We start from the raw sequence: 144,179 nt of genomic DNA, 5'->3' as shown, positions 1-144,179 counted from the left end.
TAGTTTGTATTAAGTTACCGGGCATAAGCAAAAATTTTCTGAATTAAATGCTATAGTAGTTTCTTTATTTTTTTACGCTTACAACTTTTGTTGTAAAAAATAGATATTACGTCCAGGGAGTATTCTGCAGTGTTTCTACAAGAAAAAATGTTTCTCTGCCACTTTGGTTGTAAACCCTTAATTACGGAGAGAGCTAATTAAAAAGTAATTACTGGAATCAGTCATCCTCCTTGCCCTTTTATTATCCCTATCTCCGTAATTAAGCGTTTTCGATCAAAGTTGCTGATTTTTTCTAGCATTGAAGTTCTTAACACACATGCGAAGTTAGAGCTCCTTCGTGGCTAAGCGGTTAGCGTATGCACCTTTGGCGTGGGAGACCCGGATTCCATTCCCGTTGGGAGCTCACGTGGTTCGGATTCCACGTTACTCAGTAGGTCCATGTCTCATATAGCCTCGCTGCTTAACAGGACGTTAAACTCAAAATCAACTCATTGAGCTCCTCCGTGGCTAAGCGGTTAGCGTACGCGCCTTTGACGTGGGAGACCCGGGTTTGATTCCCGGTGGGAGCTCATGTGGTTCGGATTCCACGTTAATCAGTAGGTCCACGTCTCATATAGCCTCGCTGCTGAAAGGGACGCTAAACTAAAATCAACTCAACTCAACTCAAAATCAACTCACTCAACATAAGCGAAGTTTTGAGGTTTTTCCTGGAACATCCTGTATATGAATACGTTATTGCATATATGAATACGTTTACACATACATTTGTAAATTATGTGTTTGAATGTTTAGTATCACACACATTTATTTCTTTAATTAAAACTTAGAATTTATCTTATTAACAACTTTTTACTTTAAATCTCAAATTACATTTACTCCTGTCAGCCAAGGGCGCACATTAGGGGGGCAACGTGGGGCGCTCGCCCGCTAGAAGAAATCGTACTTCAGAATATCGAAAACTTAATTGAATTTTTAAAATAGTTACAACAAAATTTGAAACTATATCTGAAATGTCCATATACGTGCCCCCCCCTTGGAAACTACAACATGGGCGCCCTTGCTGTCAGCAGTTAATCATCATAATTATCATAGCAGAAAATCTAAGGGTGATATCGGTGCGAAAAAACGGATTGCATTTTCGTTTTCAGGATATGTGAGTTAGTAACGATTGTGTTGTTTTATCTCTGCATATTTTTGAAACTTGAAATTTGTAGATACTGTAGTCTATGTGTTGTCAATGCTTTAAAGCTTATTACTGAAACTATATGTAAAAATATATAAGTAAATAAATATATAAATATATAAATAAATAAATTGAATCCGGGGCTGCTATTACTTACGTTATAGAGAGTTTTAAATTTAGGTTTCGCCCTACATTTCTTGCTTCCTCGCTAACCTTACTAATCAACAAAAATAATTGAAAGAGGGAGCTAATGTAAGTTATGTGCAGAACGATACTGAAGTACACCCGTCGCGTCGACAGATTTACATTTGTTTGTGTCACAAAATTAAAAAAAAAAAAAAAAAAGTGTCACTCGTGTGCGTTTTCGTGTTGTAAACACATTTGATTGTACTCATGCCCAGTGAAAGGAATAACTCAAATCCTAGGACAACAGTTTAACTGACGTGAAACCTAATGCATAAATTGTCATTGAACCCAGCAGCGTTGCGAGGTTTCGGAGGGGGTTCGGGAGTCCTCCAGGAAATTTTTTTTGGCAGTGTGTGGATTCGAAATGCAATTTTCGGCTTTATTGTAATGACTTAAATCTTTCGGAGGTCCGGGGGTTCTCCCCTAGAAACTTTTAGCAATATTTAGACTGGAAACGGAATTTAAGGCTTTATTTTAACAGCTTTTTACAATTTCCGGGAGGTGGTAAACAGACTCCATGACCCTCCCGCTGGCTTCGCCATTGCATTGAACTCAGTGTCTACTAAATATTAAATTGAACTATTACTCATTTGAGTAATTTGTGCGTGTAGTAAAGTTGTGAATTTATTTGTTTTGAAGTGATGTGAACAACATGGCAGGTTTTCCAAAGAATCTGATTTTACTTGAGACAGTGTTGTAAATAGATAGTAATAGGACATTGACCATAAGAGCTCCGAAAAACCCACTCGGACTTCCAGTAATTTCTGTTTTGAGAACTGAACAAAGGATAATACCACAATTTCATTCCACTATTTTATTCATTCTCTCATCATTACCGTTTCTTTTAGCCTACCCGGCATAACCATAGAATTTAAAACTCAAATATTTCATTTCATTCTGTTACCTTTATTTCATCTTTTGGCAAACGCTCACAAGTTATTTCGCCCAAAACCTTGCTTTCCTTGTAGCTTTTGAACTAATAGTTATATCTGTTTTCAGCTAGTGTATTTTATATTTGCAACTTGTAAAACATTTCTTCCTAACACAATTTGAAAGGAAATGAGATGAAAAATAGTTACATTAAAGTGTTCTCAGTCTCGGGGTGAAGTTAAAAGAACATGACACAAATCACAGCTCAGAAATAAGTGTTAGCGTATTACTCGAAACCACTTGACTTTTCCTCATTGCAAGTGACACTTTTGGGTCACTTGCTGGTTTTTATGTTTAAATAATGCTTTTAATTTATATATTGTTTTATATCAGTATATTGGTATTGATTTATATATTTTAAGTTATTATTATTATTAGGTTAAGAAATCCAGATCTGGTCATTGGTGATTAATTATTGTTATTATTAATTGTATGTAAATGTAATTGTTGTATTTACTATGTATATTTATATTATTTCTATTTTCTGCTATTACAAAAAATACCTCTAGTAAAAAGAATAGTTAGATAGCAACTCTGTTTCAGAGAATAACATATTTAAAGTGTTCAGAGAAAGCTTCTTTTTGGTAGAACACCCTCCTCCCTACCACTCGTTTTTTCTACATAGCTTATGATATGATAGCATTCCTATATAAACGGAAGATTTTTACAGGGAAGGGTGTCAGTTGACCGTCAGTCTTGGGGGAGACTTCGAACAGTTTTCAAAAATGTAGTCTATAGGAAGGACTCGGTTCGGTGAGCCGAGTGGGAGCTTTTTTCTACCCGTAAGAGAATATCATACTTCAAGTAAATGAAGGGGGAGTATTACGGAGGTCTTGCTTAGACTCGTTAGGTTCTCCGAGTCTTAAATAGGGCAGAAGGCATGAGTTATATTAGGTTCTAACTTCTAGTAGGTTTTCATTTTTAAGGGACTTCTTTCTTGGACTAAAATGAGGTTCTGTGAGAAGAAGGGATATAGAAAAATAATTCTTATACTAATTCAAGAAACAGAATGTTGCTAGGGATTTAGGCCCCGTAAAATAGGAACAGGATTTGATCCTTGAAATGCTACATTCCATATTTAGGTGGATATGGCATTTAGATTAACAATTCCAAGATACTAGAATTTTTGAGTACGTGTTCAAAACTGAAGCTGTATAGGTTTTGGTCGGTTATAAGGTAATTTGTTCCTCTTGCAGGACACAATAGTTTTTTTAATGAATACTCTGAACACAGATTCCTGGGTTCGATCCCTCGAAGTGGACTCGTAAGAGGCTACTGATAGAGCTTTTAGATTTTTTAAAATCACATCTCCTAATTCAGGGAGTATGGTTCTTACCTAACCTTTACATCCCAGATCTATTTAAGGATCTTTCGTTACTATAAGGCGAAGTCATTCTCCTTACCTACCTATCCCTATAATAAATTTTTAGATAGATATCCTTCTAGTGCATCTCCTAGTTAAGGGAGTACACGAAATAGGGTTGTAGGCCAGGGCTTTTGATGTAGTGAGTCAATGCCCTTTATAAGTTAAGGTTGACAGAGGACGCTTTTAGTGAGGGCTAACCCTTCTGTCTGCCACATGCACATAATTAGAGAAACCTTAGCTTTATAAAGTGTACTAAAACTAGAGGAATTAGAGAAGAGGATACCCAACAGGTATTTCTCATGCGCTTTCAAAGATAGATATTTCATAGAATTATCAACTTTTTCTAAATAAACTTTTAATAGAGGTAACTCATGTGTTATGATTTCATATGTAGATAAGATCCTGAGTTATAAACCTGTTTATTAAGTTAATTACCCTAGAAATTGCTTATTTTGTTTTAAGATACGAGTCTGAATATAATTTATTATATTCTATTTTATTTTTTAAAGTTTGTCGAAAATTTTGTGATAGAGACACGAATAGCTATAGCTCACAGTCTGACGGATTTCAGCGTTACATATAATAAGTAACTTGAATCATTTATTATAATTTTTTTCCCCACAAACATCATGCTCACTCTTTTTTTCACTTTTGTGTTAATTCTTTGCTTCACAAACGAGATTCAACTCAGGTCACGGCGAATGATTGGAAGCTAAATCTCTTGCAATGTTTGAATATATTTTTCGAAGAAATCAAATGCCCCGTTTTAGTCATAATATCTTACAAGGTTGAATTCACGTTTAATATACACCGTGATCAAAAGTACCCGGACACCTGTCTGAAAATGACTTAAAGTTCGTGGCGCTCTGCATCGGTACTGCTGGAATTCAATATGGTGTTGACCCACCCTTACCCTTGATTACGGCTTCCACTCTCGCAGGCATACTTTCAATCAGGTGCTGGAAGGTTTCTTGGGGAATGGCAGCCCATTCTTTACGGAGTGCTGAACTGAGGAGAGGTATCGATGTAGGTCGGTGAGGCCTGGCACGAAGTCGGCTTCCAAAACATTCCAAAGGTGTTCTATAGGATTTAAGACAGGACTCTGTGCAGGCCAGTCCATTACAGGAATGTTACGGCCGTGTAACCACTCCACCACAGGCCGTGCAGTATGAACAGGTGCTCGATAGTGTTGAAAGATGCAATCGCCATCCCAGAATTTCTCTTCAACAGTGGGAAGCAAGAAGGTGCTTAAAACATCAATGTAGGCTTGCACTGTGAAAGTGCCACGCAAAACAACGAGGAGTGCAAGCCTCCTCCAAGAAAAACACGACCACACCATAACACCACCACCTCAGAATTTTACTGTTGGCACTACACACGCTGACAGATGACGTTCACCGGGCATTCACCATACCCACATACTGCCATCAGATCGCCACATTGTGTACCGTGATTCGTCACTCCACACAACGTTTTTCCACTGTTCAATTGTCCAATGTTTACGCCCCTTACACCAAACGAGGCGTCGTTTGACATTTACCTGCGTGATGTGTGTGGCTTATGAGCAGCCCTCGACCATGAAATACAAGTTTTTTCACCTCACGCCTAACTGTCATAGTACTTGGAGTGGATCCTGATGCAGTTTGGAATTCCTGTGTGATGGTCTGGATAGATGTCTGCCTATTACACTTTACGACCCTCTTCAACTGTCGGCGGTCTGTGTCAGTCAACAGACGAGGTCCGCCTGTACGCTTTTGTGCTGTACGTGTCCCTTCACGTTTCCGCTTCACTATCACATCAGACACAGTGGACCTAGGGATGTTTAGGAGTGTGGAAATCTCGCATGCAGACTTCTGACACAAGTGACACCCAATCACCTGACCACGTTCGAAGTCCGTGAGTTCCGCGGAGCGCCCATTCTGCTTTCTCACGATGTCTAATGACTACTGAGGTCGCTGATAATGACTACATGGCAGTAGGTAGCAGCACAATGCACCTAATATAAAAACGTATGTTTTTCGGGGTGTCCGGATACTTTTGATCACATAGTGTAGCTTCTGATACGAAATGGACGCAAGACACTAGTCCAACCAACCAATCTCACATCCAGTAAGTGTTTAGATAATACATTAAAGACGCAAAGAGTTCCAATGCCATTAATATATGATATTAAACAACACGCTCAAAATAATAGAGATTCATCTTACCGTTAGAATGGAGAAATGTTTCTTTCTTAGGTCCAGGGTCTTAAGGAAGTGGCTGTACCAGTGATCACAACATAATGTACCTTGGATCACTCACTTCATGTAGGCGGAATTATAAGAAAAGAAACAATAAATTCGGCTTTTTGTAAACATTTTACATTACACACCTTATTGCAAATTTTGCATTACTTTTTGCATGACTATCTTTTAGATATGTATGTTTTGTATCAGGTGATATGAAACTGTTTGAATAGCATTCTTCATGACTTTAAGGTCTACAGTATTTCGTTTTCCCTTGTTTTACTTCGTGATATTGTTCTGCAATAAAATTTATCAATAAATATAGCATTATATACAGGGCCGCAATTCCCATTATGCCAAATAAGTTCGTGCCTAGAGCGCAAACTCTTTTAAGGGCGTGAAATTTAGTAGTTATAACCTTTTCCAAAACACTTTGAGTTACAAACTTAAAAAGAGCAAATTAAGGATCTTTTACGTTAGATAGAAGCCAGTGCCCTTCAAATCTATGTTGTAATAAATACAAAAACAGTCATCTACATTAACAAAGAAGCACCCCGCATCTCCTCAGTAACGATACAACACGCTTCTTTTCCTATACCAGGAATGGTCTCCACGCCCCTTCAATTAATTTGGAATCAAAGGAAGGGGGTGGGTGCCAGCATATTTGTTGGAAGAAGGGGTCGCCGAGGTTCTAAATGCGGAACTGACCGTGTACCTGTAGCCCCGATGAACACGGGCAATAAGTGTCGCACGATCAATCCGCGACTATGTCCTGTGTTGTTGATGCGAGGTCGTGTAGGCATTGCAGTGACAGTTGGCATTATTGGCAGCAGAAACAAATCTATGGATAGCTAGTGATGGCCAGGCGAATCCGGATCTCGAATATCCGGATTCTATAAGATCCGGATCTCGGATACGGATCCGAAATTTCGGATCTTGGATCCGGATCCGGAATTTCGGATCTTGGATCCGGATCAGGATATCCGGATCTTGGATAAGGATCCAGAATTTCGGATCTTGGATCCGGATCAGGATATCCGGATCTTGGATCCGGATTAGGAATTTCGGATCTTGGATCCCGATCCGAAGTTTTGGATCTTGGATCCGGATCCGAAGTTTTGGATCTTGGATCCGGATATCCGGTTCCTGGATCCACACCCGAAATTTCGAAGTTCAGATTTCGACTCCTGTTTTGAATATTTTAGGCCTTAGATTGAGAACCAGAACTAAAATATTCATATGTATAAAATTTACTAGGTGAATTTTATCTAACTCTGTGGGAAGACAATTCAATTTAAATGACAAAAGATTACATCAAAATCTCATTTTCACATTTTTCGGGATTAGACCACTGTTGCGCACACCCCATCATTTAGCCTTTAGTAGGCCTATATCTTTAAACGTACTACAAGTATGCCACTTTCATCTCAAGTCAGTAGTTGTATAGATCTGCCTTATATTAATCGAGTTAGGATTAAAATTCGATTGTTTGTGAGACCTATGATAATATTTTCAGACTGAGTTATAACGTTGAAAAACTGCATAGTAATGTTGCATATTTTCTTTGGAATTTAATGTAGTCTATCTTATACAGTCGGCTCTTATGATTAATTCAATGATCTGAACTCCTGCAGCATTACGCTAAAATCATGGATATCTGAATATTCGCCATCATTTCTATTTTTTTTTTTTTTTTTTTATTACGAGCAAAATAAATATCATAAGCGGTATTTTACATAATACATATAGACGCGGATCAGTCAGTTGATTGCTTAAAGTTTATAGCAAAGCTATTACATTTCTAAGACACTGGCGGCCTTAGGACAAAATCCATGGCTTTCCCATAAAATCTTAAATCTCTCTCTATATAAAGGGCAAAGTCCTGAGTGACTGAGTGAGTGAGTGATAGATCACCGTACAGGCCAAATCGCTTAAGCTACAAACTTGAAATTTGGACAGTTTATAGGCTTTGTGACGTAGGATACCACTAAGGAAAGACTTTGGGAAATTCGACGAGGAAGGGGGGAAATGGGGTGGAAAATATTGATGATTCTTGACGTTAGATACTTCAAATTTGGTATTTGGGTTTCTCTGTGAAAATAATTTGATACTTGTTTAAGTGTTTTTTGATATTTAAATTAGAAGGGGCAGGGAAGATGTAGAAAGTAAAAGAAGGGGTGGTGATTGCAATTATTGCAATTAGTATAATAATATGCCTATATCTCGGAAACTTAAAGGATTAGAAACATGGAATTTGGTATTTGGACTTCTCACTTAAAATAATTAGATACGTGTTTCAACGTTTTTTTATATATGTGGCCCAGAAGGGAAGAAAAAGGGCAAGAAGAAAATTAAGTATGGATTACAATTATTGTATTAATATGTTCAATCTTTTAAGGTTAGAGACTTGAAATTTGGTATTTGCATTTCTCATTGAAAATAATTTGACATATGCTTCAGTGTTTTTTGACGTTTTAGTAAAAAGGAAAAGAAAAGAGATGGAAAGGAAAGAGGGTGGGGATTGTAATTTTTATAATAACATGTCGATATCTGGGAACCTCTGAAGGTTAGGAGCATAGAATTTGGTATTTGGACTTTACATTTGAAATAATTAGGTATGTACTTAAGCGTTTTTTTATGTATGTCTTAGAGGGGAAGAAAAGGGGCGGGGAGAAAAGACTTTTATATCTCGGAATCCTGGAATGTTAGAGAAATGAAACTTCTTATTTCAACAAAAATTCGTTATGAAATGAAATCCTTGAGTTCTATGTCCTACGCTTATGCCGGTTAGGCTAAAGGAGACGGTGATTATGAGGAATAAATGAAATGAAGAAAGTGGGAGGAAACGGAAAACCCCGAGAAAACCCACGAACACGGTGTTTGTCCACCACAAAGTCCACACGGCGCGAGCTGGGATCGAACCAGGGACCCCAAGCACCGGAGGTGAACGCTCTACCACTGAGCCACCACCCTCCGACTTTTCGCCCTCCCCCTGCATCCGCCTGTGTGTTTACATGAATGACATAGCTCCTTATACAACCTATGCAGAGTTAATAGTAGTGGATTACTAATTACAAAGATACATGTTACTGCTCGAGGCTCCATATGGTATTTTGTATACACATACAGTACATTAATACATTGATTTTGATACATTAATTGCCATTTAGAACTTCATCTCTACTACAATTCTTAATTCTAACTGGAGTGGTACGGTCACAGAGAAACGTATTTTTAAAGAAAGAAAAAAAAAGCTCATCAAGAGCAAGAAAAGGTAGTTGCTCCTTAATTTGATTTGATCTATATTTTATGGGCTGTTCTATTAGCAATGGCCTAGCCCATCACGACTAGGAAATGGCCTCATTCAGTGACCACAATAACTCAGAAAGAATTAGAAAAGTAAGCAGCCTGAGTCTAATGAAGAAGCTTGGGCTTGAGACTAAGGTTTCATCCCAGCATTTGACTAGTGTTACAGAAAACAAAGGACAAATTTCCATGAGGACGACCGCTTTAAAAAAGATTTACTACCTTTTCGGTCAAGCATTTCAACTAGAATCGAATCTGACAGTGAGATTGCTCTCACCTAACTCGACAGTTTTACTCAATCAAATTTGGAGTAATTGTGACATATTAAGGCACGAAAACCAAATATCAACAGAATGAAGAGAACGCAAGGCTGTCACACGATCAGATACCAAAAGTGTCTTAAAATCTTATTTTAAGCATAGGAATGAAAATCACTTTGTCAATAATTTCGAAAATTTTGCTGATTCGGAACACCCGAATTTTCTGACACGGAGTTTCGAATCCGAATCCAAGATCCGGTTTTTCAGGTCCGGATCCAAGATCCAAAATTTCGGATCCGGATTTTCGGATCCGGAACCAAGATTCGGTTTCCCGAATCCGGATCCAAGATCCGAAATTTCGGATCCGGATCCAAGATCCTGATTTTCGAATCCGGATCTAAGATCCGTTTTTTCGGATCCGGATCCAAGATCCGAAATTTCGGATCCGGATCCAAGATCCTGATTTTCCGATCCGGATCCAAGATTCGGATTTTCGGATCCGGATCCAAGATCCGAAATCTCGGATCCGGATCTGGCCATCCCTAATGGATACGCATTCAAGATCGAATTTCACAGGAAACTAGTTGCTTTCGTATAGTTAGTTTATAACTTTGTAAAGAAGAAATGGAATTAATTCCCATTTCTTTATGTTCGAAAAGCAATGGGAATACAACACTCGGGTACATCAGCTTATTGATTTTAGATAGGCCTACGACTTGGGAAATATTGTACAATATTCTTACCGAACTCGGCATATACCAAAATAGCTAGTTAGATTATTAAAGATATGTTTAAATAAAACTCAAAGAAAAGTCCGGGTAGGAAAATATTTTGCCATGATCTTTCACATACAGAAGGGACTAAAACAATGAGATGCACTGAGAGAGGGAGGAAATAATGAGAGAGGGACTAAAACAATTATTATTCAAATTTGTTCTGGAATATGCTATAAGGAAAATTAAATATAGCAACAAGGCCTTAGAGCTTAATGGCATTCAGCAGGTTATGGCTTATGCTGATCATGTCAAACTGATAGGAGATGATGTGAGGACAATTGAAAGACATGCAGAGGTTTTATTAAATGCCTGCAGGGATATGGACTTAGACGTAAATACAGAATAAAACTAAATACATGAAAATGCACCGTGATCACAATACTCAAGTAATGGATACGTTAAAATATCAAACAATACTTTCGACATAGTAGACCTTTTCAAATATCTAGGATCCACATTATCAGACCAGAATCATATCCGTGAAGAAGTTAAATGTCGATTGAAAGCATTGAATTCAGTCCAAACTCTTTTGTCTTCGTGAATTCTCTAAAAAGAAAAACAAGTTGAAGCTTAAAATATATAAAACAGTTATTATGCCTCTTGGACTGTATGGTTGCAAAACTTGCTCAATTACTGTGAGGAAAGAACGCAGACTGAAAGTATTCGAAAATAAAATCCTGTGGCGAATATTCGGACCAAGAGGGATGAAAATGGTGAATGGCGGAAACTTCATAACGATTAACATAATTTATACCATTTACCTAACATTGTTAGAGTCATTAAGGCTAGGAAGTTCAGGTGGACAGGTCATGTAGCGAGAATGGAAGAAAGTAGAACCACTTTAAAGATATTAATTGGAAAGCAAATCAGGAAAAGACCATTAGGAAGACCTAGGCGTATGTGGAAGGACAAAATTAAGATGGATCTCACAGAAATAGGAGTACAAAGGACAATTGGCTAAAGACAGAACTCAACGAAGAGCTTTTTTGAATACGGCTTCGAATCTCCGGGTTCCATAGGCCACAGAATTCGTCAAGTCAGTTAGTTATGAAGAAGAAAATGAGGCGTTACTGGAGTAATCCTTACGTAAACTTCACCTGCCTGAAAGACCTTCACATCTATATTTATAGAATTGAAATAGCAGTGAACCAAAATGTTTCATATTTTTTCACATAAACGTAAATTCATTGGATGAACTGTTGTTGGTAAACTACACTGGAAGATAACTTTACTTGAAAGGTTTCATAGTGCTGTTGCAATTGATGGATCTGAAGTCCGAGTGCTTTGTTTTTTTCTATTATTTTTTATGCTATTGTTTAAAAATAAACGCCCTCCATCGTAAGCAGGCACAAATTTTAAAGTACTACACTTCATATTTTCGTGGCTATATGATTACTGTACAAACCTTTGGTGTGGGAGAGCAGGATTTGATTCCTGGCAGAAAATCAAGTCCTCATAATTCTACGTAAACTATAGAACCACGTCTCACATAGCTTCAGTGGTTAATACGGGTAAACTCCAGACCAATCAATTAACCAATCATAAACAATGGAAAATATGACATTGAAGAGTGATTAAAACAAGCTTACATGTCTGGAGTTTAATGTAATTTTTACTGTCAAAACTTTGTGTGATGTGTCCTACGTAGGATCCAAATCACATGAGCTCATGGCGGAAATCAACCCCAGGCGTCCCGCACAAAAGACAAGTGCCCAGAAGAAGTAAAACGCTGTTTATAATTTAATCGTTTGGATTCAAAATTGAAATAGTTCACTTTCCTGTAACATTTACGAGTTAGGATAATAATTCATCAAAATTTCTTCAATTTCCGTGCTTAACATTTTCTGAAGCGTCTATGGATGGAATTCCAATACTCTGTCCCTTTGGGAGAACGTATTCGTAAATTTAACGAATATTGGATATTGGTTAAGTTTTAATATACTTTTCTTTAATTACATAAAGGATATTAGTCGTGCATGAAAAAGGAATGAGGCCGCGGTAGTTCAGTCGTAGAGCGTTCACCAATGCAACGTGGGGTTTCCGGTTCGATGCCAGCTTGCGCCAAGTGGCTTTATGGAGGACAAACACAATGTGTGTGGTTTTTCTTAGGGTTATCACGTCTCTTCCCACTTTCTTCAATCACTTTATTTATTCTTACCATCGTCATGCACTTTATCCTATCCGGCATAAGTATGGGACGTAAAATTCAAATATTTTATTTTCATTTTCTTTTTAGCATGTCTTCTTCTTTACGACTTACCACACTAATATTCAATAACATTAATACAACTGTACGCAACTGATTCTTAATCGTAGTAACGAAATGCTGTTTTTTTTTTTTTTTTTTTTGTCAATAACATTATTTTTTTATACAAATGGAAATGGTAATAACGTATATTTTAATGAAATTATATTACGTTTAAAAGTTCTGTCTTTTAAATTATAATCCAATCTATTAAGTTAGCATTCAATAAGTTATTGCAACTGTACGATACATGTGCGCCGACTACGTGGGTGCTCCGAGGCTCTAGCACCCACACAAATAATCGCCCGTGTGGGCGAGCCGCAGCCACGAGATTTTTAATTTGATAGAAATAAAATAAAATAAACATTTCTCACTTGATTGCCATTACCAAAAAATAATAAGCAATTAAAACATTGAGATGGAAGTTAAAATTTCTAACCTCTAAAACATAATTGTTTGTTTCAAATGTGTTTGTGCAAAGGCAACCAAACAGCACACTTAAGGGCAGGACATGCCGAAGAAACCTTGCGATCGACGTCGAGGTTTAAGTCGCGGTCGCACCCTCGATACTAGCACATAAACATGGATTCAAATGGGTAAGCGCATGCCGATGACGTACGCTACATGACGACCTAGAGGTCGACCGCGAGGGTGAATTAGTGGTCGCGATGATGAACAACTGAGTTTGTTTTGACATCGATGTTCAGCGGAAGCATTACTGTGGCTGGTATTTTCATTGGTTCTCCCTGAAGCGCTGCACGGAATAAAGTCTTCATTTGTTTAGAAGTTCGTCTGTAGCGGATTGAGTGTGTCTATGCTCAAGGTTTTGCTGCACTATTATATTTGATTAGGGCCAGTCCTACAATATCCTGATATTCTTTCTGATTACTATCAGTCAGAATTAGATATCAGGAAGTTGTCAGTTACTTTAATCCGTGGTTCGTTCTACAATATACTGTGCCTGATATATACTCTGTCAGATAGTTAACCCGAATCAAGGTTTTAACGGACCATTTGATTGGTTGGTTTTCTGTTGCTCATACAGAAAACAATTGAAACGTCAAGTGCGTTTTCAGTATGCTTGTTTAAATTATCCTATTGAAAACATGGGAAACAGAAATGAGTACCGGTATTTTTTCTTATGCACGTTATTGTCCAGGGGTACACTATCGTAAAGGCAAACACAAACTTAAGTAATAAACACTTTTTAGGCTACAATTACATATGCATTGGTACTATATACAGTGGCTCAATAAAGAAGTCGGACATATACATATTCACACATTCCAAGAGAGAATAGACATTCCAAGAGTATGCTTCAGAGAACAAAATATATATTTCAATTACTGTATATTATTTACTTATGGAAAATAGAAACATCATTAACAAAACTCAATTTCATGACTATAAAAAATGCAAAAAAGTGAAAATACAGCTAAAATCCATGTCAAAAAAGAACTCGGACAGGTAGCACCACTCACTCTCTTTTTGGGCTTAATAGGGGAATTTCCAAAAGTTTGTCTACTTGACAGTTTCAGGTGTCCAAGTGAAACGAGTTGAAGCCACACTGTTCGTGCGTAGGTAAAACTGTGTGTTTAAAATTTAAAATGGGAAGTCAACTTGGGCAAACTTCTTTAGCAAGAAGAGAACTTATTTTAAAATATTATAAAGAGGGAAAATCAGTTCGTGATACTGTGGAAATAGTAAATAGGTCACACTCCACACTTCATGACATTATTAGACGTTTTTAATCAACAAAATGACCGGAAAATAAACCAAAAAGTGGTAGACCTAGAGTGTTTTCAAAGTCAGATGAGCGATGGATTGTACTATAGGTTAATTAAAACTCCAAGATAAGTGTCCTAAACTGGCCAAAAATCTATCAGAACATCTTAATAAAAGTGTGCATCCCGAAACGATGAGATTGGTTTTAAGAAGAAGCAATTTACATTGAAGAGTAGCCCGTAGAAAACCATTCGTGAGCAAGTGCAATAGACAAAAGAGACTTAGTTTTGCAAAAAACGTATAAAAATAAAGATTTTTCGTTTAGGAGTACTGTGTTATTCGCGGACTAAAGCAAATTTAATTTGTTCTGCTTAGATGATCAATGTTATATCTGGCGAAAACCTAATGAAGCATTCCGACAGCGTAATCTACGATCCACTGTGAAAAATGGAGATGGCTGAGTAATGGTTTGAAGCTGTATGTCCGGTGCTCGTCCAGGTAAACTGTGTGTAATCGATGGAATTATGAACCAAACGAAGTATTTAAACATTCTGAAGCAAAATTTGGTACAAAGTGCTGAAACATTGGGAATAACAGAGAACTTCCATACTACCAGGATAACGATCCCAACCACATCGCACTCAATGTGCGCTTGTAACTTCTGTATAATTATCCGCATGTGCTGGAAACACCTCGGCAATCTCCTGACATTAACTTTATTGAGCACTTATGGGCTCATTTGGAAAATCAGTTAAAATATCATACTATTAGAACAAGGGAAGACTTGGAATCAGCACTTCAGACTGAATGGGCAAAAAATTATCCTTCCTTCTGCACAAAACTTGTAAAATTGATGCCCGGAAGATTGAAAGCGATCGCGAAAAATAAAGGATTGACAACAAAATATTAGAAATATCTAATAACATTCTAAAATTTTGTTAGTAATAAAGTGTCCGAGTTCTTTTTTGACATGGATTTACGCCATGTTTTCACTTTTGGTGTTTTTTATAGTCATCAAATTGAGTTTTGTCATTGATGTTTCTGTTTTTCAGAAGGAAATATTATAGAGTATTTAAAATATATTTTTTGTTCTCTGAAGAATACTCTTGGAATGTTTATTCTCTCTTGCAATGTGTAAGTATGTATATGTCCGACTTCTTTATTGAGCCACTGTACATAGAAATATTGCTGTTCGTCCTTACAACCTAAGAAGCATTACTAAAATATATAACGTTATATATTACACTCGTTATATATTACACTCCATTTTCGTTATATATTACACTCCATTTTATAATACTACACGCATGGGCGGCGATTAGGGGGGCAAAGGGGGGCAGTTGCCCCCCCACTTTTTTGAAGTGACCCATTAATGTATATATCTAGTTTCATTTGGAAATGTAAAGTTATTGTATGTATTACTGGTTCATAGGAAAAAATGATGCCATATAATATCTGCTGTTGTGTGAGTACGTATTGATTGTCTCCCCGTGGAATTAAGGAAGCTACAAGAACTGCATTGTGATTGCCACGGATAATGGCACAAAAATTAATGTATTGGAGCGCAATTCCAGTGTACTTTAGTTTCTTCTTACAAGGGCTCGATATGTTAGTCAGCCGCTTTGAAACTAATTGAGATAACATTTCACACACACACGCGCACACACAGAAAAACATCTCTTATAAATTTATTCTTTAAATGAACAAAAATTGACAATACCTAAAATGTCTTTTCTTCTTTCTAATAGTAAGGATTAAAAACAGAGTCATAAGAAGCAACTTCTACCTTTTCCATTGTTTTGCAGTGTAAATACGAGTGAAGTGGTGTGTTTAGGGGTGTACGAGTGCATATACAATTAAATTCAGTGAATTTAACATAATTCTAGGTTTTAGGATTATTTTGTATAACTGCAGTATGGAGTGATTTTAAGTATTGTTGAGTTTTGATGTATCCCAAGAAAGTGAAAACTGCACCTAATAGCAACGAATATGTTTCGGAAGGGCCGCGGTGGCTCAGTAATAGAGCGTTCATCTTCGGTGTGTGGGATCCTTATTTCGATCTCCGTTCAAGCCAAGTGAACTTTGTGATGGACAAACACCGCCTGCGTGAGTTTTCTCTTCCGTTTCCTCCCACTTTCTTCAATCGACCATTTCATTCATTTCTTTTCATCACCGTCTCCTTTAGCCTGGCCGGTATAACTGTGGGACGTAAAACTGAAAGATTTCATTTTCATTTTAACATGTTTCGGGAAGCTGCAAAAGTACTTCTTTAAATGTCGTGTCATATGCTTGTAATATTTACTGTCTTTCAAAGAGTAATAACATACATTTAATAGCATGTGTTTAATTAAAATTATAAACTGTTCATTAATCCCAAGTTCAATATAACTTTTGCAAAACAAACCTCGTTATTCATTACTATGATTAATATTATCCTTTCTATTTATTTGTTTTGCAAATTTGTTACTAAATAATCCGATCACACAATTTTCCAGACAGAATTTTAAGGTGTTCATAAGCAAGAAATCAAATCTCTTCTTACACCTTCGTTGTTTAAGAGTACACACGGAAAAGAAAATATTTGACAGTTAACAAATTTTCTTTTGCCAATAACTCGGGAACAAATGAATTAATTTGGATCTTTTTGTTGTTATCCTTAGAATAGTTATAACTTGACAGCTTGCCAAAGTCAGTACTCTAATAGGTTAATTTATTGTGAGTTATTAGGAAAAGAAATTTAGTCACCTGAAGAATACTGTCTTTCGTGACTGTACAAAGACTAGTATCTACTTGCGTTGCTTTTGTCAATTTCCTTAATAAAATGTGAAGTACGATATACGGTATTTTAACTGAAAAAGATAGTATCCTATTAGTTATGCAACCTTTCGTCAAAAAAGGTTAGCATCAACCAGGGAAACTAATATTGATATATAAATATTCAGATCATGTCTTGCCCCCCACTTTTAACATCCAATCGCCGCCACTGACTACACGTAATAACATAATCTGAGCTTTTAATTAATTCATTTATTTGATAATCCACCTCTAAAAATATGTAAATTAGATTAATAATTTATATATTATTTTATAGATCATTCAATTTCAATAATTAAATTCTATATTTTATATAGAATATATTTCTTCATCTTCTAACTATACAAATTACATGGCGCTTATGTGCGGGCACTTGTAGCCAACGGCTACTACTTATCGTTATAAATTGGCATATATTCGAGCTAAAATGGTCTTCTAGGCCTCCCTATATATCGAACAATCTCCTCATCGTCCTCGGACAACATCAACAATTCTTCGATTTCGTCCATGATTCACTACACGACAACTAACAAGTAGCTGATAGCTGTTAACAGGCAATTGAACTTCCTGTCAAAGTACCAACCAGCCGAAAGGGTTTATCAACCACCTGATTGTTATCAGGACATTGTAGAACACTTATCGGAAAAATGTCAGGAGGATATTTATATCAGACAGATATCAGAAGATGGTAGGATTGGCCCTATGAAAGATATATTAATAGAACTAATAATGTTCCAGCAATATGGAATAAGAAATACAAACAACTTCATAATAGGCACGTTTTAAATACAGAATGGAAGAAAATAGCAACTGAAATGGGAATGTCAGATAAGTTATTTATTTGAGAATTATATTGTAGCTTATTATTATATAAGGCAGTGGCGGTCACAGGAAGGGGGTTTTCGGACTGAAGTCCATAAATTGTAGAATTTTTAAAGAAAAAAAGAAGCTACTGTTAATCATATCTATGCTTAAAAACTCCACGCCCCCCCCCCCCCATTTCGAGTATTAACCCTTTCCGGATCCTGGCTTTTTGGGCTATTTTTTAGACTTTCAGTCAAGCAGCTACTGTATCCTCACTATTTATCCTAGGATCATGGTTCATACCTCATTCTCTTCAGAATAGAGCTGGCTTTCAGGCGGTACCATTCATATGTCTCCATCATGTATCTAAGGCGGGAAATTCCTGAAAAAAGGGATTTTTGGGGGCAAATTTTCCCTTTTTTCAACTTTTGCCCCTCTGGACCCCCCTGTTTTTACGCAGAAATCGGAAAAAAACTTCTGGTAAATACTACTCGGTGGACTGAATGTTTGTGCAAAATTTCAATCTTCTATGTGAAAAAATAGGCCCGCCAGAAAAAAAATCCCTACCATGCCCCACTTTTACCCTATACAGAAGTACGAGGGTCGTTCAGAAAGTAAAGAACGTTTTAGCATTATTAAATAAAAACAAAAGATATCAACACAAAACTTCATTTACAAAGCCACAGGACTCTACTTTGCTTTTCTATATAATCGCCATAGTTGTAGAGATACTTGTTATAATGTGGGACCAGTTTTTTAATGCCGATATTATACTCATCTGCCGCCAAAGATTTCAACCAGGCTGTCAGTGCTTGCTTGAGTTCTTCATCGTTTGCGAACTGTTTTCTATCCAAAATTGTCGGGAATAAGTGAGAATCACTTGGTACCAAGTCAGGACTATAAGAAGGATGACAAAAGATTTTCCCTTCAGTTCTTCCGTAACAAGTGATGGCCTCCCACTCCAATTTTCATCATGCACGCTGATTCTTTCTTGATTAAACATAATGCACCATTTCCTCAGTGATGACTCGTTCATTGCACTATCGCCATAAACATTCTTTATTTGCCTATAAATTTCAACAGGCTTAACTTTTTTGCGCCTTCAGAAAACGAATGACACTCGGTACTTCACATTTGGCGGGATTTTCGATTGGCGCCGCCATTTTGAATCGCTGTAAAAACAAGTAGCGTGACCGCAGAGCATTGAGACTCGGCTCACACTAAGATAAAGGAAGGAGCTACTGCCACGCACGCAATCGCAGTGGTAGGGGGTCGGAGCCGCGCCCAATACGCAATCGTTCCTTACTTTCTGAACGACCCTCGTATATTTGGATAAAAATTCACTGAGACGGCCCTAATTACCCTAGAATAATAATTCGACCGTCGTTCTCTTCAGAATGGAACTGCCTTTCAGACGGTATGACTCACGTGGTCCTATCATGTATGTAAGGCGGGAAAATGACGAAAAACGGGATTTTTTGGGCAAAAATCCCTATTTTTACCTTTTTGCCCCTCTGGTTTCCCCCTGGTTTAGCACTGACATCGGAACAAAAAATCTGGTAAATACTACTCCGTGGACTGAATGCTTGTGCAAAATTTCAGTCTTCTACGTTCAAAAATAAGTCCGCCAAAAAATATATACACCGACAATGCCCCATATTACCCTATATAGAAGTATATTTTTTAAAAATTCCCTGAGACATCCCTAATTACCCTAGGATAATAATTCAACCGTCGTTCTTTTCAGAATGGAACTGCCTTTCAGACGGCATGACTCACGTGGTCCTATCATGTGTGTAAGGCGGGAAAATGACGAAAAACGGGATTTTTGGGGTAAAAATCCCTATTTTTACCCCTTCGCCCCTCTGGTTCCCCCCCCCCCCTGTTTTAGCACTGACATCGGAACAAAAAATCTGGTACATACTACTCCGTGGACTGAATGTTTGTGCAAAATTTCAATCTTCTACGTAGAAAAATAAGCCCGCCAAAAAATATTGAACATACGCTTAGAAAATGAGAAAATAAATTTTTGACTTATGACGTCATCACCTCCTATGTCTGGACGCAGGACGGTCTGAAACCATACGTAATGTCTTCTGCAAGACCTCTGAACTTGGAAAAAAAAGAACCCGGACGAAAAAGCTCAAATAGAAGAGAAATAACGCAATGTACCATGAAAAGTGCATATGGTACAAATTGTACCATAGGATCCCGAAGGGATTAAACGTATATAGTGCCTTATATAATAATAACCTACAGTATAATTCTCAAATAAATAACTTATCTGACATTCCCATTTCAGTTGCTAAGAAGCTATTGTAAATAATATCTATGCTTAAAAACTCTACACCCTCCCCCAATTCCGAGATGAATAAAAAGGGTTTCTTCTAAATTCGTTATTGACATAAGGCAAAGAAATACCTGTAAAGACGGGCACGTATCCATTGGGAGGAAATGTCGAATAATGGAATTGCAGTGCTGAAATTTCATTTGCTGCAGTTAATACCACCTCCACCCCAAAATCTGAAGACATACCTGATTTATTTATTTATTAAATTTTACTGGGAAACGACTTCTCGCCTGAGTGCTGAAAGAGGACATTTTCTTCACAGAAAATTGAATAAAATGTAAAAGTCTTTGATTTAGAATATTGATAGAGATGAACAAGAGGTGAGACTCAAATATTTTTGCGAAACAAGAGACGAGACTTTGGTATTTCTCATATCCCGTCTCGCGTCCATCCCTATTTATAAACTGTTTGGTGTTTTCAATTTCAAACTCTGGTTTTGCAGTGATTTTTGTGCACTGACGGAATAATTTCTCATGCGTCACAGCAATATTTCCCATTAAACTGAGAACTTAACAGCGAGGGTGCGACCTCCTCGCTATGTGCGCCCTTCATCATCGCGACCTAAACATCGAGGTAGCGACCGCGACTTAAATCTCGATTTCGATAGAAGGTATCTTCGGCATGCATTTACTGTAAGTCAGTTATTTTGTAGTTTATGTTCACAACAAAACCCTTATACAGTTCTTTCTGCAATACCATTAAAATTATTTGTTTTTATGAAGATTTTTTCACTTTAATATGTATGAATGTGGTGTTTTCTTTTAGTAACGTGGTGATAATATCATTGCCTCTTGCGATCATTGTGCATCATATAAGTTATTTTAAAGTATACACTTAATGGTACGATTACATATGTTGAGGATATTCATTACAGTAACTTATCCTTAACCTTGGACCCGGGTTTGAACCCGTTTCTCTTGCGTTTAAATCAGACGTGTTAAGGCAGCCCCAACTTGTCCTTATAGTACCGATATGTTTTATTTTATCACACCACAGCCCTTTATGACAGTGTTCAGAAAATCTTTTAACTAAAAGGAAATCAATGAAAAAATATCGAGACTCCCCTGAAAACGCATAACAAGTCCTGCCATTGATATGCACCCACAAAAGTTTTGGAAAGTCGGCACCGTTGGTACGATAACCTCAACAACGAAATGCTTTCTTCGCCTCCTAATAACGTTATTTTTAATAAGTACCGTAAATGTGAGAGTAACGTTTGAAATTATACCTATGACAATAACGTTACTAAATTGGTTTCGTTTTTCGTTACGATACAGGAAGTGTAACAAATAACGAATATATTTGATGCAATTAAATACAATGATATTAAGTTAAACAGTTATGTCTTTAACATTATAATTTTGTTGCAACTTATTACGTTATCATACTTTAACGTTACTGCAGCATAACTCAACGTTAGTAACGAAATGCTCTCTTCGCCTGCCAATAACGTTAGTTGTAATAAGTACCGTGATTGTGAGAGTAACATTTGAAATGATACCCATAGCAATAACGTTACTGAATTGGTTTCGTTATTTGTTACGATATACGAACGGTAACAAATAACGAATATATTTACTGCAATTAAATGCAATGATATTAAGTTAAACAGTTATGTCTTTAACGTTATCATTTTAATGAAACCTATTACGTTACCATACATTAATTTGATTGCAGCAGTAACCCAACCTTAATAACGAAATGCTCTCTCCTCCTGCCAATAACGTTATTTTTAATAAGTACCGTAATTGTGAGAGTAACATTTGAAATAATACTCGTGGCAATAACGTTACTGAATTGGTTTCGTTATTTGTTAGGATATAGGAACGGTAACAAATAACGAATACATTTACTGCAATTAAATGCAATGATATTAAGTTAAACAGTTATGTCTTTAACGTTATCATTTTTATGAGACCTATTACGGTACCATATATTAACTTTATTATAGTACTAACCCAATCTTAATAACGAAATGCTCTCTTCGCCTGGCAATAACGTTATTTTTAATAAGTACCGTAATTGTGTCGGTAACAGCTAAAACGGTATTTAACGCAGTAACGTTATTCATTTAGTCTTAGTTTTTGTTATCATATAGTTATGGTAACAAATAACGAATTAAAAATAACGCACATTATGTTAAGTTAGCAAGCCCTGGTTTCGGCTTCCAGTTTCTACAACGTCTGGTCTTGGTAGAGTATTATGGCTGGATGTAATATCATTCTTTTTTTTTTTTTTTTTTTTTGAGAAACTAACTCAATTGCAATAAACTGCTTGTCGCTATCTGTTTCGTTTTTGTTCTATGGCGATCAACGTGACACACAATCATAGTTAACGTCTTGCGAATAAAATCACAAAAATAAACACACTGCTGAACAAGACTGCATTTATTTAATATTAAAAACACATTTACACGTGATGTTTAGATCTTCTAACCAAAATCCTCATCAGACGTACACTCTGATGAGGATCTTGGCTAGAAGATCGAAACGTCACGTGTAAATGTGTTTTTTTTTATATTAAATAAGTGCAGTCATGTTCAGCAGTGTGTTTATTTTTGGCGATCAACGCTGAAACCAAAAATGGTTGATGTCTACCACTTTCGGTTTGAATGCAGAGGTAAATGAATGAGATGGAGAAATTATTGGGATCTGAGTCAATTCCAAAATCCCGTTTCTCGATATTCGTAACGCTTTTTCTCCGATACCTGTCGACAGACTGAAGGACGACCATAGCCGTTTTATAAGGCTTCCAATATGTTTACGCCATTTCAGTATACTATCTGCAACGATCCATTGTAGAACTACGAACTGTGTTTCACTAATGATAATGCAGAGAAAAATGTCAGTTGAAATGAAATGCAATCTTTGAGTTTTACGTCCCATGCTTACGCTGGTTAGGCTAAAGGAGACGGTGAAGATGAGAAATGAATGAAATGGTGGAATGAAGAAAGTGGGAGGAAATGGGAAACCCCCGAGAAAACCCACGCACACGGTGTTTGTCCACCACAAAGTTCACTTGGCGGGGGCTGGGATCGAACCCTGGACCCCAAGCACCAGAGGTGAACGCTCTACCAATGAGCCACCGCGGCCCCAAAAATGTCAGTTCTTCAATATAGTGTCAAATATAAAATGTGTGTATGTTTCTATAGATAATTCCTGACACCATTTTGTGAATTTAAAGATACGGAAATTTCATTAATTAGGAAAAAAATATTCTCCGTTCGACATTTTCTCAATTTGTGGATGCTCTTAACTTTAGAGAAACAGTAACTAAATCTTCAACTATAAATTAAGATAATTTGGTAGTGATATCTGTTAACTTAACGATGAAAATACATGCATTTTCTAGTTCAAAAACCCTATTTATGCTACAGACCACGGGCTCACCCACGGAGTCTACCGGGTCTGGACGCTTTCAAATAAAAACTCCATAACTCAACATGCACATGCGCACTTTCTTAACAAAACTATACTTTTTTCAGCAGAGAAATAATTTATACATACTAAAGGTTTAAAGTCACTGATCATCTGTACTATATCTTTTGTGACAAAAACAATCTACTTTTATCATTTTTCGTGACAATATAGGTGTCAGCAGGGGCGCCCGAAGAAGATTTTCTAGAGGGGGGTCCATCTCCATTGTTGCTATATTAGTCTGGTACTTCTGGTATTTAATATACATAGTTTGCTATATTACGTATACATTTTCGTGTGCTAGAGGGGGGCACCCTGCCCCCACCTTCGGGCGCCCATGGGTGTCAGTGCTTAAAAAAATTACTTATAGTTTCTTTTTCGGATGTAGAATAAGATCTGGTTTGATACCGCCAGTGGCGGATCCAATAGCCCCCCCTCTCCTTGTCGCTCAGACATACACTGGATAAAATAGGCTTCAATCCTGCTTTATACTGGATAAAACGGCAAAATATGGTTTAGCCCCTCCCTTGGTCATATCCTGGATCCGCCCCTGGATGCCGCAAACATAGTGTCTTGTATTATTGGATCTCTCCCAACAAAAAAGTTTCAGGGTGTGAGCCTGCTGCAGATGTACACTCATGTCCAAAATGATTGTCGCATATCTATAACTGTCTTTTTGTAAGAATATAATTTGATAATGATTTTGCAGGGTACTTTTAATACTGATACTATGTGTATAATCGGGAAATGTATAGACCTATTTGGGGTAAATTTCAGAGGAAAAGAATTATAAATACGAAAATTAGAATGAGTAAAACAAAATGTTGCTAAATGGACAGGAAAGTTTTATTTTCGTTTTATTGTTCTTATTTACTGCTCTTTTGACTTGAAATTTTCCACATACATGTCTTTGCCGATTATACACATACTAACGTTATAAGAAATACAGGGTGAGTTCGTTATCAAATTATATTCCTACAACACATTTATAGACATGCGACAATAATTTTGGACATGAGTGTACCTGTTCCTAACACTGCTTGTTTGTAATTCGTTGTGTGTAGCGTTTCGTTTGTGTCTTCAAATGTAAAACAAGGAGAAGAAGAAGAAAAAAAAGCAAATTTACAACATCACTAAGAGAGTACTGAAAAGGCAGTGCTGGCAATAGCGATTACTGTTTTTCACTAGATGTATTTAGAAACCAGATACTTTCATAATTTCTCCCAGTGTACATTACCAAATACAAACGAGAGTGGTAGTCCGGATTACAATATGAACAATAAGCATTTTCCTTTCATTTAACAGTTTTAAAAAGAAAGATTCTTCTTCAATCAATAAATAGTTCTCCCTGCTGGTCGGGTTGCCAATTCGCGCGCCTTGATGTGTGTGGTGCCGGCTTCGATTTTCAACAAGACAACCTTGGAATTTGAACACAGTTCGGACTCGACCTTAAAATGTAGTTTCAGCAAATTCTTTCAGTTTTACGTCCCACGATTATGACAGCTAGGCTAAAGGAGACGGTAATGATGAGAAATGAATGCAATGGTGGAATGAATAAAGTGAAAGCTAACGGCAGAAACTTGGCAAAATCCAAGCACACAGTGTTTGTCCACTCACAAAGCCTACTTGGCGCGAATTGGGATCGAACCAGAGACCCCACAAACCAGTGGTGAACCCTATAGCACTGAGCTATCGTGCCCCCATATAGGTTCACGTCTCAAACAGCCTCAGTGCCGTAAATGGAGACTTAACTAAATCAATTAGAAATTTGTTAATAACATTTTTGCTTCTGTAACTCTGTCTACATGCGTTATCACTTAAATCCGTTAGAAATGATTCATAAGTTGAGGATTTACTCATTGTAGTAAATACAAAGAGATAACTGGGAAACGTTATCACACAATAGATTAGTGAATCGCGTTTAGGAGTCTTGATAGACTAAAAATACTTCACAGGAGGTCTTTACCCTCCAATGACCTGGCTGATACCGCGTACGGCTCGTGTCTGCAGAGCTCGTGTGACTGAATACTCAAAGTGCGTTGAAAGGGAAAAAAGGTTACTGATCGAATTTACTTTGTACTCTCACTTCTCCTTTAAAAAAAACTCCCCCTCCCTTAAAAAAAAAAGTTTGTGTAAACATGATAGCTAAGACATTAAACTATACGGAAACACGTGTATAGTGAGTGGACATTGGATTCTGAAACTACCACGCAATCTGCTGGATATTGGAACCATCGGAAGACCAAAAAGATGTAGTAATAGCCAAACCAAACACAAAGCTCTTGATACAGTCAAAACACCTCTAGGGCACAACTATCAGCAAAGGTCAACTGAGTCGGTACGAAATTCAAGCATTTTAAAAATTAATTTTGCTCTACAAGAAACGAAAAAGTTAAGAGGTTATTTAGAACGAAAGGGCAGTTTGTTTAACAAGTAAGAGCAAACTATTCAACAGGAAACAGCGGAAGAAGTGTGTTCTACCGAAAATGAACGGAAGGGAACAGTGTAGTATCCGTTCTGCGGTTTGTGGTGCTGCGTCAATGTTAGTGAATAGTAATGCTGGAAGCAATGTAGGTCTTCTGTACCTTGAACCACAGGACAAGAAGAAAACAAAAGACGGCGTAAAATCAGGTAAGTAATAAAGAATAATATTCCTGAATAGTTTAGAGAAGCCTCTTGCATAAACAATTTAATACAGGCGCGCACCCAGGATTTTTTGTTGGGTGCTGTCCAAGCTCCAGCGGGTGGAGGGGGAAGGGCAATACTACGAGACACTACGTTTATGTAGTATTGAACGGGTATTATTCTATACTCGAAAAGATGATAAGTAATTGTAAAATATTTCCAAGTATATTTTCAGGAGAAAAATTATAGGACTGTTGTAGATTGTTATCCTAAGGGAAAGATTTGATCTACATTTTTTAACATCCCGTTCATTCACGAGGCTATATGAGACGCAGATCTACAGTTTAAAGTGCCATTGGAACCACATGAACTCCCGCCGGGAGTCGAACCCCCGGCCTCCCATGCCAAAGGCGCATGCGCTAACCACTTAGCCACGAGGGTGCTCTATGAGAGAGAGAGAGCACAGATGAAATATAAGATCAAATTTTCATGCTATATCAATCATTTCTTTGTTAAACAAGTATAGTTTTCTTGAGAAAATGTACAAATATATGTTGTCAGGTAGGAGGTTAATTTTTGAGTCAGGTAGGAGGTTAATTTTGAAACGAAATGGGATATATCGCATTTCAAGGGTACAAATTTTATCATCTCTTTCAATCTTCAATAAGAAAGCAAAAGTCTTCCTTGTGCTCATCCAACCGAGGAATGTCGTTGGAAGCAATCAGATAAGAAATTTTGCAGATGTCCACTCAGCCGTGGACCCAACACTTCTTGTTATCTTTCGATCAGCGTTTTTCTTCTAAGATCACTATAAACGTTCTCCAAGGAAGTGATTCCTTGTCACGCATTAAAAATAACAGGAAATCACTAACTAGTTCATTTTTAAAATACTGATTCTATTTCACAGGTAGTGAGGTATATATAAAGGTACCATTATATATGAATCTCCAAACTTCACTGCTATTCCAGTTAAAGTTGTCTAGTATATGTTTCAAATAAATATTCTTGTTTTGAATTTCTTATTGCTGATCATTGGGAATAGTTTATAAAAGTGTAGAAATATATGGACGTTCAAGTTAGGGCTTTACGTTGATTGACATAGAACAAAAAACGATAATACATAGCTAAAAACTGTATTTTTAGAATTGAATCAACTTCTCAATAAAATATATCATCTCTACTCTTAACATTCTTCTAAAACCGAATATTTTTGAAATTTACTAGTACCTCTGGTTTCATTATTGATTTCCATTAAGCAAAAACGGCGAGAGATACCGAGAAATGTTTTAATGGAATCGATTAAACGTCCCAACAATACATGATATCTACTCCGTTAACCTTCTATTGAAACCGGGAGTGTTAAAATCAACAATTTCAAATTTTAACGTTGATAGCCGTACCATAAAAACGGTAATAGATAGGGACGAACGGTTTTTGGAAATCGGTTCAGCGTTTCAAGGAATCATATCATTTGCGCTCGTAGCACTCTACAAAACCGAAAGAGTTTAATTTTTCTTACTTCTTTTAAAATTTGATTACCGTAGATCAGAAACTGTAATATATAGCGAGTAATGACTTTCTAATACAGGGCCGTCATTTGGGAGGGCAGGGAAGCAATTGTTCCTACTTAAGTTTGAGAAATACATTTTTTAAAATGTAGCCTATACTAATATATAACAAAAAACGTCAAACTCTTGTCGGAGCATAGTCTTGCCTCTCTGACAGAATCTGAAATGCCACCACTGTTCTCATATGGATTCAATGTCCCAAGAAAGGAACGTATTTATTTCTCTATCCTCAAAGTTTTACATTAGTTATACTTATTTATATGACAAGCTGTTGTGGGCCCTGTAATAAGACAAAAATATTTACTTTCACAATTTAATGCACGTTAATCACATCTCAGGTGCGTTTTAATCTAAATATATAATATGTATTGCACTTTCTAGAAATCAGTTTTCCTTAGTTTATTTCCAATTAGACTAGTGCATAAATTTTGAGTTCCTTTTTCAAATTGAAGTATTGCTTTTTTTTTAATGCCAACTTCCGTCTGCTCTTGTATTGTAGCTCCGAAAACTTGGGTCCTCTTTGATACTTCGTATTGCAATTCACATGCTTATGTCCAATCAAGTGCGAAAAGTCTTTGTTTTACGCTTCGCAGAATTTATTCGTACGTGATAGACAACATTCATTCTATGCTGGCAGATATGATGCCATTACCGTTCGGTTCCTCAATTAGTTACTGAGTTCGACAAAACTTCCTCACATAAGTCAAAATAATCTATCAAGTCTGTATGCTGTGCCTCATTCTTCAGTATGCTCTGCAATACGTTCTACATTACATATATATCTCAGGCCACTTTCAACTTGGTTCACTGCTAGAAATGCTAAGCACAAATCATTCCACTACGTGTACGCACTGATTTATCTTCCTTGTATACAGCTCGTGAATCTAATGCTTGAATCTTCCTTCACACAGACTGCGACAAAAGGTAGAAACAGCCTTTCACATTTACACTCGGTCCGAAACTTTTTTTTTAAGCATTTATTATCGCCATTTCGAAGCCCATCCAATAGTCAAAGAGTCAAGTATTATACTTAGAGAAACATATTTTTGATACTATATATCTCTTATCTCTCTGAATAGTATAAATTTTAGCAATATTGGGTAGGGATGGCCAAAAATTTTCGGATCCGGATATCCCGGACCCAATGAGATCCGGATCCGAATCTTGTCAGATCCGGACCTAGAACCGGACCTCGGATCCAAATCTCAGATCCGGATCTCGGATCTGGATCCGAAATTCGAATCTCAGATCTTGATTCGTATCCAAACCTACATCTGAAATTGTGATGATAATATTGAATATCTAAAATTCGTTAAAACTTTTTTTTCGGATTCACTAATATAGTAGGTTGCTGTGCTTTTAAATGTTTCCATAACACGTCTGTGCTACCTTTATTCTTTATTTTATTTTAACCTTGCAATGTTCTTTACATGTTGCACTTTCTGACGAAGTGTAGTAAAATGTTTCCAAGTTTGATTTCTTCCCATTTCAGAGTATAGTGAACTGTCTGAAAACTGATGTAAACGGTAACAAATTCTTCTGTTTAGCTCCTCTTCAAAACTTAATGTTAGCTTCACATTGAAAATGTTTATTTTATTCTTAGAAAATAAACTTTACTATTTTCTCATATACGAATGAAATATCTTTTAGATAAGGCCCTTCTAATCGCAGGAATACTAGACAAAACGAACTCTTTATTAATTGTAGTTTCTGACTCACTAGAGTCCAACAAATGTAATAATGAATATCTTTCACTTCGAAGGTACAACAACAAATAAGACTGGTTGGCGTGGAACAACAGTAGATTTTTAAATATACACACGAGAATTTCAGGAAAGCGATATGGTTATGTAGTATTATTAGTATTAATAAAAGTGTTCGTTGTGTGACTTTATCACGTACTTTATGGCTTGCCCTTCTGAGGTTGGGAGTTTGTTGAAGGAGTAAATATAAAAGAGATTTCTGTTATTTTTCTTCACCCTCAGGTTTCTTTTATCATACATGGCAGGACGTAACCAAAACATATTCATGCATCGTATCATTGAAGTGTTTTGTGTTTTGTATATTAAAGTGTTCAAAAATATTTAACATATTTGCATTTGTTCATGTGATCTCAGGTTCAATTCTCGGTGAGAACACACATGAGACAATTGGAAGCTAAAACAATATAAAAATAGTATTTAAAAGTCAGTAAATTGATATTAAAACTTGAGCTATATGTTGGGACTGTAAGGCCGTAGTTAAATTAACCCACACGTTTCGTAAAGATATATTATGTCGTTATTGTTTATTTACTATAAGCTACCAGATACATCCTCAGAGGCCACTTTACACTGTAGTAATCAACAGATGAAAACAACATTGGAAAAGGAATGAAAGGAAGGTCTCCAGAGCCTTAGATCAAGGTACTAACCTAGCATTTGCCCAGTATTTTGAAACGGAAAATTTTCCGATTCATAAAAACATACTCCACTTATTCCTACATCGTTGTTTAGCCGTGATGTGAGGTGGAAAATTTTCTTCTAGATATATTTTTCCGGAAAATTTTCCGTTCTTAACAAATATCAGTGATCAAGTAACAATTCCTCAGTATTCATAAAATTGATTGAATTTATGTATAGAAATGTCAAAAATGGAAAGATCGTTTAAAGAATTTGAAAATTTTCATGGCTCACACTCTTTTCAGTACTATGTAGGAACAAGTGAAACAATGTTTCATAAATCGAAATATTTTGTGTCTTGTATGAAAAAATTGAAGAAATTTTTAAGAGTCGGAAAATTTTAATCATTTTGAAGCAAAAAGTAAAACAACTTTTTGTGAATCGGAAAGTTTTATTGCTCTGTAGAAGCAAATTTAAGGAATTTTCATGAATCGGAAAATTTTCATCACGATGTAGAAACAAGTGAAAACACTTTTCATAATCCGAACAGTTTTGGATATTAGCCTATATATAGTGATGTTAGGTGGAAAATTTTCCACTATATTTAACTGCACATTGAGATATACAATCCCTGTAGAGGAAACTTAGACAGCAACAAATTATAATTTTCTAACTAGATTTCGGGAACCAGAAAATTTTCTAATATTTCAAGTTGGGAAGTAAAAATTTACATAGTGTTTCTCTCTCTCTCTCTCTATTATATCTACTTATTTCTAAATGTTGCAGAGTGTAAATCTATAAAAGTAGTAAAGCTATGAGAAAACCGTCTCATGCGTATTAAACTGACGAAATCTAATATTGTAAGATCAAAGGTGGATTCTGAGGGAAGAACGCATTGAAGTTTTTGAAACATTCTTGAAATGAAGAATCCTTAGATTTTCATTTCATGAAACTTTTTAAGACAATATTTATTATCAATAAATTCTACGGCTAAACAACGATGTAGGAATAAGTGGAGGATGTTTTTATGAATCGGAAAATATTCATGACTTTTAATAAATTGAAATTTTAATTAATAGAATGGGATGTACTCTACAAACTCATGTTCTCTGTTCTTTGCATACACACACACACACACACACACACACACACACACACACACACACACACACACACACACACACACACACACACACAGAGAGAGAGAGAGAGAGAGAGAGAGAGAGAGAGAGAGAGAGAGAGAGAGGAGTTAAATTGAGTTGGTTTTGAAAAAATGAAATGAAATCTTTAAGTTTTACGTCCCACGACTATGCCGGTTAGGCTAAAGGAGACAGTGATGATGAGAGATGAGTGAAATGGTGGAATGAAGAAAGTGGGAGGAAACAGAAGAACCCCGAGAAAACCCACGAGCACGGTGTTTGTCCACCACAAAGTCCACACGGTGCTAGCTGGGATCGAACCAGGGACCCCAAGCACCGGAGGTGAACGCTCTACCACTGAGCCACCGCGCCCCCAGAGTTGGTTTTGAGTTTAACGTCCCTTTCACCAGCGAGACTAGATAAGACGGAACCAAGGGACCAACTGATTAACGTGAAATCCGAACTACATGAGCTCCCGCTGGGAATCGAAGCCAGGTCTTCCATGCCAAAGGCGCGTATGCTAACCGCTTTGCAAGAAAGGAGCTCGTAGATGAAGAGAGAGAGAGAGAGAGAAAGACTGTGTAAAAGTTTACTTCCCAACTTGAAATATTAGAAAATTTTCCGGTTCGCGAAAGCTAATTGGAAAATTATAATTTGTTGCTGACTAACTTTCCTCTACAAAAATTCAGTTTTGTAGCTGAATGTGCAGTTAAATATAGTGGAAAAGTTTCCAACTTACATCACTATATATAATATCCAAAATTCTCTGGCTTATGAAAAGTTTTTTCCACTTGTTTCCACATCGTGATGAAAATTTTCCGATCTATGAAAATTCCTTTCACTTGTTTCTACAGAGCAATAAAACTTTCCGATTCACAAAAAGTTGTTTTACTTTCTGCTTCAAAATGATGAAAATTTTCCGACTCATAAAAAGTTCTTCAATTTTTCCATATAAGACAGAAAATATTTCGATTCATGAAAAATTGTTTAAATTGTTCCTACATACTACTGAAAATTGTGTGAGCCATGCAAATTTTCAGATTCTTTAAACTATCTTTCACTTGTTTTACATTTCTGTACATGAATTCAACCAATTTTATGATTGCTGAGGAATTGTTACTTGATTACTGATATTTTCTTTAGAACGGAAAATTTTCCGGAAAAATATAGCTGAAAATTTTCCACCTCACATCACTACATATATTGTTACAGATGGCTGTGGGTGCTGTTGTTCGCTCTGAGAAATGCATCTTCTTAATAAATCTCTGTTAGAAATTCCATCAGACTAAATATGCTTTGCTGAGTGAGCGTCAGTGAAATGGACATACAGCATTTCGCCGTCTAAAATGAAATAAAAATCATAGCTGGTATCTGGCGACAAGAAAATTGGTCAAACGAGAAGACACCATTAGAGACACATGATCCTAGGTTTTAACCCCTATGGTCTCACTGGCCTCACTAACTGCCTCCCATAAATAATTATATAGAACCGTGTTAACCGGGGAAATACAAACTTGAGTAGTGGTTCAGATCTACTTATGTCCCGTCTCGCATATCAAAAAAGGAATATGTATTTATCATATATATTAGACAATTTGAATCGAAATAGCAACTTGAGCTTTTGTTGCTTACGAGTTTAAAACTCATATAAACGAATTTTATATAAATCTCAATGCACAGATTTTTTGTTTTAAATATCTAATTTATAATTCAATTTTGGAGATTTATAAATAATTGTGTCTTCATATACCTCTGTACCTGTGAAATCGAATCAGTATTTTAAAAATGAACTAGTTAGTGATTTCCTGTTATTTTTAATGCGTGACAATGAATCACTTCCTTGAAGAAAAAGCTGATCGAAAGATAATGAGAGGTGTTGAGTCCACGGCTGAGTGGACACCTGCAAAATTTCTTATCTGATTACTTCCAAAGACATTTCTCGGTTGGATGAGCAAGGGAAGACTTTTTGCTCTCTTATTGAAGATTGAAAGAGATGATAAAATGTGTACCCTTGAAATACGTTATATCCACGAAATGAAATGAAATCTTTAAGTTTTACGTCCCATGGTTATGCTGGCTAGGCTAAAGGAGACGGTAATGATGAGAAATGAATGACATTCTGGAATGAAGAAAGTGGGAAGAAACGGGAGAACACTGAAAAAACGCACGCAAACGGTATTTGTCCACTACAAAGTTCACTTGGAGCGAACTAGGATCGAATCAAGGACCCCCATGTACCAAAGGTGAACGCTCTACCACTGAGCCACCGCGGCCCCAGGAAGTTCCGATATGGGGGTCCAAACCTGGTGGTATTCTATATGATACGCATTTTTTTGTGTGCCTGTCGTTTCGTTTCTCTGGCATGCGCAACAATTTTCCCAAATTTATTTAATTTTTAATGGAAACTGGCGTCTGTTTCCTATGACATTTATCAAATAGGACTATTTGTGTCAGGTTAAATCGGACAGCAAACAAAAATTCAAACGTGAATTGGAATTCTGTTCAATGACGTAAAGTGGTGACAATTTTCTCCTGGTGGAAGCTCACGTGATTTGGATCCTACGCTAACATTTAGCCCTATGTTTCATACATCCTCAGTGCTTAGAGGACGCTAAACAGGGGCGTCATTTAGGGGTGGCATGGAGGGGCAATTGCCCCCCTGAGTTTAAGATCTATATAGTTTTTGGTTATAGTTAAGGAGCCGTACTTCCCATTTAGGGAAGGACGAGAAACGCCATACTTTCAGGAATTATTCATTGACTATCTAGGATGTTAAAAAGTAGGTAATAGACTGAGTTCTTGCCCTTGTACTTAGGGTGTTTAGGTAGTGCAACAGTAAGATGTATCCTCGTTCACGGGAGATGAGAAGTAGCTGTTCTTAACTATTACCTAAATGTCATATTACAAATCAATTGCTGATATTTTAATATACCTCAGCACCTACAGTTACTGCTGTTTCGTTTCCATCCCTCACTTCTAACTGTTAATCACAACTATTTCCTATTTTCGTACTTACTTCACTCCTTCCCTACATTATGCATTTATATAGCACCTTTAAACTGATAAGTGTTGCAAACTATAAACTATAACGAAAACGATGAATCCTGACCATCTCACTGTAATGGAGGATATAGCTTGAAATCGTGCTTGAATATAATCATATTCTGCCAAATATCCATTGAAGTGTTTTGTCGGCAGAATATGTGGACATACGGCATGAAAACAACAGTGCATAAAACCAACTTGTGCTAGGTGGCTACTAAAAAGCACGCATGCTATCTAATCAAACGAAGACACTGGGAAGGAGGGACGTGTTGTAGGGAGCAGGTGGATTAGCGGCGGTGAGAACACTTATAAACAAGAATAGTAAAAAAAAAAAAAAAAAAACTTCACATGGGATAAAAACACATGGCTTAAGTGCGGCACAGCATTGCAACATTTATATAAATACTTTGTACAGTGTATTCGCGCAATAGCACGGTCGTGTGTTATGAGCGCGTGTAGGGGTGCGGTGTGTACCTGGGGAAGCCAGGTGGTGGCGATGATAATGCATTTCCTGTTTAGCCGCGTAGCTACGTTATCAGGGGGGGGAGGAGAATAATTGATTACGTCAGAAATAGTCAAAAGATAGTTTTTGGATTTCAAAATATTGTCTCACGTCTGGCACATCATTCTACATTCATAAAGTAAATCTTCATTAAATTTGGTTTATGATGTATTTTCGGCTTCATTTCCTTTCGCTGCAAATTTTCGTTTTTCCTTCCATTATTTCAGCATGCACTTCCTACGTTAGTTGCTAAGGCATTAGGTTTAAAACACTGACATTATGCTATATTATCATTTCACTTAGTATCGCTTAAATACAAGAAAGCTTATAGCCCAGAATTTAGCTTCGTTTTCTCTTCAATTATTTAATTAACATTATGACTTTTATGGCCTTTTTTACTAGTCTCATGCTCTCATGTCTTCTCATTCTGTTAATTTCCTCGTAAGTTTTGTATTTCGGGGCAGCCATCTGCGGCAGTTAACCCTCATGATGTAGCGATATTAAAAGAAAAATAATCCCTATATGTACCGTTTGCTTTCCTCGATTTTGCCAAGGGTCTATTTTGTATGGTTGGAAACAATTATTAATAAAAGGATGAACTGATACCACCAAATAATCAGGGACAAAGTGGTGAAATGATCCCACAAAACAATGAAGGACAAAGAGGTGAAAATGAAATGAATTCTTTAAGTTTTACGTCCCACGATTATTCCGTGTGAACTAAAGGAGAACGTGATGATGAGAAATGAATGAAATGGTGGAATGTAGAACGTAGGAGGAAACGGGACAACCCCTGGAAAACCCATGCACATGGCGTTTGTCCACCCCAAAGTTCACTTGGCGCGAGTTTGGATCGAACCAAGGACCCCGTGCGACAGAGGTGAACCGCTCTCCCCACAAAGCATTGCGGCCCCACAGAGGTGAAGTGATCCCACCAATCAATGAGGGACAAATGGGGTTCGCATCAATTAAGATAAGATTATTAATTCATTTCACCCAACATTTTTTCAAACGCTTGTTTGTACGTGACAGGTTATAAATAAATTACTATTATGCCTCTTCGTAACATGTGTTCTTGAGCTAAATCCTGCTTCTAATATTTCTATGTGGTTCTCACTGTTTTTTTGGGGGGGAAGGGGGTAAAGGGAAATGCTATATTTAATATATGTCGGAAAGATTCACGTCGCTTTGATAGAAAAGCGATTTGTAGTAGGATCATTTTGAAGATGCAAAGGTCATATATGTTAGCTTAGAATTTACTTTATAGTAAGTATTCAGTTTGTTTTTAACTGCAAATTTATTGTATTTATTCCATACCTACTGAAATGAGTTTATTGTATTTATTCCATTACTACATTGTATTTATTCCATAAATCCCGCAATTGAAGTATTTTGATGAGTCGTAAATTTATAGAAATATGTCTTCTCGGATTTTACGAATTCTTCTAGTATTGTTGTATAGAATATTTAACTGTACATAATGCCATTGGTTTTTATTTTAGACTCTTTTTCAGCAACGAGGCTATACCCTATGAGACGTGAAATGCTGTGACATGGATTGAACTGATTTTGAGTTTAACGTCCCTTTCAGCAGCAAGGTTATATGAGACGGGACCTACTGATTAACATACAATCCGAACCACATGAGCTCCCACCGGGAATCGAACCCCGGTCTCCCAGGCGAGAGGAGCTACCTTAACATGGAATGCCAACAACTTGCGTTCCCACTGATACTTCCAATGTTTTTTCTAATTGTTATCATTTAGGTTTTTAGTGTAGCCTGAAAAATTATACTTGGTACAGTAGTAGCTCATTGAAACTATTGGCTTGTAACCACACGCTTCAGCAAGAAACAATGGCCTTATGCAGAGTCGTTTTGATGTATGATTAGCGTCATATTAAAGACCTGACTACTGCAAGAAACATATATTAGTAGAACTCTTTAGTATGGCACTAATCAGAACGACTGAGCATAAGTTTAAATATTATTAGCATCTTCGTGGCCAAGCAACTAGTCTATGTCAACGCGTGTTATTTCACAATATTTCGCGTTGATACGAACCTAAGTGATGGTGTGAGCGGTCCTGGGTTCGATTTCCGGTGGGGAGACGTAGTTGAAAAGATATAAATTGTTTTTCCAGCCTAGTCATCCAGAGTGAGGATTTCCTGGGTTTTCCTCATTCACATCAGGCAAAGTCCGGGATAGTAGTCTGCGTAAAATAATGATTCCAGGACGCTTCCTTCCTTTCCGATTCTTCCCACATTTCCCGAGATAGTGTGATCACTGAGGGAAGTCATTTCTCATACGTAACGGGCCGTAGTTGCTAGTAATTCCCAGAGATATAATTCCTAATCTAACCTAACTTAATCTAATTAAGCAGTGGTCTCCATCTGACTTTAAGAAATAGACTAACTTTAGTCTCTCACTATGAATTCCATGTGACCACGAATGCTATAAATGCTTGATAACACAAATCCCAAGCCCAAGCGAACGGGAATTCAATGAGAATGAGTCTAATGATGTGAATCGGCTCGAAGTCAAGCTAGTCCGAATCTCACTGAGGACAGAGAGCGCAAACGCAATGAAATGAATAAGCAAGATCAAAGTACCGTGAGCCTCATTGATAATAGCAAATCCGAACTCGAGAGTGTTCCAATCTAAGATAACTTGACCCTCATTGAGACTAGTTAGCGAAATCTCCTTTGGATACTGAGTGGCCCCGAGTGGTGGTCCCACTTTCTATTCTCGGTGGGGCACGCGGCCGAAAAAGTGTAAAATGCTATTTCAGGCCAGCCACCCTGAATCATCACTCACATGGTTTAAATCATCGTCTACCTTAGCAAAGGTCATAAACATGAGACTTTAAGCTGAAAAGAATCCTTTTTTTTTCATACCATTTCTGCTACTTTCGGCTCAGGGAAAACATTTTATTTACACCAATCTTTTATATTAATATACCAAGTTGTGACATTATAATAAGTGTAACCACATTGAACTAACTGTTCAAAACAATCTGGCGCATATTAGTGTCTTTGTAGCAACTTCTAATTGCGTATTGAAACCTTAGATGCTTCTCAGCATCACCTTCATTTTCTTCAAAACAGTTCAGAAATGAAGAAAGATCATAATTTCAGTTGACTTGAATTTATTTTTTAGTTTAGGAGGTTTTCCAGCAGCGAGGCTGTATACAGTGGTCGAAGTGAGGTGGTATGTTGTTGTATGCCATACCGCCTCTGGTTTTTCAGTGATCAAGACAGTAATTAAATAGCCGGTATGTTGAGTCAAAATCATAATAAAGCATACCGCCTCTGCTTTTCTTTTCCACTTCGAACACTGTATATGAGACGTGAATCTACAACTTAACGTGGAATACGAACCTCATGCGCTCCCGCTGGAAATGAACCTGTCTTTCACGTCAAGAACTTGTAGTCGCGCTGAAACTCTAATATCATAATTTAATTGTGTAGTCTTTTAGCAAATACAAACTAATCATCTGGAGAGGTCTTCTTTCCTACTTAATTCGTCACCTAAGAAGTCAACAAAATCATAACTGAAGTGAAGGCTTGGCTTATTCTTTCAGAATAGAGAACATATCGACCATACAAACTATTTCGGGTCCCTGATAGCTCAGTAGTACAGTACTTACATCTGATAGTGGGTACTTTAGTTCGATTCCTCCTCGAACGAAGTTGGTTTTGTGATATTATAATACCCTCTGTGTGAGTTCTCTTGGGTTCTCCAATTTCCTACCACTTTCTTCTTTCTATCACTTTGATCTTAAACATCATCTTTCTTAGCCTCCGAACATAATTAAGCATTAATTTTTACTTTTGTAATATTTTTTAAAATGTGTAAATATATTGGAATTGACGAAAAGCATGCCTTCGTCAGCTAGCTATATTTTATCGTTCTTGTCTTATCCGATTGTCAGTTGTTTCCATTATAGCTTGTGACACTTCATGCATGTTGATCAGAACGTTACAAATTGTTCATACTAAAGTTTTAATTGTCTGATTTACCTCGTATAAATTTTTCTCACCTCGAATTTCGAGATGGGGGGCCGCGGTGGCTCAGTGGTAGAGCGTTTACCTCTGGTGCTTGGGGTCCCGGGTTCGATTCCAGCCTCCGCCAAGTGAACTTTGTGGTGGACAAACACCGTGTACGTGGGTTTCCTCGGGGTTCTCCCGTTTCCTCCCATTTTCTTAATTCCACCATTTCATTCATTGCTCATCATCACCGTTTCCTTTAGCTTAATCGGCATAACCGTGGGACGTAAAACTCAAAGATTTCATTTCAATTTTTCGAATTTCGAGACGAGTCGAGGCAGACCTACAGACGAGACGAGTCACGAATCGTGACAATAATTTTCTCGAGGCGAGTAGAGACAGCCTTAAATCTCGACTGGCTTTGTCTCGTACGCACAATAGTCTCTCGTATCTAAATACTCGAGTTAGGGAGTTAGGATCCAGGCTGCGAATATCGTAAAAGCGAATAATGCATCGTTTGTTCCCTTTTCTCTTAACTCCAGGCGTAACAGGAAATCCGTTATTTGCCGTCATAATATACTTGAATCGAGATTTGATTTTTAACTGAATATATTTTTGTAACCTGTTAATACCAAGACCATGTTTCATAGGAGCTGTCGTGTGGCTAGGAGGATAGGGTACTTGCCTTTAGCGCAGATATCTGGGTTCAACGTCCAGCGGAAGCTTTTGTGGTTCTGATTTAACGTTTTATGTAGCCTCACTGCTGAAAGGGCCACTAAACTTAAATCCAAATCCCATTTTGCAAGGTCATTGTGATCGTTCCGATTATTAGAAAAATGCAAATTTCATATAGGCCTACAGAAGTTACTTACAGTATTTGTACCTTAGGTTCTAAGTTCCTTTGACACATGAAACAAGATACGGGATACGGAAAATACAAGAAATATTCAGAAAAAAGTGTAACTTACACACATTAACGATACTTGGCCTGAGATGACGGAGCAAATCTGGAACATCCCACCCGGAGATTGATTCTTATTTTGTTCTAGCTCGCGGTGCGTTAGAAATTGCCATGTATCTATCGCATATACGCTAATCATATAGCCAAGGGGGTAAGGTTTAAAATCATGTTAGGATTTAATTATCTGTATATTAGTTTGTTTACGATACAATAAGTCATGGCAAACATACTTTTGTTGTTTACTTAGTTGTCTCCTTGTGTTTGAATAATAACAAACAGAGAGAGAGAGAGAGAGAGAGAGATTGATAAATTACTATAATTTATTTGTTGTTTCAGAATACCCTTCACGTCCTTATTTTGTACCCTGAACGTCCAGGCTAACATTGCCCAACTCGTCAGCTGTTTTACCTTAAACAAGTTGCATTTTATACCTTCAAGAGGGAGAACAGTGACTCAGTGGTAGATTGTTTGCCCCTGGTGCGTGGGGTTCCTGATTTGGTACCCTGCCAAGTAACATTGTGGTGGACAACATTGTGTCTGTGGGTTTCTTCGGGTACTTCCGTTTTCTCCCACATTATCATTCCACCAATTCTTTCATCATCATTCAATTATATTAATCAGTCGTCTCTCTAGCCTACAATACATAATTATGAGATGTGAAATTGAAAGTTTTCATTTCATTTCATTTTGTAGCTTCAAGAAACTTATACACTGTTTTTTTTTTTTTTTTCTGCGCACCCCTATCTAATCTGCCAGAACAGAGACACAGAAAACTGTAACATTCCGATGAGAGACCTTCTATACACTAGACATTACCTTGTTTGAATGCCCGACACGGGACTTGATTCCATTGATTTTTAGTTTTCTGCGTGTACTCTGGCTTAGATAGGCTGTCTTGCTGTCAATTAGCGGCTGGCCTTGTCGCTGGCCATGAAGCATATTTTCCGATACATTGCCACTGCAAAAAACTTCTCAAGTCAATGGCCTATTGCGCGTCCATTTACGTTTCCTCGCCAATACTTTTCATGTTTTCTCGTGACTTGATGTACGATAGGTAGTGATGTGAGGTGGAAAATTTTCCGCTATATTTTTCCGGAAAATTTTCCGTTCTAAAAAAATATCAGTAATCAAGTAACAATTCCTCAGGAATCATGAAATTGATTGAATTCATGTATAGAAATGTTAAAAAGTGAAAGATCTTTTAAAGAATCTGAAAATTTTCATTGCTCAGACAATTTTCAGTACTATGTAGAAACAAGTTAAACAATTTTTCATGAATCGAAATATTTTCTCCCTTATATGGAAAAATTGAAGAACTTTTTATGATTCGGAAAATTTTCATCATTTTGAAGCAAGAGGTAAAACAACTTTTTTGTGAGTCGGAATGTTTTATTGCTCTGTAGAAAAAAGTGAGAGGAATTTTCATAGATTGGAAAATTTTCATCACTATGTAGAAACAAGTGGAAAACACTTTTCATGGGCCTGACAATTTTGGACATTATGTATAGTGATGTTAGGTGGAAAATTATCTACTATATTTAACTGCACATAGAGCTACAAAATTGAATTTCAGTCGAGGAAAGTTAGTCAGCAACAAATTATAATTTTCCAATTACCTTTCCGGAACCGGAAAATTTTCTATTTCAAGTTTGGAAATAAAATTTTACAGTGTTTCTCTCTCTCTCTTGCTCTGCGAACTCCTTCGTTGCTAACATCAGTTAGCATACGCGCCTTTGGCATGGAAAACCTGGCATCGATTCCCAGCGGGAGCTCATGTAGTTCGGATTCCACGTTAATCAGTTGGTAGGCCTACCGTTTTATATAGTCTCGCTATTGAAAGGGACGTTAAACTCAAAATCAACTCAATTCAACTACTCTCTCTCTCTCTCTCTCTCTCTGTGTGTGTGTGTGTATGCAAAGTGCTGAGAACATACCTCGAGTTCGTAGAGTACTAATATCCCATTCTATTATTTAAAATTTTAATTTATTGAAAGTCATGAATATTTTCCGGTTCATAAAAACATGCTCCACTTATTGATTCGATTCATGAAAAATTGTTCCACTTGTTCCTACATAGTACTGAAAATTGTCTAAGCCATGAAAATTTTCAGATTCTTTAAACGATCATTCACTTTTTAACATTTCTATATATGAATTCAATCAATTTTATGAATACTGACGAATTGTTACTTGATCACTAATATTTGTTAAGAACGGAAAATTTTCCTGAAAAATATACAAGAAAATTTTCCACCTCACATAACGCCTAAAAAACGATGCAGGAATAAGTGGAGTATGTTTTTATGAATGGGAAAATTTTCCGGAAAATTTTGATCACTGTACGGGACAGACAATTTTTCGATTCATGAAAAATTGTTTCACTTGTTCCTACATAGTACTGAAAATTGTCTAAGCCATGAAAATTTTCAGTTTCTTTAAAGGATCAGTCACTTTTTTTTACATTTCTATATATGAATTCAATCAATTTTATGAATACTGACGGATTGTTACTTAATCACTGATATTTGTTAAGAACGGAAAATTTTCCGGAAAAATATAGAAGAAAATTTTCCACCTCACATCTCGACTAAACAACGTTGTAGGAATATGTGGAGTATGTTTTTATGAATCGGAAAATTTTCCGGAAAATTTTCTGGAAAATTTTCCGTTTCAAAATTTTCCGGAAAATTTTCATCACTGACGATAGGTCTCAGTTTGAATTTGTGAAGAAAAATTACTCACAATATGTGTATTCTCTTTAGTGCTCTTCTACCTGACACTGTTTCACAAACTACTGCTTCCTGACGGACTTGGCATTCCAATCTGTTTTCTGAACATGCAGCGCCATTCTCTAAACCAAAGTTTACGACTTCGTACAGTGACGTCCATCCATTCTTTGGTTATATAAGAGTTGCTTTCCACGAGATTTAAAAACGAAAACTTCCATCGCTACAACACTATATATATATATATATATATATATATATATATATATATATATATATATATATATATATATATATATATATATATATACACAGAATGCACCAATTATCTTCATACTCGGGCCGCGGTGGCTCAGTGGTAGAGCGTTCACCTCTGGTGCTTGGGGTCCCGGGTTCGATCCCAGCCCCCGCCAAGTAAACTTTGTGGTGGACAAGCACCATATGCGTGGGTTTCCTCGGGGTTCTTCCGTTTCCTCTCACTTTCTTCATTCCACCATTTCATTCATTACTCATCATCATCGTCTTCTTTAGCCTAACCGGAATAATCGTGGGACGTCAAACTCAAAGATTTCATTTCATTTTTTTTCTTTTTATCTTCACACTGTTTGTAACTTTTAAACTAACAGACACAAAACACTGAAATTTCGCAGCATGCAAACATTGACAGAGGATATTGTTTGATACAATGTAATACAGCCAGATTACAGTGTTTCCAACCTAACATAAAGTTCGTACTTTTCAAATTGTACTACGTCAGGATATTACGTATTTCGAATCTATATGCGAAACGGAAACATACAGCATCACACTTCTTCTGCATTGGAAACTTAGGACGCTACAGTATCACGAACATCGAAGAACAATCAAATATTGGATGATTATGCAACAGTAAGAAAACAAGTGAGAGACATGAGGTAATACATATCCAAACCACCTTAATATCTAATGCTACCATCACCATATCACGTAGTTCGAATAACTAGAACCGAAGATACAAGGAATTGAAAATTTCACTTTTTGAAATAACTTTATTTCGAAAAAATGTTTAGATAAGTATTACACTCCATACATAAATGGTTTTCAATTGACGTAAGGATTATAAGCAATTTGATATGTGAAACCATTTCGGAGTTACGAAACAAATGGTAAAATTTGATATAAAGTAAACCAAAAAAGTTATGTTTCCTTTTCACCCACCACTTTTGAATATCGATATGTCACTTAACACGTACTTGGAAGATCATAAATAGTACCCATAAGCATCGACGACCTTCTACCAACGTTCTTGAAGGCCATGGATTCCATCGTGGTAGAACTTGATGAACTGTGAAGCGAAGAAGTATCAAGTGCATTTTGCACCTCCACTAGGGATTTGAACTGGCGTCCTCTAAAGCGAATGTTCAAGGAACGGAACTGGTATAATCGGACGGTGCAATGTCCACGAAGTATGATGGATGCAATAGTGTTTCCCATCCAAGACGTAGAATGCTGTCTCGCGTCATCCTAGCCACGTGGGACTTAGCGTTGTCCGGTAACATGAGGACCCCTTTCCGATTCAGAAGTGCTGGCTCCAGAGTTTTGAGTTTTTGTTAAGCACGGCTAAACTGCTGACAGTACACAGTTGCATTGATGTTCTGACCAGCTGCTAGCGGTTCCCGATGCACGATGCTACGAGCAGTCCACCAAACCCACAGGAAGACCTTCTCGTGCAGTACTGGTTTCGGCTGTTTTGGAACTGGTTTTTGGGATGCTAACCAGTGATGAGGGCGGCGTGGAGCATCGTACAGGACCCACTTCTCATCACATGTCAACCCTTGTCCAGAAATGGCTCCTTCCTCAGACGAGACAGCAAAGAAACTCAGATGTCTGGTCCCGTTGCCTTCTGACCCGGATCAAATCATGTGGGACTCATAAGCCAACTTGTAGTGCTTCCCGAGTTGATGGATGTGCTTCCGAATGCTTTCTCCACACACACTGAATTGTAGTCCCAGTCCCCACATGTCTGGCCACTGTTTGCCTCAATTGTTGCCTGAAAATCTTCATTTTGTACATGTGTTGGTCTTCCAGCACGTAGTGCATCTTCGAGTGTTTCCTCACCGTCCTTAAACTTCTTAAACGACTGCTGTACTGTCCACGTAGTCACGACAACCTCACCAAAGACTGGCATATATTCCGCCCTGCTGCAGCGGCGTTTGACCCCTGTTTCAACTCGTACAGCATATACGCCGTTATAACGTTCTGTGGATGCCCCATGTTCACAATGTCCTTACGCATATTCACGGTGTAACTGAAGTGACACAATAAGGTAGCATGTTGGATATACCCACACCAACTACTGATCTTCGCCTTATCTGCATTCGCATTCAACTGAAGGTGTGAGGGCGGGCCAATTGAATACAGACGTCCACAAAAACCAACGAATCTTTTTTGGTTACCTTTATATATTTCTTAAAATGATATACTTATGGGAACTTTTTAATACCTTTTAAAAGTTATTTTGCTTGTGTAACATTACGACAATTTTATTTTGTAGGTCTGGTTACAACAAGTTCTAGAAATTACAAAACATTGAGCAGTGTTGCAAATTGACCAGTGATCACTATATTTCCAGAAAGGTTTGAAATATCTAATTTCTTCAAATGGCATCGTGATCTTTACATCAATTGAAAACTATCTATGCAATTGGACCAAATATTTATCCTAGCAGTTTTTTTTTTCTGGAAAATAAACACTTTTGAAAAAAATATTCAATGGCGTGTAACTTGATTCCTATTCATTCGAAATCCATCATTATCAAAGTATTAGACACTGAAGTATTTTGGATGTACACTCGTGTCCAAAATGATTGTCGCATATCTATAACTGTCTTATTGTAAGAACATAATTTGATAATGATTTTGCAAAGTACTTTTAATACTAACACTATGTGTATAATCGGGAAATGTATATTTGTGGTAAATTTCGTACGAAAAGAATTATAAATATGAAAATTAGAATGAGTAAAACAAAATGTTGCTAAATGGACAAGAAAGGATTTCTTTCGTTATATTGTTCTTATTTACTGCAGTTTTTGATATGAAATTTAACACACACATATCTTTGCCGATTATACACACACTAGAATTATAACAAATATAATATATAATTTAATATATATAATATAATATATAATAATTATAAAAAATAATATAATTCAAATTATATTCCTACAACAACATATTTATAGACATACTACAATAATTTTTGACATGAGTGTACATAGCACTGTTTGTCTCACTTGCATTATTACTACTGGGGCCACTAAAATTTGGATATGTACCATCCTTCGTTGGTAGCATTGTATAAGAAACGTGGCCCCAGTTTTTATATGTGAGTATATTTTGTGTTTTGAGTTTTTATATGTAGGAATAAAATGCGTAATAACCTGACGTAGAGTATTTTTTTTAAGTTTACTTTTGCCTGGCAACACTGTTAACACGTAAAATTGACTTGTCAGTTTCTTTTTTTTTAAGAGAGATTTTTAGAAAGTTACAGTTTCTTTCTTTCAAGTCAGTGATTTGTAACTATCTAGAAACTTTTAAAAGAATCATTCAAGTCCAGTGGCGTAGCCAGGGGGGCTCACCCGGCTCAAGCCCTCCCATTAGTGTTTTGATGTTGAAAGTGGATTCTGCTTACATGCAGTATGTTACATTTGGAATGTTAGGACATTTCATTTTAGCTCCCGGCGTAAGCGTACGCGAGCTTATAGTCCTTGCACTCCGGATTTTTCAAGCCCCCTGTATATATATATATATATATATATATATATATATATATATATATATATATATATATATATATATATATATATATATATATATATATACACTTTATGATGCTTGTGTGCGAGCCCCCCACCCTGATGAGTTTATCGCTACGCCACTGTTCAAGTCTCGTAGCAAATGACTAGAAATCCCGTCGATATGTTTGTTCATAAATATCTAAGCAAAAATAGTTCAATAATAGTAAAGGAAATGTACTACTATTGCTTGCTGAATTAATAAAATATGCTGCATATATTGTTACACATTGCCATGTAAGTTCATTCATTTAAATATTCACGACCTTGCATTGTTTGCCTTCAATTTCTTTACCTATGTCAATGGCAAACAGAAGAGTAAATTATATGTTAATTTTTGACTTACGTAATAGCACCATGTATACCGTACTGTAATAATGATATTATTCTGTATTTGTGGACGTGTACTTTGTTCTCTAACACAGTGGTCTCAATAAGTGAAACGTGCGGAAGATGGATATTTTAATATGGATTTTGACTGTTGCATGAAGATTAATGAAGCTATACGAAATAATATTATCAACATAGTTTTCCTGGAACATGGTAAGTGATAATTAAACTTGTCAGTAAGCAGCATTACACAGTAGAAGTTTCAATTTAGTCCAGTAGCAGTGGTGCTAATCTCCAACCTTATAAAATCTCATCTTGAAAGGCAGGAATTTCCATTTTGTCCTTAATTTTTCCAACACCCTATACGAATTACAAAATTTTCAAAGAAATCATAAAATATGTGAACTGAAAATATTGTATGTCACATTTTTCAAAGTTGTTCCTAAATTCTAATCTTCTAAATTCCTAATAAGTATTTCCCTTAATTAAAAGAGACTGTTGAAATTATTGATGAAAATAAGCATATCGTCGCTGCGCTTCGAAGTATCGCTATGTGTTAAAACCACAACTTTTCAGGAGGAGCAAAACAACATTCTGAACTCTAAAAGTGTTGCCAAATACAGGAAAAACTTGAAAAATGTAATAAAATTGGTTTTGTGTGTACCTAGGTATTATACACTGGACATTCTAGCTTGCTTCAACAACATTATTGCAGTATTATTATAATTCAGCATTTTTGTGTTTATGTAGCACCGTTTGCGCCTTTATAAGCACATAGAGGATGTGTATACATTAATCAAGGCATACGTGATGAGAACCAGAAACCTTTAATTTCAATCTATAATTTTTCATTGTTGTGGCGAAACAATTGAATATTAATTATAAGGGACGCTGCCTGACAGCTCTCTGGTTTATTTGCATAACATAACTAATTTTCGACAAAAATGTCACATAGCGGTTCTTCAAGGCGCAGCGACGATATTTTGTTGCTAGAATTTAGTATTTCCATAATACTTTCGTGACATAATTTTCTATTGAAGAGGCCCGTATCCACGGGGCCTAGGGTGGGCCGGGCCCCCTTAAAATTTTCACGGTAGGCTTGCAAATGTACTATAATATGGTTGGGACGGGCTCCCCCTAACTTCTGCCAGCCCCCTACATTTTTGGTCTGGCACGGGCCTGCTACTGAACGTAATGAGAAAAGACAAATTCAATTCTTCAGTTACCCTGAGTTGGACGGTTTAGAAATTGCCTGTTTCTCGTTTGGTAATTTACCTTCTTCTGTTCTGATCAAAAAAAAAAAAAAAGTAAATTTACTTTACTTGTTGTTTTGTTTGCTTTTTGATATTGGCAAGTTCTTGAATAAATCAGTTGCACAACAACATGATTTCACGTTTATTCAAGATCCATTAGCCTACTTCCTGTTCGTACAGAGTTTTGATGCTGTCGATGAAATAAATATGCGATAAATCCTTTATGTACTGCGAATTTAGACAAAATTTCCTTTACCCCTTCGAAAAGTTGTTATGCAATCCCACAAATTGGGACTTTTCCCAAGAGTTAACATCACTGTCCGGTAGATGTCAACCACTGGAGAATGCATGCTGTCATCTAACGGGAGATGTGTAACTTCTACTACCTTTGTTTCAATGTCAGTGTTGCCACACTTTGTACAATTGTACCAAATTCATCTCTTTTTGTCATTCATCGGCCCGTTGGTACCACTCTTTCATTTTTAACCCTTTTTGTGAAAAAGTTGGTATAGTTCTACTCAATTCAGCACCATTTATTAAATATTTTCTACTTGTCACATTTTCAAAAGTGTCAGTAAGACTTTTCCTACATCTCACGTTACTCATACTGTGTGTAGAACACTCTAAAAAATGCTGTTAAACATTTGATTCTGTGACGTTGCACCGTATAACGCTAAGAACGTTGTGTGGAAAGTGCGTGATTCTAATTACCAGGAAACAAATGACGCGCCGCGCATGAAGGAGACGAGAAAGAAGAAATGTGGTGGAAATCTTATAAAGAAAGAAGTGCACCAGGGATGTCATTTAGGAGAGCAGGAGGGGCAATTGCCCCCTCCCAAGAGTTTGACAAATACATATACTTTAATCGATTGTCTACTAATATACAAGTACAAAACGTGAAAGTCTCGTGCCGGTGGTGAAGCTTCTCCGTGGCTAAGCGGTTAGCGTACGCACCCTTGGCACGGGAGACCCGGGTTCGTTTCCCGGCTGGAGCTCATGTGGTTCGGATTCCACGTTAATCAGTAGGTCCACGTCTCACATAGCTTCGCTGCTGAAAGGGACGCTAAACTGAAATTCAACTCAACTCATGTCGGTGGTGCTCTTGCACCCCTCAAGCGAAATCTGAAATGATGTCTCTGAAGCACACACGTTGAATCAAATGTTGAATATTCTGAAGATGATCAGCGTGAGCTCAAGTGAGTAGTACGTGCAAGAAAAGTTTCATGTATTTCCACGGTTGTTCGGGGTTCTTCGATTTGGGTATTTTTAAAAAGAGCACTTTCTTGATTTGGACTCTTGGAAGACGGGAGGATTCTAGAACTTCACCTGCTTTAGTTTCATGTTATAGAGCCATGTATTACACTGGTATAAAATAATGAAATAAAAACTTTTTGTTTCAATTTGGTACTACAGAGCTTTCAAAAAGTCTCTTTACACCTGAATTGTTACATATTCAAAGCAACGTGAAAATTATTTTACTCAAAATTTATTATATTTTATGCCATAAAAGCACTATGTACAGGGCGTAGCATATACACACACATTTTCACAGCAAATGTTGGGAATGTCCCCTATGAGCCTCCAAACATGCTTGCGCATGTTTCTTCTTGTTCTAAAATACTCTCACAAGTTGTTCATGTGGAATGCTATGAGCAAAATCTCGAATAGCTGTTTCGAGTTCTTATAGCGTGTGAGGGTTCTCTTTATAAACAGAATTCTTTGCATAACCCCAGAAGTAAAAATCCGGAGGGGACAACGGGAGACCGAGGTGGCCACAATCTCTTTGAAATTATTCGATCTTCAAAAACCTCTTGCAGTAATCTCATGGATTGGCGAGCTGTATGTGCTGTAGCGCCATTTTGTTGTATCCAAGCATTACCAATTTCGTCTTCCGTTAGTTCTTCCATGAACTGGTGAGTAATTTCACAATAACGAGTTGAATCTATTGTTTGTCTGAAAAATATGTGACCGAATATTCTTCTTCTGGATATTGAAATCCACACCCCTACCTTCTGGTCATGCAGAGGAACTTCATGTATGACATGTGAGTTTTCTGCACACCACAAACGTGAGTTCTGGGCATTGACGTAACCTGATAAATGGAACTAGGCCTCATCAGTTAAAAAAAAGAAAAAGAAAACATTATCCAAAACATGGTCAGACTTGTCCATAACAAACCGTGTAAACCATTCACAATACTGCACTCGTTTTACACTGTCGGGAGGAAGTAACTGCTGCACCGCTCTCATCTTATACGGGATAAGACGCAGTTCCTTACGAACCGCCTTTTGTGCAGTACCAACACTTATCGCTTCTTTCTGGGCAAGTTTTCGAAGTGGTTTATGGGGACTACGTTGCATTTTTTCTTCATCGAGCCCTGACGGTCTACCAGTTCGATCATAGTCCATTACCGTTCCAATGTCTCTAAATTTATCGATCAGTGCCCTTACAGTGTGACGATTCTGAACAGGTGTATCCGGAAATCTAGCTCCAAACTTATCTTTGACTGTCTGTCTGTACTCACCTTGTTTACGGAACACATGTTCAACCAGGAATATTCGTTGTTCGAAAGTTAACACCATTGTCTCAAGACCGCTAACTAGATGCAACGATCACTTCAACGCCACTTTGCCGGCTGGAATCTAAGAAAGGAACTTCACGCAAGGCGATAATATATCAGTGTTGCAAACCTTCGCATAAAATTTTATTTCATGTGCCTTTGAATGAGACTTTGACTTCCCACGATTCAGGTGTATAGAGACTTTTTGAACGCTCTGTATTTATCAGCTCACTCCACAGCTAGAACTGTGGTAACACTGTTCAATATTATAGACAGCTACCGTTAAAGTAATCGTAATGCGTTAAGATGTTACGAACGTTTTCAAGAAAATCGCTTTAGCCACTTTTTTTTTCAAAAATCAGAATTCAAAAGTTGGCTTTTGTTCAAGAGTTATTGTGGTGGAACAGACATACCTACTGTGAAGAGCATGAGATAGGTGGGAGGTGCTTTCATACCCATCTCACCCTTTCACCACAGGAATGTACGACATATGCAAATGATATGTAAATGTAAATAATTAATAAAATTTAGATTAGCCAAAATAAAAAAGAATAAAAAATATAATTTAGTGTCGGTAGAGCCAAATTATAATAAAATTTAGAATCTACGTTCCTGTAAACATGAGTTCTATTTTAACGTCCCATTGCCCCGTTAGGGACAGTAATGCTGCTTGAAGTTCTGACTTTAGATCAGATATTATCTTACTATTAAGATAATGTGAATTTATCATCAAATTGCATTAGTTAACTCTGGCAGACACAACAAATCCTGGAATGCCTGAAAGGTAAATAAAGTTAAAAAAATACAAGTTATTTTGTACTTACTCTGCGGCTAAGTATTCAATTAAAAACTCCACACACTTTCTAGAAAATGCACACATATTTATTTTTAATTTCACTAATGAACACACAATAACACCACACGCAATATATAGATATATACACACTAGATATTCAATAGATATACTTTTTTCTCATCTTGATAACTACTTAAATGAGTTTCTTTAAAAAAAAATAATAGAGATCTCAAATTCAATTGTTCACTGTCACTAAACCGTTTAAACAAAATATTTCATATCTCGTCATTGTAATCACACTTCACTACAGATGATTTTCCTGGAGAGGTCCTATTATCCTTTTTCTTTGGGAGTCACTGTCTTTAGATCTTGTCTTCTATTGAGAATAAAGTTTTAGTTTCAGAGAAACTGCTGATAAAACACACTGGCATCTTTAACTGTCTTATACCTTGTGTTTAATAAAATAATTCACTGATGTCAAAATGAAGTTCAGCAATGCAAACATAGTGTTTTACTTTTGGTATGCTAAACTGATATTCGTTAACTTTCAAACACTTTCAGCTGTAAATTTGTCAATAAAGATTATTCACTTGAGCACCAAATAAAATGTGGTTCTTCAGAATAAATATCTTTTTATAACAGATATCCAAATAACAATTAGCTCTATTATTACTGCTGAAGTTATGTATGTATGAAGATATGAGTTCAACTCTGTCTCTCATAAAAAAAAAAAAAATGTCAGACTTTGGCGACAGTCGATCTTCAACTAACTCAATGTTTTTCTCTCATTTCCTTTTGTTACACACACAAAAGCTAGTTTTTACCAAAACTCACCTCCTTCGCGGGGCTACAAAGGTTTTCTTCTTCATTGTCAGAGGATAGCGGGACTTCCTTTCACAATAAGGGTTGCTTGCGGGAGGCCTGACAGGTGTATTCCTCTAGCGGTTACTGTTTCTTTTTCGAATGTAAACAACCTCTCTCAGTGACCGATATCCTTTTCTGTTTACATTTATAATTAATGATATTACCGATTAACGAATTACTATTGACATGTAACAAAAGTTGAAAAACAATATTTAAATATCCTATTTTACATTTATAAACTTGGGTGGAGTTGTCATTATTAAAAAGGAGAAAAAAATACCAAATAAGTTGTTGGTGGTAGACAATTGTCTTCTGCTACCCTTCATCACACTCCAAGGCATGCTGGGAGTGCCAGAATCAACATACTGAGTTTAAAATCAAGCAAAGAATAGCAAACTGCCAAAATAGCTATTCTATGAAGAAAATACGGTAAGGATCGCGATTCTATATACTAATATAACTATATCGGATCTGTCCAAGAATCGTTATAGGTTGGAATTTATATTCGAAAATATATATCATATATCAGTACCTTCTGGTAACCCTGGAACAATATGAAAATTGAATTGATGTAGGTTCGCTGACTGGGCACCTACAAACGTTGAACCACCCCCACCGGAGAGGTAGCGGTTCCATTAAAAGTGTGAAAATCGCGGTCAGTGAAACAATTTCTCACGTATTGTATTTGAAAATTCGTATCTAGGTGTGTATAGTTCAACAAAAGATTGCTCAGCGACTTTCTGTCGCCAATTTTGTTTTGTCCATCCTTAGAATTTCTTTCATTTTCTTTCAATATATTCTATAATAGTTATAACCCATTAAAAGAATCTTGTTTATAGTATTTCTTGGATACTATAGGCTGGCAATATTTGGTACTGTAGAGGTCATCAACCTCTTATCTCCCTGAAGTTTCAAAAATCATACAGAACTTTCCACAAACATATAAAAAAAACAGTTTTCTGTCATGCCACTAAACTTAATGAAATTTAAAATAAAATAAAATAATATCAGAATGATTAGCTTGAAATCTAATGTATATAAAATAACTAAACTAATTAAATATATATATTAAATCTGAATGTAAAATTTAGATTGATTATGCAAATTTTATGACTAATAAAAATAAAATAAATAAAAACATCTTTGTTCAGCTTGCTCATAACAAATCGCCCTTTTGAGAAGGTTGGGATATACTTGTGAAAAGATAACTTTTCACTTATGCTAATTAAACATGAATAGAGTTACCTAGAGTGAATACTATATATGACACTTTGATTAGAATTAATAAAATACAACTATTCTAAGAAAATTTATGTGTATTTGTCTACCTATCTATCTATAGACTTGTATGAAAAACTATATTACTAGCAATATTATATATATAGAAATATTCTTTAACCTAATGTGATTATAAGTGTGAATATAATAACATAAACACTAATTAATTAATATTTAAGTATCCAATGATTTGTTGGAGTTCCGTCTTGAGAATTTATGTTTCTACATTCTCCTTTCCAGGTGTATTTTCTCGCATGTTATATTTTTTAATAGAAAAGCATTTCTCTTAATTATCTCCTTGCCAGTGTTGAGGTCTGCAAGTGTATAGACATTGGTGTCTGTCTTGTGGACTACTTTCCAGGGGCCACTATATAAAACCATTAACTTTTTGGACACCCCTGCCAAGGCATTTGATTTTGGAAAGAGACGAACGAGTACAATGTCTCCACTATTATACTCTACAAGCCGATGATGCTTGTCGAAGTATGCTTTTCTTGCTTCCGCCTTTTTCTTCAAGTTTTTCTTCGCAATTTCCACGTAATACTTGGTTTCAGCAGATCTGTCCACTTCCGGTACCTCAAACAGACGATCTATATCACTTGTTTGTGAGATGTTTAGATGTAGCTCATAGGGAGAAAATCCCGTACCTAAATGTTTTGCTGTATTTAAGCACCTTTCCACTTTAGTAAGTAATCGTGGCCACTCTTTTTGGTTATGAGAGGAATATTTACGTAACATACGGACTGTAGACTTTACAGCTGTTTCCGCAATTTCTCCCTGAGGAAAGTAAGCACTACTCATAACATGCTTAATTCCTAATTCTTTCATTGCATTTTTCCACTGTGTGGACTGGAACTGGGTCCCTCTATCCGTGATTAGCATTTCTGCATTTGGGCATCGTTTGAGAAAATCTCTCAATTTGTGTAATGCAATGGATGTAGTTGCTCTCTTACAAGCATAAAGACCTACTAATTTTGAAAACACATCTAAAAATACTAATAGTATTGATAACCATCATATCCTTTAGTGATTGCACCGCAGAAGTCAGCGCTCAGAAAGACGCCTGGCTTCTCTGCTATAACTGAATGCATAGAACCTCTATAATAACAAGTAGAAGGATTTGCCTTCTGGCATATGGAGCATGAGCCACAATATTTCCTGATTACAGTGCGCATCTTTGGCCAAAAGAAACTCTCTGTCAACTGAGGCACAAGTTTGCTAGCGGAAAGATGTCCACTTTGTTCGTGATAGTAATTTAATAAAGGTTTGAATAAGACTTCCGGGATACATATGCGTATGCGCATGTTATCTCTCTTACATAGCCTACCATTCAATATTTCATATCGGTGGCTTTTCCCACAAACTTTACCATTCTTTTCTCCATTTTCTACTTGTCTTTTAATGGTGCTCGTGGGTTTTCTCGGGGTTCTCCCGTTTCCTCCCACTTTCTTCATTCCTCCATTTCACTCATCTCTCACCATCACCGTCTCCTTTAGCCTAACCGGCATAACCGTGGGACGTAAAACTTAAAGATTTCATTTCATTTTGTCTTTTAATGGGACCTAGAAATGAATCTGAAGTTTGTAGTTCAGGTAACATGCAAATTAAACTTCTCATTTCACATGGAATCTCTTCTAAGATATCCATTAATGATTTTTTCAAAACTGGTTTGGCTTCAATGTCAAATTCAACATTACTATGTGGTGGATATCTTGAATGATAATCAGCCATATTATCTTGGGACCTTACATGCTGAAAAATGAAGTCTAAATTTGCTAATGAGAGTGCCCATCTTAAAATTCTCTGATTGGTGAGTCTACATAGTAAAATAAACCTTAAGGCCTCGTGGTCTGAACGTATTATGAAGTTATTTCCTATCAAATAGTGTTTAAATTTTACTACCCCATCAACCAATGCCAAAAGTTCCTTTTCAGTCGTCGTGTAATGCTTCTGAGGGCCAGAAAATATTCTCGAGGACATTCCTATCACTCTTTTCTCTCCATCATCGTCTATTTGATACAACAAATTGGAACTCGCTCGATCGGAGGCATCTACTTCTAAAATAAATTCTTTGTTAGGTAGTGGCTTTTTAAGCACTACTTTCTCTTGAAATATTTCTTTTATTTTATTTAGGGCTTTCTGATGCTGTGAACTCCATTTAAACTTAATATTTTTCTTTAGCAACTCATACAGAGGATACAAGACATCCGAATATTTCGCACTGAAACATCTGTAAAATCCTAAATAACCTAACAGCTTACGTAACTCTTTTACATTCTTAGGTGCTCTAAAATCAATTACTTTCTTAATTTTATTCTCATCCTTGCCAATTCTTTCTTGAGACAATTCAAAACCAAGTATCTTAATTTTTGGTTGCGCGAACTCACATTTTTTTAGCCTGAGTGTAACTCCTCCTTCCTTCAATAAAGTCAACACCTGGTCCAAATGAGACAGGTGCTCTTCAAAGCTAGTAGATGCTATAATCGTATCATCAACATAAGTATTACAGAATGATTTGACATCATTTCCAAGAATTTGATCAAGTGCTCTGATGCAGGATGACAGACTGGTTTTTGTTCCAAATGGTAGTTTCATGAAACAGTATGATATACCTTCATATACGAAACCTAAAAATTGTTAGTCTTTTTCCCTGACTTTCACGTTTACAAAGATCTCAACTATATCGAGTTTACTGAAATAATTCTTATTACTAACTGATTGCAAGATGTCAAGAGGGACCAATGGTTTGTCGGTCTGTCCTTTTATAACTTGCGAAAGCCTCCTCCCATCCACACATAGACGAATCTGTCCATTTGGTTTCTCTACACAACAAGTGGATGACTATAGCTACTAGGTGATTTTTTTTATTATCTTCCCCGCGAGCCATCTGTGAATTTCATTTCGAGTTTGATTCTGAAATTTCATGGGAAAATTGTACATTTTTGACCTAATGGGTATGGGATCAGTTATTTCAATGCAATGTTCATATCCTTTGATTGTTCCAGGTCTCTCGTCAAAAATATCACGATGTTTAATTAACAAAGAAGCTAACATGGCCTTTTGATCATTATTAAGTTCTATATAAGCGTTTACATGTTCGTGGATTTCTTCTACAGTGGTTTTCGTATCCACCTGTAACCATTCTGAGGGTGACAATACTCTTTCTTGCAGTTCCTTGATTGTTGGAAACTTTCTAAGCTTCAACTGTGGCTTGGGGTCAGTCTCATTTAGCTGCTCCCTTGAATTGCCATAAACCATTTGCTGCAATTCATCATGTCTCTCTAATTCACTAAAATTCTCTACCGTAATTGCATTATCAGCATCACAGTTAATTGTCTCCTCTATATACCTCAATACTAAATCTTGGTTATTTACTTCCACGTCTCGAAAATTTATTTCTACAGTGTGTGGCTTATGTAATACTAATGATCCTCTACAATAATCTAACACAGCATGTGCTTCTACAAATAACTGAGATCCAAGGATTAAATCACGATTAAGGTTTTTCACTATGATTCCTACTGTGTGAAATAGTTTCCCATTAATGTACAATGCTAATAGAGTTTGCCCCAATATGACAGCTACCTTTCTACCAAACGCAGAAGTAACTTTCATATTGTTACTTTTCAAAAATGGTGGTGCGGGATTACTGTCCTTAACTGTATTCCAAAGATTTTCACTCAATGCTGAGATAGATGATCCACTGTCCAGCAATGCATTGATGGACTGCGCATAAATTATCACATTAATTTCCGGTAAATGTATAATATTGTTTCGAGTCACAGGCTCGTCTCTAATATCAAGCAAATCATCAAATATTCCGTTTGCTTGTTCAAATACTGGTTTACTAATTAACACACTTTTACCATCTTTTAATACTAACTTAACTGAGTTATTTTGTATGTCACTACTTTGATCAAAATATTTCTTTTCTATTATCTTTGCACAAGTGACACAATTTTCTTTTTCTTCTAATGACCTATATTCTAAAATCTTCAATGAAGTTTCTTTTTCATTGTGTATCATACTACCATTATTACTGTTTTGACTGCCATCGAGCACGTACTGGTGTTGGACCACTAGTTGAATACTGTGTTCTTTATTTCGGATGTCAAGTATCAACTCTTCCTCAGTGCATGCTGGAAATTCTCATTGTTCATTGAGATTGTTTTCCCTTGCACTGGTTGTATTTCCTTGGGCTGTGTATGTGTTGGAAGTTTGTCTGCTGTCATATGTTTCTAATACTTGAATTGGTTCTGTGTCATCATATGTGTTCCTGTTGTTATTATTATTACTGCAGCTGTAAAAATTCCTTGAATTTACACCCCGTGTACCTGTCTGTAGTCTCCTGTTCTGATGAGGCGCGTTTTGAGAATTGTGTCTGTTATTTCTGGTGTATTGATTTTCAGTATTTCGGCCACGCCCTCTTGAGGTCTCTTCATTTGCATTAGAATTTCTTCCAGTCCTTTCTACGCGACCTCTTGCATTTCTAGAAAAAGGACCACGGTTTTGCCTGTGAACACGATTATTCCGTTGTGGCTGAGTCGTCTCATGTTGTTCACGTGTGACCTCTAGCATATTAATGCTCCTCCTCTGAGGGACATTAATCCTATCGTGGTATGAATACTGAACTTCATTCACAAGCGTGAGTAATTCTAAAATAGTTTCTGGTTTTGCGGCTATTATAATCCTGAAAAGTGAAGGCGAAAGTTGGCGCGGAAGAACCTTTAACAGGATTTTCTCTTCAAAGGGAGGGTCTAAGACCGCATTTAAGTGTAGCGAGTGGAGCAAGTACTCCGATGCGCTTTTGTGTACTTTTGGATTGAATTGACTTGTCAATATGTTTGCTCTTAAAGCAGCTAATCTCTCTTGGTTCAAATATGTGGCTTTAAATGCTGTTATAAAGTCTGAATATGTAACAATCTTGCTTCTCATGACTTTAAACCATTGCAAAGCGCTACCTTTTAATGTGCGAGAGATGAAGGACACACGTGCTTCAGTGTTGACACCAGTTAGTTCAAAATAATTATCTAGGTCAACAAGGAAGCCGTAAGTCTGTGCTTCATCTTCTAATCCTTGAAAACATGGTAACTTTAAATCTCTATGTAAAAAGGAATTCATAGCCGTTGCCAAGGCAACCTGGCTATCCATCTGAGTTAATGACTGTGCAGGTGGTGAGGTTATTGGTTGGAACGTATTATCACCTACTGCCCTTGAACATGATGGCAATTCCTGTTCTAATTGAAAGGTTACACTGTCTGACCCATTGCCATTGCCTGTATTTTCATTATTGACATGCATTCCCCTACATTCTTCGCCTTGTGTCCTATCTTGTAGGCTACTTATTGAATTACATAATTCTTGCACTTTCTTGTTGGTGACATTATCTAATGCCATAAGTTTTCCTTCTAAATTTTTCACTTTTTCTATTACATCTTGTTTGAAAGCAGTATTGGCCTCACTAATTTTTTTCTCTATATCTTCTTGCAAAATGATCTGTCCTGCGATTACATTTTCTAACTTATCTTCAAATTCTGATCTTGTGTGAACTATTTCATTTTGAATAGTGTCATTTTTCTCTTCTAATGTGACTCGTTTTGAACCTATTTCTGTCCTAACACTTACAATTGAATTTTCAGTGGCCTCAATCCTATCGTTTACCTTTCCTAATGCACCATCTATTTGATTCACTGTTTTCTCAAGATCATTATGTAACTGTTGCTTTGTATTTTCGAGAGCTTTAGATAGTCTTTCTTCTAAATCCTTGTGAGCATTTTCAAAATCCCTACGCGCATTTCTAATTTCTGTATTTGTATTCCCTAATTTTTCTTCAACCTGCAAAAGTTTACTTTCTATTTCTTTTTGGCAAGCGTTCGTTTGATCTAACTTATGATTTGTATTATCAATTTTTTGTTCTATTTCCTTCTGTGAAGCAACTATCGTTAATTTTATAAATTCCATTAGATTTCTCATTTCCTCATTATTAACTCCTAATGGTGGTACTACTGGATTACTTGGCCTAGCTTTCCCTTTATCGCCTGTCTCTTCTTGACTACGTTCTACTTTATCACCTTGTGATTGCCTAACTCCTAATGTTTCTCTTCTATCACCTGTTGATACTTCACCTATTTCTTGGACATTTATTATGTCTTCCTCTGAAGGACTCAACCTTTGTGCATAATCTAAGAATACCAAATTTTCATCCATCTTTCTCTTTTGTGACCGAGTGAATACCATTAATTTTCTCTAAAAATTCTCAAAATTATCTCTAAAATTCGATTTTTGAAATCCTCAAAAAAATATCTCCCTCTTTATTGTTTACATCTAAGACATAACTTTTGTATTAATGAGCTTCATACTTAATTATGTAACAACTCTTGGACCAGATATGGGAAAATATTTTCGCGAACAGTTAATTTTGACTTGTGATGATAAATTCTCATTTGCAATAAATGACAGATACAGCATTTAGTCTAGCAACACGCTGGAGTGATTTTATGTAACACAATGACCAGCGTGATCAAGCTTACACGCATGGGCGCCAAATTCTTGTGAAGAGCATGAGATAGGTGGGAGGTGCTTTCATACCCATCTCACCCTTTCACCACAGGAATGTACGACATATGCAAATGATATGTAAATGTAAATAATTAATAAAATTTAGATTAGCCAAAATAAAAAAAATTGGTGTCGGTAGAGCCAAATTATAATAAAATTTAGAATCTACATTCCTGTAAACATGAGTTCTATTTTAACGTCCGACTGCCCCGTTAGGGACAGTAATGCTGCTTGAAGTTCTGACTTTAGATCAGATATTATCTTACTATTAAGATAATGTGAATTTATCATCAAATTGCATTAGTTAACTCTGGCAGACACAACAAATCCTGGAATGCCTGAAAGGTAAATAAAATTAAAAAAGATAAAAGTTATTTTGTACTCACCCTGCGGCTAAGTATTCAATTAAAAACTCCACACACTTTCTACAAAATGCACACATATTTATTTTTAATTTCACTAATGAACACACAATAACACCACACGCAATATATAGATATATACACACTAGATATTCAATAGATATACTTTTTTCTAATCTTGATAACTACTTAAATGAGTTTCTTTAAAAAAAATAATAGAGATCTCAAATTCAATTGTTCACTGTCACTAAACCGTTTAAACAAAATATTTCATTTCTCGTCACTGTAATCACACTTCACTACAGATGATTTTCCTGGAGAGGTCCTATTATCCTTTTTCTTTGGGAGTCACTGTCTTTAGATCTTGTCTTCTATTGAGAATAAAGTTTTAGTTTCAGAGAAACTGCTGATAAAACACACTGGCATCTTTAACTGAGTCTTATACCTTGTGTTTAATAAAATAATTCACTGATGTCAAAATGAAGTTCAGCAATGCAAACATAGTGTTTTACTTTTGGTATGCTAAACTGATATTCGTTAACTTTCAAACATTTTCAGCTGTAAATTTGTCAATAAAGATTATTCACTTGAGCACCAAATAAAATGTGGTTCTTCAGAATAAATATCTTTTATAACAGATATCCAAATAACAATTAGCTCTATTATTACTGCTGAAGTTATGTATGTATGAAGATATGAGTTCAACTCTGTCTCTCATAAAAAAAAAAATGTCAGACTTTGGCGACAGTCGATCTTCAACTAACTCAATGTTTTTCTCTCATTTCCTTTTGTTACACACACAAAAGCTAGTTTTTACCAAAACTCGCCTCCTTCGCGGGGCTACAAATGTTTTTTTCTTCATTGTCAGAGGATAGCGGGACTTCCTTTCACAATAAGGGTTGCTTGCGGGAGGCCTGACAGGTGTATTCCTCTAGCGGTTACTGTTTCTTTTTCGAATGTAAACAACCTCTCTCAGTGACCGATATCCTTTTCTGTTTACATTTATAATTAATGATATTACCGATTAACGAATTACTTTTGACATGTAACAAAAGTTGAAAAACAATATTTAAATATCCTATTTTACATTTATAAACTTGGGTGGAGTTGTCATTATTAAAAAGGAGAAAAAAATACCAAATAAGTTGTTGGTGGTAGACAATTGTCTTCTGCTACCCTTCATCTCACTCCAAGGCATGCTGGGAGTGCCAGAATCAACATACTGAGTTTAAAATCAAGCAAAGAATAGCAAACTGCCAAAATAGCTATTCTATGAAGAAAATACGGTAAGGATCGCGATTCTATATACTAATATAACTATATCGGATCTGTCCAAGAATCGTTATAGGTTGGAATTTATATTCAAAAATATATATCATATATCAGTACCTTCTGGTAACCCTGGAACAATATGAAAATTGAATTGATGTAGGTTCGCTGACTGGGCACCTAGAAACGTTGAACCACCTCCACCGGAGAGGTAGCGGTTCCATTAAAAGTGTGAAAATCGCGGTCAGTGAAACAATTTCTCACGTATTGTATTTGAAAATTCGTATCTAGGTGTGTATAGTTCAACAAAAGATTGCTCAGCGACTTTCTGTCGCCAATTTTATTTTGTCCATCCTTAGAATTTCTTTCATTTTCTTTCAATATATTTCTATAATAGTTATAACCCATTAAAAGAATCTTGTTTATAGTATTTCTTGGATACTATAGGCTGGCAATATTTGGTACTGTAGAGGTCATCAACCTCTTATCTCCCTGAAGTTTCAAAAATCATACAGAACTTTCCACAAACATATAAAAAAAACAGTTTTCTGTAATGCCACTAAACTTAATGAAATTTAAAATAAAATAAAATAATATCAGAATGATTAGCTTGAAATCTAATGTATATAAAATAACTAAACTAATTAAATATATATATTAAATCTGAATGTAAGATTTAGATTGATTATGCAAATTTTATGACTAATAAAAATAAAATAAATAAAAACATCTTTGTTCAGCTTGCTCATAACAAATCGCCCTTTTGAGAAGGTTGGGATATACTTGTGAAAAGATAACGTTTTCACTTATGCTAATTAAACATGAATAGAGTTACCTAGAGTGAATATTATATGACACTTTGATTAGAATTAATAAAATACAACTATTCTAAGAAAATTTGTGTATTTGTCTAACTATCTATCTATAGACTTGTATGAAAAACTATATTACTAGCAATATTATATATATAGAAATATTCTTTAACCTAATGTGATTATAAGTGTGAATATAATAATATAAACACTAATTAATTAATATTTAAGTATCCAATGATTTGTTGGAGTTCCGTCTTGAGAATTTATGTTTCTACATTCTCCTTTCCAGGTGTATTTTCTCGCATGTTATATTTTTTAATAGAAAAGCATTTCTCTTAATTATCTCCTTGCCAGTGTTGAGGTCTGCAAGTGTATAGACATTGGTGTCTGTCTTGTGGACTACTTTCCAGGGGCCACTATATAAAACCATTAACTTTTTGGACACCCCTGCCAAGGCATTTGATTTTGGAAAGAGACGAACGAGTACAATGTCTCCACTATTATACTCTACAAGCCGATGATGCTTGTCGAAGTATGCTTTTCTTGCTTCCGCCTTTTTCTTCAAGTTTTTCTTCGCAATTTCCACGTAATACTTGGTTTCAGCAGATCTGTCCACTTCCGGTACCTCAAACAGACGATCTATATCACTTGTTTGTGAGATGTTTAGATGTAGCTCATAGGGAGAAAATCCCGTACCTAAATGTTTTGCTGTATTTAAGCACCTTTCCACTTTAGTAAGTAATCGTGGCCACTCTTTTTGGTTATGAGAGGAATATTTACGTAACATACGGGACTGTAGACTTTACAGCTGTTTCCGCAATTTCTCCCTGAGGAAAGTAAGCACTACTCATAACATGCTTAATTCCTAATTCTTTCATTGCATTTTTCCACTGTGTGGACTGGAACTGGGTCCCTCTATCCGTGATTAGCATTTCTGCATTTGGGCATCGTTTGAGAAAATCTCTCAATTTTTGTAATGCAATGGATGTAGTTGCTCTCTTACAAGCATAAAGACCTACTAATTTTGAAAACACATCTAAAAATACTAATATGTATTGATAACCATCATATCCTTTAGTGATTGCACCGCAGAAGTCAGTTCTCAGAAAGACGCCTGGCTTCTCTGCTATAACTGAATGCATAGAACCTCTATAATAACAAGTAGAAGGGTTTGCCTTCTGGCATATGGAGCATGAGCCACAATATTTCCTGATTACAGTGCGCATCTTTGGCCAAAAGAAACTCTCTGTCAACTGAGGCACAAGTTTGCTAGCGGAAAGATGTCCACTTTGTTCGTGATAGTAATTTAATAAAGGTTTGAATAAGACTTCCGGGATACATATGCGTATGCGCATGTTATCTCTCTTACATAGCCTACCATTCAATATTTCATATCGGTGGCTTTTCCCACAAACTTTACCATTCTTTTCTCCATTTTCTACTTGTCTTTTAATGGTGCTCGTGGGTTTTCTCGGGGTTCTCCCGTTTCCTCCCACTTTCTTCATTCCACCATTTCACTCATCTCTCACCATCACCGTCTCCTTTAGCCTAACCGGCATAAGCGTGGGACGTAAAACTTAAAGATTTCATTTCATTTTGTCTTTTAATGGGACCTAGAAATGAATCTGAAGTTTGTAGTTCAGGTAACATGCAAATTAAACTTCTCATTTCACATGGAATCTCTTCTAAGATATCCATTAATGATTCTTTCAAAACTGGTTTGGCTTCAATGTCAAATTCAACATTACTATGTGGTGGATATCTTGAATGATAATCAGCCATATTATCTTGGGACCTTACATGCTGAAAAATGAAGTCTAAATTTGCTAATGAGAGTGCCCATCTTAAAATTCTCTGATTGGTGAGTCTACATAGTAAAATAAACCTTAAGGCCTCGTGGTCTGAACGTATTATGAAGTTATTTCCTATCAAATAGTGTTTAAATTTTACTACCCCATCAACCAATGCCAAAAGTTCCTTTTCAGTCGTCGTGTAATGTTTCTGAGGGTCAGAAAATATTCTCGAGGACATTCCTATCACTCTTTTCTCTCCATCATCGTCTATTTGATACAACAAATTGGAACTCGCTCGATCGGAGGCATCTACTTCTAAAATAAATTCTTTGTTAGGTAGTGGCTTTTTAAGCACTACTTTCTCTTGAATTATTTCTTTTATTTTATTTAGGGCTTTCTGATGCTGTGAACTCCATTTAAACTTAATATTTTTCTTTAGCAACTCATACAGAGGATACAAGACATCCGAATATTTCGCACTGAAACATCTGTAAAATCCTAAATAACCTAACAGCTTACGTAACTCTTTTACATTCTTAGGTGCTCTAAAATCAATTACTTTCTTAATTTTATTCTCATCCTTGCCAATTCCTTCTTGAGACAATTCAAAACCAAGTATCTTAATTTTTGGTTGCGCGAACTCACATTTTTTTAGCCTGAGTGTAACTCCTCCTTCCTTCAATAAAGTCAACACCTGGTCCAAATGAGACAGGTGCTCTTCAAAGCTAGTAGATGCTATAATCGTATCATCAACATAAGTATTACAGAATGATTTGACATCATTTCCAAGAATTTGATCAAGTGCTCTGATGCAGGATGACAGACTGGTTTTTGTTCCAAATGGTAGTTTCATGAAACAGTATGATATACCTTCATATACGAAACTTAAAATATGTTGGTCTTTTTCCCTGACTTTCACGTTTACAAAGATCTCAACTATATCGAGTTTACTGAAATAATTCTTATTACTAACTGATTGCAAGATGTCAAGAGGGACCAATGGTTTGTCGGTCTTTCCTTTTATAACTTGCGAAAGCCTCCTCCCATCCACACATAGACGAATCTGTTCATTTGGTTTCTCTACAACAACAAGTGGATGACTATAGCTACTAGGTGATTTTTTATTATCTTCCCCGCGAGCCATCTGTGAATTTCATTTCGAGTTTGATTCTGAAATTTCATGGGAAAATTGTACATTTTTGACATAATGGGTGTGGGATCAGTTATTTCAATGCAATGTTCATATCCTTTGATTGTTCCAGGTCTCTCGTCAAAAATATCACGATGTTTAATTAACAAAGAAGCTAACATGGCCTTTTGATCATTATTAAGTTCTATATAAGCGTTTACATGTTCGTGGATTTCTTCTACAGTGGTTTTCGTATCCACCTGTAACCATTCTGAGGGTGACAATACTCTTTCTTGCAGTTCCTTGATTGTTGGAAACTTTCTAAGCTTCAACTGTGGCTTGGGGTCAGTCTCATTTAGCTGCTCCCTTGAATTGCCATAAACCATTTGCTGCAATTCATCATGTCTCTCTAATTCACTAAAATTCTCTACCGTAATTGCATTATCAGCATCACAGTTAATTGTCTCCTCTATATACCTCAATACTAAATCTTGGTTATTTACTTCCACGTCTCGAAAATTTATTTCTACAGTGTGTTGCTTATGTAATACTAATAATCCTCTAGAATAATCTAACACAGCATGTGCTTCTACAAATAACTGAGATCCAAGGATTAAATCACGATTAAGGTCTTTGACTATGATCCCTACTGTGTGAAATAGTTTCCCATTAATGTACAATGCTAATAGAGTTTGCCCCAATATGACAGCTACCTTTCTACCAAACGCAGAAGTAACTTTCATATTGTTACTTTTCAAAAATGGTGGTGCGGGATTACTGTCCTTAACTGTATTCCAAAGATTTTCACTCAATGCTGAGATAGATGATCCACTGTCCAGCAATGCATTGATGGACTGCGCATAAATTATCACATTAATTTCCGGTAAATGTATAATATTGTTTCGAGTCACAGGCTCGTCTCTAATATCAAGCAAATCATCAAATATTCCGTTTGCTTGTTCAAATACTGGTTTACTAATTAACACACTTTTACCATCTTTTAATACTAACTTAACTGAGTTATTTTGTATGTCACTACTTTGATCAAAATATTTCTTTTCTATTATCTTTGCACATGTGACACAATTTTCTTTTTCTTCTAATGACCTATATTCTAAAATCTTCAATGAAGTTTCTTTTTCATTGTGTATCATACTACCATTATTACTGTTTTGACTGTCATCGAGCACGTACTGGTGTTGGACCACTAGTTGAATACTGTGTTCTTTATTTCGGATGTCAAGTATCAACTCTTCCTCAGTGCATGCTGGAAATTCTCATTGTTCATTGAGATTGTTTTCCCTTGCACTGGTTGTATTTCCTTGGGCTGTGTATGTGTTGGAAGTTTGTCTGCTGTCATATGTTTCTAATACTTGAATTGGTTCTGTGTCATCATATGTGTTCCTGTTGTTATTATTATTACTGCAGCTGTAAAAATTCCTTGAATTTACACCCCGTGTACCTGTCTGTGGTCTCCTGTTCTGATGAGGCGCGTTTTGAGAATTGTGTCTGTTATTTCTGGTGTATTGATTTTCAGTATTTCGGCCACGCCCTCTTGAGGTCTCTTCATTTGCATTAGAATTTCTTCCAGTCCTTTCTACGCGACCTCTTGCATTTCTAGAATAAGGACCACGGTTTTGCCTGTGAACACGATTATTCCGTTGTGGCTGAGTCGTCTCATGTTGTTCACGTGTGACCTCTAGCATATTAATGCTCCTCCTCTGAGGGACATTAATCCTATCGTGGTATGAATACTGAACTTCATTCACAAGCGTGAGTAATTCTAAAATAGTTTCTGGTTTTGCGGCTATTATAATCCTGAAAAGTGAAGGCGAAAGTTGGCGCGGAAGAACCTTTAACAGGATTTTCTCTTCAAAGGGAGGGTCTAAGACCGCATTTAAGTGTAGCGAGTGGAGCAAGTACTCCGATGCGCTTTTGTGTACTTTTGGATTGAATTGACTTGTCAATATGTTTGCTCTTAAAGCAGCTAATCTCTCTTGGTTCAAATATGTGGCTTTAAATGCTGTTATAAAATCTGAATATGTAACAATCTTGCTTCTCATGACTTTAAACCATTGCAAGGCGCTACCTTTTAATGTGCGAGAGATGAAGGACACACGTGCTTCAGTGTTGACACCAGTTAGTTCAAAATAATTATCTAGGTCAACAAGGAAGCCGTAAGTCTGTGCTTCATCTTCTAATCCTTGAAAACATGGTAACTTTAAATCTCTATGTAAAAAGGAATTCATAGCCGTTGCCAAGGCAACCTGGCTATCCATCTGAGTTAATGACTGTGCAGGTGGTGAGGTTATTGGTTGGAACGTATTATCACCTACTGCCCTTGAACATGATGGCAATTCCTGTTCTAATTGAAAGGTTACACTGTCTGACCCATTGCCATTGCCTGTATTTTCATTATTGACATGCATTCCCCTACATTCTTCGCCTTGTGTCCTATCTTGTAGGCTACTTATTGAATTACATAATTCTTGCACTTTCTTGTTGGTGACATTATCTAATGCCATAAGTTTTCCTTCTAAATTTTTCACTTTTTCTATTACATCTTGTTTGAAAGCAGTATTGGCCTCACTAATTTTTTTCTCTATATCTTCTTGCAAAATGATCTGTCCTGCGATTACATTTTCTAACTTATCTTCAAATTCTGATCTTGTGTGAACTATTTCATTTTGAATAGTGTCATTTTTCTCTTCTAATGTGACTCGTTTTGAACCTATTTCTGTCCTAACACTTACAATTGAATTTTCAGTGGCCTCAATCCTATCGTTTACCTTTCCTAATGCACCATCTATTTGATTCACTGTTTTCTCAAGATCATTATGTAACTGTTGCTTTGTATTTTCGAGAGCTTTAGATAGTCTTTCTTCTAAATCCTTGTGAGCATTTTCAAAATCCCTACGCGCATTTCTAATTTCTGTATTTGTATTCCCTAATTTTTCTTCAACCTGCAAAAGTTTACTTTCTATTTCTTTTTGGCAAGCGTTCGTTTGATCTAACTTATGATTTGTATTATCAATTTTTTGTTCTATTTCCTTCTGTGAAGCAACTATCGTTAATTTTATAAATTCCATTAGATTTCTCATTTCCTCATTATTAACTCCTAATGGTGGTACTACTGGATTACTTGGCCTAGCTTTCCCTTTATCTCCTGTCTCTTCTTGACTACGTTCTACTTTATCACCTTGTGATTGCCTAACTTCTAATGTTTCTCTTCTATCACCTGTTGATACTTCACCTATTTCTTGGACATTTATTATGTCTTCCTCTGAAGGACTCAACCTTTGTGCATAATCTAAGAATACCAAATTTTCATCCATCTTTCTCTTTTGTGACCGAGTGAATACCATTAATTTTCTCTAAAAATTCTCAAAATTATCTCTAAAATTCGATTTTTGAAATCCTCAAAAAAATATCTCCCTCTTTATTGTTTACATCTAAGACATAACTTTTGTATTAATGAGCTTCATACTTAATTATGTAACAATTCTTGGACCAGATATGGGAAAATATTTTCGCGAACAGTTAATTTTGACTTGTGATGATAAATTCTCATTTGCAATAAATGACAGATACAGCATTTAGTCTAGCAACACGCTGGAGTGCTTTTATGTAACAATGACCAGCGTGATCCAACTTACACGCATGGGCGCCAAATTCTTGTGAAGAGCATGAGATAGGTGGGAGGTGCTTTCATACCCATCTCACCTTTCACCACAGGAATGTACGACATATGCAAATGATATGTAAATGTAAATAATTAATATAATTTAGATTAGCCAAAATAAAAAAAATTAGTGTCGGTAAAGCTTAATTATAATAAAATTTAGAATCTACATTCCTGTAAACGAGTTCTATTTTAACGTCCGACTGCCCCGTTAGGGACAGTAATGCTGCTTGAAGTTCTGACTTTAGATCAGATATTATCTTACTATTAAGATAATGTGAATTTATCATCAAATTGCATTAGTTAACTCTGGCAGACACAACAAATCCTGGAATGCCTGAAAGGTAAATAAAATTAAAAAAAGATAAAAGTTATTTTGTACTCACCCTACGGCTAAGTATTCAATTAAAAACTCCACACACTTTCTAGAAAATGCACACATATTTATTTTTAATTTCACTAATGAACACACAATAACACCACACGCAATATATAGATATATACACACTAGATATTCAATAGATATACTTTTTTCTCATCTTGATAACTACTTAAATGAGTTTCTTTAAAAAAAATAATAGAGATCTCAAATTCAATTGTTCACTGTCACTAAACCGTTTAAACAAAATATTTCATTTCTCGTCACTGTAATCACACTTCACTACAGATGATTTTCCTGGAGAGGTCCTATTATCCTTTTTCTTTGGGAGTCACTGTCTTTAGATCTTGTCTTCTATTGAGAATAAAGTTTTAGTTTCAGAGAAACTGCTGATAAAACACACTGGCATCTTTAACTGAGTCTTATACCTTGTGTTTAATAAAATAATTCACTGATGTCAAAATGAAGTTCAGCAATGCAAACATAGTGTTTTACTTTTGGTATGCTAAACTGATATTCGTTAACTTTCAAACATTTTCAGCTGTAAATTTGTCAATAAAGATTATTCACTTGAGCACCAAAAAAAAAAATGTGGTTCTTCAGAATAAATATCTTTTTATAACAGATATCCAAATAACAATTAGCTCTATTATTACTGCTGAAGTTATGTATGTATGAAGATATGAGTTCAACTCTGTCTCTCATAAAAAAAAAAAATTGTCAGACTTTGGCGACAGTCGATCTTCAACTAACTCAATGTTTTTCTCTCATTTCCTTTTGTTACACACACAAAAGCTAGTTTTTACCAAAACTCGCCTCCTTCGCGGGGCTACAAATGTTTTTTTTCTTCATTGTCAGAGGATAGCGGGACTTCCTTTCACAATAAGGGTTGCTTGCGGGAGGCCTGACAGGTGTATTCCTCTAGCGGTTACTGTTTCTTTTTCGAATGTAAACAACCTCTCTCAGTGACCGATATCCTTTTCTGTTTACATTTATAATTAATGATATTACCGATTAACGAATTACTATTGACATGTAACAAAAGTTGAAAAACAATATTTAAATATCCTATTTTACATTTATAAACTTGGGTGGAGTTGTCATTATTAAAAAGGAGAAAAAAATACCAAATAAGTTGTTGGTGGTAGACAATTGTCTTCTGCTACCCTTCATCACACTCCAAGGCATGCTGGGAGTGCCAGAATCAACATACTGAGTTTAAAATCAAGCAAAGAATAGCAAACTGCCAAAATAGCTATTCTATGAAGAAAATACGGTAAGGATCGCGATTCTATATACTAATATAACTATATCGGATCTGTCCAAGAATCGTTATAGGTTGGAATTTATATTCAAAAATATATATCATATATCAGTACCTTCTGGTAACCCTGGAACAATATGAAAATTGAATTGATGTAGGTTCGCTGACTGGGCACCTACAAACGTTGAACCACCCCCACCGGAGAGGTAGCGGTTCCATTAAAATTGTGAAAATCGCGGTCAGTGAAACAATTTCTCACGTATTGTATTTGAAAATTCGTATCTAGGTGTGTATAGTTCAACAAAAGATTGCTCAGCGACTTTCTGTCGCCAATTTTGTTTTGTCTATCCTTAGAATTTCTTTCATTTTCTTTCAATATATTTCTATAATAGTTATAACCCATTAAAAGAATCTTGTTTATAGTATTTCTTGGATACTATAGGCTGGCAATATTTGGTACTGTAGAGGTCATCAACCTCTTATCTTCCTGAAGTTTCAAAAATCATACAGAACTTTCCACAAACATAAAAAAAACAGTTTTCTGTTATGCCACTAAACTTAATGAAATTTAAAATAAAATAAAATAATATCAGAATGATTAGCTTGAAATCTAATGTATATAAAATAACTAAACTAATTAAATATATATATTAAATCTGAATATAGGATTTAGATTGCTTATGGAAATTTTATGACTAATAAAAATAAAATAAATAAAAATATCTCTGTTCAGCTTGCTCATAACACTACATACTAACAGTACAATATTATAAATTCTATTTGCGTGATGCTAATAAACAGTTGTTAATGCTAACTGAACTAATATATATGAATGGGCTCTGGGGCGGGAACAGTAAAGAATTTCTGATAAAAACTGTTCCCGATCTCTCTGTCAAATCAATATGTCAAGAAAACCAGTTCTGTCTCGCAAAAAAATAGATTTCCTGAACAAATCAGGATACAGGTTGAGAATGTGAATTCATATAAGTAGTAAATTTTTTGCTATGAGTGACTGTGCGTGGAAGAGGACTTACTATATTAATTTTCTCTACTGAAGTACTTATGCATGTTTGCTTTGTATTTAGAAGTGTAATATTACTTGCGAGAAACCATTATAAATGCTGTAGGAAGTAGTATCACTGCGGAAACGTCATTACGATATTTGTAAACGTAACGTATGAACATTAACCTAGCCTAGTGTGTTCTGCTCTACTGAATATACTCTACGAGCTTAAGTAATTTATCATAAACTAGCCTATTTGTTAACCTATCTACTATACTAATAACCTAACCTAACTTACCTTTCTCTACTTTGCTGTACTGTGCTCACTGACTTATACAGTAGCACATATTTGTGCGCATTTTTTTCATGAATAAAAGTTTCCATAGCACATTAATTTTCACGTATGATATCACTTTGTACATCAGGCCCGCAACTAGAGGGGGCTAGGGGGACCTGGCCTCCCTAAATTTTCGTTGCCCCTCCAGCAACTCAAAAAAACCCATTTAGATATGTGCAAGAGAATTTTTAATCACTTGTCTCCCCCTAACATATCCATAGTCCCACCCAAACCTCTGTGGCTGGTTGCGGGCCTGCTGTACACAATTATTTGCGTAACGAAAAAATATTATTAATGTGGTATTTCAGAGAATCGTTTAAAGCCAGAAAACTGAAAGACAAATTATATTTCATAGTTGACAATCTATTTTCAGTCTGCTCGTAAATCGTTCAGGAACGAAAATAGACGTCCCGGCAAAACATTTATTGGATCTGTTACCAGAATCGGCATCGAAATAATGACAAAATTGCAAAGAAAAAAATAAATCGATTTAGTAACAAAATATTTCATTCTGGTGCCGTGAGTGACGCCGTCAAATTATCAATACGCAGTTGTTCAACTTTGTTAGTAGCTTGTAACGACCTTTAACTAACGATATTGCAAACGATGATGATGAAACCATTTAAAAACATAATTCAAATTGACTTTTCGTTTCTGTCAAGGGAACCAATGTATTTAGGTTCTCTTTCTGAGGCATACTTTATTTTAAAAAAAAGTCTATTTAGATTTCGGAACCGAAACTACCCTTATCCTTACAATAGTCGGGCAGGAAAAAATAAACGGTCGGGCTGGGTCTGAGACACCCAAGAAAATAAATCTGCATAATTAATTTGTAATCAATTTAAAAAAACAAAACAAACAGAAACATACTTTTATGTTATTACAATTATTTCTAAAACAGAAGAAAGCATTTCAGTTCAAAACTGGTGTTTTCGCTTATTTTATTTTATTTTTTTTAATATTTGTAATTGTTCACATATTTTTGATAGTAAATTTTATGAGCTTCTCTTGATATTTATCTAATAAATAATATTTGCTTAAATGTTGTTATGGATAAGTAATATTGTAAAGGACACTTAAAAGTTAATTTGACATAACCAAAGGCACCACCTGTGTTGAAATATACTGAATGTCAGAGGGTAATGTTTTCTTTAGTTTCCATTGTTGGCAAGATTGTTATCTAATGGCGAAGTGGGTCGAGTTTTATCAGCAGCGGCAGCAGATAATAATTCTTCAAGCTTATCATCATCTTCACCCAGTGCCGTATTTACGATTTTGTTTCGGGAGGGGCTTTGCTAACTTTGGGGGGGGCTTTGCCTGGAAATGTGAAAATTCTGCAAGATATTTCATTTACTTTACTATACTAAGTAAGATTTCGGGGGGGCTTAAGCCCGGAAGCCACCCCCTAAATACGCCACTGTCTTCACCACACACACTGTTACTACCATGGTCACTAAGTAATTCAAAATCAGGATCTGCATTTGGATCATCCACTTCACTTTCATCATAATATAAAATTCTATGGATTTGACTCACAGAAACCCTTTCACGTTCCATTATGTTCTAAAGGTGCTCAAAATACCATCTGAAGTGTTGTTCGTATACACACTCAAAAAGTGTCGAGTAAATAATCACAATAAGAAAAGTAAACTTCCTACAGGATTTATCACAGAGCTCCTCCGTGGCTAAGCGGTTAGCGTACGCGCCTTTGGAGTGGGAGACCAGGGTTCGATTCCCGGCGGGAGCTCATGTGGTTCGGATTCCACGTTAATCAGTAGGTCCACGTCTCATATAGCCTCGCTGCTGAACGGGACGTTAAACTCAAAATCAACTCAAAGGATTTATCACACGAGAAAAAAAAAGTGAACGGTCGGGCTGGGTCTGACAGGCCCACGCAAATGGAACACTATCGCCTGTTGTCGGGCGTTTCAGAAAGGTATACGAAGTTACAGTTCAAACCGCTAACAGTTCGATTCCCGGCGGGAGCTCACGTGGTTCGGATTCCACGTTAATCAGTAGGTCCATGAAAATTTTATTTCAAACATAAGTAGATGGGTCTTACAGATCCTGCCCGACCATTGTAGGGTTAAACTTGTCAGATTTTTCAGAAAGAAACGAAGAAAGATTTTTCGGTTTTTAGGAAGGAAAAACGGAAAATAGATATGTATTTGAATAACGAAACCACTTGAGTAAGTTTATCAAAGTATCAAGTTTTGTCTTCCCCTGTTATCTCATTGCTCAAAGATACCGGTGATGAAACAATTGGTGGGAAACCACGTGACCGCTTCTTACATCAATTCATGAAGAAGAAGATGAGTGCCAATCTACATTTCTCACTTTTTCCCACATCTGTCCTAGTTTCACATTTACTAAGGCTTTCTTCCCTTTTTTCACCTACTATTTATGTATGTCAGACTTTCCCAAAAACACCCACTTCTCATCTGTTACAATTCTACTCCAGAAACTAAGATTACGCGTTTTTGATTTTACCAAGTCTGACAAATTGCTGCTCTGCGCTGGGCCTGCTCTTCTGTCAGCTCATGGGGACTTTGTCGCGGTTTTTTATTGACGACATTCAATCGGTGGTTTACTGTCGATTTGGATGGCCCCAACCACTCTTACTAACACACGTGTACTCGATTGTGGCTCAGCACTCACATCATCTTGGAGAGGACCGTTAATGTCCATCGGAGGTCTACCCTTGGGAGACTTGTCCTTGAGACTTAAATCACCCGAAGTAAATTTTTGAACCAACGGGAAGCTGTTGATCAATGCAGTCGATCGAAAACAGCTGTCTTTGTTTTCTGCACGTCAAATTTCCTCCTCTTCAGCTTTTGCCGTTAGTCTTATATATATCGCAGCACAGCTCGAATTGCAATTTGCTTCTCACCTATGTTGCCCTTTTTGACTCTACGAGAACACTCGCTACACAAGCAGCACTTATCTTTACTTCATCCCATGAACCTGTCTTCTATGCCTGCCAACAGTTTTTACTGGTGGCGTCAATTACTTTCCGAAAGTTTCACCACTTGCAGGTCAATGTGTTGATCTTGCAGGACTTCTGGGATAGTCTGGTACTATAGCTTTTGCTCTTTGAAACAATATACTTGCTTACTTATATTCCTTATTAAACTTTTGATAGAATACCTCAGGAATTTTTCTGTTTTAATGGAAGTTATTTACCTGTGACCACATCCAATGAAATTTACCAAAACAAATACTTCATTTTGTTTTATCCGAACTTGATCATACAATTTGATCTCGAGTTGACATTTTTTTGTATACCCCGACAAATTTTAAGCTGATCATAGCTGTGAAATAAAGACTTTTTTACACCTATTTTAATTATCGTATCTTGGTGTTAGGAATCCTCTATCAAAAATTGTCAGTTGTTTGGAAACACCCTCCAAAATTTTATATGACTTAGTGTGTTTATTGCGTGACTTGCTCAATCTAGTCGGCTTTGTACAGTCCTGGTCATAGAAATCCAGACGGCTCATAAAAAAAAGCTAAGTCCATAAGAGGAATCTAGATCCTTACGAATTTCCATTATATCTGGCTCATTTTCCTTGGATTTCTGTCGCAGGCAGGGGTGGAAAGTGAGAAATAATATTACTGAACGAATGATATAATTTAGTTTCCTATACGAGTAACACAAATATCTACCACACTAGAAAATACTGTAATTTTAAGTCGCAAATTTGTATTTCTTATCTAGAACTAATAAAATGACCGATATAGAAATAGAGACAACATCAGAACTACAAACAGACTGCAATGATTAACAACCTCTTTCACGCATTTTTTGTTTCTTTGCAAATTCGCGTTTCCATAAAGAATAACGTTGCCCAGTTAGCTTGATGGAAGCCAAAGAAAGGAGAAATTTATTTAAAAATCTATCGAACTTAGCAAGATAAAAGTAAGAATATTTGAAAAAGATTCTACCCTTTCCTGGTAACACGTGATTCGTTCTATCCAGGAATGTACGCAGAAATTTATTTCGAGGGATATCGAAAGCTTCTCCAAGGAACTTAAATTCAATATGAGCACAAATTGTATTAAAACTTGTAGAATTGCCCTTAAAATTAGGTATAATTTTCAGAATAGTCGGGATTTCCTGGAATTTAAAATCGACGAGACCTACAGCAAAATTTCTGTCAAGGTTGCATATATATCCCATGGAACTTACATGTCTACCATATGTTGCTACTTATTGGAAAGGCAATGAATCGATCTTGGTTAGTTGTTTCCAATAGAATAAGCTGACGACGGTACCCCGAGGAAAGTTTTTTCTGAAAACGGTCCCGTTAATTTGTTAATTTCTTTTTAAACTTCCGCTTTTATTTGCGCTCATATAGAAAGTAATATAAATTCCATGGGATTTATGTGGTATTTAACTGCTTTAATATATATATATATATATATATATATATATATATATATATATATATATATATATATATATAATATCGTTTCTTCATGGAATGCATTCTTCTGCATGAATTTTGTATTAGTAATTTCCAACCCTTCGGAACAACATTTTAATATTCTTTCATGAATTCTTAAATATTCTTTCTCTGTTATAAAGTAATTATATACATTGCCTACAGAATCTGAATAGTTTTATTTAAGCATGAATTTGCATATATATGAAGTAAATAAAGAACACTTGAATCCGAGTTTGACGAACTACAAGCATTTCTTACAGTCTATCTACTTGAACTATGGACGGAACGATACATTTTACCGAAAAAAAATATAATTTAGTGCCAAAATGCGTGGGAATTAAGGAAGTGATAACCCGTGGGTCGAAGGTTGGAATTCACTCTACGGACTATAATGATGTTTTTCTAAAATGAAATAAGTGAAGAGATACTCAGGATTGGTTCTGAAGATTCACACAAATCAGAAAAGAAAACATTTCATAATTATGTAATTTACACCAAACACCCATCCTTTATGCCAAAAGAGTCGTCTTCCTCAGAGACCATCAAATTGGTTAGCGGGCCTCTTTTGGTTTAAATGTTGAGGAAACCAAAACCATACAACGCATGAAAGATAGTCGATTTTGTTGCTAACGAACGAAAAAGAGAAAATCGCTAGGTGGACGAAGTAGAGTCACTATTAAATGTGTCGAATTCAACTGCCAGTAAAAGGGTTTCGCGTAAATTGAGGTAAACTTATTACTTTTTTTTCGCCTAGTACAAAACAAAAATCCATAGGGTGGACAGCATTCCTCCTTGCCTGGCCTTCAATAGTTCTGCCTATTGTAAACAACCGCATGCAATAACGAACTGAATTTTCTTTCCCAACAAATGAACAATACTAGTAACTCTGTAATGCTGCAATTTACCTTTCCTCTGACAGGTGGAATTGAAGTGTTCCACATTTCACGACAAACGATGTTAGTCTACGCAATTTTTAGGCTGGTCGGAAGATCCTGATGCCACTTTTTTCCAATACCTATTTTTTGGTGTTATTTCCTTCGATATGCTTACCTTAATTTAGTTAGAAGATGTAAGTTGCATTAAATTGTAGAAATTGTAGTTGTTCCTTCAATGCTAATTGTTTCTCTCTCTCTCTCTTTTCCAGTCCAGAGACGGAGCACTCTTTACTATCTCCCACTAGTATCTAGTATTTGGGCATGTTGTATGATTATTATTGTGTGAGTATTTGGACATTACATTATTTTTTAGATGAATACAGTAAAAATAGAGAGAAGATGTAGTTGATATATATATATATATATTTGGTTGGTTCGTTTGTTAAAGTATAGTGTCATTTTTGGGTATCGAGACAGACGTACAATTTGCCGTGAAATCTGATCTACCACACTCGCTCTAGGGTAAAATCGGCAAATGTAGGTTAGAAGAAGTAGCTTTCTGAAATCAATTAATCGCCTAAGAAAACATTCCGTCTTCACTCCCAATATCTCTACTACAACCAGAAGTGGTAAAAATCAATCACCGCTACCGGTTTTAATATTAATTATTAAAATATCCCATACAAACCACATGTTCATTTGATGTACGCATATCTCTATATATGGATCGAAGGAGTAATTTCATGTTTTCCCGTCAATCTCAGTATAACCATACATTATAAAACAACTGGTAGTGACAGGTGTGCAAAACGCGAAGAAGCAGCTTGTGATAGCATATATCGCTCATTTGCTGCAATAGTGACACAAGTCAAAATTCGTAACTTTTCAGGAGACGAGTTTAAATGTTTCGACATACTATAATTTCAACAGTAATTGATATAAAGTAACTGCTTTCTATCAGTCAATTTTGCAATTTTGGACGTGTTGTTCAAGCAATAGAAAGTAGATGCATAGACAGTTTCTCTTCCCATTAACTCAATAAGGGTTATTTTTGAGTTGTGTCACTGTTGTAGCAAATGAGCGATATATACATATAATATGTGATTGCACGGTACTTAGGTGGGTGAATTCATTCACCCTGGGTAAAATACAGGAATTCAATTAGCATACTGATTTTTTCCTCATTTTTAAGTACTCAGCAGTTACCCCAAACAGTTGAAGATCCTACGAGTGTTTCACCTTTCTCTCGTTTCTTTATTCGCGTTTTACTCTCACAGTCATTACCGCTACCCTAGTACAGTTTAAATAAGTAGTTCTTGAATTTTGTCTCGCTATTCCCTGGTGCTCCTTAACAAGTTTCAAGACATCAAGAATTATTTAACGACATAATTACAAATTTATAACTAATATTTTTGACACAAAGTATTTGTAAATTCTAACTAATTTTACACATTTTTAAAATTTGAACCATATCAACTCATATGCTACATTAGGTATACCTATGTTCTGACTTTAGCGCAATGACAAAATTTGAGCGCATTTGACAAGGACGATGGTATTCTTGATATACTGACAAACGACTCTTCAGAGGGAAAGTCTGTTCCACTATATATACTAAAGTCTGTTCCACACAACTTGATAGGAAACTCCCCTATCTCCCACCACTTACTACTGCAGAAGGGGAAAGCAAGTCGTTGACCTTCACAGGGAGGGAAGCTTTTCTAATAAACAGAATCGTGAAAACTCTAAATTCGTATGTCAATTCGCTCGCACCTGATGGTGAGAAAGCACCCCTGTTCCTTTTAGCTATCAACCCCGATAACAAACAATTAATGTTTTTGTCTTGTTGAAAAGTATTACTTATTACTTATGTACTAAAGTTTGTCCTACTGTAAAACATTTTATTGTCTTAACATATATCGAAAACATTAAAATCAATAAGAGCTCAATCTACCCAATTTTGTATGAATGTGGAAATTGATCCCTAACGCGAATACAAGAACGGAAACTGCGGGAATTCAAAATAAATAAATGAATAAATAATAATAATAATAATAATAATAATAATAATAATAATAATAATAATAATAATAATAAAATAAAATGTTGATAAAAATATTTGGAGCAAAACAGACATACGCTCAGGTAAATTAAAAACGCTATACAAGCTTTTATTTCACAGCAACTACAGATCACCGAGTATTTTAGAAATAGTAAAGTTAATACTCATAAGATAAGCATGACACGTTGCTTGTATGAGAAATATGCACTAAGTCACCAAGTCCTATTCAAAAAGCCTAGGAAAAAGAGACTATTAGCTGGGCGAAAGAAAAGGCTTCCGAACAATATAAAGCAGAATCTTTGAAGGATGGTTGATAACAAACATGATACATTAACATTTCGCAGGTTAAAATCTAATGTAAAAGTTGGTTTCTGTTGCGATGAATTTTTGAGTTCTTTAAGCCAAAGCTTTCGTTATTTTTGTATAATTGAGCGAACTCGTATTTATCATTACTCTTTCTTGTACACTACACAACTCTTGGTACCACATTAGGCTATCCTGCACGCCTCGGGCCGCGGTGGTTCAGTGGTAGAGCTTTCATCTGTGGTGCATGGGGTCCCTGGTTCGATCTAAGCTCGCACCAAGTGAACTTCGTGGTGGACAAACATCCCGTGCGTGGGTTTCCTCTGGGAGCTTCTGTTTCCTCCCACTTTCTCTATCCCACCATTTCTTTTATTTCTCATGATCACCGTCTCCTTTAGCCTAGCCAGCACAACCGTGGGACGTAAAACTCAAAGATTTCATTTCATTTTATATTCTGCACGCCATAACAGTCTCTGTCTTTCAAGTTAATTACTTCAAATGGTTATTCCTGTTAGTGGAGACCGATAATATTTCTAAGACAATAAAAAGTCATTTTCTCCTCTTCTGCAAGAGAGGCTCAGCAAACAAAATTATTATTGGAACGCTATTATCAATGTGTGTGAAATTATTGTATTAATAAGTAAATACCCATTCAATTACCAACCCTGCTATTCATTGCTATTCCAACATTATGTCACAATCCCGACCCGACTGCCAAATAGGAGGGAAATAAACAATACAACTGTTCAATAAAATGTCTATTATAATTACACATGTTACTTACCTCACTAATAAAGGCAAACGTAGTTAAGTGTTTTAAAATACGTAGTGTTATTATGAAAGTTGTAATTCATCATTTAGACATATTTAGATATACCCTACATCCATGTACGGGAGGCTGATGGTGGAAGACGGAACATCAACATTCACCTGTACTTGAGCGTGGTGGGGGGAAAAACTTCTTTTTCCTATCAGGGTACGTGAAACACATAATAATAGCACAACTACTTGATTTCTAGGTCGCCATCAAATGAAATTGTTTGCGATTGTTGCCGGATCATTATTTCGAACAGTTGGTGCAAACTATTGAATTAATTACATCTATGGATAAGTTTTACAGACTCTGAAGACTGTAATTTGAATAGGCAGACTGTCCCATCTTTGCAGCAATTTCCGCGTTTGCCGTACATCCCTCGCTACATGAGTTCGATGCCATAGGAAGAGAGTCTGTTTGGAAGAAAGTAACAATTGATTCTCTCTAATTAATTCTTGAAAATAAAAATATTCAGAGATGATAAAGCATAATTCTCTAAGGCACTTTCTACAAGCTTTTACAGAGAATTTAAGCAAGTGAATTCTCCGATAACTTATTATGTCACGGATTTATTATATTAACACTAGGACGATCGGCCTAGTCATTGTTGCGCGGAATGAAGGTCGCAGGCAATGGGTGGGTCCTGGGGGGTCAAGATCTCTCCCCTGGAAAATTCGACTTTCCTGTAAATTTAATTTTATTCAGGGGTAAATTTAATTTTTAGAACTGTTGTAATTTATACTCATATTGCATTTGGAGCCCCAAGAAGCTATACACCGCCCCCAAAATAGTTTCCTCCATAACAGGGACGTACGCAGGGGTGAGGACTGGATACGTGCCTTCCGGAAATCTCGAATTTTCTGTAAATTTATTCTAATTTTAGGTATGATTTTAAAAATTTTAATATACCTTCATACTGAATTTGACCTCCCCCCCTGAAATAAATTCGTGCCTCTGTCTCTGAGCTTAATATATTCATATAAGTAGGCAGTGTTGCCACAGTCCTAGCTCTGGAGTGGGCTGAAAAATAGTACCAAGTTTAAACAAAAAAAGCTGAATTCATTTTTCTTGTCAAAAAGTAAAATATTTTTGCCCACATATGATCATCCCTGATCTAACTTTAGGCCTATACATAAAATTTGTTGCAACGCGTCGATATAGATTTCTAAAACGCAGAAATGTTCGGGTATTTTTATATTCGTCAATATGGCGTCACTAGTAAGGAACTTAGCCCGGTAAACCGGCAACTACGTCAATGTATTTTTTTGTGCTATACCATGCCGTTGGGGGGAAGGGAGGACGGTTCCGGGCACCGAAGTAAGGGGGCGCAAAATTCGGAAGGAAAAAAGTATATACATCTATATAATTGAAGGAAAAAGTAAGAAAAAATGCTCAAAATCAAGGAAAACCAGGGTTTACTTTTAAAAATTTTATTGCGCTTTGCGGCTAGTCTATCGACCTCAGTCATATGTACGGGGACGTCGTCGTATATTCTAGCCCAGGGGCCCAGGCGATAACTGGTGCTACGTATTATTGTTTTGATGTTGCATTATCTTTTCATCGACACATAAATTATAGACTTACTTCAGCACCCGCTGGTCTTCTTCAGAATATGCAACACTTGATTCAACGTGTGTGTATTAAAAAAAAAAAAAGATTTCAATCTAAAATTTTCACCACACTGCTTCTTTCTCGTCTCGTTCCTGCGCGGCGCGGATGCGCTAGAGACCTGCACGGGCCGAATTTTTCGGCCCGAGCCCAATCCAGCCCGAACTACCTCCGAAAAGTTTTGGAGATTTTCGGCCCGAGCCCGGCCCGGCCCGATAAGTTTTTCAAAATTCTTGGCCCAAGCCCGGCCCGGGCCCGATAAATTTTAAAAGTTTTTGGCCCGACCCCGGCCCGATAATTTTTTTAAAAAAATTAGCTCGAGCCCCAATCTTTCTCAAAATTTTGTACTATATTTGACCGAACCCTCAGAAACATTTTCTAAACTTTGGTTCACAACCTGACGCTTGCCTCCCGAATGGTACCATTACCTCCTAGAATTTTGCCTGTCATCGAGAGAACAAAAACTCCATTCCTTGTAACAAAAATCTAACCTTATTGATTTTTAGCATAAAGTGAAGATGGCAATATTGTTGAGCGACAGGCAAAACATTCCCACCCCTTCTCTTTATATTTTGAGTTCAGTGAAGGTCATGGTCAGAGCTCAATTTACCGCATAATGCCTGCAATCCTCTATAGTGGAAGTGGAGCCGCTAAGCAACACAAAATGTAAATAGCTATTGCATTCTTTGTAACATTTTTCACGGACACACTTCTTCAACGTTTGGCTTTATTCCAATTATCGTTTAACGAAAGTAATTAATTATTAAAGAATTGCAATTGATCGGCCCCAGCCCGGCCCGACCTCAAGAGAAATCAGTGTCGGCCAGCCCAAGCCCGGCCTGCCCAAGCCCGGCCCGGCCTAAAGAAATAACAGAGTCTGCCCGCCCAAGCCCGGCCCGTGCAGGTCTCTAGGATGCGCCCATCTAGCGTCATTTGTTTCCCGGTATAGTTCGAAGTACGAATTTTCCACATGAAGTTTGCAGCGTTATGCGGTGCAACGTAACAGAAAGAATGTTCACCAGCATTTCTTAAGAGTCCAACACAGTATGCGTAACGTGAACTTTTGAAAATGTGACAATATTTGTTAGATGGTGCTGAATTGGGTAGGATTGTACCAACTTTTTCACAAAAGGGGCTGAAAATGCCAGCGTGGTGAATGACAAAAAGGGCTACACAATAAGTATTTATAGGGCTATATGTGTCATTTATACCTTACAATATACGTATGACATACTTACTGGTAGCAAAAGTTAGATTTTAATGGTTGCCATTGTAGCGTTTGTATAATCGCGCAACACTACTGTTTTAATTTAATGACAACATATGTGGTGGATAAAGCTTAAAATAAATCTATTAGTTTCAATAGAAATGAATTTTACAATGAATTCTCTGATTTGAAATATGTAAATATCAAAACTTGATACGAAGGATAATGATATATGCAGTGCTGGATCTACGTATAAGCTAAACGAGCTATAGCTTAGGGCCCCGCTCTCTTGGGGGCCCCAAAATCTAATGAAAAAACTGGATATACTTTTCCAAAATATAACAAAATTAGAAAAAAATAAATTTATGTATAAGTAGCAACAGTGCTTACTGCTGTGTAGGCTACCTTGTTGTAATTAATAGAGCTCCTTCTGCTAGTCTGCTTTCTAAATTATCTCTGGTTTCTTAATTTCTGTATGTAGAGTGCATATGTTGATCTGGACACATAAAGGGCCCCATTACCTTCAACAGCTTGGGGCCCCACTAAACATAAATCCGACTCTGGATATATGTAAAAGTACGTTTTACGAGAAAATACTGCACCAAACTTCAAAATAATATTATATGGCACAACAGGCAAGTGTTTGACGCTCTTGAAGTCCTGCTTAAAAGATCGAAAGCTAAAAGTAGAAATCACTAATACTTCAAATAGACATTCACAAAATTTCCAATCAACTCTCAGGGAAATCCGACATGGAGTCCCTCAAAGCTCCATCCTAGGTCCGCTCCTTTTTCTAATTTATATAAATGATTTACAAACGAACATACCAGATACAAATAACTGTATGCGAATGACATCAGTATAATAATAAAGGCTAAGAACATAAATTCATTTGAAGAGGTTACTGAAACATTAAAAAAGTGGTTTAGCAGTAACAAATTAGCTTTGAATAACATTAAAACTCAATCCGCCTTATGCAGAGTCGTTTTGACGAATGATTAGCGTCATGCTAAAGGCCTGACTACTGCACGAAACATATGTTAGTCGAGCTCTTTAGTATGATACTAATCACGTGTCAGAATGACTCTGCATAAGGCCTAATATATATCTTTTTTCACACCATTCAAAATGAAAGAACAAAAGATGACATGATAACAATAAACACATCTATGCAACTAGCAAGCACTACTAAATCTTTGGGACTATCATTAACGAAAATCTTAAATGGACAAAACATATTCAGGCAGTATCACATAAACTTAATTCAAAATTGTATGCTTTAAGAATATTAAAAAAACAGTTTAAACACAAACACTCTCGTACAAATCTACCACAGGCTTATCCATCCACTTCTCAGTTTTGGAATTATTTTTTGGTTTAACTCTGGGAAAAGCTCTGCATTATTTTTAAAACAAAAACAAGCAATACGAATAATAACAGGTTTAAAGCGTAGAAACAGCTGTAAACAACTTTTAGGAAATTTAAAATACTAACTCTTGCGTCACTGTATATATATATATATATATATATATGAAATAGCTAGTTTTATCAAAAACATAAACGAGTATTTTCTAACAACACACAGATATAGTACTAGGAACATTTATAAGAAGTACTATTTCAGTAGATTAAGATTAGTCCAGCATGGTCCAGACATATGGGTAACACTATCTACAATAAATTACCAAATGAAATAAAACTTTAAAACAATTACAAGTTGTTTAAGAAAAACCTTAAAAAAATACTTAATACAAATCACGTACTATTCCATAAATGAGTTTCTGCATGATTAGAAAATGGCAGAAACTGACCAATTAGTTTTTCTGGTAAATCCTGGTAAATTATGTATTTTTTTAAAAAAATTCCTAGTAGTGTTTTTCTTTTGTTCTTCCTACACTTAATATTATTTTGGTTAATGTAAACTTTTAAATATTTTTGTAATGTAAAAGCCTTGATGATTTTCTTCACATTAAGTATTATGCATTATGTATGTATTATGTATTACCTTTTATACAAGTATCATCTTGTGTACTGTACTGAACCCTCCAAATACCATGTATTATGGTTTCATGGAGTAAACAAAACAATATTTTGGATGCTCCAGTCAGTAATGTCCGTTGAGTTGAGTTGATTTTGAGTTTAACGTCCCTTTCAACAGCGAGGCTATATGAGACGGGACCTACTGATTAACGTGAAATTCGAACCACATGAGTTCTCACCGGGAACCGAACCCGGGTCTCCCACGCCAAAGGCGCGTACACTAAGCACTTTGTCACGAAGGAGCTTTCAGTAATGTCCGTATTGAATAAACAATTAGTGTAATGACATGCTTGTGATCAGGTGATAGCAACAGAATGTCGGTAGAACATGTGATGGCCGAAATTTATGTTCAAATGAACTTGAAAGTGACTTGTCACTTTTTCCACAAAATTGTTCTGGAAAATTGAACTCCTTCTCAGTGGCGAGCAAATCCCAAGATGTTCAATATGTATGCGTATATAATAACTAATGTAATACATTTATTTTCATTTAATGTGGTAAAATATACGTTTAATTATTGGTTATGTTAGTAGTGTTGTAAGTGTTAAAACTAACGATGATAATAACAGAAAAGAACTTTAGTTTTAAATTTGTTACATAATCAAGACACAAATGCTGGTGGTCTCCGGGTTTGCCTTCACTTCAACCTGACAATCCTACTGAAAGAACGTAACACAGCATAGGCAACAAGGGTCCCGGTGGCTCAGTGGTAGGGAGCTAAACTCTAGTGTGTGGGATTCTGGTTCAATACAAACTTTCGCCAACTGAGTTTTGTAGTGAACAAACACCATGTACCGGTACGTGAGTTTTTCCTAGTTTTTCTGTTTCCTCCCACTTGGGTCATTCTACAGTTATTATCCACCACATCATCACCATCTCCCTTGGCTTTGATGCATAATCGTGAGCGGAGACGTAGCTAGAGATTTCGGTGCCCCGTACACTGAACTTACCAAGCTTTTCCTTTAGAAATAACATAAGGAAAGCAGCTTTTGTTGTTGTTATGTTAGGCTGAAATTTTATCAAGCTGTTTGGACAGACGATTGCAACATCAAAAAGTGATAATTATGTATTCTTTTACAAATAAGGGCTCTTTTCAAGAGGCTTATTTTGGACTTTTTGTTAAGCTTGACACAACTATCTTTTGTTGGTATCAGATTCACTTGGAGAACAGTTATGGAAATTTACCATACAACTGTTTAAACGTTTCATACTATCGATAAGAGATGGAATTTCAATACATTAGAAACTACCTGCTTTTGAAATGTTCGAAATGGATGATAGAATTAATTTTCAGTAATAATTGTAAATTTCTGTAAGTCTTTTCTCTATGCGACCACACAATTTACATTTTAATTTCGATTCTTTTACGGTAAAAATGTTTTGTGAAATGTAACGAAAATTCAGAAGGGGCCTTTTTTGCGAATTTCCCAAAGCCTACGTTCTCACCGTCATGATTCATCCGATTGGGTAGAAAATCGTACTTATCTAAGCAAACTCAACACCATAAAAACGACGAACACGTACTTCAGACTTTGACCGTTTCTGATTTTGAAAACCGCTCAAGCGAAGACTATAATTCATTACTGGCCACCTTACATATCATATCGTGATTAACAAATCAAATCCCTATAATAACCTTTTAAGTAAAAACTCGTTGTGACTCTTATTGAAACGTTTGGGTTGGGAGCGGAAAGAGCAAAAAAACTTTTAACAAATCTATTTCTTCGCAAATCGATAATATTGATTTAATAGGGCGCCAATACTTTTTCGGGACAAGGCGTCGTTAACTCATTTCCAGCACTTTGTTTTTTCTCCTTACTCGTTCGGCGCCCTCTTGTTATCAGCGTTGGGGGCAACCGTCCTGCTAGTTTCCCCTCTAGCTACGGCTTTGATTGTGATACGTTGAACTGAAAAAGAAAATAGGCTAGGGCAGAAATATAAATATAGTGGCCCATTGACCTGCTTTGTCAACAACGATAGCTTGGCAGCTCTGTACTTCGATGAATTTCGGTTAGAAATTTCGGAAGGGTTTTGTACACACAAAACAAAACTAACGAACTAACCAAAGCACTAATACAGGGCGAGTCAAAATGATGGACTCGATTTCAGAAATATATTCTGTGCAATCTAGTAAACATACGTTACTGTGAGGCATATGCTAAGAAAAGTAACACAAGTGTTCTAGAGGATTAGGATTAGGAATTAGATTTCTGAGCTCTCGTCACCTATGGCCATGTTAGCTCGTAAGGTATCAGGGATGACGTCCCTCGGTTATCACACTCTCCGAGAAAAGCGAAGGAAGCGGCCTGAGACGTGTATGTTATGTACTATCCCGGCATTTGTCTGATGTGAATGAGGGAATCCTAAAAATGGCTAGCCTGAAAAATCTTTTACATTTTTTCGACGGAATGTTCCCATCGGAAATCGAAACCCGAAACGGTCGCATAAAAGACGAAAGCGTTAGGACCTCGCATAACACGGCACACAATAAACTTATAGTCTATATTCTACTGAATCTTTTGTAACATGTTGCGGTCAATATTTGCAAGGGCTACTGACGATGCCGGACCACAGATCACTCAATGTTCTTGGAAGTGGTGGTACGTAAACATGATGCTTTACAAAACCTCACATGAAGAAAATCGCATAGAGTCAAGTCATGTGTACACTAATCACATACTTGTTCATATGATAATCAAACACACACAAAGATCTATTATTTTCCAGTCAACGCCACTTTCCTTAACTGCTCACTACTGACTCTTAGAGGTAGAAATTGGAAACACTGTGTGAAAATTAAACTTTGAAAGTTTACCTTTTGGAGCGCATGTCTCATATGCTTATTAGATTTGACAGAATAAATTTCTGAAATCGGATCCATCATTTTGACTAGCCCTATATTGAGAACACCTCTGTATAACAGTTTCGGTAACATAACATTGTCTTCATGAGACACGTTATAAACAATAAGTCCAAAGGTAAAAACTTATAAGTGGTGCTGGGAAGAGTGTGGATGACCTCTTTTTACGTTCTGTTTATATTGACGAAACAATTATAATTTGTCCTTGAGTTAATCTACCATGCTGATAAAGTCGATATTACGCTGCCGAAACTCTTACACAATTGTTATTAATTTATGTAGTGCTTTACTCAGTATTGCTTTATTAAAATTTAGTAAAAATTTAGTGCAAATGTTGAAAGTTTGCAAAGCTACAATGAACAACGATCATCACCCATGCGTATGATGCTGAAATTTCAGGACCCGAGAATTGTGACGTCATAAAAATCTGTGCTGATTTCTACAATACAGGAAAAGACTTCAGTAATCTAAAAGTTTAATTAGTAGTATTTGTAGGTGCTAGGTAAGTCACAAATCTCTGAAACGAAGTAAGTTTCATATGCTTTTATGTTGTTTTAGGTATATAATCGCAGTATTGCAAGATCATGTGGAACCTATCCTGCCATACATAAGCGATGCAGGAGCCCTGCCTCCTGAGAACAGCATCTTTTCACAGTTTGCAAACTTCTATTCGTTCATACGTAAGTATGGTGCTTTTTTATTATTGTTCCTCTTTATAATATGATGAGAAATATACATTCTAAATTGTAATAATTACTGTTATAAGTAGGATCGTAGGTTACATTAAGGTTATACCTATCCAAATATTTATACGCCAAATTTAAAAGTGTTTGCTAATCAATGATAAAATTTGAATAGAACAACTAGAACTGAATACTTTATAATCATTAAACTACATAATAGCAACAGAGCTTGTCAATAATTTAATCAAGAAAGGGAGAAACTAAAATAAATGCATATAACATTTTCATATTACATTTTAAAGGATACAAATAACTATATATAATTTTATATACATTATTGTAATCTACTAATGTTACCATGCACAAAACGACTTACTAGTTACTACTATTTATATTACATTTACGAAAATCACATTAAAACCTTAAATTTAAAATGCGGTCCCCATAGTTTGAACAACATGTCCTATAGGCGAATGTACATTGGGACGACCAGATGAACTTACGAATAGGCTGACAGTTGTCGAAAAATAACATCTTTGGTATCTATTGGCCTTCAAACATGTACAGTATGGCTTTAGTTTAATTCCAATTGATGAGTATGCTCTTAATCTATGTGCTGATTCTACGTAAAGTGAACATTGCTTGGTTTTAATCACGAGGTACTTGAGTCAGGACGTCCATTGGAATTTTCCGATGTTTTGGAACTTTATTTGGGCAAATGGTTCGATTTTTCAGTTTGCCGAAAGTGCAAGAAAATTAGGAGTCAGCAAGGTAGGCTTAGTTTGTGTAAAGAGTACACGGGAAAGAGAAGAAAAGATCGTCTCAAATTTTACTAAAGCGATCATTCCGTAAGAAATAGATGATAAGTTGTAAGAGAACTTTCTTATTTCATTAGATATGGCAACTTACAAGGACATCTGATGAGAACTCAAATTAACCATCTTGTAGATTAAGGATTCGTATCAGTATGGACGGATCAATCTTGACGCATTTACGGCATGATTTGTTTTAAGTGGTTTTCATAGAAATTTGCTCTAAATAGAATTTACAATTGATGTTTTTTGTTAATCTCGTATAAATATTCGAATGAAAAGGTAATTTTAAATGTTGTTTAAACTTCGTAAAGGATAAACTTTAAATTGATATTCTAAAATTAATACAAAATATAAAGGAGAATATGCTTTTATTGCGAGGTAGCCATATTGTTTGGAACTGAAAATGTAAGTTTTGGAACCTTGTACTTTAATTATAACCAGAAGTAAGGAAACTAATTTTCCATCTATTGTGCACCGTTTTTGCAGGTCACATCTCTTGGTAATACTTATTTGCTGCAAAGATATTAGAAGTTTGATGAATTAATCAACTCTGGTAATCTAAGAATTTCATAACTATACTTCCCTGATTATAGAAAAAATAATTCCATTTCGATAACTTGTACCTAATTCTATGTTACTTTTTTTTGTAACGACTATACTCTCCATGTAATATCAATAGATTAATACTATGTTCTCTTTTCAGTACAATTCATAAACTATTTCCGATACCGCCAGGTTCAAGAGCAATTAGGTACTAAACACGATCCAGCCTTGGACATTCTCTGCACGACTAGCTTTTGGTTGGGAGTAATTGGATTCAGTGGCGGAGGAATCGCCAGTAACTTCCCTACGATCAGCCTAATCACAGTCCATGTTATAGTAATATGCATCACGTTTACTTGCGTCGACTTTTATTTATGGATTCAGGTAAAACATTTAATGTATCATCTTACATATAGTATAGTAAACTTTATAAACATTAGTGTAAGTGAAAGCTTAAAGAATATTCTATTACGTGTTTTGAATAGCACAGAGTATTAGCTCTGAAAATATACACTGACACAAATTGCAGTTAAAGTTAATAACACACTTAATAATAGAAAAGAAAGTAGTTCATGGCCTATATTTACTCCTAGCATATGTTTCATGCATATACCTTCTGGAACTTTTAAATTTCCCAAAAGGAACCCTTTAAATTTCGTAGCACCAAAACTGAAATTTATAATGTTCCTCTCGCGCCTCTTGATTTCGATTCGGCCTTAAGTGTGTTGGCCTTGCCCTTAATAATTCGCAAAATCTCTTGCAATAGTCAATTCAAATTATTGGAGCTGTTCATTCGTTTATGAATGGAGCAAACTGTCTCATCTTGTAACCAGAAAAGATATGACAGCTATCACGAGCAAACCTCTTGGTTTACAAATTTGGGTTGAGTGCGTAGCGAACAGGCAATTAGTGTGATATTTGAAGACAAACTCTGTCTTGAGCAGGTTTCAGTGTAACTTTTAAGGTCTACAACTGACAGTCTTGCTCAGCTCGACATCCAATTTCAAGATGATTTTTCATCGTCAAAAGCTTGTTGCTATTGATTTAGAAAAGGTTTTTGACAAATTTGGCGTAACGGAATTTCAAAACTTCGTAATGACTTACGTCCTCCTGATTATATGGCATAGTTTTAAAATAATATCCTTGATGAATGTTACATGACACTGAGTGTGGGTCCTTGTTTTGCAATGTGCCCCCACGGTGGCAGATCCGGAAGGAGGAAATTCCCGCTCAGCAGAAAATTTAACTGTTTTAGAATTATTTTAACTTGACGAGCTATTTTAACCTGACCTAACTCTTTTAGAATTACAACCAGCACAAAATCTCATCTCTTCATCTCTTTTCTCTTCGCTATGTGGAAACCAGCATTGATATAATGTAATATTAAATCCGAACCACTTCCTGTTTCGGAAAAATGTTTGGAGTGGTTATTGTACGTTGTTTTGAGACGCTGAATTTTTGCTTGGCGCTTTATATTACTGTTTTCATTGTATGGTAATAAACGTTGAAACCGGAAATGACTATTTTTACTACTTCAGCTGTGTATAGAGAATTAACGGAGGAGATGGAACTTCTGCGGAATCGATTCCAGAAAATTAAAAACAAATACAGTTGGCGTAATGGCCCATTTGTGAGCCTAAGCCTGCTCCAGCGCTATCCGTTAGCGATCGGCTGAAGTGCATCCAGTCCAGTGGAGAGCATGTGGTTAGCGCGCTGCGACGCTCTTTCCCTAACAGGCGCATCTGGAGCTTTCGATACCTACCGACCGCCACGTTTTGCTTTTACGTGAGTCCCCAGTTTACCTCACGACGCTGGGTGGACGCAGAAAATTGGGAAGCACCGGCTGGGAATCGAACCCGAGACCACGCGGACATACGTCGAATGCTCTAACCACTAGAGTACGGTATCCCTTTGCAGAAAATGACACACCAAAATCTCTTTATCACTATTGCTCTTATATCTGTTGCCAGACGGACGGACAATACCTTTGTATAAGACTTCCAACACTTATTCACAACATACTTGGAAAGCTTTAAAAGGATGAAATAAATAGAATTATTATGTACTGTGTAGACGTTAGTTATGTATGAGACATATGAAAGGTAAGTAATATCGGAACTTGATATCCCAATGTGAAAAAGTTTTGTATGCCGGGTGCTGAAATAATGACGATATCGAATATAGCCGTTTTGTGGAAGATCTTGAAAAAAGAAAATACATTTAATAAGTATAGGATGTAAAATGTTCTTCCTAGAGTTATCTGACAGGATATAAACTATAAAGCTCCGTAGTTCAAAAACTACAAGACTTATTATAAGCAGGTCAAGGAAATACACAGAAAGTAGTATACGTTCTGTCTAAATGCCTATGTTTCAAAATTTTTCGGTAAATATGCAACAAATTATTTAAAGAAAGTTGAGCACGTGTAAGTACTGATTACATTCATGTAGATGCAATTTTAAGAAAAGTCATTTCTCTCTGAGTAATCGAAAATTATTAATGTCACTTTTCCTTTTCATGTACCAGCCAATATTATTCTTAGCACATTGTTTATTTCCAAAGAAAAATGGAGTGGATAAAAAAATCGAATCATTAGTAACCGAGATAAAAGTTGATCCTGACAAGCAAGTATATCTGACACTCTAATTTCAGTCATTTGTATTTACTGATTACGCTCTCTCCATCTATATTGTATCCCCCTACTGACTGTGAGTATTCGGCATATTTATGTAAACTGTCGAGAGCACTCAGGTCTCTAAGAACGTTTAGAAATATCTAAAATTCTTAGTCAAGATTTGGAGGATAATGATATCTCTAGTTACTGTATTCTCTCTTTCTTGCTCATACAAACAGGGGTAATCAGAAAGTAAGGTTACAAATCCTGCAGTGAAACCTGTATAAATTATTTTATATAACCAACACAGCAAACAGATAGTACATACATTAGGCTATTTTTCGACGTAATTTCCATATCAGTTGAGGCATTTCTCACATCATGAGAAGGGGTTTGAAGATTCTGTCCTGTTAAAAATGCTGTCGTTGGATTTGTGTGGAACCCATCGGGAACAAACTTTCCGGAACTGGAGAATATCGTGCACAGTGTGACGAATGCTTCTGAATAATATTCCCAAAATTCTACCATCGGTTGCAGTAATGTGATTCTCCTACTGTCCTGAATCAGCTTCTCCATGTGACATGTGTTCAAATCTGTTGATTCCGTGCTGGGTCGGCCATTTTGCTCCTTGTCGGTGACATTTTCTCTAACAGCTGCAAACTTTCGACACAATTCTACCACATGTTGACGATACATTGCAGTGTCTCCGTAAATCTCTACCAACAGCCGGTGCATTTGGCTGCGTTTACATGTTTCGCCAACAAAAATCACTGAGCGGACTCCTTCGTGAGATCAGTTTTCCAAACGAGTCACCATTTGTGTTTACTTACAACTAGCATCGTAGGTAGCGGATGGCTGAAACTGTGCACAGTTGCCAACTGCATGTATTAAAATCACCGCACATTCCTCATTCCTTTATAACAGACGAAACTCCAGAAATATCGGCTTTGTAACCATAGCTTCTGACCCTCCCTAGTAGGTGATATGCTCTGGTGTTCTGTTCTTACTTTTTGTTTCTCTTTTACTATTATGGCTATTGTTTACTTATTGTCTTGTCTTATATTTTATTCCCCGCTGTTTTCTATTTTAGCCTGATCATGTTCGGTGTTTCTATTTTAATGATTTCTGTTTTATTGTAATTCGTTATTTGACAGAATTTATTTTTAAATTTCATGTTTATACAAATTGTATTTTAATGTAGAGCAAGAGTCAGCCAGTGGGTTCATCGTCGCATAGACTAGTGATGACTTTCGCTACTGACATTCCTGTTAAACTCCTTACAATCAATCAAACAAACGTTTGACTTCAATTTAACTTTCTTATTACTGTTAAAATGTGTCTTTCAGGTCTTGTTCTCATACCAAATGTATCCCCGTTATGTTTCGAAGAATATGGTCTATTGGAGAATAGTCCTAGCTGTAATATCTTCAGTCGGAAGTGTTTTGACTGCTGTTCTAGCTGTACTCTCCTTCCTCAACTTTGAAGGTAAATTATATATAACAAAACATATAATAGTGCTTTGTGTATTAAGGAAAAATGTGCGCAGATCAAGTTACCAACTACCATATTTTCGCGAGTATATTTGGAGCCTTTTGATCCAACTATTTCGTCGAACAAATATGATTACAGTTTGTTCCTACTCCATATTTCTTATTTAAAAAAAATTACGAAAGTAATTCCAGATATAGATGAACGCCAGTTTACAGCGGAATATGTAACAAATTTAAGAGATAATAACATAAGTTAATAATAATAATAAAAATAAAATTAAAATAATAATAATAATAATAATAATAATAATAATAATAATAATAATAATAATAATAATGTTTAAGTAATAACAAGGGAGGTTGACAATAGTTGACTAAAAATACGTCGTAGTACAGAGGTATATGTGGCTTCAGAATTAAATAAATCTAGAGCTGTATATAATATTTCCTCGTATAACTTAGGAAGCCTGTAGAACAGAGAAAATGGAACTATTGAATTTAGGTAGTACTATATGAAAAGGATGTGTGTTACGTGTTTGTCTGAATGGAATTCGGACATTCAATTCTGAGAGTACCGCTTCGCCTCTGAGTTGGCCATGTGTAAGTTTGTACACATATTTGAGATCACATATTTTATAACGATGTCAGGTAGTTGAATGTTTATATGTGAAATTTTGTTCTGTTTTCTTTGAAATAACTTGGAATATTCGATAAGATTTTTATTCATTTCTTTTTCGAATGTAGGTCGCTTAGATTTTTAACAACGAATTTCCATTATATATATATAATATTAATGTAACATAATTGTTGATTGTAGTCAGTTTACATACTCATGTCGTGTCCTCGAAGTGTCATTTGGCGTGTGTTTAATGAGGAATATTTGTGTTATCAGCGGTCTTGAAGTTGAGGAAGATGAAATAGACCGGTCTGCATTCAGATCGGTGTTAGGATTGTGATATTATTATATATATAAAAAACTGATTTTGGTTTTACTTATCATTTAACAACAATTGAAACAGCAATGGATTTTAAATTAACGGATAATTTCACTATTGTTCTTCACAACTTTTAATATTCTCTTGAATCATAATTATTAGCTTTTGATGTATGGAGCTACTGGAATCCAATAATTTTGTTGACACATGGATTGCGTCTACCGTCAATCATGATAACACCGTCGATTTTGAATCTACTGGGAACAATATTGTTATACACAATTGTGAAACATCAGCTAATAACCATAATATGGATACATCAAGCATTTCAAATGATGTGCAATGCGTTCATTGTAATAAACATTTTCTTAGCGAAAGAGGCTTATCCATTTACACAGGCAAATGTCATCACATTCTACGCAGGAGTAGGGCCAGTAACTCAAAAACTTAAACAGCCTACTGACTATACTTCAGATGTATTAACATTAGACTTCAACCACAACAACTTTTCTTAACTTTTTCCGAAAATTAATGATGGTATGTCTCATTTAAAGGCTAATGTTCCGCGTCTTCGTCGTGTTCCTCGCGGTGCTTGTTCGTCACTAGCTGATTCTCTGTGTGACATAATTCATATTATCAACAATACTAGTAGTGTTGATTCTTAGATCGACCTTATAATTTTCCCTTACGCAGTACTTCGCATCCCACCACTTTCTAAGAAACTAAGTAATCTCACCACTTGGGTGAAGCTTAGAGTCACAAACCGGAGGGTACATCATTGTGAAGTATTATCAAAGCAGCATCGAGGGACCAAAGAACCTCGCAAACCACAAAAATCCAATTCACTCAACATCAAAAGCATCGAATACAAATTAGCAGATGGTGATATACATGACGCTATCAGACTACTGATATCCAATAAAACTTTGGCTACACCAGATATGTCAGTACTACCTGCTCTTAAAGAAAAACATACAGCCCACGCTCACTCATTTATCAATCCAGAACCACTTGAGGACTCGACTACAGTAACTAAAGTCTCTTCCGACGAGTTTTTAAAGTCATAAAATCATTCCCTTCTGGTTCGGCAGGCGGAATGGATAATTTCCGTTCTTCAATCTTAAAAGATCTACTTCTTAATCAAGACTTCGATTCAATAAACGCTTAATGACATCCATCTGTGAATTTATCCACTTAATTATATGAGAGAGTGCCTACTATTTTCGACCCTTTTTTTGAGCCTCACTTATAGCACTGAAAAAGAAAAGCGGTGAAATTCGCCCGTTAGCTGTTGGCAATGTTTGGAGTCGCTTATCAGCAAAAATTATCTTCTTCTGAATACGAGATTCATTAATTAATATATTATCACCGCACAAACTATCATTCGGAGCAGAATCAGCTGTACATGCTGCCAGAATGTACTACTCATCTCCCCATTCTGATGTTTCGGCAACGCCTTTAATGAACTTAACCGCGACTCAATGTTACAATATGTTAAAATTAACATTCCAACTTATCCTCCTTACATTTACCAATGCTATTCCGAACCAAATAATCTTTTTATAAGTGATAACATAATTCACTCACAATGTAGAGTACAGCAAGGCGACCCACTTGGACCAGCACTTTTCACCCTAACCATCCATCACATTATTAAGGATATTAACATATACATTAAATATATTGTAGTTAGAGGACGGTACAATAGCTAGAAATATCGACGTAGTACTACGGGTTTGTAATAAACTTTGTCTAGAAGCTTCATCTATTGGATTGTTTCTTAACTCTTCCAAATGTGAGGTGAGTTTTCTGAGCGCCAGAGGTGGAGTTCATGATCTTTACGAAAGATTTAACGAAGTAGCACCTGGTATCAAACTCTTATCACCTACCAATGTGGAAATTCTAGGCGATGCCATCTCTTCTGAATCAAGGAGCAAAATTTTATTGGACAAGATATCAAAATTAGAATTCTTCTTTTGTCAATTATAAACATTTTCTGCACACTCCTCTTATAATTTACTGCGAGCTTCACTTTCAATTCCAAGATTACTACATTTCCTTCGTTGCTCCCCTTCCTGGCAGGATGATAAATTACTTCATACGTTCGACCACACTCTTAGAACAAGACTGGAATATATTGTAAACTTCTTTGAAAGACAGTTCATGGTTAGTAGCTTCCTTACCAGTTGAAAATGAATGCCTTGGGATTCGTCGAGCCATGGATATCGCCATAACTTGTTTCCTCGCATCATTCTGTGGCTCACGAGAACTAATTGGATTTCTTCTTCAACTGAAGGTTGACTTAGACTCAATTCGAGATATACAAGAATGCATCGATAAATTGACTAGTCTGGTTAGAATGGATCTCCTACCTAACGACAAAAGACATGTCCAGTCTGCGTGGGATGAATCCATAGTCAAGCTTCGTTTATCTTCACTCCTATCATCAACTAATAATCCATATGACAAAGCCAGGCTGTTAACTGTCTCTTCCTCCAAAAACGATGCATGGCTTCAAGCCCTACCTTCTCGCATACTCGGCCTACACCTTTCTAATGAGAGCTTTCGTATTGCTACAGCTCTGCGCTTAGGTGCTAATATCTGTAAGCCTCACCACTGTCCTGTTTGCAACGCATATGCTGATAGTAAAGGATTACATGGTCTTTCATGTAAAAAAAAAAGTGCGGGAAGACAATCTTGACATCATAATGTAAACATCATTTCTAGAGCCCTCGCTTCAGCGGGAGTTCCTTCATAAAAGAACCAAATAGTTGTGACCGCTCTGATGGTAAAAGGCCTGACGGCATGACCTTGGTACCGTGGAAAAAAGGAAAAGCATTAGTCTGGGATTTCACATGTTCCGATACGTCTGCTCCTTCCAACATACCCCATTCTTCAATTTAGGAAGGTCTTGTCGCCGCTCACAGAGAATTCAACAAAAGACTAAAATACACAAACCTACTGGACAAATATTGGTTTGTAACAGTAGCAATAGAAGCCAGTGGGTCTTGGGGTCACGAAGGATCTAATTTCATTAACGAAGTTGGTCATCGAATAGCGATCAAAACTGGTGACCCCCGAGCTACTGCATTCCTTTTCCAACGTATTAGCATTGCCATCCAGCGCGGGAATGTGTCTTCGATCTTAGGCACATTACCACCTGGTAAAGAACTGGACGAGAGTTTTGTTCTATAATCCACAATAAGACAGAAGTACAGACATCCTAAAAGGCTGATAACGACTTTGACGATATTCCGAAGAATGCATTGAATCCAGGAACGGAAAATACCTGTAAAGAGACAAACCAAGCCAAGCGTTTCATAATATATCTATTAAAATGTTAGGTTTATATGTTTGTCCGCAATCCTCCAACAATGAGAACTCGAATACCACAAGTACAAGAAAATTGCCGTTTTCACGGGTCGATTTCAAATTTTGGATAGATTGTCCAATTCTCATTCAAATTTTCAAAAACCGTGTCGTTATTGTTGTATTCAACATTTTAGAGTCCGTTTTGGGCCCATAAGTTTAACATTGTTGCAGGTCGAAACTACGGTGTTAGACAACCAGTAGATTTGTTACTTATGGCGGGATGATGGACATTGCAGGCGCTTTTCTTAAATCCGAACGGAAAAACCTATTGCATGCTGGCATCTTCAAAGACCTCAAGAGGCGCAATAAGGCGTATTAGGACGAATATGGATTCATTCAAAAAAATATTTCTTTTGATATGTTTCTACTTCTATAAATTTGCTACAAACTCACTCCAACATTGTACATAATAATTCACTTTCTTTGTGAGTCTCCTATCCTTTACTTGTGTGAGGAAGGAGACATGCATAGTGGGAAGGAGATTCATTGTCATAACAGAACCATGCGCTGGTTAGACAGCGCAGGTTCAGCTAGTTTTATTTTAAAATATGTTGAACCTTTATAATTGTAATTATTACTCATATTCCAAGGTCTTTGGTAGAAAAATTTTAATTGTTGCGTTGTTTTTTATAATTATAAATATTTCCTAAGTATTTCGATTGTTCTGCACGATTTGTTGAACACTTAATTCTTGTACTTTTCAGAGATTTATTCCAGATCTCGGTTCAATAATTTAACAAAACTTAAAAATTCGATTATTAAATATTAATATTATGTAGGATCTAGCATATCAAACATGAAATTTAAATTTATAAAAATATAAATAAAGGTTCATGAAAATGTTTTACTTTCTACATATGAACCGGACGGGGAAGCATTTTCTAAATTTTGAGAAACTGGGAAAGAATATTCAACGTTCCTATGCAATTCAATGCAATGGACAAACTGTATTTTATTTCCAAAGTGATCATTTAACCCGTACGTCGTAGCGGCCACGGGAAGAGTGAACAGATACGATTTACTAGCCCCTCACTCCCCAAAAATTTGAATAGTAACGTATTAACATTTTAAATTACTATTTCTGAACTAATATTTCATTTTCTAGGATCTAATCGACTAAAATGGCTGCCTGAACATGGAGGATGGAGTTTACACGTTGCAAGTACCACATGTGAATGGATTGTTTTATTTTCCATGATTTGTTTCGTTGGAACATTCAGCAAAGAACTTGGAAGGATACAAGTTCATAGTCCTCAAGTACGTAATATCTTTCTTATTTATGCTTTAAAAATGTAATTTATTGATTTTGAACATAGCAATACCTATCGGTAGTGGTGTCCACAGGTCTTAGTGTGAAATCCATGAGAAAAATATACTGCATTGATAAATTGTATTAAAAAAAAGAAAAGAAAAAGAAACAAAAATAAGAATGTTCCAATTATAATACCAGGACCTGATTAGATCACGTGTCAATATAAATTAACTCTAGATTTTAGATGACCCTGCTAGTATTTTAAAACAACATATAGTATTCTAAGTTTTCTACTGTCCTAAATTTACTTTTGCAAACCAAGAATCCGCTGAAGGAGAGAATCCGCTGAATGTCAACTATTCCTAAATTTGTTTTAATTTCTATTGGAAGATTAGTAGATACGGAAACATTCCTCGGTTTTGAAATTAGCAAAATCAAGAAATCAACTTTATCAATTTTAGTAGAGACCATTAAGATTCAAATATAGCTCGCATTAGCCCATGCGCTGCAGAGATTTCCAAAGTCAGGAGCAGGCCGGTAAACAGCCCCAAAATGTAAGGAGGCTCGGCTGAATTTAGGGGGGGCGATCCAACCATATTATAGTTCATTTGCAAGCCTACGTGAAAATTTAAGGGGGCATCAAAATTTTAGGGGGGCCCGGCATCCCTAGAACCCCTGGATACAGGCCTCTTTAGGAGATTGATACTTAAGTTCAAGTTCACTCAACGGAAGTATATGTACGCACGAGCATTGAAATCAGTGACAATTTACATTCTTAGTCCAAGCATTCGTGAGGCACAACGATGTTAGCTAGCCAAAATACGCACAATCCCAATTAGAAAAATGAGCGACACAACAAGTTAGTACGAGCTTCATTCAGACTACTGCCAGCTCGAGCTCTTTGAGGTTAGCTAGCCTGAACCAAAAGGCGACTCCGATTACAAAATTTGTGGCCATTGGTGTGATATGCAGCGGCATATGTCAGGAGGTTATCGGGCTCATCTCACGTATTAGGGCGGATCCCGGACTTACTTCTGGTTGGGGCAGTGGCTTGTAATACTGCTACTTAGAGATACTTTTAAGAGCTCCAAACTCTGGGGATGGGTTTTATTTATATATAAAATAAGAAAATTTCCTCTTCTGAGGAAATAATTGACCCGATCGCCCCCCAGGATCCGCTCCTGCCACGTACAACAATAATCCTTCTTACCATTTTTAAGAACTTCAATAACTTTACAGCTTCTTATGCTCTTTGTTCAAAAATAATACTGTATTTCTCAAAGTACATTGCGTGTAAAAACTGTTTTTTTTTGTTCTTTCGTCCACTCTACTCTTCTGTTTCTTTTTCTTAGTTGTTACATTATTTCGTTTCTCCTATCATACTTTCGACCGTTGAGAGTTGTAATTCAAGTTGGCCGTCGTCAGTAACACCAAAACTAAGAGGAGCTGATAAGTCAAAACTGGTGTTCCACATCAACTTGCACGGATATCAACATAACGGGAGTCGAGTAATTATAGCAAAGGAATATTTATATCGTTTAGTTATAAAGAAAGATAAATGTTTGAATTAACGAAAATCAAGAAGGGGGAATAAGTAGCCTGTGAAATTAGGTAGGCCAAGAGGACGTTTCCTTTTACTTCTATAAATAGAATAAAAGGTAAAATTTACTGCTAAATTTGTGTGTGTATAATATTACATAAGATTCACCAGCCTGCAATTCTTGCCATTAAAACTGCAATCAGTACATTTCAGCTTCAACTTATCTCAACATTTTAGGTAGAAACGTACACAGATAAAACTGAATATTTGCAGTATTTCTAAAGTGAAATCAGTTAAGTTTAAATGAGATTACAAGTATTCAAACTGTTTGCACGAGCGTCATTTCAGATTTGACAGGGGCTCTATTTCCCCTACCGACATATAAGTTTCACGTTTTTTCGTAGTATATTAGACATTCGATTAAAATATATTCTCAATCTCAGGTGGGTAATTGTCCCCCTACTTCCTCGTGTTATGCACAGTCACCCCGAAAAAAAATCCTAAGTACGCCACTGTGTATATGAAACCACACATGCTTTACTGTAATTTCCTGATTTAAGTGAAAAGTGTCAATTGTACGAATACCCACAAAAGAAAAAAAAGACAATCTACCATTCATACTAATATATTTGCATCTTATTATACAAAACTTGTTACAAACCGTATGTAATGTTAACACAAACACAATATATTTTCAGTTAGGAATAACTGTGGCACGTCCTCTCCCATCATGCGGAAAGCTATTCACAAATGCTTACAAGGAGCAGTCATAACAAGAAAAAGAAACTTTCACTAAAGTTTTATTGTAAAGCCAGGATAAAAACATTTTTAATATTTAAATCAATTTGCTACTTTCTTTAGAAAAGTAGAAAAGCTTTATAATAATACACATAAAATGGACAAGCTAATATAGTAAGTAATATATTCACTTACTTCATTTCGCCAAACCAGACTATGGCTTTCAGACGTTATACTCTGGCTCTTCCCGCTGCTCTAGTGACATAGCCATGAATCTCGGATTCGACTACCGGTGGGAGAGAATATTAAATTTATTACAATGTTTCAGATTCCATCCTAAACTGTAATTCCATGTCTCGTAGCCTTGGCGAGAAAATCGGATGCTAAATTTCAGCACCACACTGCTTTCAGTACATGTAAAATTCTTAGTAATGTGCTGTACGGACTCGTCAGTTCTTACAAATTGTGATGAAAAAGGGTGAAAAAAAGTAAGGATATGTCTAGGATAGAATTAACTTACTCGGGACTTACTCTACGGATGTACTCAGCGGTCCTCCATCGATGACTCCTTTGATGAATTCCTCCAGCGATGACGTTCTCCCTCTGGTTTCTCTCATCTGCACTCAGATGGCTTGAATAGAAGTCCGGCGCGGATATATAGAATACTGGTGTTTCAGTGACGATGAACTTGATCTATCAAAATACGTGACATTCTTCTTTGATATTAAATAAAGTAATAGACATATATTACCCTTTCTTGATGAGGGTAAGATTCGGACTTCAAGACTCAAGAATAGTGACCTGACGCACGTGATTACACCCCCGTCGTAACAAACCTAGTCTTCAACTCTCTAGTCTCCACATCAATGTGTCGGTTTCGTCACTCCTCTTTCGTCACTCGCTTCAGTTCAATTAATTACAACGTGGATGATAGAAATGGAAGTTACGTAGATTAACGTCAAATCAGGTGATTGTTAGAATATGGATAAAGGAAACAATCTGGAGTTTTATTGATTGAGAAATACAGATACAGAAACAAATCAACAAAAAAAGATATTTTTTGTGTCTTCAATGTAACTGACAAGAAAAGTTCCAGGAGAAACACTCGCCTGGAGGGAATCTAAGCATGGAATTTAAAAGACCAGTTCACGCAGATTATAACAAGCTAATAAAATTCCTGTACGGTTGAGAACTTTCCGAGAGAGATTCAATGTTAAATGAACGGTTGCGCTTACTAGTAACCTACCGATTTTATGCAGCCTGATGGTTTGAACTTGCTACTACTTGATCACTGGGTTTCACTCACAGACAAATTGTCCATTGCAAGTTGGATGACGGTTGAAAATGACGTAATGGTTGAGAATATACCAAAGAACTGCATAGATTTTTACATCCATTTGACATGTTTGGATTCCAGCCAATCAAAGATTATGGTAGGAGGTTTGTACATGGTTTGAAACTTCTTCATCCGGATGTTATGATGTACCAATGAAACAAGCAAATAAAGTTCGTGTCTATGTTAATGAATCAGTTCACCGCGTTATATTGGATTGTTTCAGTTTGCGTTCCACAAGATAGGTTACCGAATAAATTATATACCTTTTGAATCACCTGTCGAATTTGCTTTTCGCTTTGGTTATGCGAAGTTCCCTTGATAGATGCAGCACAATTGCATATATAAAATGTTCATGGTGCAAAGAAATGTTTTGCTTGCGTCATTTCTTCATAAAACAGAAGAACAACAGTGATCAATTTTCATCTCTAACCTATCATTATTGTGAACAGTTTAATGACTGATTTTGACTAACAAACCCGTTAGTTATTTCAATCAGTTTTTTCTGTTATCTTCTATAGATTTCAATTCGCATGTTAATATTCGTTGCTAATAATGTTGTACTTAACGCGTTTAAATGCACATATACTCCGTTTTCCATATAAACTTCCAAGTTGAATCTCTGGAACAGTTCTCAACCGTACAGGAATTTTATTAGCGTTTTGCAATCAGCATGAATTGGTCTTTCAAATAGTATACTTAGTTTCTCTGCAGGCGAGTGCTTTTTCCCGAACTTCCCTTGTGAACTGTTAGTTGCAGTGAAAAAGAACAGAAATTTAAATATAACTTTAATATTAATCTGATGATTAGAATTCTCTGACCATAACTTCAAATAAATAATATTTACCATTTTCGCAGAATTAAGTCCAATATGTTATGTCCAACCTTTGTATTATTATTATTATTATACACAATTCATCGCGATTGCAAGATACCTGCACAGTTATAACCTTCTAAGTAACGGGCAATATAGTAAAACAATCAATATTAATGTTTTATAAATTAGTCAAATATGTTGTTGTTAAGTTTAGCGTCCCTTTCAACAGGGAGGCTATATGAGGCTTAGACCTACTAACGTGGAATATGAACCACATGAGCTTCCGCCGGGAATTGAACCCGATTTTCCCACACTAAAGGCGCGTAAGCTAACCGCTTGGCCACGAACGACTTCAATTAGTCAAATACAAGGCTGTCATTTAGGGGGGCAGGAAGGATAATTTGCCCCCGTGAGTTTGAGATTTATATAGATTTTATCAATCGAATAGTAGTAAGTCAGTGAAAAACGCGAAATTTTACATATATGAAGGGGTCTTGCCCCCCCCCAAGCCAAATCTAAAATTACGCTATTGGTCAAATAATATAATAATTTGATAGATACCCAGAATTATCTATACTCTAGATTTGTTTGTTAATGCTAATTACACATCTATGAAATAAACAATTTTGTCCCTTTTTCGTATGATGTTCAACTACTTATTTTTCTTGTTTTTTCTTTCAAGATCTCAATCATATCGCCTGCAGAAAATGGACATGAAGTGAACAACAAGAAGTAAATAAAGGTTACTTAATTTCTCATTATTGAACAGAAGAAGTTTTCATTGATGTGAGATGTAAGCCCGTTTGAGTGACTCACTTGACAGCAATATAAAATTTGACTTTTAAGAACCCATGGAGACGTTGTCGAATTCGAAAATTCAAAAGCATCTGCAAGAGTAATGCTATATATAACGACATAGTCGGCTAATTGTGAAGCATATTTACAATACCAACATTATTATACATTTGCGATAGTCTGTGTTCGAGTCTATGGGTTCCAACAGAAGCATGTATGCTACTTAATGTTTATTGTGTGGAACGAGATTAACTTGTGCAATTTCTGCCAACGAATGAACGGTTCTGGAACGAATTCCACACTGTATAGGAACTAAAGAGAGATTTAAAGTGTGCATAGGAATGAAGAGTTTAGTACCTAGCTAGAAACCGGAAGTTAAAAGAGTTTACTCTCTAGCTGAAAATAGGAAGTTAAACTCTAGCTCTAAATAGAAAGTTAAACATAACATATATAAGCAGCATATCAATGCAAACTAATAAGGTAGCCCTAAAATGTACTTGACTTATATATTGGTTAAGTATTTTCACACTACTTTTAAGGTAAATAATATATAACGAAAACCAAAGAAAATGATTAACGTATAACAGAGAGATAATGCAGTTCTTGCGATGTAACCTATAAATGAAACAGAGCACTTTGACTTGAAGGTAAAGAGCAATGCGGTAAGAGTTACTATTATAAAATATTCATTTAGTTTAGCGAAGATAAATATTATGTAAGTATACAAAATTAAAACACAGAAACCTTCTGCTTTTCTTTTTGTATTTTCATGTATGCAAATACTACTCAAGAAAGTTATAGTTTGTTTCTATATTAGAAGAAACGCAATAATCTATAGAATTTACCTGTTCAATACGAAATTAGTATGATTGCGTTATACAGTGTTGTCTACACGAAAAATAGTGAGGAAATATGCTTTTTTGTGCTTTAATTGTGTTTTACATTAAAACAAGTAGCTAAATCAACTTTAACATACATAGGAAATGGTTAAATATACATATAAAATTTGATGTATAGTTTCATTAAAGTATTTGTTTGTAAGCATTTTATTTGTAACGTAATATTGTGTGTTGGCATATTTGTAACACATGGTGTTTTAATTATTATTAGTATTATTAATAACTTAAAAGTTCCTGATTTGACACCAATAAAGGAAAATTAAATTGTTGTGGCTACTTTGTATTTTCTTAAATTAAAAACAGTAGTTTGCGCAAGCTGAAGACAAAATACAGGATTTTAAAAATATTTTCCCTTTATTAGTTTACTAATACGTAACTTTTCCTTACAATTAGAGTTCTGAATTCTAAACTTTACCTTTTTTGACCCACCTTATTCCGTGTCCATATAATAATAAATACTGCCATTTCTTTGAATGTTACACTTAAGAAATTTACAAATTTGAATTTTATAGAATCGGAATTACAGTAAGTTAACAATAACACATTATCTAAGTCATGAGTTTTTGCACTAGATTTGAAAATCCTATATGGCTAAACCTGAATACATATCCTCATTTAGTCATTGTTTCAAATTTTACGATGCTGTTTGAATTTTTTAGAATACCCTTACTCAAAAGATCTCTCGTACAGTAAAAGTTTTTTTTTTTTTTGTATTTGTTTCTACCAGGGAGTGAATAGAGGAAATTTATGCTAAAGTTTATGCCGTTTCGGCTTTTGCGAATAAATGTCTCTTTGAATGGTGTATTGCAAAGATAAACAATTGCTTTAGTAGTAGTAGTAAAATAATTCAATAAAGTGTTAACACAATGAAGTTAATTTATAACCAACTTCTTAATATAGTTCATTAGGAACACAAAAGAATTCAAAAGAAGTGAACTTATTCAGTCTTTATAACACTAAGGTGATCTTTAACAAATACGAAACGATAAGAAAAATTCAAATATATGCTACATTTGATGTAAATAAAAATTTAAGAAGTAGAAATCTTTTTAAATCAAATACTTATTTTATACTGTTTAAACTACAGTTATAATTAGATACAAAATTAATTTCAAACAGGCTATACTTTATGGTATGATTATCAATATGAATAAATTATTTATTAAGAATCATAAAATGTAGTCAGACGCAATTATAACTGAGTTAAATATAAGCAGCTTTAGTGGGTTACAGTGAGTCGGAAAAATAACGGGACTTTTAAATTAAAGAAATATTTAGGTACTTGACTAACTGTAGTTCTCTTTATCCAAAATGCATCTCTTCCGCATGAATACAGTGCTCGATGCGTCCAACCAATGCTAGCATAGAGTTTTTAATGTATTTTTTGGGAATCGTCTCAGTTACCCTCGTCACGGCAGACTGGACGTTTGTAACAGTCATAAAAATGTTCATTTCATGGCCAATTTTAATTTTACGGGGCCGCGGTGGCTCAGTGGTAGAGCGTTCACCTCTGGTGCTTGGGGTCCCGGGTTCGATCCCAGCCCCGCCAAGTGAACTTTGCGGTGGACAAACACTGTGTGCGTGGGTTTTCACGGGGTTCTCCCGTTTCATCCTATTTTCTTGATTCCACTATTTTATTCATTACTCATCATTACCGTCGTCTTTATCCCAACCGGCCTAACCGTGGGACATAAAACTCAAAGATTTCATTTCATTTCATTCCAATTTTAATTTTGAGAATAGGAAATGGTCACAGGGCGAGAGATCAGGAGAATATGGAGGATGTGAAAGCGTACAGGTTTATTTTCTAGCCGAAATGTCACGAGCTGCGATGGTTCTGTGACATGTTGCATTGTCGTGCAATAAAGGCCAATCCTCTGGCACTCGATACTCGTGCCTTACGCAAACGATTCGCTTCCATAAACGCTCCATAATACCCAGATAATATTCACCATTAACAGTTTGATCCTATGAAACGAATTCCCGAAGCGTATAATATCTTTGGAATCGTAAAAACTAATCAACGTATTCTTCTCACGTGACTTTTGAAAACTCAATTTTTTCGCTATCCCGAAATCGCGTATACCACTCGAACATACCTGTATGAGATAAACACGCATCACCGTATACTTGTTTCATCATTTCCAATGTTTTTGTAAATGTTTATTTAGCTTGAAACAAAATTTAATATTGGTCCTTTGCTCCATCGTGTTTTTGGTGATGAAGTTACACCAGGTACACTCACTTTTCTTGCTATAACTTGACACCCCGTTAATTGGTTCTCATGATTGTGGTCTCGTTTTGTTGAGCAGGTATTCAGCTTTCCGGTGATGTTTCAATAAGTGGAGCTAGTGGTTATATGCATAGAAAAAAGTTCTGTTGCTTTTCTGACATACTGTGTACGTCAATTGCGAGTAGAAACATGTATGTATAACACAATAATTTTCTCTAATGAGAACAAACTAAACTTTTATACTATGGTCAATATAAATAACAGTGCATACGAATACAAAACATTAATTCAAACACAATGCTTGGTTTTTACTATATTTAATACGAATAATTATTCAAAACGAATATAATACACTAACTCAAACACGAGTCATTCTAAGGTTACCGAGCCTAATGATCTACAATAAGTAAATTACTTTATGATGCTTAACCATCTACAATAGAAAATATTAACTCAAATACACGAACCAGTATATAATATTAAATACACCAAAACATAAAGCGTATACAATGATGGCATACTGATCGACACTATTCCGTGGCATTCTCACTAGCTTTGGTTTATCATTGAGAGTGATTGTTGGTGGTGACGTATTAGTAGATGCGTTCTTCGTTATGCCTACAGGAAATTCATTTTCTTTCCAAGATAGAGGAGTCCGTGCTGCAGGATAGCCAGGCAAAGATTTATTTATATTTTCTTCCTACAAAATATTGTAGAGAGTAGAACAAATATTTACTAATGAATTTTCAATTAGGTACAATGAAGTATTAATAACCCAAATAAAAGCTAGATACACACAAGGGTTAAGAATTGCTGGTCATATTTGAACAGAAAATAATATGTTTAACCTATTTTAAACTCTGAAATAGCATAGTGTACATTAATATCAGAATACATAAAGTAGGTTACAGCTACGAGTGATGAAGAGGTTTTATTATCAAGTTCTTCTGGAAGCAATTAGAATGTTGGCTGGAAGCAATATAATGTGAAGAAAGACCTATACTGCGAGTGTTGATCTTTTACCGTGGGACTGTGCACCCATCAACTGCACCAGATTCAAATCCCGGTTGTGGTTGGAGCCTAGGTTAAAACAAGTTTGACTCCCTTATCACGGTTCTGAATAAGGATGTGAAATTAGAAACTGAAAGGAAAAACATAATACAATATTTACGTACACCCAAAACAATTCAGCACTTATAGAATAAACAAGAATTTTAGGAAAACCAAAAAGGGATCAAAAGATTGCGATCTTGGCCAATAATTAGTTTTTGGATCAGAGGTCACAAAAGTCTTGAACGAACCCTAAATCGAGTTTTCGTATTTTCTACCGAATAATCACATCATACTCTATTAAGTGATGGTTTAGGTTTGGCTACACTGTATATAGTTCTCCACATATAAGGCCTAAAACATGTTTGATTGAAATATATTGGATATTCAATCATGGGCCACAAAAGTTTTGAAGCCTTAAATCGAGTTTTCGTATTTTCTACCGGATAACCACACCATAGTGAGTCAAGTGATAGTATGGGTTTGGCTACACTTTATGTAAATATCCAGATATAAGATATAAAGAACTTTTCTTTGAAATATATTGGATTTTCTTGATCCAAAAAATACCCTTGGCACAAGTGACACGTTGCAATTCTGTACTAGAACTAACATATACTAATCACGGAAACAACTACGCTGTACTTCAGATTGCAACTATGTAAATATGTGAAGTGAATTAACGCAATACTAAACAAAACCTAAATTCTGGGTAATATTGTCTAAGTTTTCTAAAGTGAATAGATCAATAGAAAGTTTACATTAGAAATGCACGGTATCTTACTCATACTTTCAATAAAATCAACGTAACTTTGTCTGTATTCGATTCCAGCCAAAAAGTATTCATGATGGATCATTCATATCTTGAAATGCTTTTGTAACTTTTAGACTAATAGTTAAAAAAAAAGCTGTTAAATTTGTATCACGCAAATATCGTCATAGCCGACATTGTTTAACATAATCATAATTATCACTAGATTGTCAAAGTTGGCAACACATTATATTCTCTCAATTGGAATAGGTCTAGTTATTACATATTTCAAATCTACGTGTTAAACGAAAATTTGCAGGATTATTCTTATTTTTAAGAGTTACAAACTAAGGACGAAACCTCATTATAAGAACCCAAAGACATTCAAATTTTGTAGGGAAGGCCGCGGTGGCTCAGTGGTAGAGCGTTCACCTCTGGTGCTAGAGGTCCCGGGTTCGATCCCAGCCCCCGCCAAGTGAACTTTGTGGTGGACAAACACCGTGTGCGTGGATTTTCTCGGGGTTCTCCCGTTTCCTCCTACTTTCTTCATTCCACCATTTCATTCATTTCTCATAATCACCGTCTCCTTTAGCCTAACCGGCATAAAATGGGACGTAAAACTCAGATTTCATTTCATTTCATTTTCAAATTTTGTAGGATTTATAAGAGTAAAACGATAAGTGAGACATACTACGACCATGATATTAACCCGTTTCCAATATGTAGGAACAAAGTTATGAGGGATTGAAAAGTTTACTTTTTTCAAAAGGCTTTATTTAAAAAAAAAAGTGCTTAGGTAAGTAACACATCTCACTAGGGCATAGAGAAACAAAATGCATCTCCAGCGACAAACATATTATTGATATTGTGTTTCTTAATATTTACTTATAAGCTTCAAAACGCTCATCAATACGTAACTCCTATTAATTTTTTATATGATTAGAACTAAACACGAAACGCATCATCTCTATGTTTTGTTATATGATATTCAGGGAAGTACTACCATATCAAGTACAGCAGGTTTTTAAAACAAAATGTACATACCTTTTAATTCTAGGTAAAATAAATTACCAGCCTTCCCGAAGTGTAATAATAAAAAGTACCACGAATTAGCTTAAGATTATTTGTCGTTGCACTCACGGAAATGAGGTCATATTTCTAAGACAATTTTTCTGCGAGTCCTAGGCCTCAATGTGCTTGAGACTTCTTGTTTTTCATAAAATCTCTGCAGTATTAGCTATGAAATTATATACTGTACATATATATTTTCATCATACTTACGAAATATAAAACCTCTACGTACGTTTGTTTGTTGGATCCTAGTAAATTGAATTGGTTTCCTTTCATTGCCTTGCTTCGTATTCTTGTTCTGTCTTGTGTATGCTATTACGTACTCCACTACACTTAGGAACACGAACACCTAGAAGAGTTTGTTAAGTCAAGGTTTACAGACATATAATGTATACTATATATCGTCGACGTTTTCATATACTGGTAATATCCCACTTACCATCCACCACGAACAGGTAAATATGCAAATTCTTGATTTCGAGAAAAACTGCGTTGGAATAATAAATTTTGCGTTACTTTCGAATCACTAAAATAAAACATTCGAGAAACTCTTGATGGAAACTCCACTTGTTGTCACAACAAAGTACAAATTGTTATATAAACAATGAAATAAAGGATTAGAAATTTTGCATATTCCGAGTTCGTGATGTATGGGAATTAGGTTGTATGTCAGTTCATGAAAACATCTATAATATAGATATCTAAAGCTTCATATAGATTTGTAAATCAGACATAATTGTAACATAAATGGAACATAATTGGTTGACAGCTGCACATAAAAGATCTCTGAGTAGAATAATTGAATACATTTAACAGCTTCTGTAAGCAGACTTAGGTAGATCGGTAGAGCGCTTATCACTGCTGCATTAGTGCCTTGTCCGATCTGAGTACATATCAAATGAATCTTGTGGTGTACAGACATCTTGTTCGCAGATTTTCTCAGAACTTTTCCATTTCCGTCTACTTTCCTTATTTCAATGTTTCACTGATTTTTATTGCTATAACGAGTGATAGCTTGGAGGCATAACCATGGAGTATTAAACGTAAAAGAACATTTTTACGCATAAAGCAGCTACTTCCAATGATTGATACATGCCGTTGGAACACACTTTTCTGCTTGGAGTAGCTGCAGGGTCAATCCGTCTGAACTGGTACAAAAATGGTAAAAATGGTTGTTGGACCATCTCCGAAAATTATAAAAATTTGAGTATGACGAACCGTGTGTACGAGAAGGTCAATAACATCATTCACGTTTTCCTATGTGCAAGTGTTCCTGAATGGCGGCCATCTTTGTTGTCGGTGGAGTGTTAATTTTTTGCATTTGCAAGCGTTTACGAAAATTACAGTTGCTCAGGACGTACGAATCAAACGAACACCAAACAAAAACAAATGTTTACAGGAGATACTGAGGTACACGGACAATATAAACTTTTACGTCTAAATAAATATGCAGGGTAGCAAACAAATACATTAAATCACCAGAAAAACTACAGAAAATTTCACATCTGAAGGGGCTGTATTTTGGAATGGCATAAAGTGGAAGGTTCATAAGTTTTGTGATGAATACTATTGCATGTAAAGAGTCTGCAGAAATATCCACTTCTATCATACTGCTGGCACCGTAGATTTATGGGGGTCCAAATTTGAAGTTTGTGATTTTGATGCAATTTTTAGGGCGTAATATCTCAGGAGGACAAAGTGCTATAAAAAAATTGCTGCTTAGGCCACAAAGTAATTCTGAGTGTTAATAAACAACTGCAAGAAAATCATGACTGATATTAAACGGAGAAAATAGTGACGACATGGTAAAAAGGCGAAGATAGTACGTGCGTGACGATGGTTGTAGCCCGTAAAAAAATAAATGTTTGGATATGTTTCATGCTAGATCTCAAAAACTATGCATGGTGCAGCAATTAGGCCCGCTTTTGTTTGTGTTCAGTTGTGTAAAAGGTTGCGAGTGGCGTTTCTTCCATCTTTCTAGCTCCATGATTACTGCCGCGTCTATATTGTTCGAGGGTTAGCTCCCCCTTGCACCCACGACACTCACCATCGAACTGGACCGAAAATCCAATCCTATTTAGGGACGTTAGTATGTTCAAAATGTTGCGTTACATGTATCCTAACTATATGTAAGAAACTACTTGAAATGATATAAAATAAAGGAGTACTTCCGGTTTTCGTGGAAAGTTGAAATTTAGCGTGATTGTAGCTTTGAAGTACTAACTCACATCAAAATTGCCAAATGTTAATATTTTTAATCCTTAGGGGGTTACGTTACTTAAATGAGCCCTTTTTGGACTTATAATCTCATATTTTAGATACTTGAAATTGGAATAAAAACTTGAAATTCTACATGCTTGTACGTTTCCGTTAGCGTTACTTAAGTAAATAACCCCAAAAAAAAAGTCCAATCGTAGAGAGGTTTTATGGAAAACTGAAGTCTTACTTACATGAGGCATCTTCCACAACCGGAAATGTTTTGACACTTCCGGCAGGATTAGAATGATGAGATTTTGCATGACTGTAGACTTCCGGGACTAACCACAGAAAAATTGCAAAAAGTGAATATTGTTAGTTTTTAAGGTCTCTATTGGGGGGAAGAAGTAATTCCCATGATATTTAAATGGGTGTTTTCATCTGATACAAAATTTTATCTTTTAGATAGTTGAAACACGAAAAGAAACATTAAATTTGGAAGAATTGTAGGTTTTAGAGGTTCCAGGCCGTAGGCCGAGCAAACGCGGGAGTCTAGGGCGGAGTCCCCAATTAGTCAAAGACTAGTGTATCCTATATAACGCAACTTTGTGAACATATTAATTCCGTAACAGGAATTGGATTTCAATACTTTGCTGATGCATTAATTGCCTTAATACTGCGGTCAAGCTCGACGATGGTTGTCGTGGGTGCAAGGGGAAGCTAACCCTCTTACAATATAGACGCGGCAGTAATCATGGAGCTAGAAAGATGGAAGAAACGCCACTCGCAACCTTTTACACAACTGAACACAAACAGAAGCTGGCCTAATTGCTGCACCATGCATAGTTTTTGAGATCTAGCATGAAACATATCCAAACATTTAATTTTTTACGGGCTACAACCATCGTCACGCACATACTATCTTCGCCTTTTTACCATGTCGTCACTATTTTCTCCGTTTAATATCAGTCATGATTTTCTTGCAGTTGTTTATTAACACTCAGAATTACTTTGTGGCCTAAGCAGCAATTTTTTTAGCACTTTGTCCTCCTGAGATATTACGCCCTAAAAATTGCATCAAAATCACAAACTTCAAATTTCGGACCCCCATAAATCTACGGTGTCAGTAGTATCATATCCGTGGATGTTTCTTCAGACTCTTTACATTCAATAGTATTCAGCACGAAACATATGGACCCCGCACTTTATGCCATTCCAAAATGCAGCTCCTTCAAAACTGTAATTTCCTGTACTACTTCTGGTGATTTCATGTATTGGTTTGCTACCCTGCATATTTATTTAGACACAAAAGTTTATATTGTCTGTGTACCTCAGTCGCTCCTGTAAACATTCGTTTTTGTTTGGTGTTCGTCTGGTTCGCACGTCCTGAGCAACTGTAATTTTCGTAAATGCTTGCAAATGCAAAAAATTGGCACTCCACCGACAACAAAGATGGCCGCCATTCAGGAACACTTGCACATACAAGAACGTGAATGTTGTTATTGACCTTCCCATACACAAGGTTCATCCCACTCAAATTTTTATAATTTTCGGAGATGGTCGAACAATCACCTCTGGACCACTTCGTATTGATTGACCCTAAATGGAAAAGCAGATACAGCAAAAAGAGAAAAGAGAAAGCCAAGAGAGTAAACTAGACCCAGGTTGTCAACGCTCTAGTGGTCATGGTTTTACTAGTGAATTTGAAAAGATATCGTTCCATCTATTCTATCAGTGTTATTGCTATCGTGCCATGAGTACTCTTAAGAGAACACCAGGCACTGTTTTCTCTTCATGTGGTTTATTTGAGAGGATTAGCAGTAAATTTACAACGTACACTTAAACATATTTCATGTTGTACTGCATCTCCTTTTCCATATTCAGGCTGAATGAAAACAAAATCATAGACCAACTTATGTGCAGAAAATATAACGCCAAAAGTTGCCTAAAACGATATAATGAAAAACTATACGTCAAGATCAAAATGTCGGATGAATTTCGCGTATAAAAAGATAGTGCATATACCATACTCTTCGGCTTGGACCCAGAAAAGTGAAGAAAATCCCAAAATAAAATGAATAATTCTTTTAGAACTGTCTATTGCCTTATAACACGTTCATATGAACTCAACTTTGCCACACATTTTGAAACCTAAAAAGTATAAGTCGACTCTTTTAGAATATGTCCACATTTATGTAGTTATTTTCCAAGAAAAGCAAAATAAAAAGTTATGAATACAGAGTGATTTTTATTAATTTAATCCTGTTTTACGTAATTGTTTTTATTGGATAAAACGTATATATGTAAAGAGTACCTTAATCTATATTTCCTGCAATTAATTTAATCATTATAAAATTTATCTTAAAATGTGTTCAATAATCGTACTCTAGGACTTCCTTTTTCGGTAATAAGTTTTTAAAACGTACAATACAGTACATGAGAAATACTTATAAAGTGCTGGACTACAAGTATGACTTTTAGAATTAAAATATTTTTGTAATTGAATAGGTGCGGCAGGAAATTAATAATTATATGTACACTCATGTCCAAACTTATTGTCGCATGTCTATAAATGTGTTGTTGTTGGAATATAATTTGATAACGAGTTCGTGCGGTATATCTTATAATGTTAATATAAGTATAATCGGTAAATATATGTATGTGACAAATTTCGTGTCATAAGAGCAGTAAATAAGAAGAATAAAACGAAAATAAAATTTTCTTCTCCATTTAGCAAAATTTTGTTTTATTCATTCTAATTTTCGTATTTATAGCTCTTTTTCTACGAAATTTACCACAAATATACATTTTTCGATTACACATATAAAATCGGTATTAAAAGTACCCTGCAAAATCATTATCAAATTATATTCTTACAAGAAGACAGTTATAGATATGCGACAATCATTTTGGACATGAGTGTACAACATCCGGCTTGCCTTTTGCCATATTACGCTCAATGATTGGTGAACTCTGTATGTTCGATGGATTCAGATAGGAACAGATCCCTTCCCTTATTAAAGGGTGCATTCCATAAAGCCCTATCCGATAATCTAAAATAACACTAGTACAGAATTTCAAATTTAGCTACTGGAAATCTGGTAAGAGGTAAGAAAATGTTCAATGTATTTTTCTTTCCATTCTTAAAAAAATAATTTCTCAATGAACTACGTACTACTAAATGAAGGGAACATTGCGTAGCTTTTGTGATTAGTGTACGAGTTTTCGATGCACAGGACAACAGGTTTAGTTCCCGGTGTAGAGCCTTGAATTTAGAACGCACTACAGGTCTATTTTTTATATCATCTAGGTGCAGGAAATGAAGATAAATCTTTAAGAAACATATGGAACCATTTATGTTCCATAAGAATTTAATTTCCTGTAAATGATGATGGCTCGACACTAGTTAAGAATTTTGCATTGGGTTACGCCTAACAAATTCTTCCGAAGGCTGGTAGAAAATATGGCCCCATGTTTAGTATAACGTCTGGAGAGGGATCATGAAGTTCAAAAAACAACAAGAAGGTTACACGTATTAGAACTAAATCAATGTTCTAGGCCCAATGGTTTCAGAGATCTGGAAGTAACTATATTGTTATCTTGTATATACATATATAGATACGTGTTAAAGCTAGGTAAGACCTTCCAGACACTGAAAAGTATTTTCCCGCAACTGTTTTGCAACCCTGATTAAATGCAATAGATTGGTATTGGAGTCCACGCACTGTCACAACAAGACAGAAAAGTGAGCAAAGTGTCTCTAAGCAAGAAGATAGCTAAGTAACAATTTGGAGACAGTTGCGAGATAGCTCCAAACGCTTAGAAGTAAATAGGAGCTTGTATACATGTGACAAAACAGTTACCGGCAGCAGACTTGTTAAATATGATCTGATTACCGATTATTTTAAAGATATTCTAATACACGAATGTAACTACTAGCTTTTCTTCAGCGTGTACAGCTAGTATACAGTGTGTATCTTTCTTCGTTCACTGTATAACTGTAACACTTTTCATTAATTGTTAGCATTAACACACCATCTTCGAAACTCATCGTATTATCTCCAATGTTGTGCCACATTGTGATTTCAAATACCGGATACTTATATGTAGTTATCAGTGTGTTAAGATACGGCGACAGAACTATCTCCTTGAAAATTCTGGATGTAGGAGACAGAGACAAAATAATTGAGGAGCTGTTTTGTCACCAGTATGTAGGAAGTATAGATATAAAACAACACGATAGATTCAAACAATAATATACTATCAAAGATGTTTACCAGGCATGTGAACATCCAAACATCAACTGCTTTAAGATAAGACACAGGTGGTAAAGATGTTTGTATTGATACAAAGCCAGTAGATAATGTGAGTAGCGTGGTAATCCCAAGTGCGACTCTTGCTGGCACAGCTGTGGTGTCGATCCAGAAGGACAACCAAGAGATACAGACAAGAAGAACAGACGGAAAGTAAAATGACCACAAATAGAAGGTGTATCTTCTTCCAAAGTGTATCGTAAATCCGACACATGCATAGGTATCTGAAAAATAATTAAGATTTCATAGAAATTATTGTATCTAAAATAATGAGGTTGATTAGGTATTAGATATAAATACCTTAAGCTCATGGTGTGCTTAACGTCATAGTGACAGGAGTCTATTAACCTGCTGCAGGCCAGTTAATTAAATTAAATTTTTCTCGGGTAAACTCTGGTGAACAAGAGCAAGTATATACATATATGCATATATGTGATATGTAATGGTGTTATTGCTTTAAAAATCCGCGCAAATATTTATCATAAATAATGGGAGGTGAAGTACTGCTTCCATTTTGAATGTCTGCTACAGAATAATATATTTCCAAAGCTAGTTTTTTTTAAAAAGAAAAAGAGGAAACACTTTGTTTCAAGCACCAGATTTACGAAGGATTTTTGCATTTGCGGAATGTGGGTGAAAGAGAAGGGAAAGATTGTACAGGAACAAATAAGTAACATCACATTTGAAATTACATTTTTAGTTTTTTTTTCCTCTTTCTGAGACGCCGCGCCGCATCCTTCAATGAACGTAAGCAAAATAAGTTCTCAATTACTGTTAAATTCTGAGTATTCTTCTCAAGTTACAACTCCAGTATATACAGATTGTGGCTGAGAATAAGTAATGGAAAATTAGGTTGAGGATGGTCTAGCTGAGACTCAATGGCAACGTCTTACCATATTAATACACCAACGAAAAAAATTGGATTATTTATTTCAATGCTGAAATGAGACATTTTTTGACTGTATAGTTAAATATTACGCACAAAAAATATACTGACACCTCTCGTTTTTTTATTTCGACTACTAGATAAATTACATAATAATAATAGTGACTATGCGTGCCTTAAAGGAATATTTTGGGTTTGTCAACGAAGCAACTTACCGTTATGTGATCCTAAAGACCAGCCAATCGAACAGTCAATTCCTGTAACCTTATATATGTCATATTGCGGTAACATTGGTATCTTTTCATCCAGTTTAATACCATTCATGACCAAAATAACGTCTTTCGTATTTCTGGAGTCTACAGATAAACAAAAGAAAGAAGAAAAAGGGATAAACAATCTGGTAAAAATTTAACTTTGAATAGTCACAAGATTACGAAACATCTAGAAATTTGGTGGGAAATGCTGAAAAATTGAGTTTATTGGACATTGTTTTCATTATTTAAGATTTGTCCTCTCATTTATTTTTTAACTAGAAATTCTACTATATAACGCTCGAATATTACAGCTAATAAAGGAATAATATAAAAATTCAGAAAATGAATTACACACTTAGTAAAAGGTTCACTTGAGAGAGATAAATAACAATATTTGAAAATAATTCAAAATATAGTTCTTATTCTGTGTTGACATGGATTATAGAACTGGTTTTGAATATGTTTTAATAAATTATCGGGCATTTGATTAATAAATCAGCTCTATAGATATGAATAAAGAGAAAACTTACAGTATTCTATTTCTAATGTACATTCTTGCTCATCGAATGGATATTTTCTGAAGTCAAAGCTGCAGATTACTCTGGCCATATACCTAGATATAACAAGACAAAATAACGAGGACAAATATAAGATTTTTAATATTATATACATATAGCTTAGTAAGATAAACTAAATTTCAGTTAGTGATTGTATAAACTAAAATATCTATCACAAATGATAGCACGTAACTAGCTATGATTATCACTAAACTAGTATATTTATCAAAATTGCTTACATGCATCAAATGATGTGAATAATCTCTAATGCAATAATAATATGCATATAGAACTAAAATAATACATTACGAAAGCACACAATGTTGGTAATAATTGCAAACGACACTAATAACCTATATTAATATTCAGACATTCTAATCTTCAGCATTCAACCACAATTTATTAAGCAGAAATCAAATTTTTGTTTCTAAAGGCAGTTGAATACCAAAATACAAATCTAATTAACATTACATAAAATATTTGTTAAAAAGCAATTATAAGTGCATTCAACTATTTAAATGTTTTGCTGTTCCTTTTCTTAATCAAATGTTACACAAAACTTAAAACTGGTTTAAAGCCTTACACTATTTGTTGCTAATTAAGTGTTTTGTAAAATATTTATGTAGTAGACATGTTACCTATTTATAACTTTAGATAATTAAACTATTATTAAAGGTTAACCTCATTAATAATTTTGTAATAAAAATCAAAATTTTGCACTAATTGTGTGATTCACAAAGCATTTACTTAATGTAAATTTTATCTAATTAAATGTAAGATATAAATGTGAGATTTTGCAAAACATTACATTTTTTCAAAAGCTGTCAACTAATTCCATATTTTAGAAAATGTTAAGCAAACTAAATGTTTCGCAACAAGGAGACAAAGTCTTTCTAAAAAGCTACCAAAAAATCTTACTTTTTTTGACACCTCGTTTGATGAAGCGTTCACAGAGATGAGACAAAATGAGTTATGCAACTAAGAAACGATGAAGATGATGTCCAATATTAAAATGTGCGAATACAAGCAGGTTACGCACTCACAACAAACATAACTGATCCGTGTCGAACTTAAATAGAGACATCGAAGCGTCTTTTTTTAGATTTGTTTGCAGTATGAATTTAAGGTGAGCCTGTCAGCTGACTCATCATGTCGTCGAATACATCAGGAATTTGGGAAGGATGCCACAAAGGAATGTACCACTAACCATTGTAATAATAATTCTGGTCTTAAGATATAAGCTTTGTTATGCATCTCAAAGTGGGCGACCGCATATGTTGAATGACGAGACCCTGAATGCATCTATAGAAGAGGGCAATATTCAGACATGTGGTGTGCTTGACGAACCTTCCATGTGTCCGAGGAAACTGTTAAACTTCACCCGCACTGCATAACGAAGGTAAACAAATTGAACAAGTGAGTTCTCCGCATATTGTCGGCAGCCAATAAGGAACAAAGAATGATAACCTGTTGTTGTGGCGGATGTCTCGGCACCGCACACATCCATATTTAATCAAGTGATAATTAGTGACAAAAGGGAGGTTCAGTTTGACACTTCAAAATGTGCCAGGCATTGCATTTTGCTACATGACTCGATATCATATATCAAGACCAGGGTTCCAGTCAAGCTGTTGTAAGAGAGAGAAACATATCTTGATGTATATCTAAGACTTTTAAACAGTTACTTATATAATATGGAGAAAATATTTCAAGGATGTAGGATTTAGATTTCGGGGTTTTCGGCATCCAAGGCCATTTAGCCTGTCACGTTTTGAGGGATGACATCCTCGGCGAGCACACTATCCGGGGAAAGGGAAGGATTAAAGGATTGGGGAAGGAAGACCTATAAGTTAGGTACCACCTCGGCATTTGCCTGGTGTGAATGAGGAAAACCCAGGAAAACTTCATTCAGGGTGGCTGACCTGAAAAAGCGTTTTACACTTTTTTGACTGAGTGCCCCCACCGCGAATAGAACCCGGGACCGTTCGCACCGAAGGCGAGAGCATTAGTGACTACGCTACGAGGGCCACGAAAATATTTGTCCCAGGTTCGATTTGCCGTATGAGCACTTGATGGAAGAAGTTTCATAGTATTTTCAGGCCAACTATCTCGATTGAGGCTTTTCCTGGTCTTTCTTTGTGAAAACAGGCAAATGTCAGATGATACCTACCATACAAAGTCACTTCCTTCCTTCCTTCTCCCTTCCTTCTTTACTTTCCCCTTGATTGGATAGTATGGTCACCAAGAGACGTCACCCCTCATACATTATGAGCTTAAGAGCATAGATACCAGTAAGACTCAAAGAGCATGTATAAGTAAATAAATAAACTCGTCTTTGGCGAGAAGAGGAAATTACCCAAATCTCCCCGTTGATTCAAACCTTGTCATACACCTATGCTCTATGTCTGGTAGACCAGTCGGCAAGTAGTAGATTACGAGATCCTATCACCAGTGTACGCCATTACTGCAGACCTCTTATCACAAGAGTTTGAGTGGGTGGTTAAACTTTTTAGAGAACGTTCGCTAGTTAAGAAATAACCAAACATTTATCTCGATACATATCATATTTTGCAATCTATTAGCTTCTAAATAATTCATATGATGTTTATCTAACTAAACGTTTGGTAAAGCGTTCTCTAACATAAACATTACATGAAACTCTTTTATAATTAAGTATTTAGGAAACGTTAAGGTGTCTCGTAAAATATTTAGGTAACTAAAATTTTATCAAATTAACTATTTTCTCAAGTGATAGCTAATTAAACGATCATCTAATAATAATTTCACAAAGCAACACATAATTAAAAGGTTAGCAAAACATTTAGGTGCTTAACGCTTCTGTTTGTTATTTAGCCAATTAAATGTTATTAGCTTATAGACTCAGACATGTTGTCATACCTGTCACTTAAGAAAACCATTTTATCTGGTTCGATACTATGTAAAGGTTTATGTAAAACACGTGGAAATACTTTCCATTCCTTCACGTTTCTAAAGTGTATCTAAAAATAAGAAAGCTCAATATTACAAAAATAATTAATTGAAATTTCTTCCAAACTAAATGTAATATAATTAACAAACTATACTCTCAACACTGGGCCATTAAGATAATAGCCAACCTTCAAAAAGAAGAGAAGAAGTAAGATGAATCAACTAAGAGTCATCTATAGTCAGCTAACCGAGAGATTTACGTGGAATTATAATTTGCAGGGAACCAATATTTCGTTTATTATTTAGCAAAAAGAGATTTTGAAGGTTTTGTAGGTATTGATATAAAGTTGTGATTAGGGTTCTAAAATGGCAAAGACATGGCAAAATCACCCACGATCATCTAATAATAATTTCACAAAGCAACACATAATTAAAAGGTTAGCAAAACATTTAGGTGCTTAACGCTTCTGTTTGTTATTTAGCCAATTAAATGTTATTAGCTTATAGACTCAGACATGTTGTCATACCTGTCACTTAAGAAAACCATTTTATCTGGTTCGATACTATGTAAAGGTTTATGTAAAACACGTGGAAATACTTTCCATTCCTTCACGTTTCTAAAGTGTATCTAAAAATAAGAAAGCTCAATATTACAAAAATAATTAATTGAAATTTCTTCCAAACTAAATGTAATATAATTAACAAACTATACTCTCAACACTGGGCCATTAAGATAATAGCCAACCTTCAAAAAGAAGAGAAGAAGTAAGATGAATCAACTAAGAGTCATCTATAGTCAGCTAACCGAGAGATTTACGTGGAATTATAATTTGCAGGGAACCAATATTTCGTTTATTATTTAGCAAAAAGAGATTTTGAAGGTTTTGTAGGTATTGATATAAAGTTGTGATTAGGGTTCTAAAATGGCAAAGACATGGCAAAATCACCCACACTAAATAAATATATATTTAATAAACTGCGGAGAATAATCCTATTAAGAATTTTACAGATTGCGAAAATTACGTAGTCCTGAACAAATATCTTTATAATCATTGAATTTATCTGTATTAGTCACAACACATTAGTGACTCCATAAAAAGAAAAAGAAAATGAGCTCTTTTCTTTTCATTGCCAGTATTGATGAATAACTTATCAATAACTGAAACTCGTTTAAACTATGACGAAAATAAGTTATTTTTATATTCTTCTGGATCAAATGTGGCTTAAACCTAAAGTATGCTAATAATATACTTATATTTATATATTCAATAAAAATTGTACTTTAATAGTCACAAGTTGAAACTGTGCTTAAATTTTATTTGCCACACAATAAAATGTTGCAATAATAATAAATGAAATATGACATGTCATAGCAATCCGTACCTTTGCTAGTATGCTTTTTTTCTAAATGTTAAGCAACGATATTTTGATTCATCAGTACTATAGCTCACCTTCCGTTATGGCGTGTTTTATTCCCTTGCTTCTTATGCACCTATATCTCCTAATCTGAAACTAATGCCTTTACCAAGTTCAATTATACGAAGATTTTAGATGGAAGTAACATAGTTTCAAATGTAAGTCAGTACAATTATTTATACATATTATACTAAAATAATTAGGTGGGAATTAACTCTATTGAAAATTGTTTATAACTTTTTAAATACTTAACTAATTTTGACAGATAAAATAAAATATTCCTTACATCAATATAATTTATTACATGGTATTTAATTTAGCTATTAGAGATATCAGTGGCGGATTACGACGCAACGTCTAACCTTGCGTGAGCGGGCTCAGTTGGTATTTCTTTACATGGTGTGGCAATTAGAGGTAAAGTACGGAGACGATGGGCAAGTGTGAAAAGACCATTTGCCTCTATAAATTCCAAGGCCATAAGGAATTACCATTCGAAGCTAACGGGCACAGGTTTTGTAGCAGATATTTAGAGATCTATATAGAGTCCTGTACACTAAGACGGAGGAAACTGCACAAGGAAATGTTCACATGAAATCTGAAATCACGAAGACTGCCATATCGTGAAAGTGATTTAACCCCACTCACAATCCGAACTATCTGAATTACCACTCATAAAAAGCACATTACTCCAGGAAGTATCGCCTGAAAACTTGATCATCGGTTGGAGCATGGGGAGATGATGCTTGCTTAGTACCAAGACTGAGTCGGTCTTTCGGTAATGTCCTACAGTCAGATGGAGCCGTGTTTCATGCTGAGAGGTTTGTTAACCGGTAATTATTATTATTTATCAGGTAAAGATCCAAGTATGGTTTCTGAAAACAAAAAAGTCGATCATGTGCCGTAGTGTAATGCGACCTAGCATCGACGAAAGTAGTGGGTTCACATGTCAAACAGGACACAATGAATGCAGAACGGTATCGTCCTATACTTGAAAGTTATGTTTGCGTTATTGTATCCACGTGGGAAAATCACATTGACCTAATGTTTATGCAATATAGGGCCTCGCATTAGTTTGTATGTGTTAGTCTTGTCCATGTGTGCATCCAAACCTACTTTCAATGACGCTGGTTGGGATGTCGTGGCATTCTTTAGTGGCAAGCAATAGTTCCTGAACTAATATGTTACGACTTACTCATCTAAAGGTGGGAAAAATGAAAGTTTATCTCACTAAACCAAAAACTCTTGATCAATTGGAGGAGCGAATTCGCTAAGTTCTACCAAACGTACGATAGAGTATCTACAACCGTTATGAAAACTGATTTGTAATGGTGGTTGGTGCTTATGTGGAATTTTAACAATGCATATAAATTCTAACATTGTAAGCACAAAATGCATTTTCGGTCTTAACTTTGGGTTAAACACTAACAGTTCGTACAGGGAGTTAAATCTCTCCCACTCTGTAAAACTATCTACATTTTTACTCAAGAAATTGCTTTCTACTCATCCAAAGAGAGCATATTCGTACATTATATGAAATCATGTCCTATCTTGTAGGAAAATAACATTAAATTCCTAATACCTAAGATGAAGGTTCGGAATATGAAATAACTAAAAGATAATTAGCTAAATATTCTTTTTTCTCAAAGGATAACTTCACTACCCAAGCAGTTACCCTATGTGCGTTTAACTTAGTAAGCTTTTGGTTAAATTAATGGAAATAGAAGTATTGGCTTCCAGCACTTCGAAGATTGTAATTATTGAATTTCTATATAATATAAAGAAGGTGTCAATACATCCTTCTGGAGATTTGCTTCCAAATTAAAAACCTAATCTGCCGATACTCTAATTTATTGTGATACGAGGCATGTTTTAAACGTAAGTGCTATTTTGAACTTCAGCCACTGGACCGCTGGACTAGCCACCTCACGTATGCGGGCTGTGACCTACATCTGTTACTAAACCACAAACACCATTGCGAAAACATTCGACCGTGTTTACGTTTGTTTGTGTGTAGTTAAAATGTCTCCACCAATTGAAAGTTCTCACACATTGTGAAAATATACTCTTGTGATTCGCTTTTATACTTCTAAATAAGTAAAAACGGCAGACGATCATCACCAGATTAGAGAAGTATGCAGCAAAAACATTGTGACTGATGAAATGGATTGGAAATGGGTTAGAAATTTTAAAGATGGCCGCAGGAATGTTCATGATGACTCTGATGAGGAACGAAATGAGTGGCCTTCTGTCATCACTGAGGCTTAGTACACAAAATTGACAAAAACATGAAAGAGAACGGACGCTTTATGATTTTGTTGTTATTTGATAAGTTTCTTTAAGTATTACGAACTTTTCTCCATGAAATTGTGACATTATTGTCGGCATATGGATAGTCAGAGCGACGACGACAATGATGAGGTCAAAACCTCCGTGTTGCAATGGTTGTCAAATCAGGCACCAGACGACTATGCGGATAGAATTCAAAGGCTTGTTGTACGATACGATAAGTGGCATAATATTAATGGAATTTAGATATAAAAGTAGATTAAAGTACAGAGTTACATGAAACAATAAAATTGTTACGAAAATTATATTTATTAGTAATATTTTGGAAAGATCTATTTTTTAAAATGCTACAATAGCAATTAAAAGCGCCTGAGCTCGAACCTATAACTTTGGTTTTCAAATCTTTCATTTAAGGTTAGGTGTGATTTCACGTTCAACAGAGACAAACATTTGGAGTATTTGTACTTTAATAAATAGTCTTTTTTATAAAGTTTATGATATAAAATTATTGTTCAAAGCCTTTGTATTTTAATAAACCTTCTCTAAAATCAATGCATTGTGAATTGTGCTTCCATCTTCCGAGTTCTTTTAAACTATATGTTGAGAACGTATATATGTTTGTGGTCAATCTTTTCGACAACGAGATCTCGGAAACTACAGGCTCTAGAAATATGACGTTTTCACTGATCGATTGGAAATTTTGCGTAGATTGTCCAGTTCTAATTGAATATTAAAAAAAAACATTATGGCCATTATTTCATTATTTCCAGAACATTATGAAAATATTTATGGCCATTATTTCTTTATTACATTTTTTTAGGGTAACTGGAAGCGTTGAAATTAAAAAATAACTAAAGAATCATATCCTATGCGTTATATATTCCAACACCACAATGTTGTATATATCTCAGGCGTTCATTCCGTGGCCAAATAATAGTGAAGAAGGAAGGATAACCATTTCTCGAGTTTAAGATAAATCTTTATTTTTTGAGTGTTTTGCCCAATGAACACCATATATAGCTGACCTTATAATTAATTGTATATGTAATGTATTTGCTTATTACATACTGCATGCAAGAAGAAAGAAAACACTGGTCATACATGAATTAGAAACTGCAACCGGAAGTAGCCTCAAATCTTGCAAACGGTGCGAGATATTGAGAAAAATAATCGAAAAATCTCCCCTTTATGATACCCCTTGCCGATTTTTTAAAATCAAGACGTCTTTTACTTGTGTCTGTAAAGGGACATGTACATTCATGTCCAAAATGATTGTCGTATATCTATAACTGTCTTCTTGTAAGAATATAATTTGATACTGATTTTGCGGGTTATTTTTAATACTGATAGTATGTGTATAATCGATAAATTTATATTTGTGGTGAATTTCCTAGGAAAAGAATTATAAATACGAAAATTAGAATGAGTAAAACAAAATGTTGCTAAATGGACAAGAAAATGTTATTTTCGTTTTATTGTTTTTATTTACTACTTTTTTGGCATGAAATTTGCCACATTCATGTCTTTGTCGATTATACACATATTAACATTGTAAGAAATACCGGGCGAATTCGCTACCAAATTATATTCCTACAACAACATATTTATATACATGCGACAATAATCTTGGACATGAGTGTACATATGTTGTGAAAAATGAGAAGGAGATTTATGTTCATATTCGAATGATGCGCTGTGTAGAGAGCGCAGGTTCAGCTAGTCTTTATGCGAAAATGCTAGGTTTACATGTTTGTCCCCAATCCTTTCGACAATGAAATCTCGAAAACCATACTCGCTAGAAACGTGCCGTTTTCGATGATCGATTCCAAATTTTGTGTAGATTGTCTGGTTTTCATTCAAATTTTCTAACGCCGTGTTGTTATCGTTGTATTCAACATTTTAGTGGTCGTTTTAAGGCCTTAAGATTAACATTATTGGAAGCCGCAACTACGATGTTAGGCAACCAGTAGAGAAGTTACGTATGGTTGGTTGATGGATATCGCAGGCGCTTTGCTGAAATCTGAATGGCAAAACATATTACACGCTGGCAACTGGATTATTCCATGTCAAATCACCTAATTTTGAAACGTGACCGTGCTTCGATATCTCAGATTCTCTTCAAATTTTTTCATACATAAAGACCAATGAAATTATGCTAAATTATATCTTTTTCGATCTTTTGGATGAGAAATGGGTCGGGGAGAAATTTTTGAAAAATGTGAATTTTGCGCCAATTTCACTTTCCGCCACTCAGCATCATGGAACTAAAATTAGCATAACTTCCTTATTTTTCAAGTTATGGGGCTCATTCAGGTGGGAAATGAAAGCTTACGTTTTGCTCTTTTATAACCTTCTAAGAAACCTTGCAAAAGATTACACTATCCAACATTAATAGGCAAAAAACAAACATTTCTATTCTTTTTTCTTTCTTTCTTTCTTTTGTTTCTTTGTTTCTTTTTTCTTTTCTTTTCTTTCTTTTTTTCTTTTTTTTTACAAATCGTGCCATTGCTGAAAACCTACAACACTGAAACCTTTGAAAGTGTTTCTGTACATTCATCTTAACACGTACATGGTATGGTTAAATGGTAAAAAATAAAACAGTGTTTTTTTGTATTTTGTAGTTATTTTTTTTTTTTTTGTATTTTACATGTACGGAAATATAACAAGTATGGCTGGTATCTTTGCTGTGACTTTAGGGTAGTAGCTGTGTAGTAGCTGTGCTTATGGGCGTTCAGCAGGGATATACAAAATACTGCTGCTTCTTGTGCGAATGGGATAGTAGAACGAAAACACAGTCCCATGTGAAACGTGACTGGCCAGGAAGATCTTTGAATGTCGGAGAGAAGAATGTGCTGTACGCTTTACTGGTTGAGTCGGAGAAGATCCTACTACCTCCATTACATACAAAATTAGGTGTAATGAAGAGCTTCGTGAAATCAATGGACCAATCTGCAACAACTTTGAAGTATCTGTTGGAAAGGTTTCCTAGACTTAGCGAAGCAAAAATTAAGAAGTAGTTTTTATAGGTCCACAGATTAGAACACGGTTCTTTGAGGACATATTTGACTAAATATTTCAAGGTGATGATAAGAAGACTTGGAATGCGTTTCGTGAAGTAGCAACACAATTCCTAGGCAACATAACGTCAGACAATTGCAAAGACCCAGTTGAGAACATGTCTCTGTTTCAATAACTTAATTGTAACATGTCTTTGAAGATTTACGTTCTTCATTCTCACTTAGACTTTTTTCCAGACAACTTTGGAAGTGTTAGTGATGAATATGGAGAACGCCTCAATCAGACAATCTCAACATTGGAAAGAAGATACCAGAAGTGGTCGACTTTTATGTTGGCCGACTATTGTTGGATTATTGCTAGAAATAACTCTTTTCAACCTCACAAGCGACAGGCAAAGCGATTTAGGAAATGAAAACACTTTAAATTTTAATTACATACTGATATGTATTCTTTGTCAGATTAACTTGGCTAATAATTATACATGGGCAGCTACGGTCTGGATCATATCACAGGTGACGGGCTACGATATATGAAGCCCTATTAAAACACAACACAAACATTAAAAGCCAATCTCTCTTAAACTAAAGCTAATTTTAAACCTTAACTTTCATATTCGTGTTCAGAAAGTCAGAATCTATAGAAATTGGCTAATTTTAATCAAAATACACACAAAAAAGTTGAAAATTTGTTAACCAGTGGTATTCTTGAATTGGCAGTGCACAACTAGGTAACAAGTGGCATCATGTAGTCATTTGCTTTTCCGTTTTATTTTAGTAGCGGACAAAATAGTGTAGAAATCTGCGGTCAACTTTAACACATTTACTATATTTTATACATGAAAGCACCATAAATATTAATAACGTAATTTAATGTTTCTAAACAAAGGAATATTACAATAACTATTACCTTATGCTAAAATGTATTTTTCATGTTCAGTCATGATAATGTGTTTTCTTGTCTCTCCGGTAAAGTGCAGCACAAAATCAAAAATTACAAAATGATAATATTAATGACAAAGACTACTATTGCTACATACATTTTATACATTTATTATTTTATACATTTCTGCTAATACTTACATCCGGCTGCCAAATTTTACTGATATCCTCCATGGATGCATAAATCTTTTCGGAAATGGATAGAAATCTACAATCAAACCATGTGAGCCTCAAGAAGAAAGTCACACTCATATCCTGTAAACAGGTAAATTGATTTATTGAGATATTTATTGTATGTCAAATATTTGCAGCATTTACAGAATAATTTTAGACAAATATTACAAATACAATTATTAAACATCTGTAGTTTAATGAATGAAGCATTAATGGGAATTGGAGATTCCAAGATTGGAGATCTGGTTATTAATAAGATTATATATGAATACGATAAGGTTAATACAACTAGAACCGAAGAAAGACTACAGGAGATGATTGACAAAATAGTTGACACTGAGAAACTATAAACTATATGGAATGGAAATCAACATCGAAAAATCTCAAGTCATGAGAACATCTCGAAAAAACGCCTCCTTACATGTCAGCGTAGATCAAAGAGAATTTAAAGTGGTCGATTATTTCAAATATCTGGGAAGTATTTTGACGAGAGACGCTTGCTGCGCCAAAGATATCCGGACAAGAATTATCATAGCCAAAGAAGCATTTAACAAGGAAAAACATTCTTAACTATTAGGCTTAGTATTGGATTACCGAAGAGTTGGTCAGGTACTATATATGGAGTATTGAACTATATGGTTGAGAGACCTGGACATTACGGAAGTTAGAGAAGGAATATGTTGAGAACTTTCAAATGTGATGTTGGATGAAAATGGAGAAGTTAAAATGGATAAAGAAAGTAACAAACGAAGAAATGAAAATAAAATTAAGTCTTTGAGTTTTACGTCTTACTCTTATGCCGGGTAGACTAAAGGAGACGGAGATGGTGAGAAATGAATGACATGTTGGAATGAATGAACTGAGAGGAAATGGGAGAACCTCGAGAAAACCCACACGTACGGTGTTTGTCCACGGTGTTTATCATGGTACGATCCAGGGACTCCATGCACCAGAGGGAACGCTCTACCACTGAGCTACGCGACCCCTAACAAACAAAGATGTTTAAAACGGATAGAAGAGAAGAGGAAGCTCTTAGTTCCAATTGGATTTGACACATCTTGCGAAGAAATTTTCTTCTCCATAGAGGGAAAGATGGAAGGAAAGCGTTGAGTAGGAACAAGAAGATAGCAATTGATCGAAGTATTGAAAATTAGAAGTTAATAATGGGAGTTGAAAGTGGAAGTGGACGTTTGTTGAACGGGGAAAAGCCTCTCTCATAAAAAAAAGTTAGTCTTAGGACCCGAGGGAGGCCGAAATCTTACTACAACAACAACAACACCTACTACTACTACTACTACTACTACTACTACTACTACTACTACTACTACTACTACTACTACTATTACTATTACTACTACTACTTCTACTACTACTACTACTAATAATAATAATAATAATATGTAAGTACTATCATTTTATTTAAGCCGTTTCTTTTCTTTCTTCAAGATCTCAAGTGGATTTAAAAACTCTACATTATTTTTTTAAAAAAATTCAAAAATCAGTATATTTGAATTTATAATGATGTATAAACACGTTTGTATTTTTAACCCTAGGAAGGTACCGTTCGTTGTATGACCCATTTAGATATTCTTCATAAATCTTAAAATAGCAAAACGTATGCTTTTAGTTCTGAATGAGTGTTTGATAAAGAATGATTGCATCTATCTTCTCCATGCATAAATTAATTGATAGGTATATTATGGTAAATAACTAAACCTTTCTGCACTTTTTACAAAACTGCTTTGTATCAGGTGTAATAAAAAAAGTACGGCCAATATACTTATATAGTGCCACCTATCGACCTTTTATCCATTTCAGCTAGTAAACCCAACGGCCTAAAACTTCGGGATGGTCACTGTTTAGTTTGAATGACTGGTGACCAGTGATCCATTTTTGGCACTTTTTATTATCCGTTAAAAAATTCTCAAAATACTTTCTTCTTTGAAAATAATATGTAAACTTATAAAATGTGTATCTGCCATTATATACATTCGTATTAAATGATTTCTTAAGACAAAGGATGTTTTATTACGCAAGAAACCTTTATATAATTCTTCCTTTCTCTCCCCACTCCACATATTTACAGCTACTCAACAATACTTTCAACTCAGAAAGAATTTTATGCTCCTGTAACAGATAAGTTTGCTATTTTTTTTAAAATAATTTCGCATTTCATTATAAGAATGAGAATTTTCCTATACGAATTTTAATAGCTTCGGTTTTCCAAGCTGTCTAGATCGTTTTACTTTATTAAAGCTACAAATACAAGATCTAATTATAAATTTTAGTTCATGATTTCAAAGAATTCACACTATCCCACTATGTTGTTTTACCATTTAGAAATGAAAATTAAATCTGAATGTTATTTCCTGTAAATTTTGAACACAATAATGAATAAGTTATAGGCCTAAACATTTATTTTTAGTTAATACATTTTGGATATTGTAGATTTTCTTATGTGTACATAAAAAAATTACCGCATCAGTATCAACAGAGGTTTCGAAAACAATAGCTTGTGGAAAATGAATTTAGGATTAGATCATGGAAACTCCTTCCGATCCATGTGGGTTTCGAAAATGCGACATAAAGGCTAAGAGGTACGATCTATCCCTGTAGCTGCGACGACATCGATGATAACTTATTTCAATTCGACTGATAATAATGACCGTTGACTTTTAGAAATCAGGTGATTTGTTGATGAATTTCATTGTAATTTAAAGTCATATATGTTACTTGTAAGTCTTTAGTTAATAAAATTCAGCATTTTAAACTTTACTATAACTCACGTATAGACTACGCACAAAACGAGGAGTTCAAAATCTACAAACTATGTTATAGGTTAGTAGTACAAAATCTAACCTTTTTGTTGCGTAAAAATGCTTATTTCGGAAGGCCATCTACCCTTTTTTTTGGAGAGGTTGTTGGCAACACTGGTTGTGACATGCCAGTTGGTTTCCAGACGCAGAACACTGAAGGGGTTAAGAGTATCTGTCGCACATAATGGGTTTCGAGAAACTAGTCAACATTAAGTTTTGTCTCAAACTGCGAAAGGCACCATAGAAGCTCACAAAATGTTAAAATCAGCGTATGGCGATGAAGCAATGGCATTTAATACTGCTTACGAAAGCTGCAGTGAATTGGTTGCAAATAAACAACGATGGAGACGTCTCTAGACTTCAAAAACATATGAAAACATGCAAAACATAGCACAAATGATTCATTCGAACAGACGAACGATTCTCCGAGAGCTTTTTGAAGAACTAAACATCTTTTTCGAGTACATGCAAAACGTTTTAACTGCCGATTTGCAAATGAGAAGAGTTAAATTTCCGGACTTTTCACTGAGAAATATGAGTTTTTAGCCGGAAACAAATATTTTTCTCTGCCCACATTCACCGTACTCTACATATATAACACAATGCAATTTTTGGATCTTTCGAAATATCAAACCAAAGCTAAGATGCAGATATTTTGACCCCATTCCTGATATTGAGAGAGTGGCAACGGTGCTGTTTAAGACCTTGATGTAAGAAGACTTCCAAAAACACTTCAAGTCGTGGAATCAACGTTAGAATAAGTGCATTGCAAACCAAGCCGAGTACTTTAAAGCAGATATATTCATATTTGACGTAAGCTTATGACTTTTTCGTAACAAAGTAATTTGCTGTACTTTTTAAAATCACATCTCGTATATCCCTTGTGTTCATTTGTTCGCAAGGGAGTCAGAAAGCGTCTATATGTACTTGATGGATCACAAAGAATTTTGACCAGTAGGTAAAGGATCTAAAGTTTGCAATCAAGTTCGTTGTTACAGGTTAATCGATAGAAATGATTCATTTCCGAAATTAGCATTAATCGTTATAAATCAAAAGCCTTAACGGACAGGAAGAAGAGGGTTCTTGCTACAGATTAAGCGCCCCAAGTAGATATTCTTCTTCATCCCTAATTTTCTAATTACAACCGTAAATTGTAGAAAACCACTACACTTCCGGTTTTAATATTGATCCATATATAACGAAATCGATAAGAGATAGTGGGGAGCAGATTCTCGAATTGATTTCGCGTTCTTGGAATAGCTATTATCTTTTTCTTAAAAAATCTAATAATACCACAATTGCCAAAAACTAACAATTCTTGGTTTTAAGGTTGATCACTGTAAGTAAAACCGGTAATTACAGGTAACATTTGCAAACAATAATTTGCGTATAGGATTACAAATCGTCAGATTTACTAACACTATTAGTCAATATTAAGTCTAGTAGCGTACGCAGAAATTCATCAAGGGGATTTAGCATCCAAGGTTCATATATGTTCAGGGCTTTCTATGCATTTGTATGCATAATCTTTCGTAATATGATACATATTTTTCTTGTTCGTTTTAAATCCTAAAGCATCCCCTTGCGCAATGCCACTGAATAAATCAGACATGAAATGAAATGAAATCTTTAAGTTTTACGTCCCACGGTTATGCCGGTTAGGCTAAAGGAGACGGTGATAATGAGTAATGGATGAAATGGTGGAATGAAGAAGAGGGAGGAAACGGGAGACCCCCGAGAAAACCCACGCACACGGTGTTTGTCCACCACAAAGTTCACTTGGCGGGGGCGGGGATCGAACCCGGGACCCCAAGCACCAGAGGTGAACGCTCTACCACTGAGCCACCGCGGCCCCTAAATCAGACATGTAGAAGTACTAACACTAGATGTGAACTTCGCAGTCTGAAAGGTAATTTATTCTAAAGACATACGATTGTTTCCTAGTGAACGAAATTTCAATTGAAAATACAGAAACTTTCAAGACTGTAAATCAATGGATGGATTGATTGATTTTTATTTAGTTTAGAGTCCCTTTCAGCAGCGAGGCTATATGAGACGTGGACCTACTGATTAACGTGGAATCCGAACCACATGAGCTCCCGCTGGTGTAAATCAATGGAAATACACTTGATAAACAGCACTTTCAAATGTGAGATCACAAGTGTGAGAGATGGAATTGTTTGCGTTTTTCCATAATCGCATTCAGATATGGAATAATTTTTGGTCACTATCAATCTTAGATCCGATGCCACATTAAAGAGATTTCGGTTTAAAGTTTTAATGCTGCAAAGAACAGAAAAGGTCTGCTCACATAAATAAGTGGTAGGGAAAGGCATCAAATGTTGCAGTGTTTTTTTAGACAACTCGTCATACTAACAGCCAGTGTTGCCACAGTCCTAGCTCTGAAGTGGGCTGAAAAATAGTACCAAATTGAAACAAAAAGGGCTGAATTTTATACCAGTGTAATGCACGGCTCTATAACACGAAACTGAAAGAGGTAATGTTCTAAAACAATCCTCCTCTTCCAAGAGCACAAATCAGCGTGTCGATATAGATCTATGAAACGTCTATGATCTATATCTTTATATTCGTCAATATGGCGTCACTAATAAACAACTTAGTCCTCTAAGGCAGCAATTATGTCAATGTATTTTTCGTGCTATTATCTTTTGGTGTAGAATCTTTGCAATGACATAAATTATAGAATTACTTGAGCATACGCTGTATTTCTTCAGAATATTCAACATTTAATTCAACGTGTTTGTGTGGTTCTATTTCCTTTTCCTTTTTCTTTTTTTTTTTTTTAATGATTTGAAGATAATATTTTCATCGCACTGCTTCCTTCTCGTCTTGGCTCACGGCATGCGCCCACCTAGGTCATTTGTATCCCGGTATAGTTCAAATTACGAATTTTCTACACAAAGTTCCTAAGTGCAACGCCACAGGATGCAAGTTCAACAGTATTTTTTAAGAGTCCAACTCACACTATAAGTAACGTGAGATGCAGGAGAATGTGACAAGTATTTGTTAAATGGTGCTGAATTGGGTAGAATTGTACCAACTTTTTCACAAAAAGGGATGAAAATGCCAGCGTGATACCAACGGGCCGATGAATGACAAAAAGGGCTGAATTTGGTACAATTGTACCAAGTGTGGCAACACTGCTCACAGCGCACAAGCAAACCAATTTGAGTCAGAGTTACTTGCAGTGGCGGATCTAGGAACTATTTCGGAGAGAATTTTCATCGTATTTTTTAGAAATCCCAGAATTGGGGGGAAGAAGATATGTTTATAAGCATAGGAATGACTAACATTTACTGTACTTCTTTATTTTTTTAAAATCTGGAACTGGTGGTAGTGGTGGGAACTTCCCACAACTTGAAGATGAAATTCATGAAATTCCGAGGCGTCGTGCAGTTAATGTACAACTGCTTTTAAAAAGTGCCTTAACAGAGAAGAAATTCTCTTACTTAAAGTAGTCGTGTATAACGGTTGATCAGCTTCTGGGCAGAAATTTAGTAAAGGAGAAAAACATTTAAATTTACAAACGTAGGTATAATTTCTAATTGTTTTCTTTATAGAAACTGAAAAAAATACTTCTTGCATAACAACTGTGAGTTCCATTTTTATTACAACACACTTCGAATTTTAGGTGTCGCGGAACCTTGGCTAGGTCCCACGGATTTCACTTTGAAAACTACTGCATTATATTATCGATCGGAACACATGTTTTTCATGGTTTCGAATCCAGGTCAGAGCATTTTTTTTACAGTTCATTTAATTATAATTAGGCCCAGTGGCATATTTAAGCGGGGCCTTCCTTACTTTAGCACCCCCGAAATTTTATTTACTATATTAAACTAAACGACACATTTTGCAGAATTTTCATATTTCGAGGAATAAAGTTAGCAAAGCTCTCCCCGAAACAAAATCGTAAATACGCCACTAATTAGGCCTGTAAAATTCTCATCGTTATCCTCACCGAACAGAACACTAGACAACCTAAAAGTGCCGTTAAATGCAGCATTTCGCTTGCTTTAGGACAATTTAGAAGCTGATTTAACTTTTCGTTCAGTAACAACCGTTTTTTAAGATTACCCGTGGTCCCGGGTTCGATTACCAGCGGGAGCTCATTTGGTTCGGTTTCCACGTTAATCAGTAGGTCCAGGTCTCATATAGCCTCGCTGCTGAACGGGACATTAAACTCAAAATCAACACAACTTAACCGTTTGTTACAGAAAGGAAAGAAGTAAGTAGCATCAACTATCAAAAGCAGCTATTCTATTCACTAGTCTACACATTGCATGCTAGTGACATCTATGGGGCATTCAACAAACTACTAGTAATGTTTGCCTTTTTCATCAGTGAATATTCAGAATTTAGCGGCTAGAAGGATTATAATAGCATGTCATATTTTCTACCTTTCTTGTATAATGGAGCAAAAGGTTTATCATTCAAATGTAACTCAATGCGAAGACATACATTACCCTTTTAGGATTTCCACTTTTTGAGGTAAATTTTACACTTTCACTCAAACAGCTACTGCTTCCTTACTATTTATCGTAGGATCATGGTTCATATCTGTTTCTTTCTTTTTTTTTTTTTCAGAATAGATCATATTTTCCAACGGCACTACTCGCTTCTCTGTATTGTACACCAAAAACCGAAAAATCGGAAGAAACCAAGAGATTTTTCGAATTTTTGTGCCCGTCTCGCACGGGCCTTGGTGCACGTAGGAATCTGAACTTTTTTTCAAAAGATATATTATGATGTACACTCATGTCCAAAATGATTATCGCATATCTATAACTGTCTTCCTGTAAGAATAAAATTTGATAATGAATTTGCAGGATACTTTTAATACTGATTATATGTGTTTAATCGGGAAATGTATATTTGTGGTAAATTTCATAGGAAAAGAATTGTAAATACAAAAATTAGAGTGAGTAAAACAAAATTTTGCCAAATGGAGAAGAAAGTTTTATTTTAGTTTTAATGTTCTTATTTACTGCTCTTTTGACATGAAATTTACCACATACATGTCATTGCCGATTAAACACCTACTAAGATTATAAGAAATACCGGGTGAATTCGTTATCAAATTATATTCCTAGAGCAACACATTTATAGACATGCGACAATAATTTTGGAGATGAGTGTATATAATACGTGTGCAAAATTTCGTTCTTATATCTTGAAAACTGTGGTCCGGAAAAAAAAATTGGATTTATATATATTAGGGTGATGACTTTTATACAGCTTTTTTTTTACTGTACATATTTTGATGAGCTGTCATTCAAGGTTTGATAAAATCGCACTTTCAGGATATTATGATACAAAAAACCTCACGCACAAAATGATTTTAAAAATTTTAATTATGAGCTTTTTCGTCCATGTTTTGAAGTGAATGTAGGCAGATTCAAAATTTAACACCAGCTTTAGAATCATGTATATACAACATTAAATAAGATCACCAAAGATAAAAGAAATTCAATTATTCACTATAAAGTCATTGGACAGGTTGAATCTCAGCGGGAGGCTGTCCTTTTTACGGTATAAGTCGTACAAGTCTTGCATAACTTCGATCGCACGCTCACAGCACTGGTTGCTTCGGGCAATATTAATTGGAGATTCATCTGTTTTCCAGTGGGTTTTCAAGCATTTGAGACCTGTTGAGTAGTCATTCAGAGCTGCTGATAAATCATCAAAATCTTCAGCGTGAAAAAATTGACTGCTGACCCGAAAGGTCAGCCCATGATTAGAAACGAATGTACAGACTTTACGCAGCCTGTTCCGGGTTTCTAGCGTCAGAATAAACGCAAGAAAGGCTAGAATGGCACGAGAGTTTCGGCTTGCTAAATGCAATTATATAAAATGCTAAAATGTCCTATATAACATTTCAAACTGGTTTGTGCGTGACCTTTTTCAATATTTCAATGGAATAAAAGTCATTTAGTCATGAATAGGCAAAAGTTCATTCATTCATACTACAGGAAATAATTTTTGAGAAACAAATTAAAGTCATCACCTAAAATGTATACAGCGTTTTCATAAAGTCTGGACGAATTTAATTCGCTTATAATTTACATACAAATGTTCATATTGAAATCAAATAAAGTGCAAACGGTAGCGGAAGGGTTAAATTTTTACCTGTAATCTGCACCAGCTCAGTTCATTCACCGCCACACCTCCAACTGGGCGCCATTTACGTCCACACATTCGCGTAGGCGGCGCTGGAATCCACTCACAGCGCTTACTGTTGCAGGCGATGTTGGCGGCCTCCCACTTCGAGGACGGTCCAGGACGCTTCCTGTCTCCAAGAACTTAGCATGCCACTTTCGGATTGCACTCTCAGTCGGTGCCGGCTTTTTGAACCCTTTGGTGAACTTTCGACACACCAGAATTGGTGATTTTAGCTCTGCGTACCACAGAACACATTGCGCTTTCTCTTTCCCTGACGCCATCTTTGATACGGTAAAAAAATAGTCTTCTCAGAGGAGTTTTTCATTTATTTATTTCTTTAAAGGACACACACACCAATACAGCTTACAACTTACTTTTAACAGTCAACATTGAAACAACAATGAAAACAACAATGGATGGAATTTGGTAAGAAACTGACCCTTGCCCTCCCTCTCCCTCTCTCAACGTGTTCAGAGTTGCCGCTTACCTAACAGTGTTGCCAACTAACAATTTAATCCTTCCGCTACCGTTTGCACTTTATTTGATTTCATTATGAGCATTTTTATGAAAATTATAAGCAAATTAAATCCGTCCAGACTTTATGAAAACCCTGTATATATATATATATATATATATATATATATACTTCAAAAAATGTACTGCATCGTCCCTGTGTGACCTAGAGTCACGGTTTGAACGCCATTTTATTCAGTATAACGAGCCCTTTTCAACGCTATCACTCCCATGTCCTTATCATACACCTGAACCAGATATTTGGGGAAAAACTCGGAAGTATTTTGAAAAAATACAACCAAATCACTTGGCCCCTCTGGCCTAGGCCTGCGTTGACGTAGGGATTTGATTTTTTTAAAAGTTACGCTGTTATGTACATAATATATGTCCAAAATTTCAATCTCGTATTTTGAAAACAAAGAGTGGAAAAAGTGTTGGAAATCTGAATTTAGTCTCTCTCTCTCTCTCTCTCTGCATACATATATATATATGATTTCAATGAAAGGAAAACTGCCATTTTAGAAGGAAAATGAGTTCCTGTCATGTATCATAAGGTTTAATCGATTATCTTTATTGACTAATAGCGGTTAGTGGTTGTGCTATTGCACTAACCCTAATTCAATGTTCGAAGTGCAGTGGCTCAATGGTAGAGCGTTCACCTCCGGTGCTTTGGATTTCGGTTCTATCCGGGCTCGGGCCGTGTGGACTTTGTGGTGGACGAAAACCGTGCTCGTGTTTTTTTCGGGATTCTCCCGTTTCCTCCCACTTTCTTCATTCCACCCTTTCATTCATTTCTCATCATCACCGTCTCCTTTAACCTAACCGGCATAACCGTGGGACGTAAAACTTAAAGATTTCTTTTCATTTCCTAATTCAATGTTCACAACAGCGCAGAGCCAACGGGGGAGGAACGGGAATTGTATGATAGCTCACCGACATTGTAAGAGTAGACGTCTGGTTGGATTGCCAGATAAATTTACCATTTCATTTCTGTTTGAATTTCATTGAATTCGTACTTAAAGGATAAAGTGAAAAAGAGCGCCTCGAATTCCTAAATAGATAAAATTATACGAATATTGTACGCAAAGCTACATTTCAACTCTTATTAATATGACTTTCGATTAAAATAATGTGATGAAAATTAAAGACAGGAAATTAAGACTACTTGAAGGATATCATATTTGCATTTTGAATTTAATCTCAAATATTATTTATAAACTACGTCAAGATGCTGTATGGATACACTGCTAATATTGGTCACTAATATTGAGACACTAATACTGCTAATATTGATACACTTATACCAATGGATCTACTGCTCATATTGGTGAATATTTTAGGTGGATAATTACACTGGTAGGGAGTAGTTACATTATCCTGCCAGCTAGAGTAAATATCGCTCAAAGAGCGCCAAACTTGATATGTTTGTTTTTTCATGTAGTTACCAATCTTGTCGTTAGAATCTTTGGTTAGATATGTAATCTTTGGTTAGAAGTAAGATGGCGTCCGTTCAATAGAAGACGTTTTGTGTGGTGCAGTTTTCAAAGACTGAGTCAGTGATTTCTGCCCAACATGCTTTTCGTCGGCGTTCTAGAATTGATCCGCCTGCTCCCCATTACATTCATCGTTGGTATCGCCAATTTAAAGAGACAAGATACTTGCACAGTCCGCAGCAAAAAAAAAAAAAAAAAAAAAAAAAAAAAAAAAAAAAAACTGCAACATGATAATGTAAGTTTATTGTGAAACGATGAAGTCTTCTGCTCCAAAATATATGTGCAGTGGAGGACGCCGAGTTTCTCCTGATGTGATTCGTACCACTTAGACGTTATGTTGATTCCCTTTGCTATTAGTTGTAGTTTCACAATAAACTTACATGCTCATATTGCAGGCTTTTTGCTGCGGACTGTACAATGGTAAGCGTCTAGGTCGGCCTCGCGCTTCCGAAGTTTATGACGAATTTAGCTATCATCTAGATGTCGTTCGTATTGCTGGTGGTGGACACATAGAGCATTTGTAATAGCATAGCTAAAACATGAAGATTTTTTTGAGTATTTTTCAATTTATTCATTTTTTCTAGTATCTTTTTATCAATACATATGGAGTTTTAAAATCAGGTCGTTCTTTTTGAAACACCCTGTATTTAAGCAGAGAGTATAACAAGAAGGATTTAGGTTTGGTGATACATGTGAAGAAGTAAGTTATATCGGTGATGGAAATAGAAGAAATGATAATAATTAAAAGTAACAAAATCAAATATTTCGTTTTAATTCTACGATTATGGGCTGTAGGTTAGTATATGTAATCGTTGAAATTTAATGTTTTTTTTTTTAAATATTGGTAGTATGAAAATGTGAGAGTAAAAGTTAGAAACTCGTGAAAACCTACGAAGACCATGTTCCATCTAGTTTTTAACTTTAGTGACGCGTTTTATTTCGGATTGACTTTGTAGGTTCCGACACCAAATACATAGTTTTACGGGAATCTACCCAATGTTCTGTAGGGACATTGTGTGTCGTATTGTTAAAATCTAAAATGAAGTGAACATGAAATAATCATGTGCAATATTCAAGAATGATAAAATAGGGCCTTAATTGTGTTTATTAAAAACATAAGGATAATCCGAAACTTCATCAGCTCTCCTGTCATCTAACAAATACTATATATCACTTAAAAGGAGTTATTACCTAGCTAGCTTGTATATAATATACAAATAACTCGACGAAGTAGAGAATGAAAACATAACTTACCAGCTCTGTTTCCCTGATGGTTGTGACTGCTCCGATAGCAACATCAATTGTCACATTGACAGGTTGTCCTTAAAGCAATGAGATCGATAAATTATTTCGAAATTTTAAAACAATACTTTTTTTCTACCAAAAATTGATAAATAGTTGATATAAAATCGCTTAGTAACCTTGTAAGCAACAATGCGAACACATTATTATTATTATTTTATTATTTTGTAAACCAATAGACTTATACACCGATAGGAGCAGGAGTCCTAATGTCATGAAGCGAGAGTGATGACAGGCAGATGTTGAGCATCTGTCCACTGGTTAAGTCAGCTTCACACAACGTATCTGCCTCTTGATTCATGGAATTATAAAGTTGTGGGAACACTGAAGATCTGTCAATTTTATTGTACAGAAAAGTAGCGACTATCAAAATATTTTTGCTCCGGCTTTATCTTCTAATAAATTAAAGGTAGTGTCGTCACTATTGTCTGGCGATTAGAGTTCAATGTGTGGATAACAAAGAATTTCACTACACATATACAACTATTAGAGCTTGGGTTTGTATAACTTACTAAACTTACATCACACCAATACCTCGTATTCCTTTCTAATCGAGTTATAAAATGCTAAATATTTGTCAGAAAGAAATTTCCACACAACCTAGTTGACGGTATTAGCAAATATATTTCTGAGCAAAAAACTTAAATTGTGACCAAACCTATGCTTTTACTGGCCCAAATATGACCTAAAGCTACAATACGATTCTAAAATTCATTTATGTCCTTAATAAAATAACGTTTTTCGTACTTACAAAAGATATACAGGGTGAACCTGAAAAGTTGTGCATAAACTCCGGCAGGTGATTCATAACATCAAAAAAAGACAAAAGGTCCTCTTGCATGTTGCCGAATTCTGCGTCATGTACGAGTGACAGAGTCGCCAACTTGGAATCGACAGTCTAATCCTGAGAATTGGAACGGAACTGAAGTGCGTGCTCAAACTGCGAGAAGTGATTCCTGACATCAAAACTAGTTAAATCTGGCTTGAAAATCAGCAAATAATTGTACATTAGGCAGTTGCGCCGACAGAGATAGTTTGTGTACATCTTTCTGTTCCGTCCCAAATGCCATGAATAGACTATCGATTCCAAGTTGGCAACCCTGTCACTTGTACACGACGAGGAATTCGACAACATACATAATGACGTTTTGTCTTCTGTTGGTTGTGGGTTGGTGCCATTAGCGCTGTGACAATGTCGAGGTATTCTGGATCTTCCGATATTGGTACGATTTCTAGCAACGTAAAGGCACTAGGATTTGCCTTAAAATGCTCCGTCGTCAATACTGAATATGCCAGTAGATGAATATTAACTAGGAGATTTCTCTCCATCAGTACCATCCGGTAGAAAGCATTTCATCCACCGCATTAATCGGTATATCTTATTTCCTCGGCCTAATTCCAGGATCTGAACATAATTGAATTTCTCTGGTGCATTTCGGAAACTTGAACTCAGCACAAAGTTACGCTTCCACCATCTTTTACTGACCTGATAGATCCATTCTACTTAATAACAGTCACAACCTCTACGATTCCAGTCCTCGAGGCAACAGAGTTGTTCTGAGTACGGGAGATGGTCCAACATCGTACTAATCTGGTAATTTGCACTTTTCAGATGTATGTATTATTTTGATCGATGATACTTTGTTCTAGATAATTATATTAAAGTTGTTCATACTTATTTTCATTAGTAGCAGTTGTGTTTCCTTTATTTGCTTTCGGGCTTATTTC

General features: G+C 35.7%; 1 protein-coding gene across 2 annotated transcripts; it reads left to right on the top strand.

Moving 5' to 3' along the window:
- The first annotated feature begins 25,552 nt into the window (after positions 1–25,552).
- LOC145681154 (DNA damage-regulated autophagy modulator protein 1-like) lies at positions 25,553–106,342 on the top strand. 2 transcript variants are annotated; one of them, XM_081752600.1, is made up of 7 exons: positions 25,553–26,217; positions 77,623–77,695; positions 88,806–88,927; positions 90,449–90,672; positions 94,249–94,387; positions 99,805–99,956; positions 105,062–106,342. In XM_081752600.1, exons 1-7 carry the CDS (start codon positions 26,073–26,075, stop codon positions 105,113–105,115), a joined length of 909 nt encoding a protein of 302 aa, XP_081608726.1. In that variant the 5' UTR covers positions 25,553–26,072; the 3' UTR covers positions 105,116–106,342. The 2 variants fall into 2 exon arrangements, with proteins under 2 accessions (XP_081608726.1, XP_081608727.1); XM_081752601.1 differs by lacking the exon at positions 25,553–26,217 and adding an exon at positions 46,811–46,901.
- Positions 106,343–144,179: the final 37,837 nt, after the last annotated feature.

This window comes from Thermobia domestica, chromosome 3 (genome assembly GCF_964235325.1).
Source record: "Thermobia domestica chromosome 3, izTheDome1.hap1.1, whole genome shotgun sequence".
Lineage (NCBI taxonomy): Eukaryota > Metazoa > Arthropoda > Insecta > Zygentoma > Lepismatidae > Thermobia > Thermobia domestica.
Note: the sequence above shows the minus strand (reverse complement) of the source record. Positions and strands in the feature narration are given on the sequence as shown.

Bases quoted from the DNA above. Each gene is read 5' to 3' on its own strand.
- LOC145681154 (XM_081752600.1), top strand. From the start codon at position 26,073: ATGAACGGAAGGGAACAGTGTAGTATCCGTTCTGCGGTTTGTGGTGCT. The intron at 90,673-94,248 runs GTAAAACATTTA...TGTGTCTTTCAG, and splicing joins ACTTTTATTTATGGATTCAG to GTCTTGTTCTCATACCAAAT. The intron at 99,957-105,061 runs GTACGTAATATC...TTTTCTTTCAAG, and splicing joins TACAAGTTCATAGTCCTCAA to ATCTCAATCATATCGCCTGC.